The 110,845-nt window shown below is 41.9% G+C and overlaps 2 protein-coding genes and 1 pseudogene across 5 annotated transcripts; 1 reads left to right on the top strand and 2 right to left on the bottom strand.

Annotated features, from left to right (window-relative positions):
* Positions 1 to 37,709: 37,709 nt before the first annotated feature.
* On the top strand, positions 37,710 to 40,667 carry LOC147218715 (uncharacterized; annotated as a pseudogene).
* A 3,166-nt stretch (positions 40,668 to 43,833) lies between these two features.
* On the bottom strand, positions 43,834 to 73,862 carry ptar1 (protein prenyltransferase alpha subunit repeat containing 1). Of its 3 annotated transcripts, none has more exons than XM_086173407.1 (7): positions 73,777 to 73,862; positions 67,048 to 67,217; positions 65,376 to 65,442; positions 62,038 to 62,142; positions 61,293 to 61,548; positions 48,831 to 49,174; positions 43,834 to 48,037 (listed from the first exon to the last, which is right to left on the bottom strand). In XM_086173407.1, the coding sequence occupies exons 1-7, from the start codon at positions 73,860 to 73,862 to the stop codon at positions 47,677 to 47,679; spliced, it is 1,389 nt and encodes a 462-aa protein (XP_086029533.1). In that variant the 3' UTR covers positions 43,834 to 47,676. The 3 variants fall into 3 exon arrangements, with proteins under 3 accessions (XP_086029533.1, XP_086029534.1, XP_086029535.1); XM_086173408.1 differs by having other exon boundaries at positions 61,302 to 61,548; XM_086173409.1 differs by lacking the exon at positions 62,038 to 62,142.
* Positions 73,863 to 75,520: 1,658 nt separating this feature from the next.
* Positions 75,521 to 106,347, bottom strand: LOC147218713 (3-hydroxy-3-methylglutaryl-coenzyme A reductase-like). Of its 2 annotated transcripts, XM_086173405.1 has the most exons (20): positions 106,212 to 106,347; positions 104,388 to 104,559; positions 99,417 to 99,528; positions 99,241 to 99,328; positions 98,873 to 98,957; positions 98,681 to 98,786; positions 97,825 to 97,931; positions 97,616 to 97,735; positions 97,369 to 97,529; positions 96,184 to 96,410; positions 95,177 to 95,343; positions 91,590 to 91,784; positions 91,351 to 91,509; positions 86,505 to 86,662; positions 85,694 to 85,799; positions 84,724 to 84,894; positions 81,480 to 81,620; positions 81,243 to 81,401; positions 79,591 to 79,745; positions 75,521 to 77,959 (listed from the first exon to the last, which is right to left on the bottom strand). In XM_086173405.1, exons 2-20 carry the CDS (start codon positions 104,550 to 104,552, stop codon positions 77,875 to 77,877), a joined length of 2,667 nt encoding a protein of 888 aa, XP_086029531.1. In that variant the 5' UTR covers positions 104,553 to 104,559; positions 106,212 to 106,347; the 3' UTR covers positions 75,521 to 77,874. The 2 variants fall into 2 exon arrangements, with proteins under 2 accessions (XP_086029531.1, XP_086029532.1); XM_086173406.1 differs by lacking the exon at positions 79,591 to 79,745 and having other exon boundaries at positions 77,816 to 77,959.
* Between the last annotated feature and the right edge of the window lie 4,498 nt (positions 106,348 to 110,845).

Raw genomic sequence — 110,845 nt, 5'->3', positions numbered from 1 at the left:
TAGAACAGAAGGAGCCTCTCTTTTCATCCTCTCTGAGCTTCCACCCTCTCTGAGGGGTGAAAGGTCTTCAAGTGAAGAAATTCAAGTCCAGTTGCCAAGACCAGAAGATTTCAACAAGAAAGATGGACAGAGTATTTTTGTGAACGACGAAGTAGCAGAGGTTAGTGAAAATTGAATGAGGATGACACTGAGGTGGATAAAGAGTAGGAAGATAGTTGGTCCTAATGATATACCTGAATGGAAGTGTCTTGGAGATGGGTCAGTTGACTACATCATTGAACAGGTTCTTAGAGAGTGAGAGGATGCTGGAGAAATGGAGAAGTATGTTGTTTTCCATTTTCAGGAACAAGGGAAATATGTAGAACTGTGGTAATTATAGAGGAATAAAGTTGATGAGCCATACAAGAAGGTTATGGGGAAAAAGAAGTAGAAACTAGACAGAAAGCAGAGTAAGCATTTGTGAGCTGCAATATGGTTTCACGCCAAGGGTACTGATGATTTGCTTTATGAATTTTGATGAAGCACAGAGAATGTCAGGGGGAGCTGCACTGTGCCTTTTTAGATCTAGAAAAAGCATATGACATGGTGCCAAAAGAACCACTATAAGAGGAAGTCTGAAGTGATGGAGAATATGTTAGAGAGGTGCAGGACATATATGAGAGCTGTAAGATGATAGTGAGGTGTGCTGCAGCTGTGTCAGAGTTTCAATGTGGAGATGGGACTGCATCAGGAATCAGTCATGAGCCCCTTCTTGTTTGTATCTGGAAGGACAGGCTGACAGATGAGATTAGGTTTGAAAAAAATCAGCACACCAAGAGTGCTCCAAAAATAGACAATTTATTTTACATATCGTACAGAAAACTTTCTCGCATGATGTCGTTTATACACAAAAAATACAGTTGCATTATCAGTAGCACCATAGGAAATATAGTATCAGCCCATGCTGCTGTATTTGTCCAATTTTACTTTCACAATTTGACATTGAAATTTTAATTATGTAATTTTGAAGCATAATGAAGAATTTAAGTCTATTTTTTGTAGATTATCTCATCTTCCACAGGTGACCCATTATTATTGTGGGAAAAATCCAAGGCCTATAAGAGATGGCTCATAATTTCTTATAAAGCTAGCAAGACATTGGCAAGTTGTACAGAGGCAGATTCTAGAATCTAAACTCAAAAAATGAACCAAAAGACAATGTATTAAGCAAAGCTTCAAAACATTCAGCACTCCACTACTCCCTTGACTCCATCCTAACAAGAGTCAGAAGGCAAAACTGGATTTACTAAAAACGTCTGAACATGGAAACAAAGCAGGTAAATCCATATCATATCATACAAAGAAAAGGGTAGAGATCAATGCTGTCTCTTCCATCAAAGACTGCCAGGATAATCAATCATTTGATGCTCAACAAACAATGAAAAAAATTAGGAACTTTTGTAAGAAGTAGTCCATGTCTGAGTTACAAGGTCATCCCCCTGAGTTAATAGAGAAGTTCTTTTCAAGATTCGAGATTCAAGATTTAATTTTCATTGTGCAGGATGGCATGAAGGGTGATGTTAATATGACTGAGTTTAAACTGCAGTTTAGTGCAAGGAGGTGTTGGGTCTGAGATTGTTTGTGCGGGAGTCTAAGGATGGAGTGGTTGTCAGCAAGGGGGGCATTGTGTTAGTCTGTGGCTGAACAGGTAGGGGTTCAGGTGTGAGTCCTCTGCCAAAGGATGGGGTGTAGTCGCTTGCAAGGGGGAGGGTTTGGGGTGAGATTGCTTTTACAGCTCTTGGGTAGAAACCATTTTTCAAGCAGGAATGTTGGTTTTGATTGTCCTGTACTGTACTGCTGAAGGTTGCGGCAAAAACAGGCGGTTGCCCAGGTTGGAGGGATCCTTTGCAATGTTCCTGGCCTTTTTCTGCACCCAGGCATTGCAGATAGAACCCAGATCCAGGAGAAGGCAGCTCACAATGCCCGGTGTATTTCTCACCACCCAGGCCAGCTCCTTTCTGTCTCCTACTGTGCAGCCACCATACCAAACTGTAGCGCAGAGACAGAGGATGTTTTCAATTGTTGATCTGTAGAAGTTAATGAGCAGCTGAGAGGAGAGCCCAATTCACTTCAGCTTCCTGAGGAAGAAAATTCATTGTTGGGCTCTCTTCACCAGGTGTGAGGTGTTAGTGGTCCATGTAAGGTCAGATGAGATGTGGATGCCTAGGAACGAAAAGCTGTCAATGCACTCTACTGTATCCCCATTTATGTGGAGAGGAACGTGTTCCATTCTCCTGCTCCTTTAGTAATCCACAACGATCACCCTGATCTAACTTGTGTTGAGGAGAAGGTTATTGTTAGAGCACCCCTGAGTTACAGGCTGGACCTCTTCTCTGTAGTGGGTTTTATCGTTGTCTGATATGACACCTACCACAGTGGTGTCATCTGCAAAATTGATGGTGTTTGTGGGGTGGATGGCAAGACAGTCATGTGTGAAGGTGAAGAGGACCTGGCTGAGTACACAGCCTTATGGTGTGCCAGGATTCAGGATCCAGACTACAAGGTTACCAAAGATCTTCTCTCTATGTTCCTATATCGAAGGAAGAGGTATTGCATGCAATTAGGGGAATGCAGTCCAGAAAGGCAAAGGGGGATTACCACCCCGGTCTGTCTAGCAGCACTGTCCCCAACATCCATGCAATGCAGCAGAGCAGTGTAAGCCAGGACAGCCCCACAGCCCTTGCGAAACCAAGGGCAGACCTCATATACTGCTGGGGCCCCACTACTGAAGAGTTTTTTGACTGCTTCAGCAACTTTAGCCCTGGAAATAGCTGTGTCCGCTCCGGAGTCCCCCGGCTCTGCTTCCTCATTGGAAAGCGTTTCAACGGATTGAGGAGTTCTCTGAAGTATTCCTTCACCAATCTATAACGTCTCGAGATGAGGTCACCACCACCCCGCTCCCACTGTACAAAGTATTGACAGAGCACTGCTCCCCCCTCCTGAGCCCCCAGATTGTGGACCAGAATGTCCTCGACACCCACCAGAAGTTGTTCTCCATAGTCTCCCGGAACTCCTCCCACACCTGAGTCTTTGCCTCGGCAACCACAGAAGCCGCATGGCACTTGGCCTGCTGGTACCGGTCAACTGCCACCAGAGCCCCACAGACCAGAAAGGCTCGACAGGACTCCTTCACTTTGATAGCATTCCTCAACACTGGCGGACCCCAGCTGGTTTGAGGCTGGCTGCCTCGACAGGCACCGACCACCTTATGGCCGCAGCGCCAGTCTGCCATCTCCACAATGAAAGCACGGAACATGGCCCATTTGGACTCAATGTCCCCTACCTCCTTCGGGATGTGGTTGTAGTTCTGCCGGAGGTGGGAGTTGAAACTCCCTCTAACAGGGGACTCTGCCGGATGTTCCCAGCAGACCCTCATGTTGTATCTGGGTCTGCCTGGTCTGACCAGCACCCTCCCCAACCATCGGAGCCAGCTCACCACCAGGTAGTGATCAATTGACAGCTCCGCCCCTCTCTTCACCCGTGTCCAGGACATGCAGCCACAAGTCCGAAGATCCAACCTAAGACCCTTGGCCTGAGGTGTGTAGATGTCAAGTGCACATATGGACACCTTTATGCCTCAACATGATGTTTGTTATGGACAATTTGTGACGAGCACAGAAGTCCAATAACAAAACACTAATCGGGTTCAGATCGTGGTAGTTGCCCATGTCAGCATTGAAGTCTCCCAGTAGAGTGAGGGAGTCCCAGGTAGGAGCACTCTCTAGCAGCCCCTCTAGCAACCCAAAGAAGGTTGAGTAAACTGAACTGTTGTTGTGTGCGTATGTTACGGGTCTCAAGGGTGATGACCACAGTAACAAAAATGTTACCTGTTTTAAGCAGGGGAAAGAGCAGAAGTAAAGAAGCATGCGGCTCGTTTTCTCTCCCAAATAACATCTCTATTTATTTAACAACACATATTCACAAACATATCTGCATTCCCAGCTTCAGTTTGGTTAAACTCAGATTAAACAGTTCTTTTGTTTAGTTTCTAAGAGTCCTTGTGACCATTTTCACTGTTTCCACACTATCAAATTACACCATATTCTTGGTCACTTCTGCTTCTGAGATGAACACATCTGTGTAACTATGTATTTACATTAACAGTCCTTGTGCATAAAGTCACATTGTTTTATATCACAGTCTACTACTGGTTCAAAACATTTAAATAAAATATAAACTTCACAAGAAATGTGCAACTTTCTCTGTGCATATGCCAAAATAATACAAAATAAAGTTGTTGTAAAATGTACAGGCTACTGAAATATGCGACATTGAATATGCTTGTGTTAACTTCCAAACATTTCTTTTAAGACAATAGAGTTCAGAACTAAACAGGATTCACAAAATAAAACTGCAAAAAATACAAAATTCTTATTTCCCCATGAGTGTATTTAAATTCTGGCTATTGAAAACCACAGTTTGCGCTCAGTCGTTCTCAAAGGACACCCAACACCTGTCTACCCTGTGACTTTCAGCACACAAAATGGCGGCCGCTCAGTAAAACCCTTCCATAAGTTGCTTTTCGTAATTCTAAACTAATGAAAACTGCATCAAATACACACACAAAATTAGCCAAAATAATGCTTGACTAAATACAAATAAAAATAGTTCTTAATAGGTGATTTACCAACCTGTTTTAAGCAGGTGAAAGAGCAGAAGTAAAGAGGAATGCAGCTCGTTTTCTCTCCCAAATAACATCTGTGGAGACAGTGGAAGCATCTGCCCCTTTACCGCTCCCAGTGCAACGAGAGAGAATAAAAGTTCCGCCCCCCACTTTTGCGGAAAAAAATACAAGAATTGAAATAAATCACCAAATAATAACAAATAAAATCCAAAATAAATGTGGTCCTCCTATGCCACACACTCCCCGAAAACAAAAGTGACTCCCGGCACTTTGCATACAACTCAAAATTTCCAGCTCTTTCAAATACACAAAACATTAAACAAGGTTCTTAACCACCAAAGATTCATGTGGATGTATACCCTATGACCTTCTAATAACCTTGTACGGGGTATGGTAGGGGTAATCACTGGTACTGGGCAAGAGGTAGGCTTTGGAATAATGGGAAGTACTGTGATGCCAAAGATTATTAGGGAGAATGAAACATGTGTCCACAGCACTCACAGAGGGAAACAACTGATATGTCAGATGGTCAAGAGACGAATAATTGAGCATTTGGCCTGGTCGTGTCTGCTTTGTAGACCGTCGTCAAGGGACTGGGGAAGCATGTTGAGAGTCTGATATCTGCTCCTCGGAGCATCAGTGTTGAGGGAACTCTGGTCCCCCATAAGGATTTGCATTCTGGGCTGTCTGCGCGCCATCCTCATCACCAATAATCACCAGTAATTCAACATGGTCTGAGCGTGTCCTGTCTGTTATTCAGTTGTTGATCCAAATTTGGTCCCTCATTAGTTTTTTCATCTCCAAGTGGTTCATGATTAGATTTCCCTAAGATCTTTAATCCAAGATGGCTGCATGTCTGGTGTCTCTGCTCAGTGTTTGTCTGTTTTAAATAGTTTGTTGACTTTTTTATTAGTTTTTATTGTTTTTTGGTATCTTGATTTACCATAGCTTGGATTTCCTTTGGAAGTCTACACACAGGTCTGTGGAATTTGGCAAATTTGTGTCTGTTTTGAGAGGCTATCACCCTGCAGCCTGAGGCCTACCACTACATCTGCCTGGGCCTGTTAGCCCGAACCTCCACTTGGAGCCTGCTACATCTGCCTTAGCCTGTTAGCCAGAGCAGTCACCTGGAGCCTGCTACATCTGCCTGGGGCTGCTAGCCTGAACCTCCACCTGGAGTCTGCTACATCTGCCTGGGCCTGCTAGCCTGAACTTCCACCTGGAGCCTGCTACATCTGCCTGGGCCTGCTAGCCTGAACCTCCACTTGGAGCCTGCTACATCTGCCTGGGCCTGCTAGCCTGAACCTCCACTTGGAGCCTGCTACATCTGCCTGGGCCTGCAAGCCTGAACCTCCTCCTGGAGCCTGCCAGCTTCAGCAAGTGTTGGTAGGCTAATCAGTAGCTTTTGATTTTGAAGATGAATGCATTGGCCATAAGCTTATTGTGCTTGTTGACTGTATGGGATTCAAGAATAAGTCATGGATCCTGGATGAATACACCTAGCAAAAATGTACTGGACATTTGGGATACATATTTTAGCGGCACCTGTTCCGGTGTTGTGAGATATCCTAATCAAATACCAAATCACTTGACTTGGGCTTCAAACTTGTTGTTCAATGTGCCGTGGGAGGTACATTTACGTTCACATTTTCTTGCCTTACATAATCTTAATTTCTCACTTAAGGAAAGACTTCACTTGTCCTTAACAGATGAAGATTCTGTGCTAAAATCTAATGTCAAACAAAGGTCGTTAATCATTCTACACTTACTTCTGTCCGGAAATGTACAACCAAACCCTGGCCCAGAGCTGCTATGTATTCAGAATCCTGCTGATTTCAAATCAATGACTGGTCTCAAATGTGTCCATCTTAATGTTTGCAGCTTATTACCCAAGATAGACATGGTCAGAATATGGGTTAAGTCAACAGATGCTGATATTGTGATCATCTCTGAAACGTGGCTTTCTAATTCTACTCCAAGTGAGAGCATTAACATTCCTGGGTGTAATATGTTTCGCACTGACAGGCCCAAGAAAAGTGGAGGTGTAGCAATTTATTTGAAATCATGATTTGTTGTTGTAGTTCTTCTTTCTGAATCCATCTGTAAGCAATTGGAGTTTTTGGCTTTAAATATAGAAATTGCGAAATCCCTCTGTTTAACGGTTGTTGGTTGCTATAGGCCTCCCTCTGCCAAAAAGGAAGCTTTGTCAACATTAATACATCTTTTATCTAGGCTTAAGTATAACGAGCTCTTGCTGTCCAGGGACTTAAATTGGGACTGGTTAACCTCAGTTGACCTCAGATGACTTTAAATGCTTCTGTGACTCAAGTCAATTGGTCAATCTACCTACTCGGCCAAATATTAGAAGTCCTGATAAATCCACATTACTTGATTTAATCCTTACAAATATTCCTCATAAATTCTCAGCTCTGGGAGTTTTCTGCAATGATATGCATGATCACTGCGCTGTCGCTGCTTGCCGGGACACTAAAATCCCTAAAAGTAATCCGCTCGTTATCCACAAGCGAAACTTAAAACAATTCAGTGAACAAGCATTTCACCATGATTTGTCCCTAGATAATTGGAAACAGATGGAGCTGCTCCCTGATGTTGAGCCTGCTTGGACTTTCTTTAAGGAAACTTTTATGAGTATTGTGAACAAGTATGCTCCAATCAGGAAATTTAGAGTAAAAGGACATGAAAATCCCTGGTTTTCTCTAGAGTTGTCAGACATGATCCATCAGCGCAACTTGGCATGGGCCAAAGCTAGGAAAAGTGATGCTGCAGCCGAGTGGACTGTTTTCAATCCCTTGTTTGTGATCACCTAAAAGTTTTTCTATCTTCTAATGAACTTCTTTCAAATTTGCAATCAGGTTTCAGGAAAAAACATACTACCATCACAACAGCCACAAAGGTGGTCAATGACATACATACTGCTCTTGATAAGAAGCAATATTGTGCCTCGCTTTTTATTGATTTGTCGAGAGCTTTTGATACTGTAGACCATGCTGTTTTAATGCATCGGCTCAGCATTTTTGGATTTTCTAACTCTGTACTTTCTTGGTGTAGAAATTACTTGAGTGACAGGACTCAGTGTGTTAAATGTGATGGTCCGGTTTCTGACTCTTTGAGTGTCCAAAAGGGGGTGCCACAGGGTTCAATATTAGGACCCCTCTTGTTCATTTTGTACATTAATTAACTAGGAAAAAATCTGTCAGATGCCACTGTTCATCTTTATGCTGATGACACAATCATCTATTGCTTTGGATCCACCCCTGTGAAAGCAATTGAATCTGTGCAGAAAACTTTTGATGTGATTCAGCTCGCACTTGTGCAGCTAAAACTGATTCTAAATGCTGACAAAACAAAGCTCATGATCTTTTCAAATAGCAAGGAGGTCCCTACAGATCTTCCCGTCGTGTCAACTTTCAAGGGAAATGTCATTGAGCGGGTGCATGAATATAAATACCTTGGGGTTTTACTTGATGACTCTTGACATTCAAGCCCCATATTGACTGTCTTGTGAAAAAACTTAAACTTAAACTGTGTTTTCTTTTATGAAACAAGGTGTGTTTCTCCTTTAATGTAAAGAAGCAGCTTGTAACTGCAAGCTATTTTAGATTACGGTGATCTGTTGTACATGAACGCCTCTGCTCAAAGTCTTAAAAAAGTCGACACTGTGTATCATGCCTAACCAAACTGAGAACACTAGAGATCAGCTTGTCAAAATGTAAATGCTTCTTTTAACTGTTTGTAATATTCTTCTGCCTGTAACTTGTTGCTGCCTCTTGGCCAGGACTCCCTTGTAAAAGAGGTTTTTAATCTCAACAGGACTTTTTTCCTGGTTAAATAAAGGTTAAATAAAAAAAATAAAATAAAAATGATCTGGCTCGGTCAGAGCAGGAGTATCCCTCCACATCAGGCTTCCTCCAGAAGAAGTCAGTGTTTTCCATTCAGGTGTTTTCTCCTGATTGATGGATCTCTCAGGGTTGACTGTGACTCTTGGTTCAATCCAGCTTGTTGGTATCCTCAAACAGTATTCTTGCTCTGATTCATCATCAGAGTCTGAGTTGTCAGCGATTCTTGTCCAGTCTTATCTTTCACTTGTCCTTGTCTGGGCATTTCTTTGTTTCTGTGAGGGAACTGCTGTTGGCTTACGTGGCTGTGGCGGAAATTGTGCTGGCAGATCATCAACCAACAGCAGCAGGTTTCTGTGTAAGGCTCTTGTTCTCCCCTTTTCATCACACTCTGGGTAGATGACATACACTGGGTTATCAGACACTTGCTCTGCTCCCTGACCACATATATCCTATTCTCCCAGTAGGAACGGAGTTTGCCTGGCCCACCATTCTCACCCAAATTCCTAATCAGAACTCTATCTCCTGGCTTTAACCTTCTCCAGGCAGATGTTGCAGATTTGCGACAGCCAAATATCAGATTTTTCCTGCAACTACAATTTAATTTGAGCCTGAGAGGATTAAGACTACTCCCCTCATTTCTGGTCATAATGAGACTTTCCCTTAGCACTCAATGACAGACTGTTACTGTTAGCAACACGATATGCGTCTGCCATCCTTTTCCGCCACTTCTCTACATACCTTGTGTGTGTCTCTGGGTCAGACCCTTCTGCCAACCCAAACAGAAAATCCACTGGGAGATGAGGATGCTGCCCAAACAGCAGAAAGTGGGGTGAAAAACCAGCAGACTCGTGTCGGGTGCAGTTAAAAGCATGTATGACCTGTGGGAGATGTTCTTTCCATGCCTCCTTCTCTCTGTCTGTCAATGTCCGTAACATCAGCAACAGCGTACAGTTGAATCGTTCAGTCGGGTTACTTTGGGGGTGGTATGGGGTCGTGCGGGAGTGTCCTACCCCAGACAGCTGACCAAGAGCCCAGAAGAGCTTGTTTTCAAATTCCCTCCCTTGGTCATGATGGAGTTTGTGAGGGAACCCAAAACGAGGCACAAAGTCATTATAAATTCGCTCAGCTGCTGTCCGCCCCGCCTTGTTTTTGGTTGGGTAGGCTTGTGCAAACCTTGTGAAGTGGTCAACAACCACCAAAATATACTCATACCTTCCTCTGCTCTTCTCAAGGTGCAAGAAATCAATACTGACTAGTTCAAGAGGTGAATTAGACTTTAAGCTGTTCATTGGCGCTCACACATGAGTTGCGGGTTTTTTCTGTTTTATGCAGCTGCATTTTTTGGTCACATAGTCCTCAATATAGTCCTTCATGTGAGGCCAGTAGAACCTCTCCTTGACAAGATGGAGAACTCTTTCTGTTCCCACATGTCTCATATCATCATGAAGATGTTTCAGGACTACATCATGATATTTTTGAGGCAGGACTAACTGCTTTCTGGCAGGTGTCTGGCAGTATAGTACTCCATCCTAGGTGGAGTCTGCCCCACTAACGGAGGAGTTTGCAGGTCCTTGCACTGACCTCCGGATGTCATCTGCGAGTTTGTTGTTAGTCTCCTTGAGTCTTATGACCTTCCCAACTGTAGGGTCATCTCGTTCGGCCTGAATCAAGGCATCCCGTTTTATCTCCTGGAAAGGTGTGGGAGGATGCAGGACTGTGTCGTGGGAGGAAGCAAAGAGGGCTGCGACCCAAGCTACTTTGTTTTTCTGGGCCACTTGAGTTCCCTCCCAGGCTGCATTGACACCTTCCTGAGACAGTTCCTCTGTGCATGAGGTCATGTAGTGGTACATGTCAACTGGCAGGCGAGACAGGGTGTCTGCATCAACGTTAGCTTTTCCTGGCCAATATTTGATATTAAAGTGGAAGTCAAACAGTTCCCCTACCCAGCGATGACCAATCGCGTTGAGTTTAGGTGTGCTCATAATGTATGTGAGTGGGTTGTTGTCTGTATATACAATAAAGTGTGGAGCATAAAAGAGGTAGTCCCTCAATTTCTCATACACTGCCCACTTGAGAGCGAGGAACTCTAACTTCCCACTATGCAGGTGATAGCTTCATTCTGCAGGTGTCAGGGTATGTGACCCATAGCCAATGACTCACAACTTCTCACTATGCTGTTAGTATAAAACCAGTGGTGGGCCGTCGGGGCTGCAAGGCCTTCTCTGCTGGCCTAAAAAACTATCTGAATCACAAACGTTAATTATATTTTGTCCATGAATACTTATTAAATAATTCCAAATGGTATGTTCACTTCCTTTCATAGCTTTTCTTCTGGTTGTGCCACTTCCAGACATACATTTTCATATTAACCAATCACATTTCAGCCAGAATCTGTTGCCAGGCAGGGTCAAAGTCAAAGTAATCTGCCCGTGGGGGGAGCCTGCACAATCAGTTCTGCAAGCCCTTTACGCAAATAATAAGTGTTGATGACGCTGTTGCTTCAACCAATCAGATTTTGAGTTGGCGACATCAAAGTCCTCTTGCAGGCTACAGCAACAGCATATTCACACTCTCTGATTGCATAGTCAGAGAGTGGACAAATGTATTAGCAAGGAGAAGCGTACTATCGAGCTGCGAACAGAAATATAGTTGTGTTTGTTTGATATCGGTATTGTCAATCCACAATGGCTTTTCTAGATGGACTTTTTAAGAAAAGCTGGACATAGTAAAGAAAGGTCGGGTAACTCCTAAGCTAGCGAACCTGTCACAATCAGGAAAAGGGTTTGTCCGACGTTTTCAAGCCATAAACTATGACCGGTTCCCCTGGCTCACAGGCTCTGAGGTACACTGCAAATTATATTACTGGGAGTGCTTGGAGACAAAGTGCATGGATAATCTGTACAACAGATTGATAGAACTCTATTTGAGGAAAGGAAGGAGGATGGATTTTTCTACGAATGATCAGAATTTTGGTGAGTAAAATGCTGCTATTTTCCTTAATAATACTGAAAGTTTATAATGTTATTATTTGTGTTTTTTATGCGTCGCAGCTGTTTGCTTTAAAGGCATTTATTGTAGCTTCTGTCCGTTTTTGTGGCTCCCGCCACGGGACCGGACTTTGTCTCGGTGTGTTCAGATTTCATTCAGGGAAAAACGTCATAATGGTCAGGAACTGATCAAGCAAGAATGGTTTATTCAAAGTCAGGAAATGCACTTACAAGATATCCTTGGCCAGAGATATCCCGGGCTACAATGAATGTCACCCCGAGAGGATCGTTCCCCCTCTCTGAACACCCGCTGAGACGCGTCTAGCGGATGTGCAGGTGAGGAGGTTCTGGCCCCGAGCGGAGGAGGACTAATAAGGACTAATAAGGACTTGTTTTACACACTCTTGGAATTTGGGCACTTGGGGTGCCAGGCCGCGCCCCAGACAAAGCCGTGGGGGGGACGATCAATTATGCGCGGTTGGTGTCAGTGGAAGAGTACAGAGTTGGGCATTCCTTTGTCGTTCCATGATGCGCCCCCGCAGGCGAATTTTAACACTACACGAGCTATCTATCTGCGATGCACCCCTCTTTATACTGCATTTCTGCATAATAAAATGTTTTTTTATTATAGCCATAAACTAATTATTGGGTGATGGATTAATTCGGAGCACCACTGAAGGCCGAGGTGTAAAATTCACAGCCCGCCACGGTATAAAACAGCCCCCAGGCCACGCTCAGACACATCCGTGTGTAGGATGAACTGTAAGTTGAAATCTGGGTATGCTAGGATTGGTGGATGGGTTAACATGTCAATCAGTTCCTCTAGAATAGTCTGATGTTTAATAGTCCACTCAATAGGTGCCCTAGATGGCAGCTGGAGCCCTTTGCTTTTACCATGATGACCCTGGACTGAAAGGGTGGAGGCCCTCCCCTGAAGTAACTCATACAGTCTTTACCATTGACTGAACGACCCACATAACGAACCTCCGCTTTAAACATATCACATTTCTCAGGCCTAAGTTTCACGTCGTAATGTTGCAAAGCCTTGAGCACCTTTCGAACCACTCTACGTGTGCTTCAAATGACTGGGAGTAGCAGAGGATGTTATCAAATAAGGTATGCAGAAGTTATCCCTAAGGGAGCTCAGCATCTCCTCCATAATCCCCTGGAAAGCTGCAGGGGTGTTCGAGAGACCAAAGGGGATTCGCACCCACTCATAAAGCCCCCAGGGGGTGGTGAAGGCAGTTAGATGTCATTATCAATACAGAGGCGCAACGTGCCATCTTTCTTATGCACGCACACGATTGGGGCAGCATAGGAGGACTTTGATTAAACAATCCATGCCTTCACAAGGAGGTCTTGGATGTATTCTTTGACCTCCCTAAAAAGCGGCTTTTGGATGGATGTGTACGCTCTCTGTACTGGGATCTCATCTTTCAGACTGATGACCATCTGCAGACAAGGATTACTACCAATGCCGTTACCATCTGTGGCAAATGCCTTAGATTCCTCAAACAACATTCTCCTAACAACTTCTTGTTGTTTTTCCTTCAAATGCTCAAGGTCTACTGGTTGATGCCAGAGAGACTGGTCTGACTCACTAGACTGAGTGGTAACTTCACTGACTGTGGAGCTATCTGGGGGGGTTCAATATGCTGCAAAATGCCTAAGGCTGTTTTCTTGGTAGTGTAACATCATGTTTAGTGTTGTTGCCAACAGGTATCTTAACATATGGCTTGGCTGGGTTCTGAACCTAAACTAATGCTGTCCCTACATCGAGCTGTTCTAGAGGCTAGCTACACTCATCTGCTTCAAACTCGGCAGTCAGAGGGGTTCATATGGTTGGAGGAACCCAGCACTTTAACCAGGAAACCTGTCCAGCAGGGATAACTGTATTTTTCCCACCTGTTCTAAGCTGTCCTAATGGTGTGCTTCGCTCTGCTGTCTGAACAAAACTCACAATGGTTTCTACTTTATACTGAGATGGCGTTATGGAGTAGTGTGGTCAGGGTTTGGAGTAACTGTTCTGGCTGCCCCTCTATAAGTTGCTCGAGAACATTAAACCAATCAGTGGTCTGTCCATGGGAAAGCTGCTGACCAGGACTGAAGCATGGATAGAGAGACTGGGGTCTTCACTTTCAGGCAAGTTGATCTTTAGAGGTACCCAGCTATCAAACGGGATGGGCTTTCCGGTGACTGCATGCACTTTCAACTCATCTATTTCCTCAATGATTTTTGAAAGTGGGCATATGTTAAGATCAGGCAAATATCTTTCTTTCCAGGCACGGCTTATCATGCTAACTTGTGCACCTGTGTCCATCAATGCAATTACTGCCAGGCCACTCAAGTTACATTGGATTAGGGCCTTTTTTCCTATTAGCTTAGCAACGGCTCCACATCTGGTGCCTGGCTCGACACTGGACAGAGATGTGGTCTCACCTTGACTGTTACTGGTTACTTCGGGGGTAGTGGAAGAGACAGCGCCTGCTTATTGACTCTTAGACTTTGCCTGACCACCTATCTCATCAGCACACTGGCTTTGGGGTGTGGTCTCTGATCTGATCACTGGGCACCCCGTTGCAGTGACCAGTTTGCGTTTCCCTGTTTTTTCTGTCTCTTTAAACAGCCTACAGCTCTGTGGCCCTCTTCCCCACATGAGACGCAATCACAACAATCTGTGTGGTTTTGTTTAACACAGTCAGTGCATCCAAATGGTTTGTCTCTCTTTATTTTTGTTCTATTTGGAGTGTGCAGGGGAACAGGGTCTACTGGTTGTAGCCAGCATTGTTGTTTCATAGACTCCACTAAATTAGTGAGCTCTTCGATCTTATCTGTTAGTTGTTTGATTTAGTCAGTCTTTGTTTTAATAGCCATGCTCTCTTGTTCATCACTGCCTTTGTGAGCTATGAAAGCTGAAGCTGTACACTATGTGCGCTTGTGGAGGCCTGACGACGCGAAGACCCTATTCGCTTCTGCCTCTCATTGTCCTCATCAGTGATCCTTGTCACGTGACCCAGTATTGTCTCATCATTTACTTTGCCACCTTACAGAAGAGGTTTCAGTTCTCACCGTATGTCACTGTACTTATTTCCAAGCCCCTGGTAAATTGTGTGTTGAAAAACATCCTGAACAGTGGCTGGGCTATACTGTATGCCTGTATCTGGCAGTTTGGATGTGAACAGGACTCGCTATTTCAGCCCTATCCCACGATGAAGAAACTGTTGGGGTGTCTCGCTCTCATCCTGTCTGGCACACATTAGCTCTTGAAATAACTCTACTGTTTTTCTCTCTCAGGTAGGCTTGGAGAAATCCTTTCAGTTCTGCCACAGCAAGGTCATCCTTATTGATGAGCATATCTTTAAAAGTCCCAGGCTTGATAACTCTGAGCACACCTTGAACTATCTCAGTGTCATGGAAGCCTTCCCGGCGCCCTTCATCAATCCGCTTACAGATATTATTGTAGGTCATATCTGATGAATGATCTCAACCTTGACCCCCTTGCAGTTTGAACTCTCTCCTCTTGAGATAGGAGAGATCGCTTAAGGAGATGATCCCCTCACAGGATGCTGAGGCCATGGGCTGATGGGGCAGTTGCTTTTGGGTTGGTCCACTGTTAGATTTACAAGTCTGGTCTAAACGTAGTGAAGACTGTTAAAGTGCCTGCTTTGCAGGTGACAACATGCTCTGTCTCAGCTTTTTACCAAGTTCCTCATAGCTGCTGAGCATCTGCTGCAACTAGGCATTTGTAATGTCCGATAAAGCTCTGACTGGACTTGTGAAATTAGCGGTAGAAATATTACTAGGCTGGCTAGGCAACGGGTCTGGATTAGCATGTCTGACTGCATCTACAGCCTGTGATAGCACAGTCATATCATCTGTGTTGGTAACTTGGACAGTTTCTGGTGGACCAGTAACAGTAACACCTGTGTTGTGGGATGTGTGCATTGTTTGGGTGGAAACATGGATGGCTTGTTATTCTAGATCTGCTCTGTCATCAGGCACATGTGAGACATCTCTGGTCTTAATCACAGCATCAATATCGTCCTCCAGGATCAATAACTCAACCATTCCACTGTCCTCTGATTTGAGTGAATGCTTACTGTACATGAAAGCACTGATGTACTCGAAGCAACCCTCCTGGTCTCCTTCCTTGAGCTTGGGTCGGTCTTGTCCCGCAGCTGGACCCACATCTTTGGCGACTTCGAAGAGTTCTTTGGCTGACAGGGTAAGCAGGCTTTTCCTGATGTCCCACACCAGGTCATTTCTTCCACTCTCGGCCATGGCAAGTCCTCCTCCTTGTCCCTCTTGATGGAATCACTCAGCTCGCAGACAACACGGTCTCAGCACAAAGCACTCCATCAGCTCCAGCGTTGGTCCAAGATGTCATCAATAGATCAGCTCCAAACCAGCAGGTGGTGCCGATCCCGGACGAGCCCCCAAGATTTGTTACGGGTCTGGGTGATGACCACAGTAACAAAAATGTTACCTGTTTTGAGCAGGTGAAAGAGCAGAAGTAAAGAAGCATGCAGCTCATTTTCTCTCCAAAATAACATCTGAGGAGACGGCGGAAGTGTCCGCCCCTTTACCGCTCCCAGTGCATCGAGAGAAAATAAAATAAATAAATATGCCCACACTTGCCTGCGTCTCTCATTGGGGACAACTCCAGAATAAAAAAGTCCAGCCCCTCTCGAGAGGCCTGGTTCCAGACCGACCATATTGAGTCAGAATCTTTGGCCTTGTACACCAGCTTGGGCTCCTTCACTGCCAGAGAGGAGACATTCCATGTCCCAAGAGCCAGCTGAAGATTGGATCGTCGAGGTCCCCCGCTCCAGCCATTGCCTGGGTCACCCTGCACCTGACTCCTTTGACCCTTCCTGTGGGTTCCAAGCGAAGAGGGACTCATGTTGATCCTTCGGTCAGTGGCCGACCAAGCCCCATGGGTGATGACCTGGCCCCGAGCGCTCATCATCAAGCACCCCCTCCCCCCAGGCCTGGCTCCAGGAAGGGGCCACAGCAATTTGCGTCCAGGCAAGGAAAAACTATCTCCAACGTTTGTCCACTGCATGAGGGCCTTCTGAGCTACACCAGAGACCTACAGGTATCTGCCTTGGGTGACCCCTCCAAACATCATAGCTTCCCGGATAACTGGGACGTGCAAACCCCTCCACCACGGTAAGGTGGCAGCTCAATTTTAAAGAAATTCAATGAGCCTGAAGATTGTCCTCCAACAGAAAATTCTCATTATGGTATGTGGATCTGAAAATCTTACCTCGGGGAATTACTTCTCTCACTTATTAAAGAAGATCCTTCTAGAGAGGCTTCATATAAAGTCAGAATCTGTGCAATAATATGTGTAGGGTAATAAACACAATACAGGTTTTTTTCAGCAGCAGTCACTGGGTGGTGTATGGGACGGTCTTAAGGTGAGGTAGTGGTGGTGATTCCCAGGAACCTCTCAGTCCAAGGCCACAGTCAGGATCTCCTAGCCAATGGTGGATGAGGCCTATTGTATCAGAGACTAGTTCGTATAGGGGAAGCGGAGAGAAACAGAGAGAGACTGTATCTGCTTCTCTTTCCTGTAGGACTCCAATTCATTGGTTATAGTGAGCCCCCTTTATACAAAGAATGAACCATACGTGTATTGAAAAGTACAGAGCTGCACATACATAAAGGGTGGTAGGTACTTCAAGACCATGTACCTACCTCAGAGTCTGTTGCAGGGCCTTGGGATGATTTAATTGGAGTGAGAGCATCGATGGGAGTGTGTCTTAGAGAAAAGTACAGGAAATCTTCAAACAACAGGATGGCAACAGAAAATTGTCTGATGATGATCTAGTTATTTCACTCAATATCAAGTGTAAAGGCAAAAGTCTATGGTGAGGAGGCAAGACAACAAGAAGTCTTCTGAGATTACAAGAATTTATGACAAGAATGATGCATTGAATTAACATGAACAACCAGCAATAGCAACAACAGTCAACAATGATCAGCAGAGACCATCAGTCGTCTGCAAATAGAACCAGAGGTCAACTCTCTCTGTTCGGCCGAAGAGCATGCAGTCTCCTTACAGACTGGACACAAAACGATGTTATAGGCGGGCTTTTATAGAGAGACAGGCAGATAAAGAACACATATACACATTTCATCAGTTGATTGATAATTCTTTCTTGGGTACATTAGCCTGTCCACATACAAATATCGGCTCTGCACATGAGAACAGAAAGCATGATAAGACATGTAAAATACATACAGCACAGCTGCTGACACAACAACAAGTCGCTCAGGAACAAATGGGGCCTGTTGCATGTTGCACAACTGTTACACAACAAGGACAACCCAATTTTCCCCGCTTGAGAAGGCATCCAACTGTTGAAGGAGCTTGTTTGTTTCACACTTTGTACATATTTGGTTAAGGTGCTCTCTTCACAAATGTTTTATGATCCTGTAACCTCAAGATATATACAGATGTCCAAGGTACGGCTGCCCACTGTGACCCGTTTTGTCTGATCTCACAAAGCCCTTGCTGAGGTATGAAGAGCAAATCCAGGTCTAGCCATTGCAGACAAATAATGTAAGAAAAAATCTGCTTTTTTTTCCCATAGAGAAGCAGGTTGGAGAAAAGTGTCAGGCGTACTATGCGATAGAAGACTATCGGCCAAAATGAAGGGAAAGGTGTACAAGACAGTGGTGAGACCAGCAATGCTGTATGGCCTAGAAACAGTTCGAATGAAGAAAAGACAGAGGGCAGAGCTAGAGCTTGCAGAGATGAAGATGCTATGGTTGTCTTTGGGAGTGAATCAGGAATGAGTCTATCAGAGGAACAGCACATGCTAGATTTTTTGGAGAAAAGGTCAGAGAAGCTAGACTGAGATGGTTCGGTCATGCACAGAGGAGGGATAGTGACTATATTGGTAGAGTGATGCTGGAATTGGAGCCAGGCAGGAGGTCTCAAAGGATACCAAAGAGAAGATTTATGGACGTAGCGAGAGAGGATATGAAGGTAGTTGGTGTGAGAGAGGAGGATACAGAGAATAGGGTTGGATGGAGAAGGTTGATTCGCTCTCTGGCAGAAGTGGCTGACATGTAGGAGACAGCTGCAGTCCAGACTGCATGCCCTGCAGAATGACATCAAAAGCTAATGAGACAAAATCATTCCCCTCCTTAGATTTTCCTCAACTTGTTCTCTGCTCTCTCTGCAGATCACAATGTCCTCTGCAAACATCATGGTCGATGGAGATTCCTGTCTACCCTCATCTGTCAATCTGTACATCACTACTGCAAACAAGAAGGGGCTAAGATCTGATCCCTGATGGAGTCCCACATCCACCTTGAACTTCTCTGTTACACCTACAGCACACCGCACCGCTGTCTCACAGCTAGCATACATGTTCTGCACCTGTCAAACATACTTCTCTGCCATTCCAGATTTCCTCAAACAGTACCAGAGCTCTTCTCTTGGCACCCAGTCATATGCTTTTACTAGGTTTACAAAAACACAATGCAGCTCCCTCTGGCCTTCTATGTACTTCTCTATTAGCATTCTCAAAGCAATTTCTGCATCTGTAGTACTTGCTCTCCCTGACCACCCAGAGGCTTCTCAATTCCTCCCGGAAAACCATACAACTCTCCTCCCTTTTTTAGCTTCCACGACTTTGTCCTCTGCACTGCCTTTGTCCTCTTGATCTTCCTTGTCACCAGTCATCCTACAAACCACCATCCTATTCTGTCTGGCTACACTCACCTACAACTACTTTGCTATCACTGATCTCTCTCAGGTTACCTCATCTATACAAGATGTAGTCTAGCTGCGTGCTCCTACCTCCACTCTTATAAGTAACCCTATGTTCCTGTCTTTTCTGGAAAAAAGTGTTCACTACAGCCATTTCCATCCTTTTTGCAAAATCTGCCACTATCTGTCCCTCTGTGTTCCTATCCTGTATTCTCATATCACCAACCTGGTGTTCTGCACTCTGAGCTATCAAATAGGCAGAGACAGACTGGGGATCTGTTCTGTGTGTTGGCAAATGACATTGAGATCCTGCAGGATTCCATTCCACCGAGAAGCAGATCACGCCCCCAAGTCCACAAAGGTGGACCCATGGTTGAAAGATGGTTGGTGAATACTTGAGTAGGGGGACTGTCTGTGAAATTTGGAGTGTGGATTGCAGCAGTACATGACCCCTGTATATTAGGACTTGACTTGATACTGTTTGTTAGACCTGGGGAGGAACACTCTGGCCTTTCCAGGGGGACCCACGGTAGAAATGGTGTACCCCTCTCAGGCTCCGAGTCATGGGTCAGACCCTCATCTCCAGGCTTCTCATCACCACCTTGCCCCCAACACCACATACACTGGTCAATGTGCAACCCCCTGCCCTGGACTAGCAACTGGCAGCCTGAATGGTGGATAGGCTGGCAGCAGTAAGAGAGGTATGGCAGCGCAACTTTGAAAATTTGGATCCCGGGAAGCAGAAGGAGCTGTAGCAGGTGCTGCTGGAATTTAAGGATATTTTTGCCTTGATGGGGGAGGAAGAAGGCCTTACACTCCTAGTGCAGCACAGCATTAATACCGGTGATGCCCAGCCCATCAAGATGCGCCCCTGCCACCATCCCCTGGCCCACCAGGCAGCTGCTGATTGCTCTATTTAGGAGATGCAGAAGGCTGGTGTTATTGAGCCATCTGACAGCCCTTGGGTTTCAGCACTGAGATGAGGAACAAAAACTCATAAAAAGCCATAAAATAAGGGTCTGTGTCGACTACAGCCCACTCAACAACATGACAAGGAAAGACTCATACCCACTGCCCCGCATCGATGAGTCTTTGGACTTGATATTGTCAAGGACATCATGCCATTGTGATAGGGAGAAGTATTGATCAGGCCAAGCTAAGGGAGACAGATAAGCAGGAATAGATGTTTGCTGACCAGACGGCTATGAAATACAGGAGAGTAGCTAAAAAAATCATGGGAGGAACAAACAGGAAAGCAATTAAGAGAGAATGGTGGGAAGACTTGGGGTGAAATGCGAGATGAGGATAACATGCTGACTTTAGATATTAGTTAATTTGTGAGAGATGGTACTGACAGGAGGAGGCCATCAGAAATGGACAAATAGAATAGGGTAAAGGACGAAGAAGGGACCAATCAGGAGACTACAGCAACTACAGTCAGAACAAGGTGAAGAACTGTCAATCTGATCCACATGCTGGATCAGGGACAAAAAAAAATATATATATATAGATAGATATATATCTATCTATATATATAGATATCTTCTTCTTTTGCCTTTTCCCGTCAGGGGTCACCACAGCAAGTCAACTTTCTCCATCTAACCCTATTCTCTGTATCCTCATCTCAAACCAACTACCTTCATATCCTCTCTCACTACGTCCATAAATCTTCTCTTTGGTCTTCCTCGAGACCTCTTGCCTGGCAGCTCCAATTCCAGCATCACTCTACCAATATATTCTCTATCCCTCCTCTGTACATGACTGAACCATCTCAGTCTGGCTTCTCTGACCTTTTCTCCAAAACATCTAAGATGTGCTGTTCCTCTGATAGACCCATTCCTGATCCTATCCATACTGGTCACTCCCAAAGAGAACCTCAACATCTTCATCTCTGCAACCTCTTGTTCTGCCTGCTGTTTTTTGGTCATTGTAACTGTTTCTAGTCCATTCAGCATTGCTGGTCTCACCACTGTCTTGTACACCGTTCCTTTTATTCTGGCCGATAGTCTTCTATCACATAGTACCCCTGACACTTTTCTCCAGACATTCCAACCTACTTGGACTCGTCTCTTTACATCTTTTCCACACTCTCCATTGTTCTGGACTGTTGACCCCAAGTACCTGAAATCCTCCAACTCCTTGATCTCCACTTCCTGTAGCCTCACTGTTCCAACCGAGTTCTTCTCATTCACACACATATATTCTGTCTTGCTGCAACTAACTTTCATTCCTCTCCTTTCCAGGGCATACGTCCACCTCTCTAGATTTTCCTCCACCTGTTCTCTGGTCTCACTACAGATTACAGTGTCATCCACAAACATTATGGTCCATGGGGATTCCTGTCTAAGCTCATCTGTCAGCCTGTCCATCACCATTGCGAACAAGATGGAGCTCAGAGCTGATCCCTGATGGAGTCCCACCTCCACCTTGAACTTCTTTTTTACTCCTACAGCACACTGCACCACTGTCTCACAGCTAGCATATATGTCCTGCACCAGTCTAATATACTTCTCTGCCATTCAAGATTTCCTCATACAATACCAGAGCTCCTCTCTTCGCACCCTGTCATATGCTTTTTCTAGGTCTACAAAAACACAATGCAGCTCCCTCTAGCCTTCGCTTTACTTCTCTATTAGCATTCTCAATGCAAATACTGCATCTGTAGTACACTTCCTAGGCATGACACCATACTGCTGCTCACAAATGCTGACTTCTGCTCTCAGTCTAGTTTCCACTACTCTTTCCCATAACTTCATTGTATGGCTCATCAACTTTATCCCTCTATAGTTGCCACAATTCTGCACATCCCCTTTATTCTTAAAAATAGGCACCATCATACTTTGTCTCCATTCTTCAGGCATCTTCTCACTCTCTACGATCCTATTGAATAATCTAGTCAGAAAATCTACCGCTGCCTCTCCTAGACACTTCCACACCTCCAAAGGTATATCATCAGGACCAACTGCTTTTCCACTCTTCATCCTCTTCAATGCCTTCCTCACTTCACTTTTACTAATTTGTGCTACTTTGTGGTCTACAATAGTCCCCTCTTCTACCCTTGCCTCTCTTTCATTTTCCACATTCATCAGCTCTTCAAAGTACTTTTTCCATCTTCCCATCACTCTTCTAGCATCAGTCAATACATTTCCCTCTCTGTCCTTAATCACCCGGACCTGTTGTACATTCTTTCTATCTTTATCTCTCTGTTTCGCCAACCTGTATAGATCATTCTCACCCTCCTTACTATCCAACCAAGCATACAAGTCATCGTACGCCCTTTGTTTTGCCTTTGCTACCTCTATCTTTACCTTTCGCCACATCTCCCTGAACTCCTGTCTGTTCTCTTCAGTCCTCTCAGTATCCCACTTCGTCTTTGCTAACCGCTTTCTCTGTATGTACTCCTGCACTTTCTCATTCCACCACCAAGTCTCCTTATCTACGTTCCTTCCAGATGACACACCAAGTACTCTTCTACCTGTCTCCCTGATAACACTAGCTGTAGTTGTCCAATCATCTGGAAGCTCACCCTGGCCACCCAGACCCTTTCTCAACTCCTCCCTGAAAAACATGCAACACTCCTCCCTTTTCAGCTTCCACCACTTTGTCCTCTTCATCTTCCTTGTCACCAGAGTCATCCTACAAACCACCCTCCTACGCTGTCTGTCTACACTCTCACCTACAACTACTTTGCAGTCACTGATCTCTTTCAGGTTACCTCTTCTATACAAGATGTAGTCTACCTGCGTGCTCCTACCTCCCCTCTTATAAGTTACCTTATGTTCCTGTTTTTTCTGGAAAAAGGTGTTCACTACAGCCATTTCCATCCTTTTTGCAAAATCTACCACCATCTGTCCCTCTGCATTCCTATCCTGGATACCAAATCTGCCCATCACTTCTTCATCCCCACTATTGCCTTCACCAACATGTCCATTGAAGTCTGCACCAATTACCACTCTCTCATTTCTGGGAATATTCTGCATCACTTCGTCTAACTCATTCCAGAACTTCTCCTTCTCTTCAGATTCACATCCCACCTGCGGGGCTTAGCCACTAACAACATTGAGCATCACACCGTCAATTTCCAGTGCCAGACTCATAAGTCTATCTGACATTCTTTTCACCTCAAGGACGTTCCTAACAAACTCCTCCTTCAAGATAACTCCTACTCCATTTCTCTTCCTGTCAGTACCATGATAGTACAACTTATAGCCTGCTCCTAAGATTCTAGCCTTACTACCTTTCCACCTGGTCTCCTGGACACACAGTTTATCCACCTTCCTTCTCTGCATCATGTCGACCAACTCTCTACCTTTTCCTGTCATAGTCCCAATATTCAAAGTCCCTACTCTCAGTCCCAGGCTCTTTCCTTTCCTCCTCTCTCTCTGCTTCCGAACACGCACTACTCCTCTTCTTGTTGTTCTTGTTCTTCAACCCACAGTAGCCCAATTTCCATTAGTACCCTGTAGGTCATCAGTACCAATGGCGGTCGTTGTTAACCCAGTCCGCGACTAATCCGGTATTGTATAGTTTTGGTTGACTCGCATATTTGGTTTTGGCAAAAGTTTTACGCCGGATGCCCTTCCTGACAGGGAGACACTGCTCCATGCCCCCCCAAGGCAGGCTTGGAGAGACAAGGGCCAGGGCCATCTTGAGGCTGCACTATCAATATATAGAGATATATTTATATATATATATATATATATACACACACACACATACACTTTGTTGTGTTTCTTGTGATGATTGGCACGGAATACATTAAGCAATGCAACTCCTCAAGCCATCTCCATTTATTCTTCATAATAGAATGTGCAGGAGTACTGGTTGAAAGATTCCAGGGTCCAGTATACGGTTCATTCTGGTTCTCGTCGTTAGACTGACGAAGTGGATATTGGCAGGTGCCCTGAAGCTCTTAAGGCAGAATAAAGACTGCTTTCTGTACCAGCGAAGGATTATGGGAGTTTCAAGTCCTCTGTTTTGGCCTGTGCAATGCCCCAGCCACGTGCAACGGCTGATGGAGAAGGTGCTGACATCCCCAAACAGGAATGCCTGATCTACTTGGATGACATACTGGTCCATGAGGCCTCATTCAATACAGCCTTGGGGGCCCTGCAGCAGGTTCTACAGAGGATATCAGCAGCTGGTCTGAAGCGTCACCCTGACAAGAGCTGCTTCATGAGAAAAGAGCTGGAGTTTCTGGGGCACAAGGTTGGGAAGAAGGCATTGGCACATTTGAGAAAGTGCAGGCAGGGAGACAATGGCCGGTCCTCACCAATCTCTGAGAGTTTAATTGCTTCATTGGGCTGGCATGCTACTTCAGGCAGTTTGTGCGTAGTTTCTCATGCATTGCTGCGCCCCTGTTCCAACTGCAGCAAAGAGACAGTTATTTTTCCTGGACACCTGTGTGTGACTAAACCTTCTGTTTCTTGAAGAAGACCTTGATAGAGTCGCCCATCCTTGTTTCCCCGAACCCTGATCTACCATTCATCCAGGACACAGATGCCATTGAAATTGGGATGGTGGTGGTGTTGAGCCTGGTGGGGGCACAGGGAGAGAAAGTAGTGACATTTCAGTAAAACTTTCAACAAGGCAGAACAGCGTTATTGTGTGACATGCAGAAAACTCCTTGCTATTGTCAGAACAATAAGCCACTTCCAATACTATCCGTGCAGCCTGCCTTTCAATGTCCAAACTGATCATTTGCCCTCCAAGAGCCAGAGGGCAGATCGCACGCTGGCTGGAAAAACTGGCACCATATGTCCTCCAAGTGGAGTCCAGGGCAGGAAATTGACATGCCAATACTTACACCATGTCCAGGCACCCCTGTGCAGCCAGTGGCTGGCCAGTACTGTTCAATGAAAGAGGCTTGTGAGAAAGATCTCCATGGGGGATGGAGAAGGCTCTGTCTGCAGAGGGATTCCAGGATAAGTAAAGCAGCCTCGCCCAGAGGTTTAGGGTCTGTTCCCCCCCCCAACACCCCACCTTCTCCATCTTGAAACTCACCCCCTGCTCATTAGCAGGCACTTCCAAGACTGCAGGTGTAGCCACTCTTGTTCACTCCAAGGTGGCCCCGGAGACAGAGAAGGCCTCCGGCCCATTTAATGGGCTTTTTCTGTGATCCTCGAGGAGCAAGGGCCCTTGTGAGGGGGTGGCAGCGTAACAACCCTGCAGTACTGTTTAGAGCAGGGGTGTCAAACGCGTTTCCACTGAGGGCCACGTCAGAATAATAGTTGCCCTCAAAGGGCCACATGTGATGTAACAGTATAAATGCAACTAAATGTAATGTATAATAAATGGAGCTATACCTTAATGTTAAATACGGTAATTGAGTTTCTTACTCATTCAAATCCAAAAAATCCATTCAAATTTCTTGAAACAGCCTTCCATCTGCATCAACTTTTCTCTTTCTGGACATTTAGGGCTTGTTGATATTTCTCAATTCCATTTGTTGGAAATGGCATTGATGTGGATACACTGCGCTCTAATCAGCATGATCGTCATGAATTGTGCGACATGTAGTTTATGGTCAACGCACGCATTTGACTTATTTATTTTAAGACAATCAGACCTTTTAAGACATTCTTGTTGGCCACATAAAATGACGTGGCAGGCCACATTTGGCCCCGTGGACCTTGAGTTTGACACATGTGGTTTATAGGAATGTTCCAAGTTCTGTGATCTCCAACTGGCTGTGAATGTGTTTTGGGATGAGAGAGAGCAAGGGGGTGGGGTGAGGGAGTGAGGGAAAGCGTGAGAGGCGCAGAAGGTTAAATTAAGTCGCTGTTGCTCAAGTGTGGCATAATTGTTCTAATAAAAATAAGGTTTGTTGACCACCAACTCATCATGGTTGAGGACGTCCACTCAGACATTACAGTAGCATTTTAGACCAGTTGTACAAACACACTTGTGCCTTAAGTAGACTTTTAACAGAAAACTTATTTCTGTTACTCAACAACCATGTGTGGAACACACAGGGGATCAAATCCTTCGTTCCAAAGACTGACCCTCACTCTGCAATAAACTCATCCTCACCTTCCAACTAACTCCAGTACACATTCCATAGGCAATTGATAAGAGGAGAGGCTCATCCCAGCGCCCTCATTGCACACTGTGACACCACCAACTCGTATATAACCGTGCATTTAAACTGAAACGCCGCTCTAACAGCTAGTGCACAAGAGGTGGCTACATATAGACATAAAAACATTTTTTTCCCATCAATCTGGACCGTGGCTCCAAGCGCGACATCCTAACCCGATTACCAGACCTGCAGACTGCACCCGAAGATATAGAGACAACCATGTTTCCACATCGCCAAGCATTTCTCGTTGCCGGCAATTCATCCAGAGGACACCTCACTTCTGCCTGCAACCACAAATCCATTGGGGGTCCGACACAATTATCATCTGAACTGGCACTTCTGTCCCTAGAACGTCACTGATTGTCTCATTGCTAAAGGCTAGTTTTAGTATCTCGGCAAGCATAAGCATTGATAGGTATTCTGTGAGTGTTGTAATTGCTGTTTTCCAATCTTGCCTTGGGTGACCACTGTATTTCTATAACATCACTGTTAAGTTCCTCTTCAAAATCGTTGCTGATTTTGTAATTCTTTGTGTTAGTTAACAAGAAGGAAGCAGACAAAGAAAATCTATTGGCTCCCCATTCATTCCTTCCAGCCATGATCAATTGGTCACATCAGGTGTTAGCCTTTGGACTACAACCACCGCCATTTTCACAGAGGCTGCCATTTTGTTGGTCGCCTTTTTTTTTTCAGGCTGCTGCCATTTTTGTAGTCCTGTCTCACACACACACACACACACACACACACACACACACACACACACACACACACACACACACACACACACACACACACACACACACACACACACACACACATTTCAGGTTGTTGAGGAAAACTAAACTCGTTCAGTGTTTCTCTGCTGGCCCCGCCTCTTTCCCCTCATTCTGCTAGGCCCACCCGGCATATTGGGACGAGCCATCTCGTCCCAATACACTCACCCATCGGACCACACGGAGATAAACACTGTGACATCACCAACCCATATGTAAACGTGCGTTTTGAACTGCACATCCACGTACATTTGCACAGGACATTTACTATTGGCATCTCATTCATTCGATTGCCTTCCGGCCATGATCACAAGGTTGCACCAGGTGGCAGCCTTTGGACTGCAACTGACGCCATTTTAGTAGTTCTTCATTCAGACAGCCATTTTGTAGTCCCGCAACACACACACACACACACACACACACACACAAACAAAACATTGTTAAATAGACATTTTTCAACAAATACCCTTTTTCCAGCTTTGCTGGTAGTGCCCCAAACGAAGGTTAATATTAAGTTAATGGTATTCCAAGAACTTTGAGATTTGTTGGTGCAGTGAGTGGAGATAGAATTAGCTATTAGTAATAACTAACTTATCAATGATTAATTATTAATCAGAGTAGAACAGTGAACAACAACCATTAAGAATAATTATCCTTTTCTCCAGAGCTTTTGAGTCCCTCCAGGGGCAGTGATTTTCACAAAGCTCGATCTCCACAATGCTCACCAACTTGTCCGCATCAGACACATACACAAATACATACACACACACAAATGGAGGTCTGCATTTAACACAGCCAGTGGACACTGTAAATATTTGGTGATGCTGTTCAGCCTTGCCAGTGCCCCAGCAGTCTTCCAGGCATTAATTAATTACCTTCTTAAGGACCTAATCTTGTTGTTACCTTTTGGTGTATTTCGCTTTGGCGCTTACGGGCGCTTGAGAAAAGAGTGAAAGCCGCCACAGAGGGTCCAAATGGCTGCCCAACAGGTTGATTGACCTCAGAGCTGCAGGCACGAACAGAGATACTCCAATATGCCCATTCTTCAAGATTATCTTGCTATTTTGGGATTCGGCAAACAAAGGAAGTCCTTTGCCAACAATTCTTTAGGTCCCTACTACAGGAAGACCCCAAGAATTACATCAATGCCCTGTCTGCAACCCCCACAGGGCCTCCCATCAGGCTCCTACACCTCCTCCTGGTACCCAATCATCCTTGGTCCAACATCAGGTTGGACTTTGTTAGAAACCTACCACCATCACAGGGCCATACTGCCATCCTAATGGTTCTGGACCGGTTCTGGCCTACTTAATTTGCCTTAATTTTGCCTTCCCACCCTTTGTCCTGGTTGCAACAGCTGTTAGGGGCAAAATATGCCCACAACACCCTGACCAACTCCTCCACCAGCCTTTTGCCATTCCAATATGTGTATGGGTACCAGCCCCAGGAGAAGGAAGTGCTGTGGAAATTCCTTCTTGGAGGCTTCTCTAAGAAAGTCGGTGATTGAGAAAGAATGGTCAGGATATTTATTTTGAGACACCAAAAAGCACTAGTCTCTCAGAGGACTCAGCAAGGGAGTACTAAGAACACAAGGCACAACAACCACCTAAGACCTAGTTTCTGTTGATAAACTCTTTCAATCGCATAACACGCCAACGTAACTGAGACCTACTCAAAACCCTTGCATTTACATTCAGAAATTCTCCAATGAACATTGGACATTGAACTGTTGAAGCCTCTCAGATGAGGGGTGAAATGTCTTCAAGTGGAGAAATTAAAGTACAGTTGCCAAAACAAGAAGATTGACAAAGAAGCACTAGGACCACTTCTTATCAGGCTGGTGCAAGGGTGTGGCTGTCTTCCAAGGACCTCCATTTAGTCGACTCCAAGAAGTTAGCTGCCAGGTTTAGGCCCCTTCAAGATCCAGAAGGTCCTCCACCGAGCAGTGGTTCAACTAATGCGCCTTCACTCCATGAGGGTCCACTTTCAGTGGATCAAAGGTCAGTCTCGTCAGAGAGGGTCCACTGGTGCCTGCTGCCTCACCTCATTGATGGGGGAACTTACCTATGAGGTGCATCACATCGTCCATCCCTGCTGACGTAGTAATGGCTGCCAGTACCTTGTCGATTGGGAGGGCTATGGCCCAATGGACATCCTGGCTTCTGGCTTCATGGGTCCACTTCTTGCTTGACACAGTCTACAGAAGAGCCTCATCCAGGAATTCCACTAGCAACAACTGGACCGGCCCTCCCTCAAGCACAGTAGCAAACTGCCTTGCCATTGGCCACCAGCTGCCAGCCCTACCAGACTTGCAGGAGGGCTGCTCGTCAGAGGAAGGCAGTCTCTGGAACCTGATGAGACTGTGATGGTCTTTATGAAAATATACATCCTTAAAACTGGGTAAAATTACAAGGTCTCATCCAAAACTCCATGGCAAACAGTGCTAGTATATTTATCATTGATTACCTGATAAATATCCAACATGCTAAAGGCCATGTATATAACATGGGAGTGTCATATTTAAAGAAGGTGTGCTGGACCCAAACGCAAGGACACTCAGGATTTATGGAGTCTTAAGGGGTTTATTGTCGAGGAAGGTGAACAGAAGGCTTCGCTGGGGCAGGGTTGTCTCCTAGGGAAGGTCACAGGGGGTCTGGCTAGGAGTTACAGGAACTAGGCACTGACAAGGTTAGGCATCAGGAGTCACAGGAACTAGGCGCTGGCAAGGTTAGGCGTCAGGAGTCACAGGAACTAGGCACTGGCAAGGTTAGGTGTCAGGAGTCACAGGAACTAGGCGCAGGACAAAGGGTGTGGGGGTTGTTGACCTAGTGAGGAACAACCAACATCCAGAACTGAAAGGCTGGTGGCAGGCCTCTCTTATCCTCTGCCTGATGAGGCCTGATCAGCTGCAGGTGTGCCGGCAAACCCAGCAGGAATCATTTACCTGCTCAGTCAGGCTCACTGGTGGTGGGGGCTGCACCCGGAGCCCTAGCCCAGGATCCCAACAGGGAGCCTTTCATAAAATGCAGCTTCAGAGGAGCACAGACCAGTGTCTTTCTGAGTCACTCCCATGCCTCAATAAATGCTGAGGGTTGCATCAGGAAGGGCACCTTGTGTTCAACTTGTGCCAAAACCAAATATGTGAATCAAACCTACAACTCTCATACTGGAGGCCCAGGTTAATAATGACCATCATAACCTACAGGGTACCAATGGAAATTGGGACACTGTGACTCAAAGAAGGAGAGGAGGAGGGCATGTTTGGATGCAGAGAGAGAAGATGTAAGGCAAGAGTCTCGGACTGAGAGAGAGACTTTGAATAATAGCCTCATCCTTGCTAGCTGCTGAGTTGTACCATTCTCAATCTTGTCTGCCATGCTGAGTCTGTCTGGGCCCACGCATAGTGTCATCCTGCCTGGCCTCCCATTCCCGCCCTCAACTATTTTCCAAGTAACTGTTCATCTGCTGCTGGACTCTAAATAAACTTTTCTGAATGCTCTCTCCATTGCAGCATCTGTTGTTGCATTTGATAGAAATACAGATACACTGTGTATCCAAAGACCCAGTAGAAAGGTATCAAGGTTAGAAGCGTAGGTGTAGGTTTTAAGTTATAGTATCATGGTACTGATAGGAAGAGAAGGAGTTATCTTTAAGGAGGAGTTTGCTAGGAATGTTCTGGGAGTGAGACCCAGATAGACTGAGTCTGAAACTGGAAATTGAAGGTGTGGTACTCAATGTTAGTGACTATGATCCATGACAAACTATGGTAGACTTTGCAAAAAAGGATACCAATGGCTGTAGCGAATCCTTTTTTTTTCCCAGAAGAGGCAGGTACATGGGTAACTTGTAGGAGCACACAGGTTGACCACATCTTTCATAGATTATGTAAACTGAAGGGACTGCAAAGTAGTGGTAGGCCAGAGTGTAGCCAGACAGTATAGCATGGAGGTTATTCGGATGGATCTTGTGGCAAGGAAGATAAAGACAAAGGCAGAGGACGGAGTGGTGAAAGCTCAAAAGGACGGAGTGTTGTATGGTTTTCAGGGAGGAGTTGAGAAAGTCAATGGGTGGTCAGAGAACTTCTAGATGACTGGATAACTACAGCTAATATGATTTGGAAGAGAGGTAGGAGGGTATTTGTTTCTGTTTTCTGGAAGAAAAGTAGATTAGGGGACTTGATGGTGGTTGTGCACTTCATGCAAGTGCAGGAAAGCGGATGGCCAAGAAGGGTGACACAAAGGAGACTGAAGAGAGCAGAGAGAGGGCACACAAAGCTGCAATACGAGGTAGAGGTACCAAAGGGCTTATGATGACTTGTATGCTAGATTTAACAGAAAGGTGGGAGATTGATTTATACAGGTTGGCAATTCAGAGAGATATAGATGGGGAAGACATACAGTAGGTTGGGGAGGGGAATTGTATTGACAGGTGCCAGACAAGTGATGGGAAGATGGTAAGAGTGCCTTGAAGAGCTGATGAATGAGCAAAATGAAAGACCGAAGGGGTGAAGAAGGATTATTGTGGGCCACAAAGTAGCAGAGATTAGAAGAGGATGAAGATTGGAAGGCAGTTGGGGCCTGATTCATCAACTGTGCGTAAAAAAGGTTCTAAATTCTAGAGTATGACTGAGATTTAAAGCATGTGTATATACAAAAAAATCCATACTTCTCAAATGTGCGGACACCTCTTTTACACACATTTGTAAGCAACAGTGTCGTTTTTGACAATTTCACCGACACAGAGATTGGGGTTCTCACAGGGGGAAGCTGAGACGAAACACAAAATGCTGTTCAGAAGATTAAATGCAGGTGTGGGATAAGGTAACAACCGCCGTGAATTATTTTGAATCAGGAGAGTGAGCAGTGTCAGAAATAAAGAACACACCCATGCAGCAAGCTAAGATGATATTGTAGACTTTTTCGGCTTGTACTCTAGTACCACCCTGTATTGAACAGGCACTGGCCTTTAACAGGCCTATTGTGCATTCAGTGACACTTCTTGAACATGCATGGGCCCAGTTGTATTTCTGCTCCTGCTAGGTTTTTTCAGGTTGGCGATGGAGGTCATCAGCCATGTCTTCAGTGGATATCCCTCAACTATAGAGAGGATATAACAATCATACAAAGCCCAGAAAATAAAGTTTGAACTGTTACCTCACAATCAGCCAGCCATTCTCAACAGCTCCTGCTTCAAGGCACACACTCACTGAGCAGTTCTACAGAGTGAATGGGTCGTGTGTTTAACAAAGAAATATGCGGATCGCGGATTATTTGTGCATTGACTGAATTAAATCCTTTCCTGTTAATGTAGTTGCATTCACTGTGTGATGGTGCTTTTATTGTGATAAGGATACAATCTATGGTTTCAGTTATGTTTGGGAGGCTCCGCCAGCTACAGCAGGACACAGGCTCCAGAACTGCGTATGTGGCTGGACAAAGGTTACCTCCACCCTCGGCCTGAAGATACACCAGGGCAAGAAAGGGTGCCTAAAGAAGGGTCAACAGGGATGTCGCATCGGCAGCTACTTTTTCAGAAGAAGGCCGAGTCAGTCGACTGAAGTCCAGCAGCAGGACACACATCACAGGTCTGCAGGATATCAATGCCCCTGTCCCAGAGGAGGAAGAGCTAGGCGCAAGAGAGGAACCGGAATCCAACACAGCACGTCCATCAGCAGAGAAGAAACTCCCAGGGCGAAGGCCATTAGTCAAGTGGCCAAAGTCCTGCGACAAGTCGCTGTGGAAGGAAATCAACATTGATCTCTGCAACATCCTAGAGGGAATCAAAAGCACCACCAGGAAGAAGTTGGAGAGAATGGGCGGGTTGATTTATGCCTATGGAGCAGAATGGTTTGGTGTGGTCGAAAGCAAGCGATCAAACACAGCAGTTCCTACCAAGTCCAGAAGGCAAACACAAATAGACCGCCTAGTCAAGGAGAGGAGGCAGCTGAAGAAGCAATGGCGGAAAGCCACAGAGGAGGAGAAGGAGGGAATAAACCTGCTGCAGAAAGAAATTCAGAGTAGGCTTACAACACTGAGGAGAGCTGAAAACCTCCGCAAGAAGCGCAGGAGGAAGGCGCAAACAAGATCACGCTTCTACAAAGACCCCTTCCACTTTGTGAAGACTCTCTTCACAAAGGAGAAGAGTGGAAGTCTCTCAGTGTCAAAGGCTGACCTGGAAAAACATCTGACATGCCACCAGTTAACCCACCACAGTACGAGCAAGACATTTGCCAACCCAGATGGAGTGAGGTGGACAAAATTGTGCGTAGGGCAAGAGCCGCGTTGGCCCCAGGCCCCAATGGAATACCATACAGGCTCTATAAAAACGCACCAGATGTCCTGCGATTTCTCTGGAGGCTGATGAGAGTGGTGTGGCAAAAGAAGGAAATACCGACATCCTGACAGAGGGCTGGAGGGATCCTTATCCCCAAGGAGAAGGATTCATCAAAAATCAGCCAGTTTTGCCAGATCAGCCTTCTAAATGTGGAGGGGAAAATCTTCTTCAGCGTGGTCACTCAAAGACTGGCAGGATTCCTGAAAGAAAACAACCTGATTGTCACATCAATTCAGAAAGCAGGCATCTCCGGGTTCTCCGGGTGTGTGGAACATGCTAGCGTCATCTGGCATCAGATCCAGGCTGCCAAGAAAGAAGGAACAGATCTTCATGTGGTGTTCCTGGATCTTGCAAATGCCTTTGGCTCAGTCCCTAACAACCTCCTGTAGACAGCCTTCAACTACTTCAGCATCCCACCAGCTCTCACAACCCTTATCAAGGCCTACTTCCAGACATACAGCTCTGTGTGACAACTGCAGAGTACACCACAGCATGGCAACAGCTAAAGGTGGGGATCATGGCCGGCTGCACCATCTCCCCCTTGGCCTTCACCTTGGCCATGGAGGTCATCATATGGGCTTTGCGATGGGTGGTTGGTGGTCAGCGAATAAGACCCGGACTGAGGCTGCCACCAGTCAGAGCCTAGATGGATGACCTCACAACACTCACCACAGCCCAGGCTTGCACAGTAAGGCTAATAGGCAAGCTCCAAGATAACATCAAGCTGGCTCGCATGAAGATCAAGCCGAGCAAGTCCAGAAGCATTTCCATTGTGAAGGGGAAACTGTTAGACCACCGCTTCTACATTGGCGAGGAACCAATTCCAATGGTTTCGGAGAAGCCTGTGAAGAGCCTAGGTCGTTGGTATGCTGCCTCCCTCAAGGACAAAGAGCAAATAGAGCAGCTCAGGAAGGAGGTTGCCAGAGGCCTGGAGAACATTGACAGAACCCTGCTTCCGGGCAAGCTAAAGCTCTGGTGCTTGCAGTATGGCCTACTCCCACGCCTCCTGTGGCCACTAACCCTCTATGAGGTTCCACTCTCAAAGGTAGAAAAGCTGGAGAGACTGGTCAACTCATATGCAAGGAAGTGGCTTGGTCTTCCCAGGTGCTTCAGCAGTATTGGGCTCTACAGCAAAGGGATGCTACACCTGCCCATTTCCAGTCTGGCAGAGGAGTACAAGTGTGCCAAAGTCAGATTGGAGATGATGCTATTGGATTCAAGCGACCCATTCATAGCCCAAGCACCCCCCATCCTGGTAACTGGGAGGAAGTGGACCCCGCTGGCTGCAGCTGAACAGGCAAAGGCAGCCCTCAGACACAGGGTCATCGTGGGCCGGGTTCAGGAGGGGAGGAGTGGACTTGAGCTTGGGGCCAGTACACTAGCCTGGAGCAAGGCCAATCCAGCCCAGAGACGCAAGCTGGTGGTCCAGGAAGTTCGCCGGGAAGAGGAAGCAGGAAGTCGCGCACAAGCTGTGTCACAGGCAAAGCAAGGGCAGTGGATGACATGGGAGGGAGTCGAGAAGCAGAAGATCTCCTGGAAAGATCTGTGGGAGATGGAGGCCTTCAGGGCGAGCTTTACCATCAGGGCAGCCTATGATGCCCTGCCTTCTCCTGCAAATCTAAACCAGTGGTATGGCGAAGACCCGACATGCCCTCTATGCTCAAGCCCAGCAACACTGAAGCACATCCTAGTGGGATGCAAGACCAGCCTCACCCAAGGCCGTTATACCTGGCGACACAACCAGGTACTAAAATGTCTTGCAGCGGTGCTGGAAACTCGCCGGACGAGCATGAACGCCCTTCCTTCCCCGTCATCCCGTTGGCACACAACTCCATTCGTGCGGGAGGGGCAAGCCAGCCTCCCCCCCACGAGAACTGACCTTGGGCCACTGGCCAGTGCACGGGACTGGAAGCTGCTAGCGGACCTGGACAAGAAACTTTGCTTCCCAGCTGAGATCGCATTCACCAACCTGCGACCAGACCTCGTTCTGTGGTCATCGTCTCTCAGGCTCGTCTACATCATAGAGCTCACGGTACCCTGGGAGGGTGCAGTGGAGGAGGCCTATGAACAGAAGAAGCTGAGATATGCTGAACTGGTCACAGATGCTCAGCGACAAGGCCGGAAAGTGAAGGTTCGTCCAGTGGAAGTAGGCTGCAGAGGTTTCATAGCCACGTCAACATCGAGGCTAATCAGGGAGATGGGAGTTAAAGGACGTGCCCACAGACAGGCAGTCAAGGACCTCTCCAGGGCTGCTGAAAATGGGAGCCAGTGGCTGTGGCTGAAGAGAAGAGATCCAACGTGGGCCTTCAGGTGAGCTGATGGCATCTAGGGAGTGAACCTGGGACGCTGGGATTCACTGCTGAACCCTCTGGAGATGTCGTAGGCCAATCAGCGAAACATCCTTGAAGGAGGGCGCTCACTTGACAACCCGAAGGAGGCCATCGCTCACTTGAAACCCCACAGAGTCTCATCGGTGCCTTAGGCATGCTTTCATCAAGGGATACCAACACCTAGTCCTACACAACAGATCTGGGAATCTGGCAACGGTGTGAAATCCTTGTTTCATATCTGCTTGTTGGTGATGACTGTATGGGAACTTGATGTAAGTTGGGGGCAAAAAAGTTGTTGCATCCAACACTGTTGGTATAATTCTGCTTACTGTTAGCTGTGAAATGTCACATATAGCTGCAATCTCCTGCTGAACGGTTCTGGTGGCTAAAAATCTCCAATTCTCCGAATACTCCAGTTGTGCAATATAAGCCATATCACATGCATTCTACGTTCTTTTCAGGCTATGCTGTCAAAGCTGTCTTTTATAATCTGTTACAGCAATTATTCAAATTGTCTAATAAATATGTAAGTGACTAATGTTCATGAGAGGGAACAAAGAACATGAGTTTAGGATCGCTGACCACTGTGACTTAGAGCGTTCTATTTGTTCTATTTGTCTATACGCAAGGTAATAATAATCTATTTTATTTGAAGGCGCCTTTCTTGACATGTACCAGAATACAAAGAGGAATGAAACAAGGGAAGAGGACAGTTAAGGAGAAAACAGGAAAGATGTGGAGAGGGGGGAAGGGAACAAAGTAAGACAACTGAAATGATTCCCGGGAACAGGAAAAGGTTGGACAAGTAATGCATCATTGAACAAGTAATGCATCATGAATTAGACTGCAAGTAATATAATATGTATTGAAGGGGCTATTTGCTAAGATATTGATGTTTGTGTCGACATCAGCTGTCACTTTGACACCTATCACAAATGTCACAGGGGGTGGCGTCAAGGAGTGGGTATTGAATGAGCATTATTTTCACTGGTTAACTTGGAGAAGGGGAGAGTAGGGAGAATGGAATTTTTGTTGACCGCAAATCTAGTTGCAAATCTTAACTACGAACTGAACGTTTGGAACAGCCAACTGTGCCTTGCCTTGTTTTTGCTTGGTTGAACACAGTTGAAATAAATATTGACAGTCACCAACACGGAATATGATTTGTCATTTGTGCAGCTAGTCGGCAGTGCAATGCTCCCTCACTTAGCCTCTCAGTGACCTGATTTATTTGGTTTGGAGCCACTACATACATTACTGCAAATTTCATGTTTGCTTAATTTGACACTTAAGCTTCTGGTGAGTGAATGCTCGCACAACTTGCTGCTGCTGCTCGCCAGTTACTCTGCAGTTAATAACTTGTAATGCAAGATTTCCTACACACAAATACTAGCTTCTTCACAACCTACCGTGCAGACTTCAGGTAGCACACTGAGTAATGTCATCTGCAGAAATTCTCTGATGACAAAGCTAGAGTTAGGGGCGTGGATAATGGACTGGATGATAAGTACAGAAATGCGTCATGCTGCTCCATGAGATGGTGCAGGTAAAATCACCCGCAAACAAATTGTAGAGGAATTTAGCAGGAAAAAACACTCTCCCTCTCCAGTTGCTATCAGTGAGACTGATATGGAGAAGGTAACATCCTATGAATACCTTGGTCTTATACAGGGCAACAAGCTGGGGTGGTCACAAAGTCTATGCAACAGAAGGGTCTGAACTGACTTCTCTTCGTTGGAAGGCTTAGGTCTTTCAATATATCATCATGTTAATTCTGTTGCTATTTTGCATCTGTCCCCATTCAAAGTTGTGTGTTTCCATGTGGTGTGAAGCCTTCAATGGCTGCCAGTTCATCCTGACTTCTTCCCTGAAATTCATCTCTTGAGTCGTTTCTGGTATGTATTCCTCATTCCATGTATAATCTTGATGCCATAAAAGTCAGAGCGGAGGCAGATCAAGTGGCCAGCAGCTACCATGACTTCACTGTGGAAGCAGTTCGACGATGATGTGGACCAAACCCTGGAGACTGTGTCAAAAGGAGAGGCAGAGCGGAAGCTGCATGCCATGACAGCAATCATTGTCGGCATAGCGGTAGAACGGAAGAGCAGAAGAAAAGCTCGGGAACATCCTACGCAAAGAACCACAGAGCAGAACAGATCCACCTCATCAGAAGGGAGATGAGAGCACTGAAGCGCCAGTATAAGGAGGAAGGAGAGGAGGAGCGATCTGGCCTAACCCAATTGATGCCCACCCAGTGGAAGAGGATAAGGGTCCTACGCCGAGCAGAGTGGCATCAGAGGCGGCGATGTGAGAGGGCTCGTAAACGAACGGCCTTTATTGAGAACCCCTTCAAGTTCACAAAAGACCTACTGGGCCAGAAACGCAGTGGCAAACTTACCTCTTCAAGCGAAGACATCGATCGAGACCTCTCACAGATGTTCGGCAACCCCAGAAGAGAAATGGAGCTGGGAGACTGCGACATCCTCATTGATCCCCCTGAACCAGAGGTGCAGTTTGACATGTCGGAGCTGAGGCTAATGGAAATCAAGGAGGTTGTCCATAAAGCCAGAGCATGCTCTGCTCCAGGACCAAGCGGCACTTCGTAAAAAGTATACAAAAACTGTTTATTCGTCTGTGGAAAATTCTGAGAGTCTTCTGGAGAAAGAGGAAGATACCAGAGCAATGGCGAAGGGCCGAAGGAGTATGGATTCCGAAGCAAGAAGGCTCCACCCAGCTGGAACAGTTCCGTATCATCTCCCTCCTATGCGTTGAATCAAAGATCTTCTTCAGCACTATCGCCAAGAGACTGGGCTCATACCTGGCTAGAAACATCTGCATCGACACATCAGTTCAGAAAGGTGGCGTGTCAGGAATGCCAGGCTGTGTGGAGCATACAGGGGTAGTGACGCAGCTAATCCGGGAGGCCAGAGAGCAGAGGGGCAATTTGTCAATGTTATGGCTCGACCTGGCCAATGCATTCGGCTCCATACCCCATAAGTTAGTCCAGCTCACTCTGGTGAAACATCATGTGCTGAGCAGATGTAGAGACCTCACCACTGACTACTACAACAACTTCAGCATGAGGGTTTCTTCAGGAGCAATTTCATCCAGCTGGCACAAGCTGGAGATTGGCATCATCACAGGGTGTACCATCTCTGTGATGTTATTCTCCCTGGCCATGAATATGCTCACCAAGTCTGCTGAGCCAGAGTGCAGAGGGCCCCTGATGAGCTCTGGACAACGACAGCCACCCATTAGGGCATTTATGGATGACCTAACAGAATCAGTTCCTGGATGTCGGTGGATTCTGAAGGGGCTGGAGAAGATGATGGTGTGGGCCCGGATGAGCTTCAAACCTGCCAAATCTAGGTCAATGGTGCTCAGGAAAGGGAAGGTAGAAGACAAGTTCCGCTTCAACATCGCAGGTGCGGCTATCCCTACAATCTCAGAGAGGCCAATCAAGAGTCTGGGCAAGTTGTTTGACAGCTCTCTCAAAGATGCAGCATCCATAAAAACAGCTTGTGTTGAGTTGGATGTCTGGTTGAAGTCTGTGGACAAGACGGTCTACCTCGAAAATTCAAGGCTTGAGTCTACCAGCACGGCATCCTCCCCAGGATCCTGTGGCCGCTCCTCATCTATGCCGTCCCACTCTCCACAGTAGAAACCCTGGAGAGGAAAGTCAGTAGCCACCTCCGGAGATGGCTGGGGTTACCAAAGAGCCTGAGCAGCATTGCTCTCTAACGGCGCAACAGCAAACTGCAGCTGCCCTTCAAGTCCTTGGAGGAGGAGTTCAAGGTAGCCAGAGACAGAGAGGTGGTGCTGTACAGGGACTCCAGCGATCTGAAGGTGGCTAATGCTGGAATCCAGGTAAGGACGGGCAGAAAGTGGAAGGCAGAAGAGGCTGTACAAACAGCTGAAGCTAGGCTGTGCCATAGGACTCTGGTGGGAGTCGTCACACGGGGCCGAGCTGGCCTAGTTTCCTTCCCAACCCCCCAAATGAACACCAGGGGGGAGGAGGCGCCTGGTCCAAGAGGAGGTGAGAGCAGCTGTGGATGAATCAAGATCTTGCAAGGCGGTGGGCATGAGACAGCAGGGAGCCTAGACAAGATGGGAAAATGCGCTTGAGAGGAAAGTTACCTGGACGGAGATCTGGAAAGCTAAGCCCCATCGCATCAAATTTCTTGCCAAGGCAGTGTATGATGTGCTGCCCAGTCCATCGAACCTGCATACTTGGGGCTTAGCAGAGTTGCCAGCCTGCCCATTGTGTTCTAAGAGAGGCACCTTAGAACACATCCTAAGCTGCTGCACCACAGCATTAGGAGAAGGGCGCTACCAATGGAGGCATGACCAAGTCCTGAAGACCATCGCTAAGGCACTCAGTACAGGGTTGGTTTGGGCAAAGCAGTTCCGCCCTGCCAAGAACTCCATTGGCTTTGTCAGGACTGGGGAGCAGGCGGCCACATCTAAAAGAACACCAGCAGGCATCCTGACATCTGCAAGAGACTGGCAGCTGCTAGTGGACCTTGGAAAACAGCTTAAGTTCCCTCGCCATATTGAACCACCACCCTCCGTCCTGACATTGTCCTCGTATCAGAGGCCACCAAGCAAGTGATAATGCTGGAGTTGACCGTCCCGTGGGAAGACCGCCTGGAAGAGGCTTTTGAGAGGAAGCTCTCCAAGTACACGGGACTGGTCAGTGAGTGCCAGCAAGCAGGATGGAGGGCAAAATGCCTTCCAGGGGAAGTGGGCTGCAGGGGCTTTGCGGCCCGGTCCTTTGCCAGCGCTCTGGGTTGTCTGGGCATTGTCGGGCAGCATAGGAGAAGAGCCATCCGCAATACCACCGAAGCGGCAGAGAGGGCCTCAAGATGGCTGTGGCTCAAGAGAGGAGAGCCATGGAGTCATGGTAGCTAGCGTGCCAACTGAACACAAGCCGGGGTCTGATCAGCCCTGGCTGGGTCACCTGGATGAGGGTGAATGATGTTGAAAGACCCAAAACACCCAATGATCCCAGGAACATCACTGAGGATGTGTCCAGGTGCATTAGTATATGTATATACACAGCACAATAAATCCCGCTTAAAATGGAGGCCGGGTAAAAAGACAGACACCAACCTTGACCATGGCGCAATGGACGAACCATTAGCTAACTTCATGAGCAGGCCGCCACCTCTGGCCTGCATATCTGCTCGCATCGAAGGGTACAGGATATACTGCAAGTCAGAGTCTGCCAGAAATCATCTTCTTGACCTTGAGTTCCTAATGAAGAGCACCTTGGTGTGTCCACTTGAACATCAGCCTTGGATCTCCTCACCGACTTGATGGAAGACACATTGGTACCAAACCACTGGTGGAAAAAGCAGAGGCCGATCCCACGTCGCCTCTGGATGGTCACTGCAGCCACCATGGCTGGATCCAAGTTCCATGGCACTCTCTGTGGGGGCTCTGACATCATGCTCTTGACGACTAGCCACCTGGTAGCTAGCAGGATGCAGTCAGCATCCTCTGCCAGACCCCGGCAGTGACCAACGGCCAGTCACTGGGAGTTAGCCAACACACCGGAGGCGGGAGCTTGTGTACAGTAGGAAGAAGTGCGGGAAAAAGAAACCACCCTCTCCACAGCAGACAGACTAATCTGAATTAGTACCTGTATGGGAATTCAACAGCAATTTCTGGCAAGAGAATGCATCTGTGTCAGGATTGGTACAGGTGATGTGTCAAGCAAAAAAGATGCAGCACTGAGACCTGATGCGTTGTAGTGAATTAAAGAGCTGGCAAACATTGAGTAGGAGACAGCTCCCAACTTTTACCCTTCGCTACTTGGGTCTCACAGTGCTTAACCCCAGCTCTGCTCACAGCAGAACTTTTATTGGCCAGCATGCAGCCAACCATGTGAAAATATAGGATCATACCGTTGAGTGACAAAAAGAGAGGTGGGTAAATGCTGTCTGCGACAGAAGAGTGTGAGTGTATCACCTATGGCTTAACTATGAGAGACATCCAAAGACAAAGTAGGATCTTGCTATTGGGAACAATGATTGAATGAATGTGTGCTTCTAAAAAAATATTTCAACTTGGTTAGCACTCATTTATAGCTCAATGACCTTAACAACTGTGCAATGAAATACTTGACTCAGGCATTGTGGAAAAAAAAATACATTAAAGCTTGTACTAGTACAATTTGCTTTATGGGCCCTGGTTATTATTTCCTAATAAGTTCAACTGTCGGTAAAGTCAAATATGTAATCGAATCTCCATTTCCTCAAGAATACCTTTATTTTTAACCATTTGCCCTTTGGGCTCTGGCTATTGTCATTTCCAATTAAGTTTAACTATCAGTATCATCAATGTGTATTTGAATATTCATTTCCTCTAAAATATCTTTTTGTAACAATTTGCCTGATTGCAATTTTTCACAACTCTTGTACTCTGCTGTACTCACAACTCTGTTGTGAATTTAAAAACATTAGTTCTGGCCACAACCCAGAATGGAACGAGTGTCAGACATCGATTTAGATGTAACAAGGACACTATATTGTACGAGGTGTTCTTGTCACTTTAAATTAATTTCCAATCACGTGTTACACAGCCTTCATTATCTGTGTCTGCATTTCTGAAACCTAATTGAGAACAACATGAGGCTTGGCTATTTGCTTCATGGGTTAACTTCTGTGTAGAGCCTTGAAGAAAATCTTCACTTTTTCCCTTTTCCTGTTTTCTCCTTCCTGAAAATTACAAAATCAATGCGTGCTAAAACAAAAAAGTCTAAAAATGAATACTCCTTTTTAAAGTGATTAATTATGGTGTTTTTTTTATGTTAATCTGTTATTAGGCTATTACATATTGACCTAGGTTTATGTTAATACACCAATGCATTGTCTCCCCAAATCAATGATTAGATATCTCTTCAGGTGTTTCATGTGGTGTGTATACATACATATATATATATATATATATATATATATATATATATATATATATATATATATATATATATATATATATATATATATATATATATATATATATATATATATATATATATATATATATATATATATATCCGTTTACTATGATGTAAATACAAACAAAAGAAAACCTAAAACATTAGGAAAGAAGTGGAGTGAGTAGATGCTGATCTGAGTCAATCTCAGTCCATTCTTCTGGAGCCTGAACATTTCATATTAGCTTTAATAACCTGAAATGTCAGGACTTGGTCAACAAACTTTATCTCTTTTCATGGTAAGTAAAGCTATATTTCGTGTTGATTTTTGACATGCTTGACAGTTACATGTAATTTTAAAAAGTGTAACTTCTGTTATACAAATCTAACTGTTTGTAAGACTATATTACAAAGTAAATATGACAAACATTCATTCGTTCATTTTGTAAACTTTGCGTATCAGGCATTGAACAGCACATAGTGAGACCCAGAACAACTCCTGGATGGGGTACTATCTGAGAAATTGGTATGATTATTATCACCTGGAGAGAAAAACAGTTATACAAACTGTATGATTGTTTGTGTTGAATGATGGAGTGAAAATGTACCTTATTGTGTACAGATTTTTCATGCTATTTAAAAATTACCGTTTCTCAACGGTTTGTCCAACTTCTTAAAATGATTGTGCATCAGATGTTGCCTGTGGCTATTTGCATCCCAAGAACCAGGTATGCTCACTTGAAAATTATGTTAACAGTATATATCTATAGACTGTCAAAAATAGATTTTTTTTTTAGCAATATCTACATATCATGTGTCCCTGAAATCATTTTCTATCTATCTATTTGTATTCTCTAGGATTATTAAAGTATCTCAAGGTCTATTAAAAAGAAAAAGTGACTGTCTTTGGCTACTTTTAGAGCAAATTTAAAGTAGTTTAAAATAAGGTTCTTACTGCTTTCTTAAAGACTATAACAACCATTAGTTGTAGTCACTCTCAATAAGAGGATGAGGGGGATCTTTGAGTACAAACCTTTATCAGTAAAAATGATTACGTGAACACACAAGCATATTTCTCTTGTTCCCAAATGAGCTTCATTTTCTAAGGAAGCAACTGACAAAACAGAAAATATATGATAAAATACTTTAATACTCTAAATAAATAGGACATTGGGATGCTTAGGATTAGTAAGGACAAACTTGACCAAAAAAGCAATTAAAAACAGAAGCAACAATATTTAAAAAAAAAAAATAAAAAACCTGGTTGAACCTCCATGAAACTTTACTGCATAGAAAGTATGCCATTAAAAGTTTGTGTTGTTGGTCTGCAGAAATTGGTATTTGTTCAGCTGATTGGTATACAAGACATAAATATTCATTTCCAATTAGCTATGATGAAGGGGTGGGGGATTTCACTCATACTTTAAGAGACATTGAGGTTGACATGGGGAGGGCAACTTCGCGGCACATGGAAGAGATTTGAGTAAAGATACGCCAAACACATCCTCTCATGATTTTATAAGTTAGCTCAGATGATGATGGCACTCTGAACCTTACAAGGCTTCAAAACAAAATTGCCTTCAAATTAAAATGACTGTTTTAATGAGTGAATGTGTGAGTTAATCTCGTGTCACATAACAACCTTGTTTGTTAGGGTCAACAATTACACTGAGACCTTCCACTTTGGACCTTAAATTTCCTAAGTAAAGTGCTGACTTGCCTTAAAGCTTTTACATTTCCTGCATTATTTAACCTGTTTAGCTAATCTAAGACTTGTCCAGCAACCCACTGGTCTAATGACTACTGAGTTATCATACAACTTTATGTCAAGTCATTAAAATGTTTGACTATCTATAAACTGATCATCTGGCACTAGTTTCTACATTTTAAGATATTTTGGCTCTTGAACCCATGAAACTCATAAGTTCTTATGTATTTCAATTTTACACTTAACAAAAATTAGCAAACAATTTAAATGGTTAGTGGAAAGTCAGTCATATTTTCCATGACTTTTTTCAAATATAGATAGGTACTGGAAGTGATTTCTTGTGTGTCCATAAAAAAGTGGGGGGCCTCAATTGAGCATGAGGTCATTTTTAGGTAAATATAGGAGATATTTGTTGAGAAAATAGTTCAAACTAGGAAAATTAATGTTATGCCAGTGAGGCTGTGAATGTATGAATTTTGTATGGTTTTATTATAGTGATACAACAACAATCTCAGAAGTATGAAGGCATATTATTGCTATTGGGTAGAGGTATAATTAGTCTTACCAAGATTTAAGTAAATTTTATGAGAACAAGTAGAATATAACCTATTATAGAAGAAAGCTAATATACTGAGAAATACAGAATTTAAAGACTTCATTGACTTAATTAAAAGTTAAAAAGATTATAATTACAAGTGCTAAATATATAAGGAAAATAAAATTTCAACTAAGAAAAAATGTTTAAATGTGTTTTTGTCTAAAAGCCACATGACTAAGTACAGATGTGATTCCCACCCTGTATTTTTTTAGGGGTTTTTGTACATCTGTGTGTAATAGGAGAAATTGTTCATGTAACAAGACCATAATACCTTCAACTAAGGTGATTTAGAATTATTCTCGGCTCAATCAAAATATGTAAATGAACAACTGATGTGGCAGGACCAGCTCACTTTCAAATACCGGAGGGCATGATTCCTTTCATTCTTGAATGTATGCTTTAAGCGCATGCAGATCATTACGAAAGTTATCTGCAACTTTGAAACTCAGCAACTTTTACCGCAGTGAACTTTACTGCAGAACATGCTAATAGTTCTCACTTGCTAACTACCACCCGCAAAAGGGGACATTTTCCAACAAACAGTTCCAAATAAAGTAATGTTGTCTTTTTCACCTTATTTGTCATGAAGTGTCGAGCAGTGACAATCAGTACCAATTACCTGCTAAAGCGAATATTGTTATCTTTGTGATGTAATACTTTGGGCTGAAAGTTTGCTTAGCATAGTAAGCCAAGTTAACTGGACTGCATGATTCAGATGTGGACAAGGACTGTAAAATCAATGCCCTCAGGGCAATTTACACTTCAATAAAAATTGATGCCTTCAGAACTGAAAACTAATAGAACCTGGACATAACGTCTGCCTGAAATTTTTCCTGTATAACCCCTGTATGATTAGGAGTATCTAATCATAACCTAAGAAATTCTTAGTTGACTTTAGTAACAAATTAACTTGACTCTTTGTCTAACCAATAGATAGTTGTCTTGAAAAGGAGTAATAGAAAATGCATATCTAAAAATTAGCTAGAAATTATAATAATAATAACAAACAGAGAAGATTCCTTAAAATTGTACAAGAGTTGGGATATTTTGTGTTTGTGTTTTCATTGTTTCATTTGCTTTTGTCAGAAAATGTACTTTGCTGTTTTAGAAATGTATGATATGGGACAGGGGAATTAGAACTTAATTCCAGTTCTCATTAAGAACATCTATTTGAAAAAAGTGTAGGGGGGTTAAATATTTTTTGGGGTATGTGACAAGTTATGTTCCTTACCTGGGAAAATATCTGCTATATAGCGGGATTCTTACAGAGGCTTCTGAATCATCAACCCTAGTATAACAAGTTAATATCAGGTATCTAATGAAAACATTGAGTTCCAAACCAAAAAAACAATTGATGAATATTTTTTCACTTTCACCAAAGTAAATTTGTCACAAACATTAATTGAGGATAATTGAGAGGGAGAATATGCGGTTGTGTTAAATGTTGTCATTGCAAAGGATGGCTATCCAATGCCATGACATTAAATTATGTAAAATAAAAGGTGAAAATCTGAAAAATATAAGAAATGAAAATGTTGTCAAAGTCCTGATTTTCTCAAATACATCTTTAAAGAATGTTTCAACATTTTATTGCTACATTACTACAAATTCATTTTTACAATGGTCTCCTATTTTCAAACTGCATTAATCTCAACCTTTAGTTTATGTATAAAATATCACATTTGAAATTTGATGGATGAGAAGTTCTTTAAATCTGCAATTTTTAAATCTCTAACAGCTTTTAAGTATTGTGTCTGATCTGGCACCTCAAACACCACTGAACTTATCTTTTAGTACAAGATGTTTTGGGTGATTTAAGATCTTTTACTGTATTTCTATATTGTTTTTAATATAGCTAAGTAATTTATTTGTTCAAATTTTTTTTCTCTTGTATAGATTCAGAATATATTTTCAGTGCAGATTTCTATTCTGAGGTGTCGTTGCTTCCTGTTTTAGCACAAGCAACTTGATACACAAGTTGTCTGTTGACGGGTAGCAACTTTGAAGACCCTATCTTCAAAATAACAAGGGGAAAAGTTATAATTTCGTGCTGCCATATTAAAATGACAATATGTGTAGTTGGATAAATCAGTCCATCTATTAAGTCTATTAATACCATGAACATGAGCACTGTGCATTGCACTTTAGCTAGACTGAAAACATGCTGATTTTAACACTTACTGGCCTGCATTTAGACACAAATCAAGGATTCATGAGGTCTCCAAAAATATTTGAAAATTAACAAGAAGTCACCTGGGGAAAAATAAATTAAAAGCAGAATGAATCAACACAAATCAGGACTGAAACACTTCCTGAAAATGAAGAATTTGTTTTATATATTAAAGAGACTATATTAAAGTATTACAGCTTGTTGCGCTGAGTTAGGAAACACTGGTCACTTGGTAAGTTACCCATGCTTGCCTGCAATGAGAGAATTGAGCTCCCTAGAAACAGTAAAACAGAGAAACTGATTCTGAGGAAGAATTAAAGAGACCATGAGATCTTATTTTGTCTCAGTTCAATGTGACATATACCGAGAATAAGTTAAATGGAGACTTTGGGGTTATCAACCCCTCGTCATCACTGCATTATAAATGAAGGTGAACCAGCACTAAGTAATTTTATGTGACCCTGTATCTCAAGGCAAACTCAATGTAGTAGAAGGTAGGTTCTCTTACGCCTCCTGTCCAATGATAATGTCTAACCACTTCTTGTACGCCATGGCAAAGCGTCTCTGCTCAGGGTTCAAGCAGTTGTCCAGCACGCTGTTCACAAACACATGCTCTGAGGTAAAAGCAGGGGGGCCAGCTAGGACACCCCTCCTTAGACGCTTGCTGCCATGCCGGTCTGGTATAGACACGCCATCCAAATCAATATCTTCACTAGAATGCCGTTGACCATTCACCCCGTCTTCCAGGGCACCATCCACAAGTAGGTTGCTGTCATCATGGTTATAAAACCCACTACTGCTGTTGCTGCTGCAGAAGAGTTGCTCGTCCCTTCTCCACTGCTGCCACAAGTAAAAGACATGCCTCCTGCAACAGAATACATTCTAATCAGCTACTGATCTGTGGATCTCAAACTTAAAAGGTTAAATAAATGAAGTACGAGAAACTGCATATCTCCACAACTACAAATAATGGACACAAATTGACAATTACAAGTTTTATGCATACATGTTTTTGATTTTTGTTTTTTTGGCCTTGTATTTCCCACCAAATGTATGGATTATTTCTTGCTATTTCCCCTTTTTAATTTCACATATTTATTAGGTAAGGTTTTGATTAAAAAAGTCATCAAAAACTTGGGCTATTATCTGAATTGAGGAAAAAAAGACTGCAAGAAATCACATTGGCCCTTTTCCTGGAGAAAGAATTCATGTATAATGTAAAATCTTTTCTCCCTAAGATTGCTTTTCTATCGAAGTGAATTAAACTAAATGAAAGGGAACAAATTACCAGTAACCCCACGTCTCAATAGTAACAGTTGGCCTTCATACCTATTATGAACAACAGAACAAATTTAGAACATAATTAGGAAATTTGAAAGCTAAAGTTTTTGTTTGAAATCCAAAGATCCTTTATTAAAGCCAAGAACACTTTAAATGATTTTGTATTAATGAACACTAAAAATTATCAAACATTTTTTTCAAATAGTCCATTTTTATATGGTCTTGGTTTTGCAACTTATCTATACGAAAACAGAATAAGGGACATTACCTTCAGTAATGTACATTTGTAATGCACATTAATATGTTGCATTTACAACAAACAATAACCTTTAGAAACACTAAGGTCTGTGAGAAATTGAAAAAATCATGAATTAAACCTGTGACTCCAGAGTGTCTCATGTCCAGGGAAAGACTGGATCAGGTCTGAGCACAGCTCAAACTCCTCATGGAAGAGTTGCAGCACAGCTATCAGACCCGGTTGCTGATTCTCCTCCCTTGCACCCTCCTGGCCCCCAAGCTCCCTGTTATTCTGGGAGTGGCTGTGATTGGGGGAACTGCGGCTGGATTCTCGCACAAGACAGCTATTGTCACAGGAGGCTGGCATCTGACGGAGCTCTGTGATCAGCTCCTTCAGGAGGAACTGGCGATAATGAAAGCCGCTATGGTCTGACACATGCATGGACACCCAGAGGCGCATGGAGGATAACTCATCATGGAAAACCTGGGAGGAAACAGGCACTTTTAAGAGGCATACGTTGTCAGGAGATAAAAATTACATAGCTATGTAACTTTTCGATGAAATCTTGTGGCAACTGAACTTGAATTTCTTCACTTGAAGGCATTTCACCCTTCATCCAAGAGGCTTCTTCAGTTCGGAAAAAAATCAAGTCCAGTTGCCACAAAAAGGAAGATTTTTACAACAATTCACCATGACCTGGATGACTGAGAACCTCCACAGCTATGTAACCTTGACACTCAACTAAATATCAGTATCTTTTAATGTGTTATTTGCACCACAGAATTTCCTTCTGCTACAATGTAGGTTACAGATACATAAATATTGAAAGACATGCTAATATTAATGGTTAACAAAACGAGTCAATGGAATACAGAACAACACAGATGCTACAGATAGGTTTTTCATTCTACAGTAAATAGTCCATGTATATAATGTCCAACTTTTTGAAAGGTATTATGTGGTTCTCTGTTATCAATTGCTGTTTTTTGTACCGTATTTTTCGGACTATACGTCGTTCCGGATTAGATGTCGCACCAGCCAAAAATGCACAATAAAGAACGAAAAAAACATATATAAGTCGCACTTGAGTATAAGTCGCATTTTTGGGGGGAAATTTATTTGATAAAATCCAATACCAAGAATAGACAGTTCATCTTGAAAGGCAATTTAAAATAAAAATAAAATAGAGAACAACAGGCTGAATAAGTATAGCCTAGTGTAGCCTACATGACGCATAAAAAACAAACTGAGAACGTGCCGGGTAGGCTATGTTAACGTAACATATTACGGTAAGAGTCATTCAAATAACTATAGCATATAGCACATGCTACAACCAAACAATCAGTGTCACTCTTAATCACTAAATCAGACTAAATCTTCTTCTTCGGTGTCACTTCTGAACAACTCCGCCAACTGCGAAGGTAGACAATGCGCCGCTTCCTCATCAACTGGTTCGTCGCTTACGTCAGAGTCATCGTCACTTGCAGTTCCAATTATTCCAGCCTTTTTGGATCCCGACAGGATGGCATCCTTGCCCTGATAGAGAGGTGATTGCGTTTTATGAAGCGGTAACACCAGGAAGGTCCTCCCGCAAAGTTATTTATATTCATTTCCTTGGCAGACGCAACTGTACTGTTGACAAGCCTCTCCCGGCAGCACGTTGTTGAAGCAAACCCATGTGTGAACTCGTTCCTCTAGCCATGGCCAGCTAGCTTTTAGCCTGCGATTAACTTTTTTTTAGTTTTCTTCATTTCAGTAAGAGTAACCTTGCTTTTCGCCAGTCGCTTACAAGTTTCTCACTAACTTCAACCTTTCTTTCTGCAGCTGGATTGCCGTTTTCGGCTGCACATTTCACTACTTTCAGCTTGATACGCTTGATAGAATATGATTTTCTTTTCAGTGCCATTTTTGTTCAGCCCTTCTCAGTTGTTTTTATAAGTTACCGGAATGTTGAAATGATCAATTTTCATAGGTACAGAAGTTGCTGGTAGCATTTTTTTTCACAACGCACTTCTGCCATGACCCGTCCCTGCTGAATTTTGATTGGTTGGCATCTGTATGTGACGATTGTTGTTATATCAAAGACACACATGCAGACACAGACACACACACACATCAGAGCAAGAGAGCTCAATAATTTCACACATAAGTTGCTCCAGAGTATAAGTCGCACCCCCGGCCAAACTATAAAAAAAAACTGCAACTTATAGTCCGAAAAATACGGTAACTGAACCTCAATATCATCATTGAAAGAACTTGGCCTAAGTACAGTTGATGGACCAATGAGATCTTGCAACATACTAGATCAAAACAGCTGAACTACATACTGTAGATTGAATTTGCTACTTCCTGTTGAGTACTGAAGTGTCATCTGCTTGTGACCAGTGATTGACACAGGCTGTAACTAAATTCTTGTGTTTAAAAACAGTGTAAAAGACTCTCAGTGCTGCTGTTTTGGAGTTGTGGTGTTGGTCTCAAGACCACTTTTTGAGGGTCTCAGCCTAAGTCTCAGAATTGAAAACATATTGGCTTGTTCTTGTTGGGTCTTGAACATCATGGACTAGGCTTTTTAATTGTGGCAGGTTGAGACCACAATGGATGCATTTATAAACATAATTTGCACTGAAAAGCAAGGGATCTATTGTTTTTTGTTAATTTTTTGTCACTAACTGCTGCCACTCTTCCCCGCCCCACACCAAACGGACATGTAGAAGCAGCAGCATATATAATCAAATACCAACGGAAACCCCTTCGTAGAGTGCAAGTTCTGCAAGGCAATGCCCAGTGACGGTTAGGACAACATCTAACTTCCATATACAATAAATGGCGAAAAGTATTTGCTCACCCATCCAAATAATTGTAATCAGCTGTTCCAATAAGCCACAATCAACCACATTTGTATAAAATCAAGCACCTAGGCATGCAGACTGTTTTTACAAATATTTGTGAAAGAATGGGTTGCTCTCAAGAGCACAGTGAAGTCCAGTGTGGAACTGTGATAGGATGCCACCTGTGCAACAAATCCAGTAGTGAAATTCCCTTGCTCCTAAATATTATACAGTCAACTGTCAGCTGTATTATTACATTACATTGCATTTGGCAGACGCTTTTATCCAAAGCGACTTACAATAGAGGACATAGGGACTGCAAATACACGAGTTCCCCACCCCACCCCATGTTCCATAAGAACATGGAAGTGTTTGGGAACAACAGCAGCTCAGCCAAGAAGTGGTAGGCCACATAAACACACAAGAGAAGGGTCAGTGAGCACTGAGGCACATTGTGCAAAAAGGTCGCCAACTTTCTGTAGTCAATCGCTACAGACCTCCAAACTTTATGTGGCCTTCAGATTAGCTCAGGAACAGTGTACAGAGTGTTTCATAGAATGGGTATCCATGGCCGAGCAGCTACATCCAAACCACACATCACAAAGTACAATTCAAAGCGTGCCGCAACTGGACTCTAGAGCAGTGGAGATCCGTTATCTGCGATGACGAATTGCACTTCTCCATCTGGCAATCTGATGGATAAGTCTGGGTTTGGCGGTTGCCAGGAGAACAGTACTTGTCTGACCGCATTGTGCCAAGTGTGAAGTTTGGTGGAGGGGGGATTATGGCATGGGGTTGTGTTTTCTCTATATTCACAGCTATATTATTTCAACCACTCACATGAAGACTGTCAGACATTTGAGCTCAAATGGACTTCGTCCTTGAACAGGAACCTACCCCCATGATCGTAAATTCAAATAAGCATAAAAGGTGTTGCAACTCAGTGGTAGAGCGCATGCATGAGGTCCTGGGTTCAATCCCCTGCACCTCCACTGTAAGTCGCTTTGGATGAAAGTGTCTGCCAAATGACTGCAAAGCAAATGAGAACCTACCCCCCTGAATGTAGACAGGAACTACCCTCTCCCTGTATATGATTTTGTCAACAACACTGATACACTTTCACACAATAAAATGCCGAGCAAGGAGGAACTCGGTGGGATTCTCTGGCTCATGCCTCCAAAGAGCGGCTTGAGTCTCCCCCTCTGCAGAGCTCAAAAGAATAGTTGCTTGTCTGTGTTATTTCTTATGACAACCTCAGTCTCCTCTTTACAGGCTTCAACTTAGACCAGCCTGAATTAGAATTACTTCCTAACAAAACTTGTTGCCGTGACCCGAATCCCAACACATCCGCAATTGGCCAGTGGAGGAGGACACGCCGAAGCCCGTCGACGGCCAGATCTAGTGATCTGAGAGAAAGATCCAGAAAGTGAATTCTCTACCTGGCCGGTGGTTAGAACATCTTCCTTACACCTGCCATCGCTGGATTGACGGAATCCGATCGGACCGAGAAGGGCCGAGGAGGTAACACCAAATTATCAGACTGGGTATGGTTTATACTTTTTCCGCGAAAAGAAAGTACAGCAGAGTGACTGGGTTGTGTGTGTGTGTGTGACTGATACGTGTGTGATGTTTTGTTTGTGAACCTATTTTGTTTGTATCTGTGTGTGACTGATATATGTGTGTGTGTTGTTTTGTTTGTGAAACTGTTTTGGTTGAGGGTGTGTGTGATTGTTATGGTTTATACTTTTTTTCTACTGAAAGAAAGTAGATATGGTTCATACTTTTTTCCACTAAAAGAAAGTACATCAGAGTGCACTGGGCAGTGTAATTGTGTGTGTTGTTACTTCAAAGAGATTTTTACACTGATTAGAGTCAGTCTCTGAAGTAAGTTTAATTTTTTTTTGGTTGTGGTTAAAATTGAGAAATTTGGTTTGCAGTGACAGCTGTGTCTGCAGAATACTAGGTTCTGTAGAAGCTTGGCACAGTCGATGATCTCTGTGAACATTGTGACTGATAGTTAACCACAACAACCTGTAGTGTAAAATGGGAAACTCTTGTAGGTGTAAAAATGAAAAAGACCTGGAAGGGGATTTGAAGTACATGCACAAATTGGATCCAGATAATTTAAAATATGTAAGAACATGGAAAAGGAAATACAACTGGGATGGAAAATTAAGATTGGCATCATTGAAAATAATACAAGAGAAACTTATGGATGAACACGAAAAATGCAAAAACCAGAAGAAGTGACAAAAAGTTTGACGAAGTAAGAAAAGTTAAAAAATGGATAGAACAAGCCATTATACGAACACAAAATATACAAATGAAGAAACGAGACACAGGAGAACCTGTTAAACAGTTTCAATTCCGCTATGAAGGGAAAATTAGAAGCCATAGTGGATTAGAATTCAATGAGCAGAATGATTCTCCCTACCAACAACATCTGAAACTTGGACTGCTGAAAGAAATTTATCCGAAAATAAGTGCATGGGTAAAGAAACACCTGATTGATTGGGAAACAGCGACAGTAGAAAGGGTTATGGTATATGCACGGCATGCGGAGAAATTACAAACAACCAAAGAGACATCAGTTTATGTAATGGAAGATGATGATGATGATGATGAAGAATAGCCTTGACTTTGACACTTTGTAGTTTTATTTGTATTTCTTATTCTCCCTCCTTTTTTTTTACTGTTTATTTCCTACAGTTATTAATTATTGTTATGGTTTACTTGAAACTCTGGCACAACAATTTCCTTCCGGATGAATGAGTTGTTCTTATTCTTATTCTTATGACCCAAGAACTCGTTAACCCAACTGCCATCAGACAGAAAATGAAAAATTGACAGGAGTCAACAACCAGATACTACTTCAGGACAATCATATGCACCTGATTGTTCTCTTCTCCTGCTTACATCAAACTCACTTTGTGAAATTACACACTCAAGTTACAGTTGACTGTTTACATATCAATTAGCACTTTTTCAACTTGCACATCCAGTGAATCTAACAGTTTACATTTGAATTTTCACTTTTTCAATTTGCACACTGTCCTGCCCTATTATGCATATCATTTATTGTTTTGTCCCTACTCACTTGCCTATTCCTCTTCTATTTTCCCCCTATTGAACTATCCAGCTTCACCGTCAACAGCAAAGTAAGAATTCTATTGTACAGGGAAACACAGCTCCTGACTATGCAAATGACAACCACTTAGAAGCTTGAATCTTCAACCTATGGCCTACTGATTTTTTCTAGTGAGCTATCATCTGATGCATCCCTAGTAGAGCATGCTACTAGTCTTCAAACACCTGCAATTATATGGTTTATCCTTTACAGTAATTATGTTCTTCCATCCTGAACAGGACAGTAACTGAAGGACCTAATCTTTCAGTGTCAACCAAAAAGTGATACATGAAGTATTGTTGGCCTATGTGGAAACTGCTGCATTAGCTACTACCTCCAGTCCTCCAGTCAGATCAACCGCCCCATTGATGTTCAGGCTGGACTAACCTTCAAACTGCAGGTCATATTAAAATGTACATTGAAACACCAATATAGTGTTATTTTAAGATAACTTATTTCAACACTATTGAACTATCTAATAAAAGTTGCATACACAACAAATTTATGGCGTTTCATTCAAGCACAGCACAACAGAAACTGATATACTTCTTCCATTCTGCCATTGCTTTTTACTTAATAGACGCAATCAGACTATGAGGTTAATTGCCTAAACTTTGTTCTGTACAACTGTTTTTAAAGGACTGAACTATTAAACAAAGACAGGGTGAAGAGCCTCTCTGCTTCCTCTGTGTTTAGGAAAAATTTGTATCCACTTTTGAATACAACAAGCTGACAAAAGGGATGGGTTTGTGCATGAGTGCAACTTTGCAGTGAATGCAGGGTTGTGTCAGTGTATTTGTGACTTGTCAATGTAAGTGGGGATTTGCAGTACTTTTAGAAACATCCTGATACCAAGTACGTGAAAGAAAAAAAAACAATGGCTTGGGTGCGAATTTTCGTATTAACTTGAAATGAGGAGCAAGACTATCGCTGGCAAAATTTGGATAACTGAGGTGCTAATGTTGTCACTAGTGTGTTTTAAAAATGCATCAAACAATTTTCAAGTATAAGAAGCTATTTCAGTCATGAACTATTCTGAAACATTATCAGAAAGTACTAATAAAATTCTCTAGTTGAAAGACTTTCATGTGCACTTTTGCCCGAATGAATGCTTAACAGTGTTCTCAACTAATAATGGTTGTAATATTTGTAGAATAATTATTTTCCCAATGAATCAGTCTGACCTACAAGCATGGGAAAAGATGCACCCTGTCCAAATATCCATTATTCTATATTAGCATTCACAGTATTAATTTTCACCCGGTTAAGGGTTAGCAGGCTAACTATCATTGACAATGTAAAAGGACAGTAACGCATGCACCATTACATTACATTACATTACATTGCTTTTGGCAGACGCTTTTATCCAAAGCGACTTAAAATAGAGGACATAGGAACTGCCAATACACTTGCAAATACACGATGCACAGGAACCACTCTTAACAGAACTACTAGCAGCTTTTCTGCTCCTGCGGAAATTAGCAGTAATAAAATCAATCAGAAACAGATGGTGTTACCTATTTTTAAGGCCTATTTTTAAGAAAAAGGGGATGTGCAGAATTGTGGCAACTATAGAGGGATAATGTTGATGAGCCATACAATGAAGTTATGGGAAAGAGTAGTGGAAACTAGACTGAGAGCAGAAGTCAGCATTTGTGAACAGCAGTACGGCTTCATGCCTAGGAAGTGTACTACAGATGCAGTATTTGCGTTGAGAATGCTAATAGAGAAGTAAAGCGAAGGCTAGAGGGAGCTGCATTGTGTTTTTGTAGACCTAGAATAAGCATATGACAGGGTGCGAAGAGAGGAGCTCTGGTATTGTATGAGGAAATCTTGAATGGCAGAGAAGTATATTAGACTGGTGCAGGACATATATGCTAGCTGTGAGACAGTGGTGCGGTGTGCTGTAGGGGTAACAGAGAAGTTCAAGGTGGAGGTGGGACTCCATCAGGGATCAGCTCTGAGCCCCTTCTTGTTCGCAATGGTGATGGACAGACTGACAGATGAGGTTAGACAGGAATCCCCATGGACCATGATGTTTGCGGATGACATTGTGATCTGTAGTGAGAGCAGAAAACAGGTAGAGGAAAATCTAGAGAGGTGGAGGTATGCTCAGGAAAGGAGAGGAATGAAAGTTAGTCGCAGCAAGACAGAATATATGAGTGTGAATGAGAGGAACTCGGGTGGAACGGTGAGGCTACAGGGAATGGAGATCAAGAAGCTGGAGGATTTCAGGTACTGAATGGGGTAGGGTCAAAAGTCCAGAGCAACGGAGAGTGTGGAAAAGAGGTGAACAGACGGGTCCAAGCAGGTTGGAATGGGTGGAGAAAAGTGTCAGGGGTACTATGTGATAGAAGACCTTCAGCCAGAATAAAAGGAAAGGTGTACAAGACAGTGGTGAGACCAGCGATGATGTATGGACTAGAAACTGTTACAATGACCAAAAGACAGCAGGCAGAACTAGAGGTTGCAGAGATGAAGATGTTGAGGTTCTCTTTGGGAGTGACCAGGATAGATAGGATCAGGAATGAGTCTATCAGAGGGACGGCACATGTTCGATGTTTTGGAGAGAAGGTCAGAGAAGCCAGACTGAGATGGTTCGGTCACGTACAGAGGAGGGATAGTGAATATATTGGTAGACGGATGCTGGAATTGGAGCTGCCAGGCAAGAGGTCTCGAGGAAGACCAAAGAGAAGATTTATGGACATAGTGAGAGAGGATATGAAGGTAGTTGGTGTGAGAGAGGAAGATACAGAGAATAGGGTTAGATGGAGAAAGTTGACCTGCTGTGGCGACCCCTGATGGGAAAAGCCAAAAGAAGAAGAAGAAGAAGAAGAAGAAGAAGAAGAAACAGATGGTGTTACAAAAGGAAATACCTTTGCAGACAAAACCTCAAAGGAAGCAGCAAAACAAACACCCACCACACAATCATTAATTGACAATGACATACTAAAGGATGCTCAGGAGAATCCGTCAGCTGCTGAAAGACAATCCTGGCTCAAGAGAGGAGCAACAAACTTCAATGGAATTTTAGTGATAAATGAAAAACTCATCCTACCGTAATCATTAAATAAAACAGTAGCTCTTTTTTACTCATGGGCCTTGCCATGTGTCAACAGGAGGGATGTAGGTACTATTATCACAACACTTCTATACCATTAACCTTAATTCCTATTTATAACATGCATTAACATAATGCTCAAGCAAACTTAAGACCAAGGAAAGGAAGGTTTCCAGATCCACAATATCCTTTTGAAATAATACATGATAGATCATTCAGATTACCGATGACACATCCAGACCTAAAAAAGGCCCACACAGAAGAAACCTTGGTGGAATACATGAAAAAAAAAAAAAACACTAGGCCAACGCGGTGTAACAGACGCAAATGATCTGCCTGAATCTCAATCTGCTCCACAGGTGAAGGTCCAAGTTGGTGATTGGATCTTTGTGAAAGTCATAAAGAGAAGCTGTTGGAGTTCAGCACGCTGGGAAGTACCCAAGTACTTATGACCACACCAACCGCAGTGAAAATTGCGGGGGATTCACTTGGATTCATTGATCACACTGTAAGGTACTCCCTGTTGATCCTACTGACACTGGCTGGTGGGGAAGGCTGACTACAAAAGGGAGTAAGAAGAGTAGTCTTACTCGTCTCAAGGCATCAGCTGCGTCAGTGAAGAAACCACCAGATCCTGAGCCATTTAGGTTGGAAGGATCCAGGATGAGCCAGCCAAAACAAGAGAACTCAACCCAGCAGGAGAAGGCAGAGACAAACAATGACAAGTCTGACGAGGAAAGAAGGGCCTCTATCAAAATGGTAAAAAAACAGCAACAGGGTAAAGAGGACAGTGATACTGTAACGCCATGTTCACAATTCGACCCTTGGATGGATTGTGAACGTAACTTGGTGGCAAATAATTTTAAAATGCCTTACACCTGTAATTGTGATTCTTATCCTGTTTTGTTTGCTTACTATGTGCATTATTCCTTGTTTGATAAACATGATTGTTAAAATGGCTTCTGTAGCCTTTGTCCAGATGGCGATTATAGCAGTGCAGACCCAACAAAGGACTCACTACACTGGACAAACATATGAGCAACTGCCTATGAGTGATTTAGAAAACGATAAATATAATAATTTGACTGTGGAAGATGACAATGATGTTGTATAAATTGTCATCTGTAAACTACGTACCAACATTCGGGTGATGATGCTGAAGTTTTTAACATTATTCGTCGTCTCAGAAACAGGAGGGAATTGTTGAGTTTTCTCTATTTTCATAGCTATATTATTTCGAATACTCACATGAAGACTGCCAGACAATTGAGCACAAATGGCCTTTGTCCTTAAACAGGAACCTACCCCCATGATCGTAAATTCAAATAAGCATAAAAGGTGTTGCAACTCAGTGGTAGAGCGCATGCATGAGGTCCTGAGTTCAATCCCCTGCACCTCCACTGTAAATCGCTTTGGATGAAAGTGTCTGCCAAATGACTGCAAAGCAAATGGGAACCTCCCCCCCTGATAAGGAACCTATGCCCCTGAATGTGAACAGGAATTACCCTCTCCCTGTATAGGATCCTGTCAACAACACCAATACACTTTCACACAATAAAAAGTCGAGCAAGGAGGAACTCGGTGGGACTCTCTGGATCTTGCCTTCAAAGAGCAGCTTGAGTCTCCCCCTCTGCAGAGCTCAAAAGAATAGTTGCTTGTCTGTGTTTTTCTTATGACAACCTCAGTCTCCTCTTTACAGGTTTAATTTTAGACCAACCTGAATAAGAATTATCCCCTTACAGGTTGTCTTTCAAGGGCTGGGCTTGGCCCCTTAGTTCCAGTGAAACCACCTCTGAAAGCTTCAGCATACCAAGACATTTTGGACAATTCCATGCTCCCAACTTTGTGGGAACAATTTGGAGCTAGCCCCTTCCTTTTCCAACATGACTGTGCAACATGACTTGAGTCTGGTGTGGATTAACTTGACTGGCCTGCACAGAGTCCTGACCTCAACCCAATAGAACATCTTTGGGATGAATTAGAGTGGAGACCAAGAGCCAGGCCTTCTTATCAAACATCAGTGTGTGACCTCACAAATGCACCTCTGGAAGAATGGTCCTAAATTCCCATAAAGACACTCCTGAACCTTGAGAATAGCCTTCCCAGAAGAAGCTGTTATAGCTGAAAAGGGTGGACCGACATCATATTGAACCCTATGGATTAGGGACTGGATTTCATTTAAGTTTATATGCGAGTCAAGGCAGGTGAGAATACTTTTGGCCATATAGTGTGTGTGTGTGTGTGTGTGAGAGAGAGAGAGAATGGTCTTGCTCTGTATACACTCTAGTCTTGGTCAAGTCGTGGCCTCAGCTCTAATGTTTGATTCTGCAGTTCAAGTTGCAAGTTTTTAGTTTTTGTAGACAAATTTAGTTTTTTCTGGAGATATTGTTTGTGGCCTTACATCTGAGTGATAGTTACCAGTGATTTCATATGTTTTGTCACCTTTTCAGGAGTTTTTTGTATGAAAATGAAAATAAACTCACATTTACGGTCCCACTGTGTGCCCTTGTGTGGGACCATAAACTGAGGCCTCATTATCTTGGGTACTTTCAAGCTTGTACTAGTAATTTTTGTGACAAGCAAGTAAGTGTCTTTTAAGAATCTTTCATAAACACTTCCCAATGAATCACTTGGACAACCATTCAATCACCTCTACTGATTGTAATAATTCACATTAGCAGCCCCATCCCTGAACTTCCCATTTTACATCTAACACAGCAAAGCCCAAATAGGTGGGTAGAATTATGTTTATGTCAGTGTGGGAAAATGTCAAGGGGAAAATGTTAGAAACAAGACAGGTGGAGAACTTTATGTTTTGCTCCATTCTTCAAGCTCAATGTGGAATATTATGGTCCCCCCGCTTTAACTGTTATACTTTTTATCGTACATGTGCTCGCCTGGGTTCACTGGTGACACTATTATGATGGTTTCCCAAGCTATCAGTGTGATTGTCCCCCAGGTACCTAGACCTGACTCTGAGGGGTGCCATGACAACTATGTGAGAGACATAACTTTAAGCTATATTCCTTTGGTTAATCTCAAAAAAACACTCCATATATAGACTAGAATTCTATATATTCTGATGAGAATTTATGTGGGACTAGAAGATGAAAGGCAAGAGGAGGAAATAGAAGGACAATGAAGGGGAAAGAGGGTTCCATAAGAGTGACAGATTTCCATGAATACGTCAGTTCCAGCTATGAACCAAGCCACATTCAGTTGAAGCAGGAGCCAGCTGCACTTAACTTTTCTCTGTAAGCATTTCTTTTTGTAACCATTAAATTCTGCTTGCTTCAAACATATCTGAGAGTCCCAGTCTCTACTGGTAGTTATTTAGTAAGTTTAGATTCATGCCAAAGACACACAACGCAAACCAGAGGTGAAAAATCATCTGAAAAGCATCAAAATTTTACAATTTGGCTCCATGACTGAGAACCTTGGGAAGAAATTCTACAACAGTAAAACAAAATGTTTTTTGTTGGAGAGCCCAAACAATCATGAAAATACATGGTGTGCTAAACTGGAAATACTAGCCAACTAAACATCTGGGGGAAAAAAAAAAAAAATTATCAAAACTTCTCTAACATTTCCTACTTTGATGTTCCCTTTGGCCATGTGTTGCATCACCCAGATGCGGTGAGACCAGGCGTTGTAATTACTGGGATACCGGCAGGCAGCATCGCAGCAGACCTTCATCTCTTGGTGGAGTGTCCTAGCTAGATAGTCACTGAGCTGCTGAGCCCAATCTGTACCAGCCCGCTCTGCTTCACCTTGCTGCTGGTTCTTCCTGCTGCCCTCAACAGCTAAGGAATGTCTCAAGATCTGCTGCAACACCCACCGTCTGCAAGGAAACATATTTTGGATTAGATAAGACATCTGAGGCACCCCATTCAACTAAAAGAAGATACTACTTATTCCTATTTACACAGGATATGAAAGGGTAGGTAATTATTAGAAAGTTCCTAAGATAAAACCATCTGTTAATGGGGTAGACATCAAAATAATTACAATATGAGGGAAAAGTGTGGAAGTAAAATAACAATGATAAAAAATAATAATAATAATTAAGCTCCAATTAATCAAATACAGGGAAGGATGCAGAACATTTTAATGATAATCAAGGTAAAAAAATAAGTTTTATTTGAAAAATGGTTCTTGGTGTCCACATCATCTGATTTGTGAATCTTTCATCATATCAAAAAATTGTAAAATCTATGCTGCAGTGAGTAGTAATTAGTTATGGTGGACAGAGGCAGGGATCCCCAAGAAATATTGTATTGGGTGTAAAATGATATTTTCAAGTATAATACTAAATTGAAGCACGCCTTACCGGTGTATCCATGTCTCTGGGCTTTTGGGGAATTTAGTGAGGGCCAACTTGCCTAAGTAGAGATCCTTCTCTGGGTCAAGAACTCCACACTGTAGTAGCTCCTTCCTGAAAGTGTGACCACCTATGATCAAAACAACCCAAACAGCAGCCTGATGTTCTCACCTCCATGTTAAACCGCTCCCTCGGCCAGAGAACCATTCCCCCCTTGTTTTGACAATACAACCATCAACCCCTTCCCAAGAAGAGCCCACTAACCTGCCTAAATGATTGCGAGCCAGTAGCACTCACTCCAGTCATTATGAAGTTTGTTGAAAGTTGTGCTGGCCAACATTCAGAGCAAATGTCCAGACCCCCTAGACCCCCAGTCCAACAGGTTCAACATATACGTCAAAGTCGCCACCCTCCATTATTCCCTTTCCCACCAAGAAAACAAAGACTCCTACATCAGGATCCTCTCTGTAGACTACAGCTTAGACCTTAACACAGTCATCTCCCACAAAGACATCATCTTGAAGGTTGGGGTAAAAGGACGCATCACTGGCAGGGACAAAACAGTCTACAGGATGGAAGTGGAAGTCTGGTGTCATTGTGTGAGGACAAAAACCTCACCCTTAATACAGAGAAGACGAAGGAGATGATAATGGACATGAAGAAGGAGAGCTACTGATAATCTAAAAGCTTAAGGTAGAGAGTAAGCAGTTTTAAATACCTGGGTGCCCTCATCAGTGAGGACTGTACCTGGTCATTGAACACCACGCATGTGGTTAAGAAGGCTGAACTACTGCTGTACTTTCTGAGGAGGCTGAGGAAGTTTGGCATGCAGGTGAGGATACATTGTTAAGAGCATCTTGTCCAGCCGAATTGGTACTGGTGTACTACCAAATGGTACACCAGCACCACTGCTTTGGACTACAAAACACCTACAGCAAGTGGTGGAGACTTGAGAGTGCCCTCTATCATCATGGACCATACCCACCCCCAGCATGAACTGTTCACATTCCTCCCCTCCGTCCGGAGGTACAGGAGGGTGAAATGTACAACCACATGTGGTGTCCAGCGTCATCTTCGACGCTGTTGTGTGCTGGGCCAGCAGGCTCAAGACAGCTGACACCAACAGACTCAACAAGCTCATCAGGAGAGCTGGATCTGTCCTGGGAGTGGAGCTGGAGTCTGTTGTGCAGGTGTCAGAGAGGAGGATGCTGAAGAAGCTCCTCAGCATCATGGACAACGTCCATCACCCCCTGCATGCCACACTGACATCCTGTCAGAGGTCTTTCAGTTGTAGATTGATAAAACCAAGGAGCTCCACTGAACACCACAGGAGGTCTTTCCTACCTGAGGCTATCAGACTTTTTATTCCTCTTCCTTCAGTCGCAGGGAATCTTCAAATCTTTGCACTTAGACCTTAAAACACTTTATAGCCTTGACTTTGACACTTTGTAGTTTTATTTGTATTTCTTATTCTCCCTCCTTTTTTTTTTTACTGTTTATACAATTTCCTACAGTTATTAATTATTTTTATGGTTTACTTGAAACTCTGGCACAACAATTTCCTTCTGGATATTCCTTCCTTGTTATGTTCCGGATAAATAAGTTGTTCTTATTCTTATTCTTATGACCCAAGAACTCGTTAACCCAACTGCCATCAGACAGAAAATGAAAAATTGACAGGAGTCAACAACCAGATACTACTTCAGGACAATCATATGCACCTGATTGTTCTCTTCTCCCGCTTACATCAAACTCACTTTGTGAAATTACACACTCAAGTTATAGTTATTAGCACATATCAATTAGCACTTTTTCAACTTGCACATCCAGTGAATCTAACAGTTTACATTTGAATTTTCACTTTTTCAATTTGCACACTGTCCTGTCCTATTATGCATATCATTTATTGTTTTGTCCCTACTCACTTGCCTATTCCTCTTCTATTTTCCCCCTATTGAACTATCCAGCTTCACCGTCAACAGCAAAGTAAGAATTCTATTGTACAGGGAAACACAGCTCCTGACTATGCAAATGACAACCACTTAGAAGCTTGAATCTTCAACCTATGGCCTACTGATTTTTTCTAGTGAGCTATCATCTGATGCATCCCTAGTAGAGCATGCCACTAGTCTTCAAACACCTGCAATTATATGGTTTATCCTTTACAGTAATTATGTTCTTCCATCCTGAACAGGACAGTAACTGAAGGACCTAATCTTTCAGTGTCAACCAAAAAGTGATACATGAAGTATTGTTGGCCTATGTGGAAACTGCTGCATTAGCTACTACCTCCAGTCCTCCAGTCAGATCAACCGCCCCATTGATGTTCAGGCTGGACTAACCTTCAAACTGCAGGTCATATTAAAATGTACATTGAAACACCAATATAGTGTTATTTTAAGATAACTTATTTCAACACTATTGAACTATCTAATAAAAGTTGCATACACAACAAATTTATGGCGTTTCATTCAAGCACAGCACAACAGAAACTGATATACTTCTTCCATTCTGCCATTGCTTTTTACTTAATAGACGCAATCAGACTATGAGGTTAATTGCCTAAACTTTGTTCCGTACAACTGTTTTTAAAGGACTGAACTACTATTAAACAAAGACAGGGTGAAGAGCCTCTCTGCTTCCTCTGTGCTTAGGAAAAATTTGTATCCACTTTTGAATACAACAAGCTGACAAAAGGAATGGGTTTGTGCATGAGTGCAACTTTGCAGTGAATGCAGGGTTGTGTCAGTGTATTTGTGACTTGTCAATGTAAGTGGGGATTTGCAGTACTTTTAGAAACATCCTGATACCAAGTACGTAAAAGAAAAAAAACAATGGCTTGGGTGCGAATTTTCGTATTAACTTGAAATGAGGAGCAAGACTATCGCTGGCAAAATTTGGATAACTGAGGTGCTAATGTTGTCACTAGTGTGTTTTAAAAATGCATCAAACAATTTTCAAGTATAAGAAGCTATTTCAGTCATGAACTATTCTGAAACATTATCAGAAAGTACTAATAAAATTCTCTAGTTGAAAGACTTTCATGTGCACTTTTGCCCGAATGAATGCTTAACAGTGTTCTCAACTAATAATGGTTGTAATATTTGTAGAATAATTATTTTCCCAATGAATCAGTCTGACCTACAAGCATGGGAAAAGATGCACCCTGTCCAAATATCCATTATTCTATATTAGCATTCACAGTATTAATTTTCACCCGCTTAAGGGTTAGCAGGCTAACTATCATTGACAATATAAAAGGACAATAACAAGGAAGATGGTTACATCAGAGAATAGCCATACATCAATGGCCTAACAAATGCTATTCAGATTTTGCATGTCTGTACCTGACATTCCATGCAGTGGTGAGGTCCGGGTTCAGCAGCAACAGGGTGCAGGTTATCTCAACTAAAGCTGTGGACACACAATATAATATCTTCTTGAACACTGGCAAATAAATAAAGTATGTCATGGTCAACATCTCATATTTAACATCTATGAACACACTTTAAAGAAGTTTTGTCAGACTTTAATCAAAACAGTCAAAACAGCGTTCATTTAAAGTGAAGGTCCTATAAATCTAACATAAAAACAAGACTGAATAATTTCTTTACCATATTTTTTTGTCCAAAATATGTTAAAGTCATCGGTAGATCTATTTTTAAAGAATAACAAATTAACATGCTATTAGTTTGTCTACAGCCGGGGCACCCAACACGTCGATCCTGATCTACTGGTCAATCGCAAAGGCAATGCGAGTTGATTGCGGAGCCCTTCCTTTCAAAATAAACTGTTCCACGCGTAAAAAAAAATTAAAATAGGCTGTTAGGCTATTATCCATCCGCACTGTACAATTAGGGCACTTGATTGAGATACAGTACAGCCAATCCAAGATCTCGATCCAAATACCGTTCCACCATGACTGACATGATTGAGGTTGGGCTACATGTTTGAATTGAGCCCATTCAGTGCAAGACGCCATCAGAACAAGGCAATGACCAAAAATGTACACAATTGTGTTGTACCATACATGTTCATGCTGTTATGCAAGGTAAACAATACATATTTATAATATTAAGTATACTTGGTGTATGTATATTTGTATAATTAAGTATAACTATCTATAATAATGTAAATATAAATACACATATGATACATATATATAATAAATATGTACCACACACACACACACACACCTATATCTCACTGTTATTGCTGCTATATCATTTTGACTTGGTCATTTTAAGAGTAGCTTGCAAGTCAAAAAAGTGTGGGCATCCATGGTCTCCAGTGTGATGACAAGTAAATAAATTCTGAACTGTGCTTTGAGTGATTACATGAAAGTAGACTAATATGGCTATAATATTTAGGTAGATCATTTTACTCAAAATACTTCTGGTTTTCTTCCCCAAATGTAAAACTTCCATCAAATTTTCATCAAAATCTTGCAACATCTGACGTAATTTAATTTCTTGCTTGATTCAGTTCTTAATGATATCTTGGGTAAAGTCCAACTGATCTCAAGTTAACTTCTTGATGAAGTTTAAACTTAATCCATATTTTTAAAAAAATGTTTTACTTGTTTTTGAATAAATATTTGTTGATGATTTACTTCCCTTTTTTGTTTTCTTCTTTTATTCTTTTGACTGTTAATTTTCAATTAATTTTAGTGCACATAACTATGATATTCTGATGGAATTCTGCAGCATTTCAAAATGCCGCAGAATCTGTATAAAAAAGAGTTAATAATTGGTACGAAAACTGCAACATTTAAGATGTTTCAGGCAAGACAAAAGTTTGTACTAGCCAGTAAGTTATAGACAGTAATGAACTAAGACAGTCAAAGTGAGCATAAAATATTCTGTTAAATGAAAAGCTGGGTATTGATATGACATAAAAATAATAATAATAATAATAATAATAATAATAATAATAATGACAATAATCATCATCAGACCAATTTGACAGTATAAACAACTATTTTACAGTGATACAACACAGTGGCTATGATGTATTTACCTTCCCTGTCCAGCCAAAGTTTCCTCTGGCGGTAGAGCAGCAGCTTATTATGGACGTAAGGCAAGAGGAACTTGACAGACCAGCTCTCAACCCCCAACTTGTTCTCCACCAACACAATTGGGCTGCGGTTGTAACGAGCCTCAGGACATGGTATCACGCCTACCTCATCACTGGAGGGGAAAAAGGTACTGTTAGTTATTATTTTGGTGTATCTCTTCCAAGCATCATGACAACATCAGAAGATATTCAAACTCTATGCTAATGTGTGGGCGGTACCAAACCCACTGTCCTCTGTATGTAAGGTGGTCATTAGGTTTCAAATTATTTGTATCCAATTCAATTTTATGTGGTGCCAAATTAACAACTCAAATTATCTAACGGCAATGTTCATAGAGCAGGGCTAGGCAGTAATCTAATATCATTTAGAAATAGAATAGAAAACCAACAGTTCCCCCATGAGCAAGCACTTGGCAACAGAGGCAAAGAAAAACTCCCTTTTAATAGGTAGAAACCTTGAACAGATCTTGACTAATGGTAGGTGCCTGCCTATTTCCACTAGTTTGGTTAGAGAGTAAAGAGGGGGAGAAAGAAAGAGGTCACAAGGTCATAAAAGGCTGAACTGGTGAGGAGAGTCTGAGGTTAGAATGAAAAAAAAAGAGCCAGAATATGATGAATTTAAGTACAAGAACCTGTTTCAAGGTTTGGAATGCCGTTCAGGAGAGCACACTATCAGGATGGATGAGAAAGTGCAACCAATCATACATCCCTGTAGACGAGATCCATTTGCATCGCAAAAGCCACTCAAAGATGAACTCAACAGAATGGAAAAGCTGAGTGTGATTTTGAAGACTGATGAACCAACAGAATGATAAGTACACTCACTGGGGTTAACGATAAGTCTGTAGAATTCAGAGAATGCCTGACTCTAGAGATCTAACAAAGCAAAAAACAGATCATTTTAAACTGCATACTCATGACAATATCAAAATATGCTGTAAGCTAGAAGCATGCAAAAATTTAATGACAAATGGCAATGAGAAGCTTACGTATACAGTGCAATGAATATGCACAGGTCAAAAAAAAAAGAGTGCCTGAGTATCATTTATGCTTGTGATAAAGTTTTTCTGTTTGTGGCAGGCCAAGTAGTAGGTGTAGGTACTGATTAGGAACCACTTACAGCTTTATTATGGAGTCCACTAAATGACTGTCCTATGAGAATAGAAAGAATGATAAGGCTGCAACGCCACTCAATGCATGTAGCATACACACACCAGGTAAGCTAATGTACACACCTGATGCACTATCAAGATATGCTGACTCCCAAGAGTCAGGAAAAAAACAATTTGGATGAGGATGTGAAGACTTATGTAAGCATGAGCCAGTGCAATGCCGGTGGCAGATCGTGAAATGAGGCTCATTCAGCGACAAACAAGGACAACAGACACAACTGAGACAAGTGATGACAGATGGGTGGCATCATGTGACACATGACTGGTCACCTGAAACAGCTGATTACTGGAACTATAGGTCTGAGCCATAAGAGGTTGGTGACATCACTTACAAAGGATCCAAAATTAAGGAAATATTCCACAGAGCCTGAGAAAAGAAATCCTGAAAAGGGTCCACAAGGGAGAAATCTAAGAATAGAGGTGCAAGAAAAAAAGATCATGTGGAATGATGTAATAATAGTGTCAAAATGCACAACATACAGTAAATATCAAGCTAGCTACCTTGTAGGACTCCTAAACTACCACCAAGCAGCAGAAAGACCAAACTGAAAGTGGGTGCTGACCAATTATTATGTCAGGGGAGGTACTATCATGTGGTTTCAGACTATTATTCTCTGTATCCAAGTCTATGAATTGGTCTACCTGGAAAATTCAAGGTTTGGGTCTACCAGCATGGCATCCTCCCCAGGATCCTGTGGCCGCTCCTCATCTATGCCGTCCCACTCTCCACAGTAGAAACCCAGGAGAGGAAAGTCAGTAGCCACCTCCGGAGATGGCTGGGGTTACCAAAGAGCCTGAGCAGCATTGCTCTCTATGGGCGCAACAACAAACTCCAGCTGCCCTTCAAGTCCCTGGAGGAGGAGTTCAAGGTAGCCAGAGACAGAGAGGTGGTGCTGTACAGGGATTCCAGCGATCTGAAGGTGGCTAATGCTGGAATCCAGGTAAGGACAGGCAGGAAGTGGAAGGCAGAAGAGGCTGTACAAACAGCTGAAGCTAGGCTGCACCATAGGACTCTGGTGGGAGTCGTCACACGGGGCCGAGCTGGCCTAGGTTCCTTCCCAACCCCCCAAATGAACACCAGGGGGAAGGGAGGAGGCGCCTGGTCCAAGAGGAGGTGAGAGCAGCTGTGGAGGAATCAAGATCTTGCAAGGCGGTGGGCATGAGACAGCAGGGAGCCTGGACAAGATAGGAAAATGCGCTTGAGAGGAAAGTTACCTGGACGGAGATCTGGAAAGCTGAGCCCCATCGCATCAAATTTCTTGCCAAGGCAGTGTATGATGTGCTGCCCAGTCCATCGAACCTGCATACTTGGGGCTTAGCGGAGTCGCCAGCATGCCCGTTGTGTTCTAAGAGAGGCACCTTAGAACACGTCCTAAGCTGCTGCACCACAGCATTAGGAGAAGAGCGCTACCGATGGAGGCATGACCAAGTCCTGAGGACCATCGCTGAGGCACAGGCTTGGTTTGGGCAAAGCAGTTCCGCCCTGCCAAGAACTCCATTGGCTTTGTCAGGGCTGGGGAGCAGGCGGCCACAGCTAAAAGAACACCAGCAGGCATCCTGACATCTGCAAGAGACTGGCAGCTGCTAGTGGACCTTGGAAAACAGCTTAAGTTCCCTAGCCATATTGAACCACCACCCTCCATCCTGACAATGTTCTTGTATCAGAGGCCACCAAGCAAGTGATAATACTGGAGTTTAGCGTCCCGTGGGAAGACCGCCTGGAAGAGGCTTTTGAGAGGAAGCTCTCCAAGTACACGGGACTGGTCAGTGAGTGCCAGCAAGCAGCATGGAGGGCAAAATGCCTTCCAGTGGAAGTGGGCTGCAGGGGCTTTGCGGCCCGGTCCTATGCCAGCGCTCTGGGTTGTCTGGGCATTGTCGGGCGGCATAGGAGAAGAGCCATCCGCAATACCACCGAAGCGGCAGAGAGGGCCTCAAGATGGCTGTGGCTCAAGAGAGGAGAGATATGGAGTCATGGTAGCTAGCGTGCCAACTGGACACAAGCCGGGGCCTGATCAGCCCTGGCTGGGTCACCTGGATGAGGGTGTATGATGTTGAAAGACCTGAAACACCCAGGAACATCACTGAGGATGTGTCCAGGTGCATTAGTATATGTATTTACACAGAGAACACCACTATTGCTGATGAGGTAACAACACGTATGAAAGTACAGTGGGCAAAAAAGTATTTAGTCAACCACCAATTGATCAAGTTCTCCCACTTAAAAAGATGATAGAGGCCTGTCATTTTCATCATAGACACTCTTCAACTATGAGAGAAAAATCCAGAATATAACATTGCCTAGTTTTTAAAGAATTTAATGGCAAATTATGGTAGAAAATAAGAATTTGGTCAATAACAAAAGTTCATCTTAATACTTTGGTTGTATATCCTTTGTTGGCAATGGCAGAGGTCAAACATTTTCTGTACATGTTCACAAGGTTTTCACACACTGTTGCTAGTATTTTGGCCCATTTCTCCATGCAGATCTCCTCTAAGGCTGTGATGTTTCGGGGCTGCCACTGGGCAACACAGAATTTCAACTGCCTCCAAAGATTTTCTGTGGGCTTAAGCTCTGGAGACTGGCTAGGCCACTCCAAGACCTTGAAATGCTTCTTACGAAGCCACTGCTTCGTTGCCCAGACGGTGTCTTTGGGATCATTGTCATGCTGAAAGACCCAGCCACGTTTCATCTTCAGTGCCTTTGCTGATGGAAGGAGGCTTTCACTCAAAATCTCACGATACATGGCCCCATTCATTATTTCCTTTACATGGATCAGCCGTCCTGGTCCCTTTGCAGAAAAACCTGCCCCAAAGTATATTTCCACCCCCGTGCTTCACAGAAGGTATGGTGTTATTTGGATACAACTCAGCATTCTTTCTCCTCCAAACACAACAAGTTGAGTTTTTACCAAAAAGTTCTATTTTGGTTTTATCTGACAATAGGACATTCTCCCAATCCTCTTCTGGATCATCCAAATGCTCGCTAGCAAACTTGAAGAGTTGAAGAGTTGGACTTCAAACACACAACATCAAGCCCATATTTTTCTTGCCCAAATGATCAGTTCAAAAATCATTCTGATTTTCACTGGAGTCTGCTGGTATGCCACATGGCATTAGAGTGTGGTATTTTCCCACTATGATTTTACATTAAATCAAACCTACCAATCCGTAAACACTAGCTGAAAACAAAAGATGGAGAGAAAGTGAGAGAATTTAAAGTACAGAACAGACAAAACGGTAATTGTATCATGACAGAGGAACATGAAACCTACCTGAACTACATGTTGGTGAACAGGTGAGGATCAAAGACAACGACAACATATGGACTCAAACACGGACTGTTCTAAGCCAAGTTCAACACGATCGTACACAACTCAGACAAGCAATGGAGGTGTGCAGCAATGCAACCATCATGATCCTCTCAAAGAAAAGAGACATCCAACCATTCATTCCCACATTCACAGATCTGGTCAATTTGCAATCTCCAATTAACCTACTGCATGTTTTAGGACTGTGGTACAAAACTGGAGAACCCAAAGGAAACCCTCTCAGACACAAGGAGAACATGCACACTCCATACAGAAACGCTCCAGAGACCCTTTTGATGTGCCACCTTATTTATTCATTTAGATATTATGTAAGAGATAATTTCAGTTTGATACTTGTGAGAATGTCTGGAAATTCACATGCATAACAATATAGAAAAGAATTATCACAGATCTACTTAAATTGAGGATATGAGGATTATTAAGTCTTACAGCAGTCATAGCTCAGTCTTTTCTTTGTCTTAAGGCTTACAACAATATCAAACGTGTTTGATATTATGCAAGTCTTAGCATTGTGTCAAAAGACTGAATCAACAACCAATAGATGAGCTCTGACAAAGCCAGAATAAGGAAATCAGTGGACAAACAATCACCAGAGCGGTATTGGCGTCTGACTGTATTTGTGTGCAATATGGATGAAAGGGAATGGCGAAGGACGTCCCGATCAGTATGAGGCATCCAGAAAGAGGAGAAGATGACGGAACGGGACAACTTGTATGATGTCAACTCTCCAAAGTATCACAACTGACTGGAGTAGGAAAAGTGAAAATAATGATAAAAATGAATTATATTCAACGCGCCTTATTGATGTTGGACTTACGTAACTTATTTTACCTTTATTTTATATATCTATGTTCATTTTATACATGTTCATCTCCTCTAGGTTGCTATGGTACCCCTTGTATCTTCCAATTACCCCTCAAGGACAAATAAAGTTTCTCTGATTCTGATTATTGGACAGTGAGAACATTGCATGGTGGCAAAAAAAATAGCTGAAAGAATCTAATTATAGTTTTCCATAAGTCTTCAAAATCTTCACAGTCTTTAGATATGATGCTTACAGTTTTTGGTCTAAGACTATGCTAAGACCATGCCAATACCTAAGATCCTAAAAACTAGTCTTAAAGATGTGAACTGGTGTGAGTTTTTACTCAAATCTTAAAATCTTTAGTCTTTAGTCTTAAGGTGTAAGCCCAGCATTAATTATTCAAAAGAGAGAGCTACAGAAGTTTGTCCATGCAAAACTGATAGTATTTCATACGCTGATAAAAATGAACACTTTCATTTCAAAAAAGGGATATGTAATGATATACGCGAATAATGAGCCATGATTCTACAATTGACATGTGATGCATCCTGATCATATTTCCATGATGTTATGTCTATACCTAGCCAGTAAAGTTTTCTGTTAACTGTGACATTACATGGCTATTGTTATTGTTACTACTGATTTGTAATGCTTGAAAATAAAATACAACTTTGCAAAACAATAAATAAACTACATAATTTTAAAGCACAAATCAAAACATAAATGTTGATTTTTTTTTTCGGAAAAAGTTAACAAGCGCTTCGGGATCTGAGGGGAAAATGTCTACTCTTGAGGGTGTATAGTGCAAAGACTAAAGATTCGACATTATGGTTAAATATTAGAGAAATAGCCCCCATGTTGGTCCTCGGATTCCACAAAACATAACTATCATGCATCTCTAAGGGACCTAATGTATTGTGGACACTGGTCTATATCAACAATTTTCTGATATGGGAAAAAAAATAATAAATCAAGCACAAGAGAACTATATTTGGAAACGACAAGATTTAAAATAAGAGGATAACCCAGTTAGTGTTCCTCTAACAAGCACAACCAATAAGCTGATAAAAAAAGCAAACGTCTATTCAAGTATAATGATAACAAGTTAAAACGAAAACATGGAAACCGAGGCAATGAATTGCTAAGCTAACAAAGCCCCTTAAACCGTTTATACGCTGTAGAGGGAGTCCCACTCTGCTTCCTGAAAATCATGTTTACCCCTGTAAGAATCTACATCACGTGAACCTTCCTGGTAATAGTCCGAGCCCGCAAACGCGAACCGGCTCTGACTGTTGTCTGGCCATTGGGCTGAGTGCGGAGGACGCCATCGCCCCGAACTGCCGGTATACAGACAAGCACAACTTACATGTTGGGGTTCTTTTTAAAGGCGTTAGTGATGTCTTTGATGACTCTCTGGACCAGGACGTCCACCTCCTCCTCCGATTCCGCCATTTTCTAGGTTCTAATGGCGTAAGACAGCCTTTTTTCCGACATAACCACGGAAGCCTGGGAGGCCAATTGAGGACTCGAGTTCAACGCTGTCAAAAATCTCCTAAAATTAGAAAGAGGTACATATGCAGGACCTAAACGGATATGTCCCCTAGAAAAAAATGCTTAGAAATCCTCCAAACATCAGCACGAAACTGTCATTAAATATTCAATAATTATTTTTTCCTATATTTAATATTCAAACTGGGTGTACAAGACAGTGGCCAGACCAGCGATACTTCATTGCCTAGAAACAGTAACAATGACGACAAGATAGGAGGCAAAACTAGAGGTTGCAGAGATGAAGATGTTGAGGTTCTCTTTGGGAGTGACCCGGACGGATAAGATAAGGAATGAGTCTATCAGAAGAACAGCACATGTTATATGTTTTGGAGAGAAGGTCAGAGAAGCCAGACTCAGATGGTTCGGTCATGTACAGAGGAGGGATAGAGAATATATTGGTAGACGGATGCTGGAATCGGAGCTGCCAGGCGAGAGATCTCGAGGAAGACCAAAGAGAAGATTTATGGACGTAGTGAGAGAGGATAGGAAGGTAGTCGGTGTAAGAGAGGAGGATACGGAGAATAGGGTTAGATGGGGAAAGTTGATTCGCTGTGGCAACTCCTGAAGGGAAAAGCTGAAAGTAGAAGATATTTAATATTCAAACTGCAGGACAGGGAAGCGGTTAGGATTTTTGCAGTTTGTTAGTAAGCATTGCAGTACAGCACCTCTCTCAAGTGGCTGAGCGGTGAACTGCAGATACTTGATTTTAGAGAAGTGGAAACGTATCAGATTTTTTTTCCAATAAAGCTGAGTCGTTTTAAAAACACAGAAAAGTCAAATCCCGTCACTTCATTCGACCCCTGTCACTGATAGACCAGACCTTACGATTCTACTGTTTCCTGCAGCTTCCTGTCCACAATGCTTCAATTTGAATGTGCATTTTTCTGTTAACATCATACAACTCATTATCATTACTAAATATACATTTTTCGATTTTTTTTTCAATTTTTATCATGTGATCTCAACATTTTGTCTATTTTTTTTCATACAACCATCCCCATTTTTGAAATAAGACAAACCATCTAATGCATATTTATTCTGAATTAATTTTGAAAAATTAATTATTAATTTCAAATGTTGTTTTTTGTTGTTGAAATATTTCCTTCACATTTTTAATTTCCTTTATTTATGCTGACCCTCTCTTGGGTGTATGATGTTGAAAGACCCGAAACACCCAATGATCCCAGGAACATCACTGAGGATGTGTCCAGGTGCATTAGTAGATGTATTTACACAGTGGGCTAAAAGTTGCCCACATTAGTACTAATACTATAGCATTAGTCAGGGAAACACCCGGGTGACGGTAAAAAGTCTGTTTAATGAGCAATGCTGTTGTTGGCCACAGCCACGTCACACAAGGCTGCAATACAACTAACTGTCCCACCTCAATTCCAGGTTAAAAGAAAAACCTCATTGCACCCACAAAATTCCCAGAAACCCCAAAATCACAACAGAAAACAGGCATCAACATAAATCCTACCATTTGTGACTCGCTAAAATACTGTTGTGTTTTAGTTAGGGAAACACCCGGGTGAGGGTAAAACGTCTGTTTAATGAGCAATAGCTGTTGTTGGCCACAGCCACGCTACACGATCCTGCAATATTATTAACTTTTCACACTCAATTCCAGGTAAAAAAAAAAAAAAGAGAGAACTTATTGTACCCCAAACCACACTGCATCATTCCCATCAACCCAAAAATCCCACGAGCAGCAACATAAAAGACCAACATTCGTGACTCACTACAATATATATATTTATTTATCTGTGATTATTTTTAGAAGTAATTGACTGTTAGAATTATTTTATATTAGATGTGGAGTAGGGGGGGCATAGGAAGATACTATAGTTTAAAATAATTCTGATTTAAATACAACAAATGAACATTGAGCAGCCATTGCACAAGACAAGATTTCAAACGTATTCTAATAAGGAGTACTTTACATTAGTAAGTCTTAAATTTAAGGCCTCAGTATGCAGAAGTACTTAAGTGCAAGATGTAAGTATGTCAAGCTAGGAGGATATTCTGAATGCCATTGTATTTATGTTACGTGGTGAATTTTACTGTTTTGAGTAAAATTTTGTTGTCTTTTTTTCCTGATTTTCTGTTTACTCTTTTTAATTGTATTGAGAGGGACATGAAGGGTTTTCAGAAGTTGGCCTACTTTTCATGATTACTATAGGAAGAGGATGCCCTAATTTCTTTTTCAAGAATGGAAACCTTTGTATGTACCATGAGGAAATGATGTGTCATGTGTGTGTTGGCCTACTACTAGCAAAGCATCAAACACAAGCCCCTTCACTCAAAAACTTTCCCAAGTGTATGCTGTAACCTCTAGATTGTGCATTTAAGAATATCTAATTTTTAATGCCAATACTCAGCAATTACTTTCACAATAACTCAAAGCATAGCGATTTCTCATATTGTTTCAGCCACAAGATATTAAAACATCAGCTCAATGAGCATGATTCTGGCATACATTAATTCCTGCTTTGTCTTGCAAGATTACATGAAGTAACCCCCTCAATGTTTGTCCGTCAGAGTTGAAATTTAAACTGCTTAATCAAAATGCAAGTAGAAGGGTTTTGACTGTTTGGCATTAATAACTTTGTGCAGTGCTAGCTCAAAACTCACCATAAACTGAGGCAGCTTTGTTTAATCAGGAAAGAATATACTTTGTCACGACTTTCTCAGGGAATTATGATTGGGATATGACTTTAACAACCGTTCATGGTACGTTTCTAATTTGTTACCCGACAGTCATAATTGCTATAATTGAGCATTGTGTCAGTTCTGAGAGAAAATTTTGTTGTGTTTTCCAGCTCATTTTGAGAGGATAAATTGATGTGGATGGGAATTTTCTATACCATTAGAGAAAGTGGAAAGATGGCTTCGCTGGGCATTTTAGGAAATAGTATAGAACGAGATCTACGAGACAAATGTGGAAAATAGAGGACATTTGATCTGAACTATGACAAGGTTAAAGTGTAAATATGTTTAATCACATGTAAATAATCAAGTAACGAAGAAGTACCTCAAATTTATACTTAGTTAATTTGAGGAAATGTACTTAATTATGTCTCGTAATCTTGTAAGTAAATTTAATCACTTAATTAATTTTTCTCCAAATCTTATATTTGGATCATCGCAATAAATTAGCGGCAAATGTAATTGGGGTAAACAGGTAATTAACAAAATGAAGATGAATAAAAACAGCTCAATAAGTCAATTCAAAGGACATTATTATTTATTACAAAATATATCCCAAGGATTTATCCCAGGTTAATCTGTAGCACTAAACAATTTCACCTATAGTCTATGTGCCTCTCCTATTTCTCAACAGTGCTGGTTAATGTGGGAAAAAAGTAAAAATAGACATCACTATATTGGCAAAGCTACACCTTGAAATGTAATGAAATTGATTACAGGATCTCAGCCCTTTTGTCTCCGTGTATGATCAACATGAATGTAGTCAACTGGCTTAAATATTAGACATCACCAGTAGAGGCATCACTTGAGATTCTTTGGCAGCATTACAAACATCCGTAACCCATGGTTTCATTTTTATTTGAACACTCTTTTGTTTAGGCTTTAAGCCATTGCTATATTTCTGTAAATTAGCATGTTATTCCATCTCATGCTGCTAAACTCTTATTCAGTCCATATTCAACAGCTACCTTCTAAATTTTGTCTCTTTGATGCTCTGTTTTTCAGTTTGAATACAATATTCAGATTTAATGTCAACAGCAGAAATGTAAGTAACCACAAAAAAGATATATAGAAAATCAATGTATCTTTGCAGAAGCATATTATTGGTTTCAGTGGGTTCCTAAAGAATCCCCAGCATTATGAGTCTTTGTGGATGAAGCTGGTTTCCAGTGATAGCTCATTCTTTCTTAATCTTTTTGAGTTTTCATGGGTTTTGCTGAGTTGGACTGTGGGTCTCGGGAATCCTCCTGTGTGTAGGGTCCTTGGGCCTCTCGAAGTTTTCCTTAGATCTGCAGATGGAACACAGTCATTTGAATAAATTGATTACATTCCATAATACTCAATAAATTAATCATGCTGGTGTTTGTGGTTTGTTATTAAGTTTACTGAGAGTAGAGCCACCATCTACTGAATTAACTCTGCAGCATTTTGTTGACTTTAGTGATCCAGCAAACTAAAAATGGGTGCTTAACTAACAGCGTCACACCTTTTGATAATTCCTCACTTGATTCAAATTTCCATTCACATCAAACAACTGTTGATAAGCATCAATTTCTATTTCAAAGAATTAAAGATAATGCATGTTTATGTTTTTGTGTCTATCTAAAGCCATAGTGAGGGCAGGGAGAAAATGGAGGAAAATGTAAATTGATGGAGGTACAGTATGCTCTGGGAAGGAGAGGAAAGAAAGTTTCGCTGCAGCAAGACAGTATACATGCCTGTGTTGAGAGGGACCCAAATAGAATGGGGAGCCTACAAGCAGTACAGATTAAGAAGGTGGAGAATTTTAATTACTTATGGTCAACAGTCCAAAGCAAGTGTGGAGAAAAGTGGTAGAATAAAGCATGTGCAAAGCAAATTGGGTCAGGCAGAGAAAAGTGTCAGAGGTAATGTCTGGTAAAAGAGTATGAACAAAAATTAAAGGAAAGGGGCGCAAGATGGTGATGAGACCATCAATGCTGTATGGTTTAGAAAGTGATACTGAATAAAAAATGTATGAAAATGTTGATGTTCTCCTTGGGAGTGACAAGGATGGCTAGGATAAGGAAATTAGTCTTATCAGAGGGATAGCATTTGCGAGATATTTTAAGATGAAGTTGAAGAGGCAATATTGAGATAGTTTGGACATGTACAGAGGAGGGCTGGTGAATATGTTGGTAGAAGGATGCTGAGATTAAAACTGCAAGGCAGGAGGCCTTAAAGATGACAGAAGAGGATATTTATGGATAGAGTGAAAGAGGACGTGAAGTTAGTTGGCGTGAGTGAAGAGAATGCCTAAGATGGGGGAGATTGTGGCATATATCATTGTGGTGTTACCCCTGAAGGGAATTACCAAAAGGAAAAGAGGGTATCTAGCCAAACTTGAGTATTGTTGAGTATTGTTAACTTAGTACTAGGAGCTTGAACTAAAGAGGTGGTAGAGCATTAAGAGCAGGTGTAGTTTAATCAGCAATGGACATGGTTTTCCCTTTGGTTATATTTAATGGATTCATCAGAGGCTGCCGTTTATTTGACTGTAATATTCTACAAACAAATTTCTCTTTTGATGCTTCATAACTTCTTGATGTTTTTCGGGAGATTCCTTCTTTCTGTTTGATATTTCTTGCTAATTATATGGATTTCTAATTTTTCATAATGTCCTGCAAATTACAGACTACGTAGTAAAAATGAAATAATTTTCAGTCAATTTCAGGCTGACTTTCTGATAATTTCTTGACAATCTTTGGAGGACTTCAATCGTTTTTACGTAAAAGCTTTTCATTGCTGAGTTTTAGAGAATGTATTTAGTAACATTGGCTATTTTAACAAGATAACTGAATTGTTTGTATGTAAAATTGTGGTTCCCTTTATGATATTTAAAAAAATGTACAATACAGTATTTAAATGGTATTTTATTGCGATCAAATTGAGTTCTGCAAACCTATTGTGTGTCATGTGACTCTTCACAAGGTGTCCAGCTGCCAGAGCAGCCATCAGTGAAAGCTCTCCAGCTAACACTGTGGCACACACTACCCGAGCCAGCTGGCGTGCATTCTCCCCTGGACTCTCCTGACTGGCCCCCTGCACACCCAGCATCTGCATAAAAACATAAATAAGCACATGTGTGCATACATGCACACAAACATACTAAATTATGACATGTTAAAGTTTTTGAAATCCAACTATAAAACTTTTCTAAACTCCTTAAACTCTTAACATCAAACGGTATCTAGGAATTATCCTCCTAATATGTTAAACGGCAAAATAAACCCTCATCCTTAATGAAATTTTTGCTATCAAAGTTTCCGTATTTTTCAAAATAAGTCGCAATTTTTTTAATAGTTTGGCCGGGGGTGTGGTATACTCTGGAGCGACTTATGTGTGAAATTATTCAGCTCTCTTGCTCTAATGTGTGTCTGTCTGTTTCTGCGTGTGTGTCTTTAATAAATCAGCGATCGTCACACACACACACACACACACACACACACACACACACACACACCACACACCTACACCCACCCACACACACACCACACACCCACACCCACCCACCCACACACATACACACACACACACACACAAACACAAAGTTGCATGTTCACACCCATGTAGTTGCCAAGGACATGAATATAAATGACTTTGCAGGAGGACCTTCCATGTGTTACCGCTTCATGCAACGCAATTGCCACTGCATCAGATCAAGGACACCGTCCCGTCGGGATTCAGGCTGGAATAATTGGAACTGCAACTGACGGTGACTGATTTAAGAATTGTACCGGCAGTAGAGGAAGCAGCGCATTGTTTACCTACAGAGTTGGCGAAGTTGTTCAGAAGTGACACCAAAGAAGAAGATTTTGTTGGATTTAGTGATTAAGTGATTAATTAACTGATTATTTGGTTGTAGCATGTGCTATATGCTGTAGTTATTTGAATGACTCTTACTGTAATATGTTACGTTAAAATAACCTACCAGGCACGTTCTCAGTTCGTTGTTTATGCGTCATATAGGCTATACTAGGCTATACTTATTCAACCTGTTGTTCTCTATTCTATTTTTATTTTAAATTGCCTTTCAAGATGAATGTCTATTCTTTGTGTTGGACTTAATCTAATAAATTTCCCCCAAAAATGCAACTTATACCCCAGTGCGACATGTATATTTTTTTTTTCCTTCTTTATAATGCAATTTTGTCTGGTGAGACTATTAATCTGGAGCAAAGTATAATCCCAAAAATACGGTAATACTTCAATGGCATTTTATTCATATTTTTCCCTGCAAAACAAACCCCTCTATGAAATTATTGTTATAAACAGACCCTTAAAACACACTTTTATAATTTTAACTTTATTTATCCTTTTACATTACAACTTTTTTACCTTCAATTTCTTATAATTTCAATTCAGTATCTATTCCCTTTTAATGTTTAATTTTATCTTGCCTTGGTTTTATTTCTGCATTGCAACATTATCATACCTAAATGTTCTTCCATGACAGGATAAGGTATAACTAAAACTTGAGTTGTATTCCTAGTATGCAGAAACATACTTGGCCATTAAAATGTCTTCTGATTTACATTTGCAAAAAAAATATACCTGAAGACAGGCTTGCTGAGGGGGCAGGTGGGTTCCCCCTCCTACTGTGCCCAGCTCTATGGAAGGCATTGTGCAGCTGATATATAGGTCTTCCCCCGTTGGCCCAGATGACTCCATTAGGGTGATGCAGTTGCTGCTACCCACTGACTGGGCAGGATCCTGTAGAAAAGAAACACACTTGTGACTAACAGACATATAAAACTAACAGGTGTATATACTGCCTCCATGAGTTATTACCTGTCCACAGGCAATGTAGATGGCTGCAACCAGGTTAGCAGCATGTGCATTAAATCCCCCAATGCTCCCTGCCATTGCTGAGCCCACAAGGTTCTTATTGATGTTCACTTCCACCAAAGCTGCTGCTGAGGTCTTCAAAACCTGCCAGATGTCAACTGTAAGTTTCCTATTGATGGGTCATGGCTGATCAATGAATTTAACTGATACAAAAATATCTCAAGCTTATTAGCTTGTAAATCTGGAGCTGGAGTGCAGGAATATTCATTGCATAGCTTTGGGGCCACATGAGGCTCGTCGAGCTGTAATTGGTACCTCTCATGGTGTCCACCCCGAGGATATGGGGCGAAGCAGGCCCAGCTAATGCGGCCCTCCTTATACACCCCACGCCCACAGCTCCCATAGCATTGACAACTGATGAATCTGACGTTGCCGTGGGGACTGTGGTTGAACAGCAGGTGGCGAATGCCTGGCAGCCCCTCTGAGCCTTCAGCCATAAATTGTAGGACACTGATTGCAAATACAGCATGTTCAACGGGGAGCTGTTGGCCCTGCATCTGGCGACATGCCACTTCTGCTATCCTCTGGAGGGCCGCTCCTTCACGGGGTATGTGGACCACAAGCCGTTGACTTTCAACATATCAAAAGTGGATGAGCTCTGGTCTGTCTGCCAGCAGTGACACCTTGCGAACGTTTCTGAGTTCACCACAGACATTAGGCATGTAGCTAGGAAGGCCAACCCAGTAGCAGATTGCCTGTGCGTTCTTGTGGTTTCTGTGCATGTTGGGATTGATTTAGTGGCTATGGCCGCCGACTAGCTTGGTGACGCGGACGTTCCTACCCTGAAGTCGTCACACACTGGCCTTGAGCTGGAGGATGAGGATGTGCGGGACAGTGGCCCCGTCCTTCTCTGTGACTCTCCACCGGCCGGCCCCGCCCATTGGTTTTCGACTATGCACTTGCTATTACACCCATTGGGTCCAGGCATCAGTGAAACTTCAGTGTGTGCCAAGTTTGTTTGGCCTGGCATTTGTAGGGAGGTCAAGGATAGGGCAGCCACTTGTGGGGCATGCAAGTGCGCCAAGGTTCACCGTCATGTTTCGACCACGTCCATGTCGACCTGGTGGAGCCCCCTACCACCTTTCCAGGGCTTTACACACCTGCTAAGGGCTGGGGGGCATGGTTTTGATGGGTACATATGGGCAATTCTGGATGTTCAAGGTTATTTTTGTTTGTTGGTGTTTCTGTATTAAAGTCTTGAACTCCTCCATGTTTCCGCCATCGTTTCCTTGATGAAACACCACATTGATTCTAAAAAACGTGGTCCCTGGCTCATTGTTTACTACACGCCAAACTTGACCACAGTATACACTACCAAGTTACGATGGCATTACATGGATCGTGATCATTTAAAAACAAAACAACGTAGAAAGCTGTTTTTGTGGGAGGACCAAATCATATGTAGAAATGAATATGAGGGTGACTTGATATATTGTTTTAAAACTGGCGTTCCCCTTGACCTTGCTTTGCAAGCTTTTGGTGTATGCAGTCATTTGCACTGAGGATTGTGATGATAACTACATTGGAAAGATCAAACAACCTCTGTACAAATGGATGGCCCAACACAGGAGAGCCACCTCACTTTAGGACAAGACTCCATTGCCCACCTACACCTGAAAGACAAGGGCCATACTTTTGAAGACAGCATTGTCCATATTCTGGCCAGAAAAGACAGGCGGTTCAAGAGAGGAGTCAAAGAAGCCATATTTGTCAAAACAGAAAAAATATCTCTGAATATAAGAGGAGGGCCTCAGACACAAGCTTTTACAAACAAATAACGCCATACTGGGATCAATACCAAAACAGATTTGCACACATGGACCAGCCCATCTGCACCCTACAGACAAGGAAAGATTCACCACCAGAACCAGTCCCCAGTAACTTCCACATGAGCATCTCATCATGCGATCCACCAGGTTTCACTCCTTTGTCTAGCTTTCCCTTTAGGCATTCAAGTCCAGGTAATCCCAAAAAAGTTGCTCCTTTGTCCCCAATGAATGACAGCCCCATTCCCCATGACCTAGATGACTGAGAACCTTCACAGGAGGTTTTTAAATGTACTTCCTGTGAGACCGATACCATATTAAGGTTGATTTAAGGTACTGTATATTTAAGATTAGCATTAAAATATTAATACACGTAATTCTTGTTTTTTGGTTGATTTGTAATGCTTTATGGCAGAGGTATCTGCATTTTTTTGGCTTGCTAGCTACTTCTAAAATGACCAAGTCAAAATTATCTACAACAATAAAAATGCAAACTATATATACTTATATACACTTATATACACACACACACACACACACACACACACACACACACCAAGTAGACACCAAGTAGGCTTTATATATAAATATATATTATACAATAACAATAATAATAATATATATTATATATATTGTTCACCTTATGTTACAGCACATGACCACCACCAACAGGCCGTATGGCACAATATACAGTAATACTGTTCACTTTTGGCCATCATCATGCTCTGATGACATCTTGCACAGAATGGAATCAGCCAACCTGCCAATGTGAGATTCATTTGAAATTGGCCCCTGTTCCATTTTGTCTGATTTCTGATGGCTCCACCTTACTAAGTCAATTCTAATCACTTATCTCATATGTTCAGGTTGTGTTTAAGCAGTGCTCCAGAACTACCAAACAACAATCAATCAATCAAGAAATGTCTGACAAAGCACTGACCAACACTGGAGTTATTTTTGGAAACGAAAGATGACTAATTATATAAATGTGTTTGGTGAACTCATGAACATGTTTATTAGCAGCAGGGATGTATGTCTGAATGTTTCAAAATTGTGTCCACAGCACTGTTTCGTCATTTACAGTTGTCAACAGTAGGAGATAAGAAAAAAATAGAGAAATGAAAAAAATTTTAAAAATCATAGCTCGGCTGGACTGATGTTTTTTGATCATTTCCAAGTTATTTTAAATCATAACTGATATAATAATAATAATAATAATAATAATAATAATAATAATAATAATAATAACAATAATAATAATACATACTCTTTAAATATCAGATTCAAAAAAGTGGAGGAATCTGATTTTGAAAGGAAAATAATGAATAGGGTTTCCTGTTTGAGATGCTTTATGTAGCCTCCCAAGTGGCTAATCCAAGACAAATACAACCTTAAAGTTAGTCAGTCCAAGGTCTGCCTACCTCTCTGACAACTTTAGCAGGGATGGTGGCCTCACATACAGCTGACTTGCCACGGCCCTCAATCCAGTTGATGGCAGCAGGTTTCTTGTCAGTGCAGTAGTTTCCACTAACAGCTACCAACACTACTTCTGGGAATTTTTGCTGCAGTTTTCTAAGAGCCTGTTCTGTCCCCTGCAGACAATAATCACAAAATGCAGGACACACACATTTCCCACTTTTATGTCATGCTCCATTGCCTATGGAAACAGGTTTGTAGTTGACATAATGATGTATTCTAAAATGGGCCAAACAAGACTGAAGCATGTAGTTGAATTAACAATTGATTTAATTGTCCGTAAATCAAATGAAATGACCTTACATACAGAAGTTAATGTAAGGTAATGTAATATTACTGCGCAACGCCACCCCCAAAAATGGGGGCAGCGCAGGAGGTAGAGCAATCGTCTTTGGAAACCGAACATTCCTGGTGCAATTCACAGCTACTTCTAGTGTGTTGAAGTGTTGTTGAGCAAGACACTGAACCCCAAACTGCTCCCCTAGCGCTACCATCCTACTGCTCATGGTTTATCAATGAAAGGTTAATTGCAGCGAAAAAATTTCCCCACAGGAATTAATAAACTATTATTAATCCAAACTAGATATTTACCAGGACGGCCTTTAATTGTTCAGGTATGCAGAACACAGAAAGTAGATGAAAAAGATTGAATGGAATATAACACTAGATTTAATGAATTCAACTCATCGCTTCTAACAACACTAAACTCAACAGAGCAGTGGGAGTCTACCCTGTGTTGGTTTGAGAACAGGCAGCAGTTAGGCACTTTGCTTGAGGCAAATTCGGCTGTGAATGTTGATGAGATCATGTAAATATTCAAGCACTTGACAACTTAAACAATTTAATTCAAGATATGAGAACTCGCTAAAAGTACCTATGATCATCTAATCCTCAAAGACATTATAGCAGCATTACCTTAGAGATCATATTCATCCCCATGGCATCTCCTGTCGTTGACTGAAAGCGTATGTAGAGGATCCTTCCAGCCTGGCCAACCAGCAGCTTCTGGAGCCGAGCGAACCTACCAACATAAGCCAAAATATGACTCCATCACATTAGACCAGTCCTTCTCGAATAGTGGGGCGATGCCGGGGGGATGTAATTGCACAATAAAGTGTAATTGCACATCCACAACAGTAATTAACAGTAGCGCTCTCATTGTCAGAGTGCGCAGGGAGTATTAGCTCTATGGTGTAGGGTTTTTTTTGCACCTAGCAGGCGATATGAAGTGCAGTAAACAAACCCTCAAGAGACAACTTGAAAACACTTTTGACAGGGATGAAAGAAAAGCGGAGAGAGACGAAGATAATGAGACAAAAGAAAGTCACCCGAAAGCTAAGACGAGGAAATATGACGAAGCATATGTAGCGCTTGGCTTCACTGTGACTACAGAGGGAGAAGAGGAGAGACCAGTGTGTTTACTGTGTCTGATAGGGACTAAAAACAATTTTGATAAAGTTATTCTTTGTTGTAAGTTGAACTATATTTCTTTCTTTTTTTTTTCTTTAATGTTATATAATATAACATATTATGATATAATGTTATGCAGAGGTGTACTTATAACAATTTTATAGACAAATTATATTATTTATAGTCACGGCGGATAGTGGGGGGGGGGCGCAAATTGTTTTCTTCTTGCTAGGGGTGGGCGTAACAGAAAATAATTGAGAAGCACTGCATTAGACACACAAATATGCAGTATATGTTATAAAACATATGGGATTACCTGCTAGTGTTGTCAAACGCTTCTTTGATAACCTTGAAACCATCCGTGCTCTCAAGCCAAACTTTGACCTCAGCAGCCTGACAGGCAGAGGGTAGTCTCACCACAGGTCCACGAGTCATGCCATCAGCAAGGATACGACTGCTGGCTCCACCTCCAAGCTATAGCACCAGGGAGAAGAGAATAGGTTTATAAAAAAAAATTCAGGATACAGAAAGGGATAAAGGTCCAAAGTTTCCCTTTGTTCTGTACAGCTTTACATTCATGCTCAATAATTATCAACTCACTATTAACAAATTACAATGCAAATATTCAGTAAGCCATATCACTAAAGCCGTATTAAGTCCATTAAGAGGTCATGAGAATAGGAGTGTGTCAGCAGAGAAATGTGTCCTCAACCAAAATAATACTATGTGCACAGGCAGCTCAGGATGGAGAAATACAGTTAACAGAGCGTGCACTGCACATCAGATACTATCATACTTGACCACATTAGAGGGCCTCATATAAAGAACATGATTGTAGAGAAATGGATAACAATGCCACAGATGATAAACAAAAATATGTAGGTACTAAAAGAGTTCTTTAGATAGAGGAGGTGTGTGTGCTATGAACATGATGACTTTTGAGTTGCAGCCCCTGCTCTGAGGAACCCAAAAGACATCAGGAGTCAGAAAACAACAGGTCAATCTGCAGGAGCTACATCCTGGGAAAAAAAACACAACTGTCAACGACCAATGAGAAGAAGACACCTACAACTGCACACTTGATTCTTTGTATTATAAAATAACTGCATCAGGGAAACAGCCAGTCAGACTTTGCAGACTGACACACTTTGTTGCTTGTCAGGAAATAGAAGATCGGACCCCGAGCTCTGTATACTTAATTTTGACTGCTGAATTAAATACTGATTGAAGCCTAAATATCTTCTCCTATTGCTTCTTCAACGAATATGCAGGATCCCCCCACACATATTGTTGTTTTACAATACAAATTTGATTCAGTTGGTATGAAAATATTCCAAAGGCTTGATAAAAGATGCTATATTGAATAGCCAAAAGTTATCTGGACTATTTTTTCCCAAACTATTCTACAGTTTTCCAAAAAGTCATTAGTCATTGCGTATTGCATCTCCACTTACTCTTGGTTTTACACATGATAACAATAACACATATAGCCAATACAATTCAACACCAATAAACCTTTATCTTTGTCAAAAGCCCAAATTAGTGTCTCAAGTCCATTTAAAAAAACTAAATATCTGTATTTTTGATCAGGTGCCTCCGCAAGCAGGCCTTGGTTAAATTAGATTTAAAGAAAACATGACACTTAAGCAGAAGATTGCACGAACAAAGGAAACTAGTTGCAGCCCTATGCCATAGCTCCAATGAATCAGCAAACTGTCTTTCCCACAGATATTGCTGGAATAAAACCAAAAGTTACCTGATAAACCAAATACATATCATACATAATACATAATGCATCCAGGTCATACTGCATTATTGTCGAAATCTTCTTGTCTTGGCAACTGGACTTGCATTTCTTCACTTGAAAACGTTTCACAACTCATCTGAGGGGCTTCTTAAATTCTAAAAACTTATGGGGAGTTTCAGAATATAAATGCCAGGTTTTTAAGCGGGTCTCGGTTATCGTGGCTTGTAATGTATCGTATTTTTTGGACTATAAGTCGCACTTTTTTTCATGGTTTGGGCTGGTCCTGCGACTTATAATCAAGTACGACTTATATATTAAAATATCTACAGTAATTTCAAATGTTCGTTATTTTCATACTAACAACCACGAGAGTACGCTCTTGGCTTGAGTGCAAGTATCTGCTACTCCTATGACTCCTGTACCACGGCTATTTTAAATTGAAACATCAACATATAAAGACAACTGAGAAAGACTGAGCACAAATGCCCACAAAAGGAAAATGCTATTCTGTAAATTACAAGCTGCAAGTAGAGAAATATGCTGCCGAAAAGACTAATTGAGCAGCAGAAAGAAAATTTGGAGTGAGCGAGAAACAAGTAAGGGACTGGCCAAAAGGAGAGAATACTTTAACTGCAATGAAGAAAGCAAACAAAAAGATAATCCTGAGCTAAAAGCTAGAGGAACAAGTTCCCAAAGGGTGCTTGAACAACGTGCTGCCGGGAGACACTTGTCAATGGTGCAGTTACGTCTCCACACTCGGATAGTCGTCAAGGCGACGAATGTAAATGACTTTGCGGGAGGACCTTGTTGGTGTTACCGCTTCATGCTACAAAACCACTTCTCTATCAGAGCATAGACAACCATGTCCCAAAAACAGCCAAGCAGAAGAAGTGGCGCACCGGAGTTGGCCGAGTTGCTTAGAAGTGACTCCGAAGGTGAAAAATTCAACAGATTTTGTGATTTGGAGTGAGAACGAGAGTTTGGTAAACTTTTGTGATTTGTTGTTTATGCTATAGTTATCTGAATAGCTGTTGATATGTTACATTAACATACCAGATACCAGTGCGACTACTATATGTTTTTGACTTCTTCATTATGCATTTTTTGGCTGGTGCAACTTATACTCCGGTGCGACTTATAGTCTGGAAAATACAGTAAATAGAGGAGTTGCTAGATGTGATGGGGGTGTAATCCATAGGAGCAAAAGAGCAATGTAGTGGGATGACCTGGATTGAATTATTAATAGGTAAAGCTAAACAAAGGAGTGAAACCTGTTGGATCACATGAATTGAGAGTCATGTGGATGTTATCGTGGGCCGGTTGTGGTGGTGGGTCTTTCCTGGTTGTTTGGTAGGTGCAAATGGGCCTGGTCCGTCTGTTAAAATCTTTCTTGGAATTGATCCGGGTGTGCCCTTGTATGTTTGTGACAGGTTGTGTCTCAACTGGTCAGAGATGTTTTTTTCTGTTTTGGCAAATATGGCTTCTTTGACTCCTATCTTGAACATTCTGTCTTCTCTGGCAAGAATACAGGCATTGCTGTCTTGAAACAAATGATTCTAGTCCATCAGGGGTAGGTGGACCACAGACTCCTGTCCTGAAGTGGTGGCTCTCCTGTGTTGGGCCATCCATTTGTGCAGATGTTGTTTAGTCTTTCCTATGAAGACGTCATTACAATTGACAAAAATGACAGTATACACCAAAAGCTAGCAAGCAAGGTCAAGGGGAACGCCAGTTTTAAAACAATATATCAAGTCACCCGCACTTTCATTTCTACATATAATTTGGTCATCCCACAGAAAAGGCTTTCCATGTTATCGAGCAATGTCTTGCCCTGTGCATGTCAAGTTGGCATACACCACAATCTTGCATTGAGAATGAGTTTTTGTCTAAGATTGTTGTGGGGTTTGAAATGTACCAGTATATGGTGTATGTTGAACACCCTTCGGAGTTTCACTGAAACACCAGCAACATATGGTGTGACGATGAACATTGTCATATTGTATGACGCTACAATGTCCGTAATCTGGCCAGAGAAGACAGATGATTCAAGAGATGAGTAAAAGAAACCATCTTTGTCAAAACAGAAAAAAACATCTCTGAACAATGGAGGGGGCCTCAGACACAGCCTGTCAAAAAACATACAAAGTTGTACTGGGATCAATACGAAGGCGGATTTGCACGGACCAGGCCCATCTGCACCCTCCAAACAACCAGAAAAGACGCACCACCACAACCAGCCCCCAGTAACGTCCACATGAGCCTCACCCTATTGATCCAACAGTTTTCACTCCTTTGTTTAACATAACCTGTTCATATTCCAATCCAGGTCATCCCATTACATTGCTCTTTTGTTCCTACCAATTAGACTCCCATTCGCATAACATCCCGCCTTATACCTAGCAACTCCTTTATTTACAATACAAGCCACGATAGCCTAGACCCGCCTAAAACCTGGCAGTTATATTCTGAAACTCCTCATAAGTCATTAGAATTGAAAATGTCTCTCAGATGAGTTGTGAAACATCTTCAAATGAAGAAATTCAAGTTCAGGTGCCAAGACAAAAAGATTTCAACAAGAATACATATACTGGACCTGACTCCGACCATAAAATACTGTATTTTCCACACTATAAGGCGCACCCAAAAGCCTTTGATGTTCTCAAAAGCCGACAGTGCGCCTTATAATCCGGTGCACCTTATATATAGATCAATACTGAGCCGCAGGAGGTCCCGCAACTACAGGAAGCAGCCGCCGACTCCATTTTCTCCTGTAGAAGAAGCAGCATGCGGTGCATGCTGGCATATATGACTGCGTGAAGCTTGCATTTTCATTTCCATTTGTGTGTGTGTAAAGCCCCCAAAACGTCTCTTTTCAAAAGACAAGCTTACGACGCAGTTTAAACTCCAGGCTATCAGTCATCCAGTATAATACGGGAATAGAGAAGCAGCAAGACAGTTCAACATTAATGAATCAATGGTGCGGAAGTGGAGGAAACAACAAGATGACCTGCACCAAGTTCTTTACTTTGTTGTCAGGACGGATGGAGTTGTCAGAACGTTGGTTTGTATTCTATTAATAGTTTGAATGACCTATCTTAATGTTTTGCTGAAATTCCCTTTAGCGCAGCTCCATTTAGTGGATGTATAACCCAACCCCTGCCACAACTGTAGCTTCTATTCTGTGCGCCTTATGATGCGGTGCACCTTATATATTAAAACGTTTTTTAAAGAGGCCATTCATTGAAGGTGCGCCTTATAATCCGTTGCACCTTATAGTGCAGAAAATATGGTACAATTCCTTGATGTATTCTATACCATTCCATCATCTTAGTAAGGCAAAGTTAGAGATGTAAGATGATCCATCTGATATCAGTGCCATAGTTCAATTAATTGTATATTGAATAATAGAACTCACAGCAATTGCTCGACAGCCACGGTTGGTGCTAGCAACCAAACATCCTTCTGTGGTTGCCAAGGGAACTTGAAATTGCTTCCCATCCAGCTGCAGTGGCCCAGCCACACCCACAGGGACAGGTATATAGCCAATTACATTCTCACAGCAAGTACCCAGGACCTGGAGGACAAACATGACAATAACTCAGGCATAAAGAAGTGTTATTGGATTAATCATATATGTTGTTTGTGTGCGCTAACCTTGGAGTAGTCATAGTCGGTGAACGGCAGAGAGGAGAGTGCAGTGGGGGAGGGAAGCTTGTCTGATATCATCTGTCGCCGAATGGCCACTCCTCTCTCTGGTCTCTCCATCATGGCTTCCAACTTGTAGGATGGGATGTGTTTTGATTTGACCAGCAACATCACCTCAACATCACTCAAGAACCGGGGCCCTTGCTGCAGGAAACATCATCATGCTGTTAGTGCTGATGTCTTTTCAGATCAGAGTGCTGGTGGCACAGGTCATCATACTGGGCACTGCTACCATCCCATAATAATGCCATAACATAGCCATGGTCATGGTTTAATGGGGATTTATATTTAACAGATCATAAGTTCCAGCTTTAACTGTAAAGTGCTTCAGCTTCATTTGAACTCTTGGCAGAGCGTACAAATTCCTAAATACCTCCAATACTGGATGTTGACCAGTCTTGTTTATGTTTGTGATTTTACTTGAAGGAATGCACTACATTTCAGCAGCTTTCCAAAATTAAAATAACGTTCCACTTTGCATACATACTTTTTGACAGAAAAACTGTGCATACAGAAAACAATGGGGTAGTCAGCCGCAAAACAAGTTGGACTTCAAAAATAACACAGGAGAAAGATGTTGCATCATATATGCCATCACTGCATCAACATGATACAAGTTGTAACCCTAGGTCTTAAATCCAGCAGTCAGATTACCGTATTTAATGGACCATACGTCGTTCCGGAGTACAAGTCGCACCAGCCATAAATGCATAATAAAGAACGAAAAAAAACATATATAAGTCGCACTGGAGTATAAGTCGCATTTTTTGGGGGGAAATTTATTTATGAAATCCAACAACAAGAATAGACATTTCATCTTGAAAGGCAGTTTGAAATGTAAATAGATTAGAGAACAACAAGCTGAACAAGTAAATTCTATATGACGCATAAACAACGAACTGAGAACGTGCCTGGTAGGCTATGTTAACGTAACATATTACGATAAGAGTTATTCAAATAACGATAGTATATAGCACATGCTACAACCAATCAGTGTCAATCTTAACCACTGAATCCATTGAAATCTTCTTCTTCTGTGTCACTTCCGAACAACTCCGCCAACTCCGAGTAGACAGTGCGCCGCTTTCTCATCTACCGGTACGTCGCTTACGTCAGAGTCATCGTCACTAGCAGTTCCAATTATTCCAGCCTTTTTGGATCCCGACAGGATGGCGCCCTTGCTCTGATAGAGGCGATTGTGTTGCATGAAGCGGTAACACCAGGAAGGTCCTCCCGCAAAGTCACTTATATTCATCTCCTTGGCAGACGCAACTGCACTGTTGACAAGCCTCTCCCGGCAGCACGTTGTTCAGGCACCCAAGTGCAAACTTGTTCCTCTAGCCATGGCCAGCTAGCTTTTAGCCCGCGATTGGCTTTTTTAGTTTTCTTCATTTCAGTAAGAGTAACCTCCGCTTTTCGTCAGTCCCTTTCAAGTTTCTCACTAACTTCAACCTTTCTTTCTGCCGCTCGATTGCCGGTTTCGGCTGCATATTTCACTACTTCCGGCTTGTAACCTGCAAAATATGATTTTCTTTTCTGTGCCATTTTTGATCAGCCCTTCTCAGTTGATTTTATAAGTAACCGCGAATGTTAAAATGATTCATTTTCATAGGTAGAGGTTGCTGGTAGCTTTTTTCACAACACACTTCTGCCATGACCCGCCCCCGCTGAATTTTGATTGGTTGGCATGTGTGTGTGACGATCGCTGTTATATTAAGGACACACACGCGGTCACAGACACACACACAAATCAGAGCGAGAGAGCTCAATAAGTCAATAAGTTTCACACATAGGTCGCTCAAGAGTATAAGTCGCACCCCCCCGCCAAACTATGAAAAAAACACGACTTATAGTCCGGAAAATACGGTAGTCAATTTTCAAATTTTAGAGTGACTAAGGAGTGTAAATGTACAAAATACTGCTTTTTTTTGTACAAAGTAAATCACAAAATTCTGCATGGTGGGTTTTCACATCACATTAAAGAAAGAAAAAAAACTGTTACAAAGCTGACATGACTGATTTTATTTCTCCAGTGGTGATTCTTTTGGTTGCTATAACTATCTGCTCTGGTATGAATTTCAGTACATGACCATTTTTTCAAAATTTGCTTGGGTTGAAATAGAGTAAACCTCAAAGTAAACGAACACTTGGATTTATGAGATTTTGTGGGTTAAAAAGCGTTTTGATAAATATGATCAAGCGTTGTCATCATTCATACAGGATTATGCACTCACTCGCTTCCACTGTATACGTTTTTAGCAAGAGAACAGGATTTATTTTCTCAAACAAATCACTTGAGGCCTGAATGTCACTTAATCTCCTTGCTGATGCGTAACTATGTCAGTGTCTCCTTTCAGCTTGGCTATTCCCTTCAGGAGTCACCATAGTAAATCACTTGCCTCCATCTCACCCTATCTTCTCCATCCTATGCTCTCATATCAACCAACTCTATTTCCTCTTTGAATTTATCTGTAAATCTTCTCTTTGGTCTTCCTCTAGGCCTCCTGCCTGGCGGTTTCCACCTCAGTATCTTACTCCCAATATATTGTAGTGAAGCTGGAATAGAAGATATAGGCTATTGACCTGCCACTCTCCAGCCCTTTGCTGATCACTGGATCACGGTGATTGGTGGAGAGAGTGCTGGGGGGGAGCGGGAGCCATCAACATCTCTCCTTAACTATGTCCATTTAAACACCATGATTTCACATATAAAGCAAATTGGAAAAAAACCTGGCAACAGTGAGCAACCCAAAGAAGACAAGCTGTTTATGAAACAGCCTGATTCCAACCAACAGACACGGGAGATACGCAGACACGGGAGAACATGAAATCGCCACACAGAAAGGTCCCATGTCAGAAACAAACCAGGATCCTTGGTCCTTGCTGTGAGGCCAAAACACTATCCATCGTTAAATATATTCATTACTTTTAAATAGCAACAACAGATCTTTTAGAAAATTAAAATTTAGGGGTATACATAAAGATGATACAGAGTAACGAGGAAAACATATTCCACTCATTATAATTGATAGTTTGAAGAAGTTTGAAGTTGGCAAGAAAGAGCAAATGGTTGTATGTCTCTTCGTGAGGCCATGTGACAAAGATGGTGAATGAATAAATGAATGACTTAATTAATTAATTAATTAATAAACAAATGAACAAACAAACAAATGAATGGAATAGAAAATTTAAGGTCTTGAGAAACATTTTTGTGGAATGCACAACTGGCATTGATAACTTTTACATTGATCTGGACAGACGGGCAGGATGTAAGACCACAAGGAGAGTGAAGAATCATTGGACATATCCTTTCGCTCGTGTTAACCTCTAACTGGTTGATGCTCAGAGAAAATAAGTGGCGGGAGTAAGCTCATTACAGCCCTGTAAAATGGCACAAACGCCCTCTACCTACCAATTCTATTGGTGGGATTTGCTACCCCTTCCTCGAGAAGCTTGGAAGTGGGCCGAGATTATGTAACGTTTGTGACAGACGTTGTACCTAGCTTTGTATGTGTGTTTGCGTGTATATGTGTTACCTCAGGGTTATTGAGGATAGCCACACATGCACCTAGGTCTCTAGGTTGAAAAGGGAGTTTAGTCTGGGTGACCTCAGGTTTGACATCTTCCTCCTTCTCTCCAACAACAAAAATGCCTTTTGGCTGGAGATGAATGGATGGAACAGGCAGTGGTCGAATAACCTTGTCTGAAGAAAAACGGCAAGGCAGTAAAGTCATAGTCTGAGTATTTGTGAAAATATAAAAACCTTTGTAAGGCAATTAAAAGGAAAGCATCAAATACAGCATAACTTTAGTTGGAAAGCATCAAACAAATAGTGAAAGTGAATTCCAAGCACTTGTTCACAAAAAAACAACAGGGGTTTTAATCATTGTTAGCTGATGTGACACAACTTTAATTTATAGCGTCCAAATAACCACCTTAACCACCTTCTTAAATGGCCATTAGATTGATCTATTTATCAGCACCTGTGAGGTTCCTTGTTATTAGAGCCCTCTTGAAAATGTTAAGACTCCCTCAACAGCAAATCATAAGATATTAACAATGCCAACAGAAATGGGAATTAAACATTTAAAAACAAAGATAATAAGTTTACCTTTTATATCTCATCTCTGATTTATGACACAGTGGCCAAACATTGCCATGACATTACATTTGCAAAACACACAAAAATCTGTAGTATTAGATTGTGAATCACTATCAAATCTTATTGTAGCAACTCAATTTAGTTGTTCTCCTTGAAAACGTTTAAACTCATCCAAGAGGCCTGGATAAGTAAGAACCGTAACTGACACCTATCAGAATATAACTTGTTTCAGCCTTGTCTGAATTGACTTGGGACGGAACCAAAAAAATTACTTGGTGTCCCTTGTACATTTCAATGTGATAGCCTTCTTTATCTTAATAATATGAAAACACCTGGTCAGAATATAAAATGCAGTTCTAACAATGACCTTATAAAGAACATATGTGAAACTAGTCCGTTACACATATGTACTTAAAATACCAGAGAAAAAGGGGGTTATACCTCCATCTGCTCTGGTGGCAGGGGTGAGGTGGTGGGGAGGAAAAGGCTCCTTCCTGCAGCAGGTGTTGGCAGGCCGACATTGGGTCAGGCTGGGGGTGGAGATAGTGATGGGGTTCTTCAGTGACAGCGTGGACTCCATCTCTACCTTCTCAAAGAAGATGTACTTGATGGCGAGCAGCAGCGCCAAGGCAAGACAGATCACCTGCTCAATATCCATGGTGACCATCCTGAAATACCCCATACAAAACTTTGCTATATTTTCATATAATGATGACAAACATTAAACATTATACTTTCATTTCACTTTCAACACTGGGTCAAGATATTTATCAAAAAGGTCATCTCATAAGAGGAACATTTTGACAATAGATAAGTCTAAAACCATGGATTTCAGATCACCAAAAGGACTGCTGCTCTATTCCCGTGTTCTACCGTGTGATTGATCAGCTTAAATTTGAACTCTGCGTCATAAGCGTGTCTCTATAAAGGGGCCATTTTGGGGTCTTTATACACACAGAAGTGATGTGGGACTGGAATTCCCCTTGACCGTTTTTACCGCTGCTAATGCAGTGACGCCCCCTGACATTGGTAGCCATAATTAACCAATATTGATCCATATATAAGGCGCATCAGATTATAAGGTGCACTGTCTGTTTTTGAGAAAATTAAAGGCTTTTAGCTGCACCTTACACTGCAGAAAATTCGGTATTTGCAATCGTGCTCATTGGTCATCAACTGACTCGTTTATTTATAAAAATGTATAGGAATGTAGATTTGTCAAAGTGAAATGTCTTTTACACTTTTGTAGTCCTGACCATTGTCATGACCTCTGACTTGAGTCCATGTCCCTGACATCTTTTACACTGTCACCATTTAAAAGGGACGATTTTTTACAAAAAATGTACAAAACATAATTTTCCTCTATTTCTTCACCACTTCAGATTTTTGATATGATTTGTGAATTGCTGAATGCACCTTTAGCAGCACAGACTCCTCTTCAAAATCAATGAAATTCAAAACTCACTTAAAGAGGCTAGAGTGAAGAAAAATACTCAATACCAATATATTATTTCATCCATGGCCTTGGAGTAATATATTCCATATATGTGCAGCAATGTGATGCCTGCTGCTTGACAGATAATCTGTCACAAGGTCCAGACTAAACTGGGACAAGAGACTGTTAACCTGGTTAAGTAGAAGTGCCAGAGGGGTTTCTCTGGCTCAATCCTCCGGGGGGACACCTGGTCAAGCTCCATGTCCTCCTGTGTGATGCCCATTGTAGTGTTGATTGTCAGAGGCTCAGAAATCCACCGGCTATGTGCATGAACCATGACCAAACCCAGAGACTGAGCAGAGAGTATTGACAGCATCTTAGATTCATTGAAAAAGAAACGGAAGAAGGAAAAATAAATAAAGAGGCGTGAGATGCTACCATGATCATTTTGACCCTTTGGGTGACAGGATTGGGCTTGTTGTCCTCCTCCTCCTCCATCACTCTAGAGAAATGGCTCAGCTGCCAGATGGGATGGCCCTCCTGACTTTCACGGGACAACTACAAACACGCAGTAACCACACATAATCATTGATGAAAATGAGAATCATATCATACAAATCAGCACACAGGGATACATGAAGCCTTACCTCCAGTACTAGTGATACACAGGCAGGGAAAAAGGTCATGAAGACAAAGTAGTTTGCCAGGACAGACATGCAGCCAAAGACGCACATAATTTCCAGCTGACGGACACCTAATAGACATTGGAGGACAGTCAAGACCTGACAACTACAGAACAATGCTGACGTCACTAATCATTGCAAGTTCTTCGTTACATGGTGGGGAATTGAGTGTCTTGGGATATGTTTATAGTTTACACCTTCTTTTAAATTTATGGCACCTATATAATACATATTATGAGACAAAATCAAAAACAGAACTGGCCCTGACGAAAGAGCGCAAGGCAGATCATACATGCAGCTCAAATTCCACCACAGGGTTACAGCACGACACAATAAATATTCTTGTTTTTCACTTTTTTCTTCAGTGTAAAAAAAAAAATTAGTTAACATTTATCTATTACTTATGCTGCACTGTTAATCTGAGGGCATCATCTATGCATCAATAGTCAACAACATTGGCTTTCAATAGTAATATTATTATAGTATGAAGTAAGCAGACCCCCAGGAAGGACACTAGAACACTAGAAAAATGATTATCATTAATATATGCTGTATACCTAATGAAAATGTGTAGAGACAACAGTGATTGGTTTTCTCAATAGACTTGTGATTTACAATTACCTACAAATGGAATGTTGCTTTTTCTTTGTCATGATTAACAAAAGGACCAAAACTATGATTGGTAGAAAATACACATTTCACCTTACAGTAGGTTTTCCTTACTTTTGTTTAATTCAAATGAGACCGTTATCAACAATTCTTCATTGGGACCAATAAAAAAAATACAACTGCAGATCATATAATCAATGTATCCAATTACCTGACATGGTTCCCACTCCAATGACTAAACACTCCACCGAGGCATCTAAGGTGAAAGTTGGGCCGAGCACAGCCATACCACGAGCAATGTTGTTCCTGACTTCATCCTGAAGAGTTAAAAATCATTCTGCAATATTTGTTGTTATTTTATACCCTGTGTTATAAATGATATAACTGGCATATTCTTTTTTACCTGAGAACTGGAACTGAGGGCAAATTTGGCAAGGGCGCAGGCTTTGGAGAGGTCAATAAGCAGGAGGAAGAATGGCAGAGCTTCACTGGAAACAAAGCAATAAACAACTGCTTAGGCCAAAATGCCCTTATTGCCCCTTTTCTGTAACCTTAAAACGACACAGAAGTCTGAAGGGAAGTCAAGTGCTGGAACTAATATAAAATGATAAAGGGAGTGTGACATAACCATTGTTAACAAGACACATAAGGGCTATTTTAAACTCTTGTTAAAGCCTTATTCTAGAGACTTAATTGGAGAACAAGCTCCAAAGTGCCTGGAGTTATCGGCAGGTCTTTCTATTGGAGTAACTAATATGAAGATGTACCTACTTGAGACCAGTTAGTTCTTTATCAAGAAAATGAATGACCACTGTGCTGAAGACGAAGCTGGAAAAGATGGTGAAAAGTCCAGCGATACCTGTAAGATGAAAGTTCAGGTGCAATTTAGTTAAATTGGGTCAGTTATTTGTTTTTTTTTCTTAGCTGGTAAGATAATAAAATTTTACCTAGAATATATTTTGACCCCAGTTGTCTCAAGTTCTGGAACTGGAAGTAAATATACACAATGGCAATGCAGCGTGTGATGGTCAGAATGATGATGTCACTGCTCAGAATTTGCTGTGAAAGATTGAGAAGTAAGAAGAAAAACACAAAATCAGAATAAAAGGAGAAGGGAAAATGTCCTCCATTCACATACTAGAACAAGGGTCACAAGAAGTAAATCCCTGCCCAGAGTTTTTAAACCCCTCTTTTTGGAACTAACAGTCTTTTTGACAGCTCTCCAGTCAGATGAGAACACATATCTTGTTTGATCTGTAACTAACTGAGGCACCTGTTCTGCAAAAGATATTCTATGATAAGTGTTAGCCAACCATCATCAAAATTGCTGAATTTTCAAGTCAATGCTCTAAAATATGATTATGTTCTTAAATATACAACTGTTGTCCTCTGAACAAGGTGATGAAGACTGGACCCTATTAATGTGACATTTTACTGGAAAATAGATGTGACAACAAAAGAATGTTTATCATGATTATGTTACTTCTGTATATTTTTGTTCCATTACTAAAAATAAATGTTTAATCAAGCTGATATTTTCAATATTTCACACAACATCAACTGAACATGATCACGTCTGGTACAAATTAAAAACAGTCAAGATCAAAAAACTGCTTCTGGGGTCAAGGGTCTTACTGGATATTCACAAGACACCGAACCTTCAATGAATTTACCACAGTAGATGTGATATCTAATCTGTGTTTTAAGAGGTGACTTACGGTGTGTCAAAGATCTCCTCTTTTAAGTAATTAAATCAGATTCGCTCAGCACATATGAAAGAATTTTGAGGTTGTTTTTCAGGAATTTCCGATCTGAATGTCTATTTCATGAACGTCCATTTCGTAGTGGACATCTAATGTTAATTTTAAAATCATTAACCTGTTGTGCTGATGGAAAAATGTGATTAAAATCTTTCATGAACAATTCAATATTGACAAGCTATTTAGAGAAATTCTGATTAAAAAAAGGTGTGTATTTATAATATGAATTTATCTATTGTAAAATAGGTGGCTAATTACGACTACTTTGGTCAGTTTAAAATTGTATGGGATTTCTGAAAATCATCCCTTGGCCCACTATTCCTGTGTCATCACAGGAATCTAACTTTTTGCATTAGAATTCACAGTGTGGCCCACAAGCACTAAAAACAAATCCCTTTTGGTTTTCCTTCCATTACTCAATTTTCTACCCCTAATTTGGGGCCAGGTCACAGCGGGCAGCTTACAAAACAGAAAGGTCCAGATTTCCCTCTCATCCATTTTGTCGAGCTCTTATGGGGGAATCCCAAGGCCTTCCCAGGCCAGCTGAGAAACACTCCCTCCAGCATGTCCTGGGTCTTCCCCAGGGCCTCCTCCCTATTGGTCATACTTGGAACACCCACCAAGGAGGTGTCTCGGAGGCCTCCTGACCAGATGCCTGAGCCCCCCTCATCTGGCACCTCCCCATGAAGAGGAGCAGAGGCTCTACTCTGTGGCCCTCCCAGATATCCAGGCTCCTCACCCTCTCTCTAAAGGAGAGCCAACCTGTGGAGGAAACTTATTTTTGGCAGTTCACTACCCACAGCTCAAGGCCATAAGTAAGGGCAGGAATGTCGATCAACCAGTATCGAGAGCTGGGTCTTACAGCTCATTTCTTTCTTTATCATGACAAACCAATGCACAATCTGTATTATTGCACACTGTGCCGATCCACCTGTCAGTCTCCCGTTCCATTCTTCCCTCAATCTCCAAGAGACCCTGAGATACTTGAACTCCTCCATTTGGGGTTGGCTAATCCTCAACCTGTAAGGGGCACGCCACCTTCTCCTAGCTGAGGCCTATGGCATCAGATTTCAGTGTTCTGATTTTCATCCAAGCTGCCTCACATTCAGCTGCTAACCGCTTCAGTAGCAAGACTATGGTTTGATAAGGCCAACAGGATCACATCATCTGCAAAAAGAAGAGACCCAATCCTGAGGTCACCCAGCCAGATTCCCTTGACACCTTGGTTGTGTCTGGAAACTCTGTCCATAAAGATTATCAACAGAATCAAAAACAAAGGGCAGTCCTGACGGATTCCAATCCTCACTGGAAACAAATCTGACTAATTGTCAGCAATGCGGACCAGGCTCTGACAACAGTCATACAGGATCCAAATACCTTGTATTACCCCAGTCTCCCAGAGCACCCCAGAGAGGACTCCCCGAGGGACACTACAGAATACCTTTTCCAAATCCACAAAATACATGTAGACTGGTTAGGCAAACTCCCATGCCCTCTCAAGGACCATGTAATGGATGTAGAGCTGGTATGCTGTTCCATGATCAGGAGGAAAACCACACTGCTCCTCCTGAAGCCATCTGCTGGACCCTCCTCTCCAGCATCCCGGAATAGTCCTTTCCAGGAAGACCAGGGAGAGGGATTCCACTGTAGTTAAGAGCACACCTTGCAATCCCCCTTTTCTAAAGAGGGAGATCATGAGCCTGGTTCACCAATCCAGAGTTCTCCATGGCCTCACTTAACTCCTCCATCGTATTTCCCTTGGTGACCTACCAAAGCCACATGGCCTGCCAGTACCTGTTAACTGCCTCTGGAGCCCCACAGGCCAAAAAGGCTTGATTGGACTCTTTCAGTTTGACGGTATCCCTCACTGTCGATGTCAACCAAGTAGTTCAGGGCTCACTGCCCCAACAGGCACCAACCACCTTACAACTATAGCTCCAGTCTGCTGCCTCACCAATGGAGGCATGGAACATGGCCCACTTGGACTTTATGTACCCTACTGTCCCGGGACATAGCAGAAGTTCAACCAGAGGTGGGATTTGAAACTCCTCAACAGGGACTTTGACAGACATTCTTAACAGACCCTCACAATAAGTCTGGTCTGCAAGGCCTGACCAGTATCCTCCTCTACCATCGCAGCCAACTCAACACCAAGTTACAACACCTCTGTTAACCTGAGTGAGTGTCCAGATCATGCAGCTGCAAGTCAGATGACAGAATCACAAAGTTCAACATCATGATGTCCATGGAGTTTCAGCTTCAGTCATCGAGGTTGTGGTCAATTCCATAAGAGGGGAAACATTTTTAAGGGAAGAAAATCAAGTTCAGTTACAACAATAAAAGGATTTTAACAAGAATTTATTAACAAACTGGTCATTGGAGTGCTGGAGCCAAGACTCGGGTGCAGATTGGGGTGCCAGTCCTCCCAATCACTCCCTTCCACATCTCACTATCATTTACCTACTGAGTACCAGCTCTCTTTTGAATCCTCACCCTTCTGATCTCTGCACCAATGGATAAAGTCACTGAGCTACCTGGTCAGTTGAGAAGAGATACAGTTTAGGTGTATATAGGACTACATTTAAGAAGTGGCAGGCCATGCATTTCACACCTAGGCCTTCAATAATGCTCTGAATCCATCCACCCCCAAATAATTGGTTTATGGTTATAAAAAAAACATCTTATTATGCAGAAATGAAGTATAAAGAGAGGTGCATCGCAGATAGATAACTCGTGTGGTGTTAAAATTCGTCCGCGGTAATGCATCACGTGACAACAAAGGGATGCCCAGCTCTGCACTCTTCCACGTACAACCTCGCGCCTAATCGCACCCGGGGCGCGCCCGGCACCCCAACTGCCCAAATTCCAAGAGTGTGTAAAACAGGTCCTTATTAGGTATAAAATGGTATAAAATGACCACGCCCCTTGGGCCAGAACCTCCTCACCTGCACATCCGCTGGACGCTCTCAGCGGGTGTGCAGAGGGGGTGAACGATCCTCTCGAGGTGACATTCATTCTGGCCCAGGATATCTCGTTAGTGTATTTCCTGACTTTGAATAAACCATTCTTGCTTGATCAGTTCCTGACCATTGTGACGTTTTTCCCTGAATGAAATCAGAACACACTAGGACAACAAAGTCCAGTCCCGGTGGGGGAGCCACAAAAACAGACAGTAGCCACAATAAATGACTTTATATCAAACAGCTGTGTTACATAAAAAATGCCAATAATAACCTTATAAACTTTCAGTATTATTTAGGAAACAAGCAGCATTTTACTCACCAAAAATTTTGACCATTTGTAGACAAAATCCATCCTCCTTTCTTTCCTCAAAAAGAGTTCAATTATCCTGTCAATTATTTGCAGTGTACCTCGGATCCTGTGAGCCAGGGCCCTGGTCATAGTTTGTGGCTTGAAAATGTCAGACAAATCCTTTTCCTGGTTGTGACAGGTTCACTAGCTTAGGTGTTGCCCGACCTTTCTTTACTATGCCCAGCTTTTCTTCAAAACTCCCATCTAGAAAATTGCTTTAACAATACATTAGCAACTAAGTCCGTTTCTTCTCCTCCTGCAGCCATTGCGGGTTGACAAAACTGATATTAAAGAAACACAACTATATTTCTGTTTGCAGCTGGCTAGTACACTTCTCTTTGCTAATGCACTGGTCCACTCTCTGACTGTCCAATCAGAGGGTGTGAATATGCTGAAGTTGCTGTAGCCTGCTAGAGGGCTTAGATGCAGCCAACTCAAAATCTGATTGGTGGAAGCAACAGCATCATCAACGCTTAGTTTTTTGCATAAAGGGCTTGCAGCCCCCCACCCCACCCCACACCCCCAGGCAGATTTCTTTGAATTTGACCCTGCCTGGCAACAGATGATGGCTGAAATATGATTGGTTGATTGCTTTAATATGAAAATGCATGTCTGGACAACCCGGAGAAAAGCTATGAAAGGAAGTGAACAGACAATTCGAATTATTTAATAAGTATTCCTGGACAAAATATAATTTACATCTGTGATTCTGATATTTTTTTAGGCCAGAAGAGAAGGCCTAGCAGGCCCTGGTGGCCCACCACTGCATTTAAGTATACACAGGTACCATTTTTGTGAAACTTTAAATCAATCGAAAGACCTCTGGCAAATAATGAATAAGCTCACCTCCTCAGTTTTTGGACAGTCAAAATTCCAACCGCAGATCTGGTCATTACCAGTGAACATATTCATGGACATCATGCAGATGGTGAGTGTGACAGTACTGACAATGAATTCCCAGGGGTGGGAGGCCACCAGAAGGCCGTGCATCCGGAACAGACGGGTCAGCATCGTGGTGCTAGTGGGTAACACAAGGAAGGGCACACAATGTGTTAAAGTTACTATTGTCCTGTTTTTGTTTTTTTTTTAAAAGCAATGTTTCCCAAACAGTGTTCAGAGGGTGGCTACATACAGGTAGAAGGGGATGAGAGGATTATCAGAAAGTCAAAAATTGGAATTTAAGCATAAATTATTTTAAATGTAAGCGTTCTGGTAAAAAAAAAAAAGCAAAAATCTACAAAGAAATAATCAGCAATATTATATTGAAAGTGACAAAAATAAAAGGCACAGACATTAACATTACTTAATATAAATTGTTTTTTGTCATCTTTTCTTAATACTTGTAAATGTGAAATTATTTTAAAAGCTAGCTAATTACTGTTTATATATTCCCAATGAACATTCTCAAAATTGTGACAAGTTACCGTCCACTCAAAATATTCCCAAAACCAATATTTAGAAATTATAGTAAATTAAAGAAGTAATGTCTTATAAAAAAAAAGCTTATATATCTGCAAGATAATATGTTATAACTAGTTTCGACTAACTTGAATCAAGTAAGAGACCTATGTCAATGAAAAACAATAGAACCGAAAAAAGCAGCTACCAAAACTCTTCAAACAATAAGGGAAATAGATATTCATCTACTACATAGTTTCTATGATTTAGTTTGACATTTGGGTTATTAATTAAATATCTAGAAGAAAAATCAAGACGGAAAAACATTTTTTTAAAACAATAAAAAGAATTGCTTACTTGAGTGATTTTCCTAACGTTCAACTTTGTTTAGATAAAACAAAAATTTGACTTTCAACATTCTGTATTAAATTATATGTTCAGATGTTCTTTTAAATTACGCAGAAAACGTTTTTTTTTTCTGTGGATTTTTTTTTAATCATGCCAAGGGAAAAAAGGTAACTAACACTGAATTAACATAATCAGAAAGAATCCGAATATCTTGGTTTATGACATTTTTCAATTTGCTATATAAAAATGTTAAAAAAAAAGCCTTTGATTTATAGTTTCTAATAAAAAAAATCCAGTATCATTAAATAATACCTATACATGTAAACGTTGCACTTTAATAATCCCCATTATATTTAAAGAAAAAAAGGCGAATATTTCAAATTCCTGCACATCGAAATTCATTATTTTTCGTTTTCTTATTTTTTGAAGTAATCTTTTGGTTGTGGATTATGGATTATAGAACCATCTTGGGTTTCATAAAAATTTTACAATTTTTAAATCTATTCATAATTAATATTGTATTTGTTTTGGAACATGAGCGACTGTTGGATTAACGATTAGGGACAAATTTTGATGCGTCTACTACTTTCATTAAAAAAAGCTATGACTTGCATAAGGTTATCTTAGGAAAAATATTAAAGTACAGCCTGCGTATGCATATGGCTTCCAAGATTCACTTGCATTTTTTCTGAAAAAAATTAATACAATTTATTTCTTGTTCAGTCATCTATTGGAGTGGGACTTTTTCCGTCGTATTTCTCGCGACAATCTATTCAGTCTCACTTCGTCTACAATCCTGTGATGCATCCGCTAGTCTGACTACTTTCCTCCGCAGTGACAGTAAATGTAAACTGCAAGAGAACAACCATTTTCAATAGATTATACAGTAAATCGGGGCACAAGCTGGCTTTTTGCTAGACTTACCTTTTGCTGGTCTCTGAGTGGGATGGCCGTGCCGAACGAGTAACTCCAGTCTCAAGGTATGGGATGGCCCTGTCTGATTGGATCTAGAATCCCATCGAGCGGATTGTGAGGCTTCGTGAGGTCCGATGGAACGATGGCACGGTACTACATCATACGACCCATCAGCCAATCACGCTCGCCACCTGCTTCACGGCGTATTGAACACGCCCCGTTTCCTTGGTGACAGTGGTACAGAGGCGCGGCTAGAAGCGAGGACGCCTAATCTCACCACCGAGGTCTAAAAAAATGCCCCGGTTTGTTGAGGAGTAACTAATTCTATGACAGAAAGTATGGAAGCATATATGTATCATAATTCAGACTAAAATGCGAATGCATGTGATACATGTTGTTTTTTCATTTTCAGACTGTGACACATAAATAAAATGAGCAATAAGTAATCCAAACTGCATTTTCTTCCTCAGATCGCACATTCTTTGACACAATAAAAGAGATAAAAAGAAAACAAAACACACTTCTTTCTTATTTCCATGTATCGCCGCGCAAAAAAGGTATCAAAATTAAATTTAGGTTCGCAATCCCGAAAGGCGCATATGGATGACGTCAGAGCACACTCTACTTCTTCGCTGTTAGTTTGGCAACTAAAAGACGGCGCACACCCGGCTGTTTAGCCGCAAGCTGACCGCTGATAAGAATCCACTCCCTTGGCACTCTCCCCCTCCCAGACAATTTGTGAATTGGATGCCCGTGACAGACCTGGGCATATTATAGAGAGCTTGCTAAATACTCTTCCCCAACAAGCATCTTCTCAGTCCTTCAACTCGATGCGGTGGATCCGGGAAGGGGATGCCCGGCCATCAGCTTCCCTGTTGATGTGATCAAAACGTACCGTGATTAAGGTAGATAAAGGTAACTCTGTCTCTCTATAATCTCCTCAGGTCTGTCACGGAATCCGATTCAGGAATTGTCTGCAATTCTATCTGGTTCCGTAATTGAAAAATGTGCGTGATACAGTGATCAACGACGTTTCCTTTAGCTAACCCCCGCTTCTTGCCGACAGCTCTGCTGTGTCCGTTACTTTGCTGATTCCAGGCACTACCGCATCGAGTTGTTGAAGGACAGACAAGAGGCTACCTCTGGCAACGTCGTTGATAATGGTGTCTGTTAGGGCAGAGTATTCAACCAAGCTCTCTATAGTCTGCTCAAGTCTGTCATGGGCATCCGATTCATTGGTTTTCTGCAACTCTACTTGGTCCCGTAATTGTATGATTTGCGTAACAACGTTAGGGAGTGCCATGCAAACAAGTCTAGGCGATCAGCTGGCAGTTCAACAGCAAAGTGTTGTATTCTAGTGCCCAAACAAGCCGAAAGGTCGGCCACTGACGTCACTCCCCTGCGCCGCTGGACTGCAAATCCAAATTGTATTTTGATACTTTTTTGCGTGGCGGGACATGAAAATGAAAATGCACTTTGTTTTACTTATTTTTCATTTTAATTTTGAGGAAAGGCAAGAGTCTGGGACTGAGAGCAGGGAATCAAAGTCCCTACTCTCAGTCCCAGACTCTTGCCTTTCCTCTTCTCGCTCTGCTTCCTAGCATGCCTTCCTCCTAAAATCTAATTACCAAATAAATTTCAACTTAAGCTGGAGGAACCTAAGCTAGACCTCACTATCTAAAAAAATCACATATGGTGAAAGAAACAAGAGAATGAGGGCTGAAAGTGATAGAGTTGGACTGCCTGAATGGGACATTGAAGGTGAACTGGTTGAAATCCTGGATCAAGCATCATCATTCTTTCTGGTATTTTATTCCAAACTACTTATTCAACAAAGTCGGTGGCCTAAGTCTTCTGCTTCTGCTTTGATATCAACAAGATTCCTGTCAAATTCTCAGAGTTCCATAAACAAATATTGTTATACTGGAAAATGATATATGTACACAATTTCTCACCACACGGTACAATAATTTGGAACAATAGATATGTACTGCATCGCAACAAATCTCTGTTTTCCAAGGAATAGTTTGAGAAAGGTATATGGTCAATAATTGACTTGATGGATGACAATGGCAGTCTCCTGGACTATGAACAATTCTGTACTAAACACAGCTTTAACCCTCCCATATTAGAGTTCATAAAGTTACGTAACGCACTGCCGCGACAATTTGTATTCCTCACCAAAAATATAATGACGCACCAAAACACACAACCACAGTTACCCCAACTATCACTCCAGGGAATCTCAATTCTGGACAGAAAGTGCAGCAACTCCTTTACGAAATGTTTCACAGAAAACTTATTCCCCAGACGTCAAAACAAAAATTATATTTTAAATAAATTTGATAAGGAATCGATTGCCACGCTGCAAACTATGTATCTGACTCTACCCATACCCCCCAAGGCAAAAGAGACCCACTTCAAAATTATGAATGACATCTACCCATCTAAGGAATTATTGAGGGTACGCTTTAATTTTGAAGATAATATTTGTACATTTTGTGAAGACAACATTGAAAACACTGACCATATATTTTTCTCATGCGAAAAAGTACAGGGCTTTTGGGCTAAAACTCAAAAATGGGTTAAAGATAATTTTCCATCGTCACCAGTTTCCTTCTCAAGAGATGACATAACATTTGGTTTACTTTTAAGCAACAAAAGAGATGAACTCTGTGTCAATGTTATTTTAGGCCTGGCCAAGTTCTTAATTCACAAAAACAGAATGCAAAAATGTTCCCCAAATTTTAATTCTTCATAAACGATTTTGAATTATATGAAAAATCCTTAAAACTTATGGAAAAATCCAAAAACCAAAAAATATACAGTTTGATGTCTGAGATTCCCTGTGAACCGCCAACTTAATTACATGTTATATTCCCCTTGCAAGTTTTTTTTTTTTTTTTTCTTTCTTCCCCTTTCATTTTAATTTTATTTGTCTATCTATTTATTTAATTATTTCCTTTTAATTTCTTTTTTTTTGTCTGGCATTATACATTTCTCACAAACTGTTAACTCTATCAACTTCTGATTACATACAGACCAAATGTCCTTATGTCCTTTGCTTCCTCATCCCTGGTTGTTTCATTGACATTCAGTTCTACCTTGCCATGTTTATTTGTACATATGTATATTTGTGTGTACTATTTATGTTCAATAAAAAAAAACAAAAAAAACTTATAATCAAATAAAACGCACCATGATTTGAAGAAAAAAAAACATGCCTTCCTCCTCTCCTTCTTTGACCTATAGTAGCCCTGTTCTATTGGTTCCTTATTGGTGGAGACTTATAGGGACATGTCGGTGAAGGAAACAGATGATGAAGACGTAATGAGCAGTTTTGAAGGGACAGATGCCGATAGACCTGGCAAAAAGGATGGAAATGGCTCTAAGGAGTACTTTCTTCTGAAAAAGGCAGGGAGGATTCAAGAAAGACATCTTAGACTTGAGAAATACAAGAAAATAGAATGTGAAATGATCTTCTGGCCAGCAATTTATTATTTTGTAACTAAGGAAGTGTCAAAATCCACTTTGCGTCTTTATAAATATCAAGCTACCAGACAGACTAAACCAGAAAGTAGTTGCTGACCTGATGTCAGGGGAGAGATTCTCTTGGAGAAAAAGACTATTATTCTTTGTATTCTCTGCCAGTGACTTTTTCCACTGATAATGGCCTTCAATTCTCAAAAGAAAAGTTTGAATTGTTTGCCAGAGTGAAATTTTAAACACACAACATGAAGCCCACATGTTCCCCAGACCGACGGATTAGTTGAAAAATCAGAATCAGAATCACCTTTTGTCTCTGAGGGGTAATTGGCTGGCACATTGGAACCATAAATATCTGAAGATTCAACATCTATAAACTGTTCAGCTGCATGATAAACTACATCTGTACTGTACATTGATACGGGTACGTGTACATAGTTGAGGCCCAAAGACAACATCATCAACAACAGCAACAACAACAACTGGACTAAAAAGGGACAGTCCAAAGCTAAGGTCAGCCCAAGTCATACACAATTCAGAGAGATAATGGAGCTGTGCTGTAATGGGACAATCCAAATCTTCTCAAAGGACAAACCATAACAGGTAAAGGAACAGATAATGTGGAACTACCTGCTGAGATACCTCCAATCCATCATCTGAAGCAACTGTCAGGACATACTGTTAGGAGATCCTCAAGACAAGAAAAAAAATTCAATGGATATTGAAGGGGATGTTTTGAAATGTATATGCATAACAATTTGAAAAAAATCTCTAAAATAAAATTAAATAATAGATTTTTTTTTAATTGAGGCTACAGTCAAAAAGCAAGAGTGCTGTAATAATTATTTATTCAAAGGCAAGAGTGCTACAATAGTTTGTATATACATGTTGATAAATATAAAGACTTTAAGAATAAGAATAAGAATAAGAACAACTTTATGTATCCCGAAGGAAATTGTTGTGCCAGAGTTTCAAGTAAAACATAACAATAATAGATAATAGTAGGAAGGAGGGAGAATAAGAAATATAATGAAATATAAAGTGTCAAAGTTAGGCTATCAAGTGTTTTAAGGTCTTAAAAAGTACAAAGATTTGAATATTCCCTTCGGCTGAAGGAAGAGGAATTAAAAAGTCTGATACCCTCAGGTAGGAAAGAC

The sequence above is a fragment of the Fistularia commersonii genome, chromosome 26 (genome assembly GCF_037954325.1).
Source record: "Fistularia commersonii isolate RoL2024-O1a breed Wild chromosome 26, RoL_Fcom_v1.0, whole genome shotgun sequence".
Lineage (NCBI taxonomy): Eukaryota > Metazoa > Chordata > Actinopteri > Syngnathiformes > Fistulariidae > Fistularia > Fistularia commersonii.
This window is presented reverse-complemented; position numbering and strand designations above follow the sequence as displayed.

Excerpts from the sequence above, each read along its gene's own strand:
- ptar1 (XM_086173407.1), bottom strand. The coding sequence starts at position 73,862 with ATGGCGGAATCGGAGGAGGAGGTGGACGTCCTGGTCCAGAGAGTCATC. Across the intron at positions 65,443-67,047 it reads ACTTTGGCTGGACAGGGAAG|CTTTAGTTGAGATAACCTGC; the intron begins GTAAATACATCA and ends GTGTGTCCACAG. Across the intron at positions 62,143-65,375 it reads ACCACTGCATGGAATGTCAG|GAAGGAGCTACTACAGTGTG; the intron begins GTACAGACATGC and ends TCACACTTTCAG.
- LOC147218713 (XM_086173405.1), bottom strand. The coding sequence starts at position 104,552 with ATGCTGACCCGTCTGTTCCGGATGCACGGCCTTCTGGTGGCCTCCCAC. Across the intron at positions 84,895-85,693 it reads GGATGAATATGATCTCTAAG|GGGACAGAACAGGCTCTTAG; the intron begins GTAATGCTGCTA and ends TATTGTCTGCAG. Across the intron at positions 81,402-81,479 it reads TCTACATTGCCTGTGGACAG|GATCCTGCCCAGTCAGTGGG; the intron begins GTAATAACTCAT and ends TCTTTTCTACAG.